The sequence below is a fragment of the Vicugna pacos genome, chromosome 31 (genome assembly GCF_048564905.1).
Source record: "Vicugna pacos chromosome 31, VicPac4, whole genome shotgun sequence".
Classification (NCBI taxonomy): domain Eukaryota; kingdom Metazoa; phylum Chordata; class Mammalia; order Artiodactyla; family Camelidae; genus Vicugna; species Vicugna pacos.
Window position 1 is genome coordinate 5,219,861 of NC_133017.1, and position 144,179 is coordinate 5,364,039.

General features: G+C 43.5%; 1 protein-coding gene and 2 long non-coding RNA genes across 3 annotated transcripts; 2 read left to right on the forward strand and 1 right to left on the reverse strand.

The window, feature by feature from the left end:
* Positions 1 to 3,344: 3,344 nt before the first annotated feature.
* LOC140690556 (uncharacterized) lies at positions 3,345 to 6,790 on the reverse strand. The gene is made up of 3 exons (XR_012065855.1): positions 6,650 to 6,790; positions 6,295 to 6,502; positions 3,345 to 3,530 (listed from the first exon to the last, which is right to left on the reverse strand). It is a non-coding gene; the product is annotated as an uncharacterized lncRNA (long non-coding RNA).
* A 3,519-nt stretch (positions 6,791 to 10,309) lies between these two features.
* Positions 10,310 to 13,095, forward strand: LOC140690729 (uncharacterized). The gene is made up of 4 exons (XR_012066005.1): positions 10,310 to 10,514; positions 10,820 to 10,940; positions 11,206 to 11,404; positions 12,997 to 13,095. It is a non-coding gene; the product is annotated as an uncharacterized lncRNA (long non-coding RNA).
* A 24,006-nt stretch (positions 13,096 to 37,101) lies between these two features.
* LOC140690712 (uncharacterized) lies at positions 37,102 to 102,784 on the forward strand. The gene is made up of 9 exons (XM_072952633.1): positions 37,102 to 37,354; positions 60,135 to 60,193; positions 60,391 to 60,543; positions 61,080 to 61,203; positions 71,594 to 71,703; positions 73,046 to 73,169; positions 97,361 to 97,534; positions 97,988 to 98,127; positions 102,566 to 102,784. The coding sequence occupies exons 3-8, from the start codon at positions 60,431 to 60,433 to the stop codon at positions 98,039 to 98,041; spliced, it is 699 nt and encodes a 232-aa protein (XP_072808734.1). The 5' UTR covers positions 37,102 to 37,354; positions 60,135 to 60,193; positions 60,391 to 60,430; the 3' UTR covers positions 98,042 to 98,127; positions 102,566 to 102,784.
* The last annotated feature ends 41,395 nt before the right edge of the window (positions 102,785 to 144,179 follow it).

Consider the following 144,179-nt stretch of genomic DNA (forward strand, 5'->3'; position numbering starts at 1 on the left):
CTTTGACCAGATCCTCGCCAGATTGTCGATAAATATCACCCATATACCACATCTAAGCTTGCGGTCCAGATGTGACCATGGTTCTTATTTTCTTCCCATCGATGGATTGTTTGATCTTTGAGTAATCATGTCGACAGCAAGGCCAGTACAGCCCTCTTGAGGCCTCCCCGAGCCGCCTCTGTGTATAACTGTCCTAGCACCCCAGGGGATCGGGTCTGAAGCCTGGCACTCAGACACGAGGATGTCAGCTGGAGAGACAGGAATCCACTCCTGCTGTGGCTTCTGCTGTGGCTCATTGTGGCCATAAAAACGGATCCCACAGGCCCTGACGTCACTTGACTCACTGCAGGGATGCTCCCACACTGCCGCGTTCCCCCAGAGACTGAGGGCTTTCTGCTTGTTCCGGAAGGCCCCACCCCCGAGGGGACACTGGGTCCAGTGGAGCGTCCAGCCTGCTTCCCCGCCAGCCCTTAGGGCCTTTGTGGGGCCTGGAACATCAACTAACCTCCCCTTAGGGACCCTTTTGTCCTTTGCAGCCAACAGACCTAGGTCATAAGCACTTTAACCCAACTGAGGGTGTTTTCCTCACTTCAGGGGCAGTGAGGACTGGGCTTCTTCACACTCCAAGTGCCCCCGGTCTGGATGCAGACAGTCTGGCTCTCCCCCCAGTCCTGCAGGTTCCGGCCACACCTCCTGCTGGTCACGGAGTCTGTGCTGTATTCTCTTCCAGGACAACAGGTGCACTCTGCCCCCCGCCCCGTCCCCACCAGCAGTGGCAGAGGTGGAGGACAGGCGGGTGAGCTTGGGCCTGAGACACTGCCCTGAAATCAGTGCCCCAGAGGCCGCTGGTGACTAGAGGGACCACGGGGAAGAAGGCAGCATGGGATGGGAGGGGGAGGAAGGTTCAGGATAATGAGATGAAAAGGGGAACAGATAGCACCGTGAGGACCTCGACCATGAAAGGGAAGAAGATAGACAGTGACAGCTGGAGCGGTGTTGGCGTTAAAAGCTGCGGGCATTTTCATTTAATTTTATTAATTACCATTACATATAGTGACATATTTTTATTTGATTAAAGATTAGGTGCCATGTCATATAACAGGATATAGTATATTATTTATTAAATAATACATAATAGTAGATATACTAGCATGTTATGTTCTGTTTATTTATTATCAGATAGTATATAATACATATGTAGTTATTTATATACATAATATATAATTCATGCATCTATATAATATATAACACATAACAATGTAGGATTATGAATATTATATTTTATAACAAGATTACATAACAATAATGATGTAATATTATCCATTGTATATCTTGGCTCATGACACATTCTCACCTTAGGTGCCTGTCAGAAGTATTTATGTATTAAAATTAATATTATAAGAAACAGTTGTGAACCTGTCACCCAGCACCAGAACAGGACTATTGACAGTGACATACTGTGTCCTATCCTGCCCTAGGCCTCTTCTCACAGGAAGCAACCAGCATCCTGAATCCTGGCTTACACTTGCCTTGTGTTACTTTCACACACACAACATTTAAGATCAGTTAAAACAAATGAACTGCAGGTACATGCAACGAAGTGGATGCATCATACACCCTATGTTAAATTGAAAAAGTAAGCCCAAGAAGGTAGCCTATAGTGTGCTAAGCTTTTAACTGTGTATATATATGTCAACTAAACTCACTAAATTAAGAACAACTACAGCTAGAGTCCAGGTGGGAGAGGGACAGATAAAAGGTGAGGTGAGCAGATTTGCTGCAGGTGAGCGAGTTCCCTTCAAGTAACATGTCATTCTCTCTGAAGCAGGAGGTAAGGCCATCTGCTGGGAGTCAGGGAAGAGACAGAGGGAAGCTTAGAGGTGTGCAGAGAGCATAGAATGTTGACACCACTGTGTGGCAAGTGGGGAAATGTGCTCACTAGAGAAATCCTGGAGGATTGCCTGGCAGTGGCAACATGCTGGGCATTGATTTGTAATCTTAGAAATCTGTGCTGGGAGAGCCTGCTGCCTGCAGGCTCAGAACAAATAGAGCTGGGTGAACCGAGATGGAAGTCATCCTGGTGAGGAAATGAAAAGATCAAGGGTCAAGGGGGTTTTGTTTGTCATAAAGAGAGTGCTGACTGTGGATGCAGAGCTGGAAGGTGGGGAAGTGGAAGTAAGAGGAACGTGGACAGGTAGGAAAGCAGAGGAGTCAGTGCATGATGCCCCAGTGAGGGTGAAGGAGGGCTAACGAGGCTGGTGGAGAAGCAGCTGGATGGCTAGAGTTGGGCACATAAAGGAGAGAGGCTGGACCTGGGGTGGAGACATGCCCGGGTATGAGCCCGGGGGTAGGGTGAATGGGAGGTGTCTGGCTCAGGCTGACGGAGAAGAAGACCCTACAATGACCATACTGGGTGGTGGAGGGAGAATCAACATTGACGTCTTGATGGTAGGCGGTGAGGCAATACAGAGTTGGTGGTCCAGCTGCTCCTGACTGAGGCAGATGAGCAGGGAGGCCAGGGTGGCAGGCACTGCTAGGAATGGACTGGGTTTTCCAGGTGTTCCCAAGAGAGGAGGAGAAATCACCTCATGGGGGAAAGTGAGCACAAGGAGGTCAACCCAGGCTCCTGATCAAACGGAGAGTGTGAGGGGGCAAATCGTCAACTCCAGAGATGGTGGCCTAGGAAGCAGGGACCATGGGTGAAGTGAGGGGACACTCAGAGAAGAGAGAGAGATGAGTCTTCTGGGTGTAGGGGGAAGAGAGGCCCCAGGACAAAGGAGCACAGGGGCACAGTGATGAGGATGGACTGGCTCTGTTGTGACACTGCAGGAATGGCTGGATCTTTGTCCTGAGGGCTTAGTTTGGGGGGGCTACTGGCCTCATGAGGGCCCCCCTCTCAGCAGCCTGGACAGATGCTCCCGCTCCTGATAGCTCTGTGGCCACCACTGTTCCCGGAAGGGCTCTGCCTCCATCTTCTATCAGACATTCCTGCCCAGTCCCCGACTGCCAGCGAGGGAGCCTGGGCCTCAAAGCCGTTTGCCGTGGAGGGACACAGGCTCCTTGGAGAAGCAGGCTGATCTTATTTTTCTCCGTAACCCACGGCCTAGCAAAGCGCCAGCCTATGGGTGGGCCATTCAGGGGCTCGGATACTTCTTAAATTAACTCAAAGCAGTAGAATAGCAGAGCTGGAGGAAGTGACCACTGAGCTCACAGAGTTCACTGCCCACACCCCCATTCTACAGATGAAGAAACAGAGGCCAAGCAGCCAAGGTCATGCTGCTCTTTAATGCTGGCCTCTGTTGGGCATACCAAGTGATGAGCTGCACTGAAGGGCCTGAGGGGGGCTCTGGGGTCAGACAGCTTGGGTTCAAGTCCCACCCCTGCCATTTACTAGCTGTGTGATTAATGACTGTCCTTCCTGTAAAGTGCCACCTCATTTGTTTGTCATGAACACAGAGTTCCTTGAACAGCAGGACAGAATTCTTTAAAGGTTTGCTGTTGCTTTTGTTACTATTATCACCAAGTGAACCCTGAAATGAAGAACAAAGACAGCAAGATTTTTTATTTTAAAAGATTTTAAAATACGATGATGACTGTTTGATTTAATCTATTCAAGTTTGCATTTGACCATTATTAACAACTGCACAATGGATGACTTTTGAGGAAATGTTACTTCATGTCTTTAATTCTCACTAACTACACAGGCTATTCAACAGGAAGCAATTTTTTTTTCCAGGAAGAGGGACAAAAAGTTAACAATATCTCTGTACCTCTCGGTTCCCAGTGAGTTGGTTGTGATCTGTCAACCCAACTTTGGGGAAATGCCCGCTCCTCCTGGGCTCGCTGCACTGCCACGTGGCCTCCAGGGGGCGATTTACCCCCACACGAATCCAGTATCTTGGTTCATATCTTTGCTTCAGATCCCTCAAGGACTGCCCATGCACCAGGGCCCCATCTGCCCCGCCAGTCTCACCTGCTGGCCTCCAGGAAACAATCCTGGGTCTCAACCATCCTCTGTTCCTATGCCCGCCCCACTACTCTTCATTTTGTCCTTCAAGTGTGGGCTCCTGTGGCTTGCCACCAAGCAGGGGTCTCCCAGTCCTCCACCTTGGGGAACTGCATCGTCCTGCACAGTGCCTAGCGAAACTGTGTGGAGGCCAGAAGAATACAGAACAACAGGTGCTCAGAGGGGCTGCCTTTCCCACTGCAGGGGCCCTGGAGAGCTTTCTCCCAGCTGGTTATTCACAGGCGCTGAAGCTGTGGAATCTCGATCTTACCATTTTAAAGGGCATCATCACTAATTACAAAAGAAATCATTTTTTCAGTAGCAAAAGGAGAAAAGACTTTGTGCCCCATGCCCCCATCTTTCTTCCTCCGCCTTCAGAGGTGATTCTCACTCTCTGGGCAAGGGTAGAAAGCAACAAACAGAATATTATTTTTCAATGATTCTTCTTTCCCACTCTGAAGATTGCATCCCAAGACTGATGAAGGCTAGGATGGTTTGGCTTCCCTGTACTGAGTATTCAGAGGCTCAGGGTGGAGGGGGTTAGGGAGATAATTCAGCATTATGGAACCAAACAGAGACATTAAAAGGTTCTACTCTAAACAGAAAGGAAGCAGGATGCTATAGAAATGGGAAAACCATCATTGGAAATGAAATAACGAGTTACAAGACAATAAACATGAAGATGTAAAAAAGAAAAAGTATATCAAAATACAAAAAGGTGGAAAAGGGAGACGGTAGCAAGAAAAGATAGATTTTTTTCTCTTTCTTTTTCCTTTTTCTCATTATTCTTAGGATGTGTTGGAGCCTACGTGATTATCAGTCTAAAGGAAATAGATATGATAATGGGTTGATATACTTGAAAAATAGGGTAACCACAAATCGAAAGCATATAATAGAGTTGAAAAAAAAAACCAAAAAAGAAACAAACTCTAAATGGCTTAAAGACTTAAACATTAGACAAGACGCTAAAAAACTCTCAGAAGGAAACATAGGCAAAACATTATTTGACATATATCTCAGCAGTGTTTTCCTAGGGCAATCCACCCAAGCAACAGAAAATAAAAGCCAAAATAAACAAATGGGACCTAGTTACACCTATCAGCTATTTCAAAGCAATAGAAACCATAAGCAAAATGAAAAGACAACCTATGGAATGTGAGAAAATATTTGCAAAAGATGAGACTGAACATGGCTTAACTTGTAGACTATAAAAATAGTTCATACAACTTAATAAGAAAAAAAATAAACAACCCAATCCAAAAATGGGCAGAACAACTAAACAAGCAATTCTCCAATGAAGATATACAAATGGCCAATAGGCATATGAAAAAAAGGCACAATATCGCTAATTATCTTAGAAATGCAAATCAAAACTACAATAAGTTATCATCTCACACTACTCAGAATGGCCACCATTCAAACATCCACTCACCATAGATGCTGGAGAGGCTTGGAGAAAAGGGAACCCTCCTACATTATTGCTGGGAATGTAGTTTGGTGAAGCCAATGTGGAAAACAATATGGAGATACCTCAAAAGACTAAAAAAAACATCATTTGATCCAGCAATCCCACTCCTGGGCATATATCCAGAGGGAACCTTAATTTCAAAATATACCTGCACCCCAATGTTCACAGCAGCATTGTTTTCAATGACCAAGACATAGAAGCAACCTAAACGCCCACTGACAAATGACTGGATAAAGATGTAGTATTTAGATATAAAAGAATATTACACAGTTGTAACAAAGAAGGAAATAATGCCATTTACAGCAACATGGATGGACTTGGAGATTATCACACTAAAGTGAAATAACTCAGACAGAGAAAGACAAGTAACATATGATACCACTTATATGTGGAATTTTTAAAAAAGATACAAATAAACTTATTTACAAAACAAAAACAGACTCACAGACTTAGGAAACAAACTTAGGAGTTTGGGATTAACAATTACAAACTACTATATGTAAAACAGACAAACAGCAAGGATTCACTGTAGAACACAGGGGAAAATGTTCAGTATCTTGCAACCTATAATGGAAAAGAACCTGAAAAAGAATAGACTATGTATATGTACAACTGAATCACTATGCTGTATACCTGAAACTAACAAAACAGCTGTATATCTGAAACTAACTAAACATTGTAAATAACCACATTTCAATTAAAAAAAAAGATAAGCTCTAAATAGCTGTATTCAAAGAAAATCTTCAAAACTTACCTCCTACAAAAAGTAAAATGGGAAGCTTGAGCAGGACCAAATTATACTGAATGAGAGGTTACATACCTTCTCCAGCACGTGGCCCATGGTACACATACATCGTGTTTTCCTTCAGGTAAGAATGGCCCTTACTGCCCAGGGAGCGAGTCCTGCTGGGACAAGGCCTCTGTGGCAGTGGCCTCCTTGTCACCGCTCCATCTCACCAGAAGGCCAGGGTTTTCAGAGGGGAGGGAACACAGAGCTCATACACTTCAGATATATTTCCTGAGAAAAACTGTGGAAAGACCAAATTCACCTGCAGTGCAGGAAACATGAGCACGGCCCCTAAGCAGACTGACAAACCCGAAGAAAGACGGCCCGATGTTCACATCGGAACCAGAACAAAAACCGTCTGGCCCCAGTTAAACGATCACCATCTCACCTGCAATGAACTGTTCGTACTCATTGTCAGGGATGTTTCTGTTGAGACTTGAGAGATCAAAAAAGTCAGACCAGGGAATCCGGACCTGGTGGATGTCCAGGCTCTGCTAATGGTAGAGGCGGCCCCAAGGGGGTATCACCAGCACTGACTCTTCCATTTTCAGCAGGGTCTTCAGGAGGAAGGCGATGTGGATACAGACGCCCCTACGGAGGCTGAAGCCCTCCGGAGGGTTGACATAACACAGAAGGTACCTGGCAGGGAGCAAAGGAGAGCGGGTCTTCAGAGCCAGGTCTCTGCACAGGAATCCCGGCTTAGATAGAACAGATACAATGGGAATCTCTGCACAGCACATGGCCTAGACTCAAGACACGTTCAGCAGCTTCTGGTTTGTATAGTGGAGGCACTGCCCACCGATCTCTGTGTGGCCAATTATTTCGAGTCCGGGAGCACATGCAGAAGACATCTTGGCATCTGTCTATCAACGCTAAGCACCTGACTAGTACCTGAGCACCCGTTCTCCAGGGAATCTCAAACTTCTTGGCCTAAAGACCCCTGTACACTCTTAAATACTGAGGACTTCAAAAGGCTGCTGTTTATGTGGGTTAAATCTATCAATAGTTCCTGTGTTAGAAGTTAAATAAGAACTTTAAAAAATGCTTATGAGTTCACTTAAAAATAATAACAACCTACTACATGATACCATTAATACTCTTAAGCAAAAAATAAGTATATTTTTCTAAACAAAAATCATTAATGAGAGGAATAGCAGTGATTTTAATTTCTGAGAATCTCTTTTGGACTGGTGAGAGCTTAATTCTATCTGCCTCTACATTACCTGTTTTGTGATATCACAGACTAGGTTTTCCCTGGAAAACCCCACAGGAAACTCGGGAGTGCAAGAGTGTGCAAAAGGCAGGTGACTTCCCGGCGTTCCTACGAAAATAGTCTTGCATCTCAGGGGCCTCGGACTCACTTTGATAACTGCTGCCCTACCCTAGGCGAGACTCTCCTACACAAGAGCCAGGCAAGTGTCCTGGCTTCTTTAATGAGTTACCGCAGCAACACCCCTCCCTTCTCTGTGTTAATGTTTCCCACAACCTCCATTACTGCAGATGAGGATGTAATCCTCAACTGAGGCCTCTAATCCCAGAAGACTACCAACCTTGAAAGGGAGGGCCCATCTACCATCTCTACACCCCGCACAGTCTATTTTGAGTCAAGCCCTAGATAACTGCTAATTGACACTGACCCTTGTCTTATTCCTGAGTTTTAGCGAAGGAGCCAACATCTGGATGGAACTGAAATTTCCCTGCTGATATACAAGGCTGATAAACCACCCTATTCCAACATCTGATTCTGGGGCTCTTCAAAACGCGGGTAAGGCCCCGCTTCATAAAAGACGGGTCCTCCACCTGCCCTTCCCAGGGGTTCTGGGAGGCCGCGGCCACGCAGGGCTACCCGGACTCGCGGTCCAAGCCCCAGAGCCCGAGGGGGAGGAAAGCCGGAGGCTGTGCCCCAGCCCTGTCCCCCCCGCCCCAACCCGCTCCCCGGCACCACAGCCCTCCCCGGCCGCCACACCAACCCGGATCCCACCCCGGTCCATGTCCACTGGCCCCGCCAACGGCGCGGCCGTACGTTTACCGTCTGTGAGACGCCGCCCCAGAAAGGATGTCGGCCGCCGACTGACGCGGCCAGAACTAGTGGCCCGGCCAAGCAAGCCGCCATCCCCAGCAGCAAACACCGCCATGGTCCCGGGCAGCTGCACACTTCCGGAGCCCGCTGCCTGCCCCAGAAGCGCAGGCCAGCCCGCGAGGAGCGCGGCGTCTTTATCCATGGCAACGCCGCGGGGCCCTCCCCTAGCGCTTGCGTCTGCGTCCTCCCGAGGCTAGACGTGCGAGAGCAGAACTTTCGGAGCCAATGGGAGCAAGGGCGCGGCCAGGACGGGGGTGGGGGGAGGCTTATGGGGCAGCTGGGTGGGGCCGGGGCGGGCGGGGCCGCGCGGAGGTCCTCAGCTGCAGGTGGCACCGGCCGGAGGCTGGGGCAATGCTGCCAACAGTGGGCGGGGCGGCGGGGCAGCGGGGCGGGGGCACCCTCACCTGTCTGTGTGCGGGGCTCAGCCTGGGCTCCGCGGCCTCCGCTTGCACCGGAAGTGGACCCAGGCTACCGGTGGGCAAGATAGAGGACTGAGCCCAGGCAGGCACGGCTGGCCAGGTAGGGCACCTGAAGTGCAGATCCGCCAGGCCGGCTGCCGGCCTTGAATACGCGCTGCTAGGCAGTTTCCAAGAAGACGGGATCTGTCCCAAGAGGGGAGGTAGGGCAGGGTGCCAGATGCCTGGTTGGGTGCGGTCTTACAGGAGAGCCACGTTGAGAGGGTGCAGAGCAGCCCCTGTGTTGGCGGGGCTAGGAATTTGGGGTATAGGGTGGGGATGATGTGTGCCATTCCCTGTGGTCTCCCAAAGAACTCGCACCCCCAAGCAAAGGACCCTGCTCCCTCCACCCTTCACTGCATCCCCTGCCTTCCCCAGCACCACCGCCCCTGCCCCCGGAGTGTCCCATGACCTCTCCCCACACCAGGCACCGTCCCTGTTACAGGTACTTATCTCCTGGTGGTTCCAGCCCAAGGGTGGGGGCTGTATCTGACCAGTTAGGATGCCTGGAGCCTTTGTATGAAACCTCAGACTATAATGCAGGCGTGCACAGAGGCCCCTCAAACAGGATTCCCTGCATTCCCTCCCCACCACGCACCCACAGCGCAGCTGCCACACCAGGCCAAGCCTGCTGGAGGACCGCTGTTCCCTCTCCACCTGTCCCTGATCAAGAGTGCACCGCCCACACTGCTGGGTATTTAGTGGGCCTTAGAAGAGCAGCTGGTATTTTCATGGACAAATATTTGCTCTTTTGGGAAGAGTTGAGTGCAAAGGGATGTAGGGTATGCCTTTTCTGTTGTCCTGGAACTGGTGACTAGGATGCAAACTTAAGTCAAAGCAGTTTTTAGAGAGAGCCGCAATATATCTTACCCAAAGGTCACTCTTCCCCTAAAAAGGCAACACCACCTGGCGGGTGGGGTCCTGGTCCCTCTTTCTGGAGGTTGGGCTTTGCACCCTCCAGCTGGGACAGAGCCCGAAACAGCTCTGAACACGCTCCAACAGGCTTTCCCAGCACAAACTGCCTTTACTTTGAATCTGGCTGAAGGAAGCTGCTGAGAAATCTGGGTAAATCTTCCTGGGTGTAACCATGCCTTTTGTGCTGAATGAAAGAGCGGCTCTCCACATGCTAACAGCTTAGAACTGAATGTGTGTCGAAGCCTTCATGCATGTAGCATGTTGGGAACAGCGTTTCATGGTGAGGGGAACTCTATAACTTACATGTGTATGGGGCAGCCCTCACTCCAACAGGGTTTTCCTGCACAAACTGCCTTTATTTCGAAATTGGCTCTTGCTGAGAAATCTTGGTAAGTGTTCTTAAGTGTAGCCATGCCCATTATGCAGGATGAAAGAGCGGCTCTACACTTTTTCACATCTCAGAGATGAATGTGTGTTGAAGCCGTCATTCATGTAGCGTGTTGGGAACACAGAATTTAGTGGTGAGAACTATGTAAATTACATGTCTATGATGAAGCACTCTCTCGAGCCGGGTATTCCAGTGCATACTGCCTTTATTTCGAAACTGGCTTCTCAGAAGCCTGTGGTCTCCACTGCAGGTCTGTCTCCAAACCCAGGGCCAGCATGGTAACTCTGCTCCCCCTGTCTATTCTGGAAGTTCTAGGTGTCCTCCATGGCCCTTCCACCATTATGTTTTTGGAAAACCCCGCAGATGGAATGGGCCTGAGAACAGGAGAGCTGGATGCCAGAAGCCACTGCCCAGTGTGAGGCTCCTGGGAGGGGCATCACCTCTCCGTGGGCTCTGATCTAACCTCCCCTCTCCCCCACCCCCACCCCTCTCCTCCTGCATTTCCTGATTGATCCCTGGATAATGGTCCATACCAGGAATGACCTGGGAGAGGTTTTATGAGTCTTTAAGTGGAAAAAAAAAAAGAAATCTTTAGACAAGTTACTGAAAGTAACTTCCAGCTTTACCGGGAAAGACCTCATTCCAATGTTTAAGGCTAGTTGACAGGGTGTCAAATTGCTTAACCACTCACATCTGAGCAAGTGCTACCTCTCTCTCCAGCTCCCCGCAGCATCCACCTGTGGCAACTTGGCCAAAAGAAGGCAAGAAAGCTCTTTCCCCTCGCCAGCACCAGCGTGGCTTTGGAGTCAGTGGAGGCTGAGAGAAAGAGCCCCGCCCTGAGGTTTGAGGGGCCTCCAGCCACAGCCAGAGGAGCGGGGGTTTTCAGAGTGGCCCAGCAGGGAAACCAGGCAAGGCCACCTGGCCCAAGTCTTCCCTGCCCAGAGAGCCCCATGAACTGCTTTGGGCCACACTCCCCGTTTGGGCCCCCTGCAAAAAGTTACCACGGGAGCCACACCTGAGAAGGCAGAAGGACAGCCCTTTAGCCTGGGGTCCCAGCAGGTGTGTCCTGTGAGACCTGTGGCCACATAAGTTACTTGTCTCTCCAGGTCACTGAAGGGACTGTGCTGGGCATCTTGGTGGTCAGGGACATGGGAACACCTCTAAACTCTGAAGAAGGACAGAGAGACTCTTCCTGGAAGCAAGGATTCCAGGGAGACACCTTGCCCAGAACTGGGGGACTGTGTCCTGAGTAGACCCCTGGGAGGCAATGTGGGGCTGTGGGGTCCTCTTCTGAGAAGGGAGCAGGTGAGTTTTCCGGGGGTGGGGTCCTGCTTTGTCCAGACATGTCCTTGTGTAAGACTCATTTACAAACACCTCCAAGTCCACCTAGGGGTGGCCCCAGAGGTGGGGGTAGAGGAGGAGAGTGAAGGGTGCAGACTTAGGGCTCCCTGAGCCACCAAGGGAGCCAAGGGTCAGTGGGAACATCTTGGGAGTCTAGTGCAGGGGTGGAGGACGAGCACTAAGAACATGCCAAGTCATGCAATAAAGTGACCCATGACCACGAGACACAGGTGGCCGTACACCAAAAGAGGCAGATAGAAATTTAGACCCAGGATCTGAGAACCTTGAGAGGGGCTGGAGGGTGCCAGGAACCCTCAGGAACAGCTCTTCTAGGGGCACAGACATCCCAATACACACATTTCTCATGGAAGCTTTTTGGGGTGCAGAGTGAGTTACCAGGATCCTGAACTTAGTATGGAATCCCACCCCCTTGTTCATCACGGTACCTGGCAATAAATTGCTGTCATTTGTCCCTGGACATGCACAGGGGAGCTGACTGCTGTGGGGGTCACTGCAGGACTAGAATCTTCTGGTGTCTGCTCTGTGACCACAGAAACCCAGGGGGATTTCTCAACGGGAGAACCTGGAGACCATGCCTGCAAGGACCACCCTCATGGGATGGCCAAGGAGCTCGTGGTACCCAGGTCACCAAGTGACGAAGTTGTGAGGTTGCCTGGGGTATCCTGGGGGCATGTAGATTTCTGAGGTCAGCACGTGGGCCCAGCACTGCTGGATGGTCTGCACAAAGAGGGGCCTGCCCTCCTGATGATGGCTCTTAACACCTGCAGGGAAACTGCTCCCAGGGCTCCTGGAGGTCCATATTGAGAGTGTCCTGCCAGCCTTGTGGGGTCACCTTCCCCTGATGCAGAAGCAGACCTCTCTCCCTTGAGGCCCAGGGGACACCTGGCTCAGGTGCCACCTGTGTGCCCTGGACACGCAGAGCCCCAGAGCTCTGGCACAGCCTGGGGTGTGGTGGTGTCCGGGCAAGAAAGGCCCTGGGAAGGGGGTCATTCAAGGGCAGAGGCCACTCTGCAGGGATGCTGGACCTGGCAGCAATGCACTGCTTCAGTACTCCCTTGGGTTGGGTCTCCAACCTGTGGGATGGAAGGGCCACTCCTTCCTGCGGTGCAGTCGGGGGAACTAGATCCATCGTCAAGGTCAGCCCTGAAAATGGAGGCTGCGCTACCTCCATTCCTGGAAAGAAAATCAGTCCCCTCCAGTCCAGGTGATTCAGAAAGTCATTCAGCAATATTCGGGGCCTCCACTTTAGGCTTTGAATTAGAGCTGAGCGGCTTAGGAGGCCAGATCCCTGTCCGTGGCTCCAGGAGCAGGCTTTCTGCTGGGGGACAGGATCCTCACAAACACCTGTGTCTTTGTGGGACACTCCCCTCTGACAAGCTGGGAGGCAGGGTGCAGTTGTGGGAAATCGTGTTTACATGAGCAGAGGGCCACCATGTGGTGGGGGCACAGGAGACTGTGAGAATGAGTCCCACAGCCTTTCTGGAATCAAAAAACTGGCAAATGTGAAAAAGTGCATAATTTGTTTTATTGAACAGGCTGCTTATGTACGTTTGGAGGACCAGGTTCAAGGACTCAGCATCCCTCCAGGACAATAGCCTCAAGAGAAGAACAGACAGAGCAGGAGGAGATCTGGGGTTCCTCCCAGGAATGAGGTGGAACAGGGATTTCTGCAGATTTGCAAGGAATCCCCGACCACTGAGCATGGGGTTACAGCCCCACGAGCCCCTGTCATGTTTGGCTTGGGCTCTGGTTCTGGCCTGCTCATGTATTCTTCCAGCAGAGTTCCAGAAACTCAGAGGGTGGACTTAGAGGGGCTGCGTTTGGAACCTAGTGAGGAGGTGGAGGGTCCTTTATATTGAGTCCCTTCATCCTAATCACCATAGCTGAAGCCCAACACCCCCCAGGCCCCCATGGTTGCCGTGGAGGGAGAACAAGCCTGGCAGGCGACCTAGGGGTCCCACTACTGTGTCCTTCCCTTGTCTTCGTTCCCTTTCACCCCGGAAGGTGTGATTGTCTCGTGTCATGGTGGCTTCCACAATGTCCCTCCCAGTAATCTCTCTTCTCCATCAGGTGGGGTTCCCAACCCCGCTCAGCCTTCTCTGCATGGATGCTGAAGGACCAGGCCCACCTGAAGTTCTGAGCTCGAGCAGTAAGGTGGAAACAAAGAAACCAATGGAAAAAAGAAGCAAGTGATTGTGGCAAAGCTCCCCACCACAGAGAAGCTGCCCTGAGTGGAAGGGAGAGTGTGGGCATGCCCGTTTGTTTCCTATCTTCCAGTGCTCTTAGCTTTCTTATTGCCTACCTGCATGGTTACAACAAAATGATCTGCAAAACTGAAAATATTTACTCTCTCGCTTTTACAGAAAAGGCTGGCCAGCCCCTGGTCCGGTACCAGGCAAGAGATTGGAGTTCCTTTCCAGTTTGGAAACATCTTGGCAGGCCCAGGTTTGCAAAGGTCTTTAAGAGTAGTTACGGAGTTTTGCTTTTAAACTTTTTTACGGCTGTATATACTTGTGAGATGTGGTTGTGATGTATAATTCTGAGTCGGGATTTTCTCAAACTGTTTCTCACTTCTTATACCAGACATTCCTAAATTCCAAGTGGAACTGCATATTAAGGAAGCCATGGAATTTAGCAAAAGGATACAGATCTCATTTCCTTTTAAGCATCGATGTACCTCCATCATGGCAGTATTTGTTATGTGTTATTGATAGGGGAACTAAGTAGTAAACAGATTAATAGAAAATAGGGGATTTTAGGTACACAGGTTCATCTTTTCAACATTGTTTGTAATATTTGCAGTTTAAGATGACCATTCCTGAGAAACAGGCAGCCTCTTAGAATGAAATAGCATTTCCTCTGAACCATAATTAATTTTTATTTTGTAGACAGCAGGAAGGGTAATAACACGTCACACATTTGGGGACGTCAAAGAGAAAATGTAACTTTCTGGGAGCGCACTCCCCCGCCTCCCCCTGCCCTTTTTACTGTCCCATTCTCCCTGGAAGGCTCTTTCTTATCTTCTGCTCATGGCTCCAGTAACTCTTTCTTCCTCCTTGTTCCTCAGCTGGTAAGGTTAGTTTTCTACTTTGAACAAGCAAACAAGCCAACAGAAGAGAAATTTCACAAGCAACTCCCAGCACATCCGCTCGCCTTCTGATGTCTGTGACCTCACTCTCGGTGCCCCACCGCTTATTAAAAGTGGCATCGAAAGCCAGTTCCTCCAAAAGTCCCCGAGGCCCCATCCCTCCCATCTTCTCTGGGTTGTCACTCCCAAAACCATCCTCTCTTTCACTGCCTCATCTATTTTGTTCTCCTGCTAGTTGGCACCATCAGTATATAAACGTCCATCCTCTTAAACCAACAGCACTCCTTGACCCTAATTCACCCCCACCAATTGCCACCCTGTGTCTTTGCAGCAAATCTTTAAGGAGTTGTTTAAACTCACTGTCTGCATCTTCTCTTGAGCCATCCCCTTTTACACCCATTCTGGCTTTTCGCCTGATCCCTCGCTCTATGGAAACTGCCCTGTCAAGGCCATCAGTGACCCCATGTTGCTAAATATAGTGGTCAATTTTGACTCCTCATCATGCTTGGCCCCTCGGCAGCATTTGACCCAGCTCTTCCATTCCTCCTACCCCGTGTTCCTGCTTCACTCAACCTCCAGCCCATCTCTCTGTCTGTTTCTGCTTTTGGCCTGCTGGCTGGTCCTTTGCCAATGTCTCCTGTTTTTTCCAAACATATACTGTGGGTGTTCCCCAGGGTGGGTTCCTGGGCCTCTCCTCTCTCTCTCTGCTATTCCTTTGGTGGAAGCAACCCAGCCTTGGAAATTGGCATGCCATCAATTTCTCGATTTCTCCAAAATTCCCTGATTTCCCCTTTCCATCTGAGCCTTTATCCCTGAGACTCACATCACATTCTTTTCCTTTCATTCATCTTGCTTTCACATTCATACATATGTTCTACTATGAAATTACTTTTCCAAATTTTGAATCAGTACATATATATCATGTAAAATGCTCAAATATGTATTATTTCCACTAAGATGCTAATTCTACCTTAGAACATTTCTGCACTTCTGTATTTATGTGAATAAAGCGAATAGTATTTCTACAAGCCTCATAGTTAAACACTGTTAGTTTGGGGCTATTATGTAACATGAAATAATGGTACATCAACATAGTCGTTTTCATTTATTTTTATGTAACACCGAGATGAGGTTTTTGCCCTGAAGACTGGTTTTATTGAAATTTTACCTACGTTACGGACAGTCAGTTTATGTGAAAGCCCTCATTTCTCCCCTTTTTGATATATGCTCCATTTGGCTATATATAACATATAACTTGGCATGAAACAAAATTCCCAAATCATTCACATAATACAATTAATATGTTTAATTATATTTTTTAAATGTTAAAAAGAAAAAGAAAACAGTTTCCTCTACCTATTAGGCACTTCTGTGGCAATATGTAACACACCCCTTAACCATGACATTGAAGAACTGAGCTGATACCAGCCCCTTTCCACCTGCTCAGCCCCACCTTTTCCCATCCCCTTTCCCATCTGGAGAGGACATCCCTCCCATTGTCCAGGCCCAGATGTTGGAACCATGTCCTTTCTCTCTCTTTCTTTTACACTCACAGACAGCAAATCCAGCTTGTTAGAAAATTCTGGATATTCTGTCTTAATTAAATACCTGCTCTCTGCTCCCCGCCCTCCTAAGAGCCACCTTCAGCCTTTCCTGGATACCAATAGCCTTCTGTTTCCATCTTTGCTTTCCTACAATCTCTCATCCACACAGAGTCAGAGGGAGCCTGTAAAAACATACATTGGGGGTGGTGGGTGTTGCTCAGTGGTAGGGCGCATGCTTAGCATGCTTGAGATCCTGGGTTCAATCACCAGCACATTCATTAAAATAAATAAATTACTTCCCCCCAAAAAACACAAACACAAAAGCATAAGTTGGACTACATCACCCCTCCCCTCAAAACTCACTAAACGGGTCACCATGTCATTAGGAGCCAAAGTCGTCACAAAGGCCTCAGGACCCGGTGTGCTCTGCCTCTCTGCCCACACTCTCCCCCTCACTCTGGGGGCCTCTGGCTCCGGCTCTTCCTTCTTCCTCCAGATCTATTCTGCTTCAAGTTCATTACTCCGTGAGATCTGCCAGGATTGCCTTATTCTCTCCTGCCTGCCTCCCACCCCACCGCCATCACCCGAGTTTGCTCATATCACTCTTTTTTAAAAATTTATCCAAACTCTTGCTACCCCAACATGCTGCCTGTTTCCTCTGCTAAAATTCTGAGCCCCCAGTGATGGGGAGTCATGTCTATTTTGTTGACTGATAAAGCCCGAGAGCCTTGGGAACGGTCTAGTTAGGAGATTCCCGTATGTAGTAGGAGCTTATACACATTTGCTGAATGAATGTAGATGCCCTGGTCCAATCCGATGGAGCACTTCTGTGACGTGCTCAAAGAATAACTCTCCTTTCCACCTGAGAGGGGGTGACAACTTCCCTGGTGATTAAAGGCAAGAATTTTTTGCTTTATGCTGTTAACCTTAGGCGGGGAGACTGGGGGATCTTCATATATATTTTTAAATTTGGTTCACTCTGCAGTTGGTCTTTGGTCTCTGTATAATTTTGAGAAACTCTTTATGAGTGATCATTCTTTGATCAGATTGAACAGGTTCCAGGGGGAAGGACCAAGCCTGTCCCATCAGCCATTCTATGTGTCTTGTCCTGGGACCCAGTGGATGCTCAGCATGTAAGTGAACCGACAGGAGTGAGTGAAGAGATGGGAGCATCTCATTATTGTGGCGGATCTCTGTCCAATGCCTTGAGATTTGGGGAAGGGTTTACGAGTGCAGAAGGGAGAGGTCAGGTCCTCTGTGCTTTTCCTGAGTGCCCTGGCCTTACCCATTCCCCCAGCCCCCTCTGGGCAGCCAAGCCAAGGAGCTGGGCCACCAGGGGTTGTGCTGATCAATAATCCACCTTCACCCCAATTCCGGGGGTAGGTACACATGGTTGTAGACACTGGAGTCAGGTCCTTGGAGGAATTCCTCACCGAACTATGTTTTGGACCTTTTATTTTTCTCTAGAACCTCCAGCTGAAGAAGATTGTTTTAGACACATGAAAGTTGAGGACACCTTCTGTCCCCTCGCAACCCAGGTGGGGCTGGGAGTCTGCTGTTTCTATAGCCGGTGGGCTCGTGTTGATTTGGGCATCCCTGTGCCTGAATTCCTGCAGTACACTCGGTGGTAAGGTTGGGGGTGCCTGGCAGGGAGGGAAGCGGGTTGGGAGACTGTACAGGTGGGCTGATGTTAACCTGGGGTGAGCGGGAGCTTGCTGATGCATGGCATCTCGGGGCAGGGAACTCTCCACACTCAAGAGGGATTCCCACTCCCGCAGGGTCCCTTTGATCAGGGTGCTGGGCTGTCAGGGGACCACAGGGGTCCCAGTGAGGATTAGGGTGCCTTCAGGCAATGGGAAGTGTGGGGTCCAGTGGCAATTGAATTAACTGTGCACCCAAACCCAGCCCCCACCTCTTTCAGCCTGTTTCCTAATCTGCAAAACTGGAATGTTATTAAACATCTCACGGGGTCATTGATGGGCTGGGACAGACTAGACAGTCAGGAGCTGGAATTCCTCTGTCCCCTGATTGTTTGCCTTCTTTCTGACTATTTGCTCTCACAAGCTCAGTCTCTCTGTCTCTCGCTCTTTCACTTCTAAGTGTCTCTCATGCTCTGGTTTCATTTGATTTCCAACCACCGCCCCTCCCCTCCGCCAAACTCCAGATGAGTGAACTTGATTTCTATGTGTCAGTTCCAAATTCCCAGGAAAGATGCTCTGTCACCCTCTGGATCTGCTGTCCAACCCATGAGTTGTGGCCAGAGGAGCGAGTCCTTCTGGGACCAGCAGAGGGTCTCTGCCGAGCCCCCAGCCACAACTGTGGGAGCACATAGCTCTCCATGGAGGAAGTACTGGCTGTGACCTTGTGTCACTAAGTGTGAATTTATGTCTTCTCTTGAACCACCTTCATCCTCCTAAACAAAGATGAAAATTAAACACTCCCGGGATTTGTGTCATGGAACACTCAGGTTGGGGGCTAATGGGGCTGGAATTTCTGCTGTATTTAAGGGGCTACACTGAATCCCCAACGAGAGCCTACAAAGGGAACAGCACCGGCCCCAACCGGCACTTAGGGCGCTGAGTCTGCGTGACGGTGAGCCAGGCTTCTGACCAGAGCTCAGGGGTCTGGTTTGACCAATTAGCCTTTGAAACCAACCAGCTTTGGATTCCTCAATCCCACCCTGAGGTTTTACCTGAACCATCAGCTTCTGTATCTCTGAAGACAGATGCTGAGGACCCTTCACGTAAGCCGTTCGCACAGCCCTGTTCAGGCCTTTGTGCTGCACGGTCTGCCCGGCGAGCTGACCGAGGTTGGTATTTTACTGATGTTAGAAGTAGTCTGGTTTCCCGATGTACTGTTTCACTGAACAAGCAACAGAAGCCACTTCTCGCTGATAAAAGCAGAAAAGGGACATAATTAAAAGATACTGGGAGGGTGTGTGGAGTGGCCAGGACCGGAGCCAACCCAGGAGCTGTAGGAGGTGTTAGGGAGCCCCAGGCACCAGGCTGGGAGGGGTGCTACCGGGCCCCCTGCCACCCCAGAAGGGACCCCCCTCCACCCGACCCTCCACCTCACTCACTGCAGGTTCATGTCCCGGCAGGGCCAGGTCACACTGAAGCCACCAGCACACACCTCAGTTGGGGAGCTGGCCCCGTCTGAGCTGCGGGCGTGCCTGGTGTGGGGAGAGGCCCAGTTAGAGGAAGGCAGTTCCCCTACTGTTCCGAGTTAAGGTGCAAGTCAGTGCCCATCACTCAGGAGAGCCAGGCTGGACGGACCTCATTGTGGTGACTAGGCTGTCTGAGTTCACTTATTACTTTCTACGTTTGAAGGCCCTGGAGGGAGAAAAAGTGAAGGTTCTAGTACTTATTTTGTGTTTCCCACGTACCAGGTGTGGTAAACAAGCCACTTCAGACAAGGCCCGGAGCAACCACGTAAATAGGCCATGGAGCAAGTCGTGCAGTCAGGCCTCTGTGGTCCCGAAACCCGTGTCCCCATCGGCTCCATAGTTACCAGTGGAAACTAGGGGGATTTATGGGACTGTGTGCTCCTGTGAGGGCTGGGATATGTGTGTTTAAGTCCACATCTTCAGAAACTCGGCTAGAACCACAGCCACTGATTGCACGGTGGCAGAGGAAGGGAGGATTCCAGCCTCTGGTCCAGCTCGTGTGGAGCTCAGAAGTTCTTCCTCCTGTCCTGAAAATAACACCAGATCTGAGGGAGCTGCAAACCCACTGCTCTTCTTAGATCCCAGAAGACTGAGGGGGAAAGCTGCTTCCAACCCAGAGAGGTTGCAAAGGGAACAGCGGGCAGGCTTGGAGAGTCACAGCTCCCAAGGCAGAACCTGCTTTTGTAAGAACCCCGGGGGCAGGCAGATTTAACAGGTCCCTGAGGCCAGCAGGAAGCTCAGTGTGGGGAAATCAGAGTGTGACAACTCCAGGGGGCCAGTCAGAGGGGCCCCATGCTCTTTTTCATGTATTTTACATCCAGGACCGTGTCCTGTTCTCAGAATGAAGGTCAGAGGATAACTCCTCATGCTTCCTGCCTGGAGAGGAGAAAATAACTGTATTGAAATACACCCAGAACATTCTGTTTCATTGGGGGAAGTTGTTTTTTGTTTGTTTTTTTAATGAGAAATTATTTTACCAGAGCCTAACCAACCTGGGAGAAGGGAAATCCCTTCTGTGTCACCCAAATTGGGGTGGGGGGAAAGAGATACACTTGTGGAGGTCACAGCTCAGGGCACAGGCTCAATGAGAACTAATCACAGGACTGCAGATGCCCTGCTCTGTCCCGCTCCCCCAACACCTTACCTCCATGTCAGTAGGGCCCGTGTGTAATAACAGGAATAATACTAACAGAAGTAAATGTCTCAGGAGTGTCTAGGGAAAACCCAAAGACAGCGGGGAGATGAAAACAAGGACACACAGGCTGTTTTAGCCTCTCACACCAATAGCTGTAGCAAACTACACACAGCCCAGCCCCAGTAGATAAACAGACAACCTCACAGAAGAAATTATTTATTTTGGTTCTCTTACCCAGTGCATTCCATGGTGCATCCTCGCCTAGAATTGAGTGGAAGCAAGTCCATCTCAGAAGGGACATAACTGAAGAGGGATGGCTTCCCAGACTCTGAGGGGCAGAGAGAGCACCAGCCTGGGTTAGAGAAAGGTGAGGGGTGGGGTAGGGTGTGGGCTGCCTTCTTCCCCATATAAGGAACCTTCCTGAGGCCAGCACAGTAGGAGGGAGGGCCATGGGGTGGAAGCAGCCAGACTTCATCCTGAGAACTGTTGGGATGCCTCAAAGGGACCATTCAGGTGCCCAAACTGGGCCCTGATTGAGGGAGCCAGTCGGTCTGACTCAGAGCCCAGGACTGAGGTGGGCTCACAGCAGGCCGGTATTACTTGGCCGGATCCATTTCACTTCTCCGAAGCCCTGTGTAAAACATGAAGCGTGGACGGCCTGGTGAGCACAGCTCTGCCCTCAAGACCGGTTTCAACTCCTCTCTTCCCAGAGAACAGCATCTCTGAACCCGTCCTGGGTGACCTCACAGAGATCACCCTAGTGGCCCAGGCTAGTGACCGGGAACATGTACCTTCCTGCAGGCAACCCCTGACGTCCACTGATGCATCATATACTGGCAAAGAGTGAGTCACTGTGCATTGGTCTAACAGCAGAGACTCTGCCAAAGGCCCAAGAGGTGGTGTGTGGGACATGCAGGGGTGCAGGAGTGTAAGCAGCGCAAAAGTGTAACTGGTGACAGGGGTGCAGGGGCTGTGGAGGGCGCAGGCATTTCAGGGGATGTGGGGGTGGAGGGATGCAGAATTGCAGAGAGTAGCAGGGGTGCAGAGGTGCAGGGAGTGTAGGGATGCAGGGAGGTGCTCAGGGACCTGGCCAGGATAAGAAGGCAAGTGCACATCCTTGCAGTCAGCCTGACCCCGGTAGGCTATTGCAATGCTTTTGGGCGGCGGCGGCGGCGGTGGCGGTTGGGAGGCTGCCCGGGCAAGCCGATCGATTTCTTCTCTTCCCTGCAGCCTGGCCTGGGGTGGGGCTTGGCCGCCGGAGATTCGCCAGATGTTGCACTCCAGGTAAGCTTGCTCCTGGTAGGTGGGGCGGTTAGGTCAGAGGGCGGTGGCAGCGGCAGAGGGGCGGAGCGGGTCTACCCCTGGTGAACGGGTGGAATAGCTGCCTTGTCCCGGCTGCTGGGCCTGGGAGCGGCCTCTTCTTCCCCAGGTCGCCGGACACTCCTGTCCCACTCAGCTTGCTGAGTGCGGAGTGGGGGCGGGGCCGTTAAGGTGCGGGACCCACGGGGGGAGGGAGGCTGCCGCGGGGGAGCCGATCAATTCGCTCCGCTCTCCCCGGAGGCGGAGCCAGGGGCGGCTTCTGCTGCCCTAGAGGCGGGACGCGGGTCTCCAGATGAACTTGCTCCTGGGAGGCGGCGGCGGAGGCGGCAGGGGCAGGGGATGTGTTCCAGGGAGTTGCTCCATTTCTTCTCTCCCCCACGGCCTGGCTTGGGGGCGACGTCTGCCGCCGGAGATTTGCCTGAGGTCCGACTCCAGGTGAGCTTGCTCCTGGGAGATGGGTGCGGTGCGGTCAGGGGGCTGGTAAGGTGGTGGCTGCAGGCATAGGGAGGCTGCCCCGGAGGAGATTGTGGATTAGCTCCATGTCTGCACCGCGTGGCCTGAAGGCGGCCTCTGCTGCTCCAGGTCCCGGGACACCCCTGTCCCACTTTGCCTGCTGGGGGCGGGAGGCAGGGTAGTCAGGGTGCAGGGGTGGCGGTGGTCGGGGGCCTGCAGCGGGGGAGCGGACCATTTGCTCCCATCTTCCCCGCGTCTTGTCCTGGGGGCGGTCGCTGTTGCCCTGTGTTATGAGACGCGTGTATCCTAGTTGGCCTGACCCCGGGAGTTGGACTTGGTACTTTGGGGGTGGTGGCAGCAGCGGCAGGTTTTCCCATGGAACTTGTCCATTTGCTCCCACTTCCCCCCATGGTTTGCCCTGGGGGCGGTCCCTGTTGTCCCAAGTTCGTCGGATGTCCATCTCCAGGTCAGCCTGCTCCCTAGAGAAGGCCACTGTGAGGTCATGGGCAAGAGTGGTGGCTGCTGCCGGGGTAGGGGCTGCCTTGGGGAGCTGGTGGATTGGCTCCCGTCTCCCTGATGGCCTGGTGTGGGAGTGGCCTCTCCTGCCCCAGGTCACCAGACGCACCTGTCCCACTCAGCCTGCTGGGGGAGGGGCGCCCTGGGCGGTGCCTTTAAGGTGCGGGGGTGGCTATGGCGGGGGTAGAAGACCTGCAGCGCGGAGCCTGTCAATTTGCTCTCCTCTTCCCCGTGACGAATCCTGGGGGCGTTCTCTGCTGCCCAAGAAGCCGGATGCCCGTCTCCAGGTCAGCTTGCTCCTGGGAGACGGGCCCGATGTGGTCGAGGGGCAGAGGCAGTTGCGACGGCCGGCTGCCCCGCCTAATGGGGCCACTTCTTCTCCTCTCCCCTGACCTGGCCTGGGGACGTCCTCTCTGGCGCAAGATTCGCCTGACACCCCACACCTGGTCTGATTGCTCCAGGAAGGTGGGCGCGGTGAGATCAGGAGGTGGAGAGGACAGGGGCTGCCCCTGGAGAGCTGGAGGATAAGCTCCAATCTCTCTGCAGGCCTGACGTGGGGGCGGCCTCTGCTGCCCCTCGTTCCCAGGTCACACTTCTCCGGGTCATATTTCCCCGGGGTTGCGGTAGGGTGCGGGGGCGTCGGGGTGTTGGCGGGGGTATGGAGCCTGCCGCTCGGGAGCTGGGGGTTTAGCTCCCATCTTTTCCGCAGATTGGCCTGAGGGCAGCCTCTGTTGCTCCAGGTCGCAAAGCAATTTCTCTGACAGCTTAGCCACCGGAGGTGGGCAGGATGGGCTGAGAGGGCTGAGGCATGCGCCAAGGCAGCGACGGAGGGGGCTGTCCCTGGCCAGCTGGTCAATTTGTTCCCGTCTCAACCTTTGCTGCCGCAGTTTCGCAGAACGCCCTTCTCCAGTTTATTCTTCTCCAGGGAGGTGGGCGCAGTGCATGCAGCCCGAGGTCTGGGCTCTCCCTTGGGAGGGGCAGAACTCTCTTGTTCTCCTTTGTCTTTATTCTTCAGCGAAGTGGTTACTGGACGCAATTCTTAATTCTGAGAAAGTGTAGCCTGTGTTATGGAAGAGCTGCTGGACAGTGAGGTTTCTGGGTGGATTTTCACATCAGCTGATGCCCCAGGCAGGCAGGAAAGCTATTACTCAGAGCTTCTTAGTCTGGGGTTGGGGATGGCCCTGCCATCCTCACCATGCTTTTTAAAAATGTGTTACTCCCCTCTTTTTCCTAGGTGACATTTTAGGTTATTGGGTCTCAGATTGCTGACACACTCATCCCTGTTCTCAGACATCTTTTAAACTTGGGTGAAGTGATAAGTAGGGGAAGATGATTTACTGAAAGTTAAGAATACTTAAATTCGCATTAAAGCTACATTCTGTCAATCTTTCTAAAATGATTTTCCTCTGATTCTAAATCCACGACCTAGTGAATGTTGTACTCCTGTGTAAGTTATTGATCTTCACATCACATTTGTTGAGTGGTCAACGAGATTTGTTAATTAGATTATTCCTGAAAGGAAAAGTTCAGGCTTTTCAGAATTCCTTGTCTGATGTCACCCAGGCAGTCACAGTAGAAGACAGAGCTGATATAAAAATCCCTCAGCTGCCTGAACTGCAAAGCTTCTGGGATTACTGATCCCTGAAATGCAGGTGACTCTTGATGATAATCTGGGGGATGGTTTAAATGATCAGATTCTTCCAGTCCTATAAATGGGTTCCGTGGCCCCAGCCCCGGGAGAACTGGACATAAGGGCCATATCGTGTGTGGTGGGATGGGAAGGCAAGGTGTAAGAGCTGGAATCACTGAGATTCCACACTCGCTAAACACAGACTCCAGAGCCTAATTTTTGTCAGGTTCTGTTCTGGATTTGAGAGTGTGTTCATACATGATTCTTGCCCTTCTGGAGTCACTGCCTGGGTGGAAGTAACCTTTACATAGATCTGTGGAGGATGACATTTAAGTAGATGGGCTGTTATGGTTCTCAATGTGCCCAGGCTTGCTCTTCCAGGCACTCGTGGGACTAACGCGAGTCATGTTATTCACTCATTCACTGATTTATTACCCTTGAATTGATCACTCGTCCCACAGTAAGTGAAACAAGGTAACAGGAAGCTGAGTTTTGTCCCCTCTCCTATCACTGATTGTTTTTCAGTCGGGCGCCCTGCGTATGCATTGTGAAAAGGTGGTATTTCGTGCCCAATGGGGCAGCACTGTCAGTTCTGAGAATCAGGGGAGACACATGGGTAGGACAGCACCCTGACACACATGGCACCCCCCATCCCATGAGACAGAATTGTCGATGCTCAGGTGACCCGATGTAGACTGCGGTGCTAAACCTGAGCATGTTTAGTTATCCTGGTGGCTATGAAAATACAGACTACCAGTCGCTACCTCTGGAGACTCTGAGGGTGTGCACCCCAGAATTCTGCATTTTAAGAAGCACTTTAACGAATCCTGATGAAGAGATCTGAGTGTCCCACGGAGAAACACTGGTGTGTGAGGCACCAATATTGAGGATTCTCAGGGAACGATGTCTTTTTAGGATGGTCCATGGGCCCTCACTTTAGACTTTTGCCTTGGGTTTAATTGTATGTGTTCAGAAGTGATGTCTTTCGATTCCAGTGCATGTCAGCATGCTCTGTGCAGGGATTTACTCTCAGTAGATGGCAAAAACTATGATTCTTCAGGTCACCGAGCTACACTGTGAACGATATTTCATTTTGGTTTTCTTTGTAGCAATGCAGAGTCTCCCGAGAAGAGATTTAGACTCAACAGCTTTGTGTCAGACTTTGGAAGACCGCTGCTGCCCAAGGTGTTCTCTGGCAGTGCAATGACGAATCTAGGTCCCTCTTTCACTGCTACATCAATGAAGTGGACCACTTGGACAAGGCCAAAGCTGGTATCCCTACCATAGCCCTTTACAGTGTTATTCGGCTCCAGGAAGCCATCAGATGCAGCAGGTGGCCAGAGGAGGAGCTGAACAGACTCATGAAATGTGACATCCCCAACTTTATCAACACGGACCAGAACTCTGCCTTTGTGGAAGATGATTTCCTGATTTTGTAACTACCGATTGTTCTAGAAAATAAGCCAGTTGCCCAGAACTCCCACAAAGACTTGAATTGAGAAACGTGCTTTCTCAGGTATCTTTCTGAAGATGTGAAGTCTGTCTTTGTATGGAAGGAAGTCCCCTTTCAAAAAACTGAATGTGTTTGTGTCTGAGAGAGGGAAATGGAGACAGAAAGACGAAGAAGCAGAAGAGAGCCCCCTCAGAAGAGATCTAGTTAAGGTGAGTTTTTGTGCCTTTAAAAAACATTTGGGGTTTTAGGGGGAACAAAGTATTTACACTGTCTTATTCTCCTCATTGGAAACCTTGGCCCCGTCTTCAGAGTCAGCGGCCTTGAACGGGGGTTGCACGCTGCGTTTCATCTGGCACTGTGACTTCCACGCTCTGCCTTTAGCACGTTGCTTTGCTTGTCAGGGTTGCCACCGTTTTAACTGTAAGGTGAGGAGTCTGGAGTAGATGATCCACCCCAGCTCTGCTGTTTTGCAAATTTCTGATTTCGTATTCGGATGAGTCTGGGATACACCCAGAGCAGTATAAACCAGGCCCTACCTCCTGCCTATTGCTGGGGCATCCCTCAGGTCTGTGCCTTCTACTCAACCCTTTACTGAGCCCAGCTTTTGTCAGGAGCCCAAGTGCCTACCGGGATGGCAGGGGACATGTCTTTCGTGGTCACGGTGGCCAAGAATTCTATTGGTGTGCTGAAACAACTCTTCTGAGATCCTCCACCCACCCCTGCTCAAACCTAATGACAGCACTACGGTTCCTTTCCTAGGAGGAGAATCAATCCATGGTGCATTTTATGACAATCCTGTCCCCAGGGATGCACGGAAGTTTATCAGCTGAGTGAGGGGAGGTGCCTCTGTGTCCCTGTATCTCTGTCTGCTGACAGTTCGCTGCCACCGGCTACTGAACAAGAAAAGTGCTATTCACCATGTTGTGTGTTTTCCAAATGTGTAGGTGATGGTCTTGTGGCTCGTGCGTGGGCTTTGATTTGGGATGGTGAAGGGCTTATAAATACCTCATCAACATGTATTCGAGGTGGCCTGGTGCCACACAGATTTGATTCATGAAGGCATCAAGCCTGCACACTGGTTTGGAAACAACTTGGTTTTGATCATTCACACTGCATGCATGACTCGCTGCTAATCTCTGGGTGGTTTTTTCATTTCAGATTTATTCACCCCATGTCTTGCTTAAGCTGAAAAATACATTTATTTCACCAGAATATTCTCTGATTCTTTGTTTACACACATCCAGTTTTTTTAATTCCTTTAAAAATGATTCTGTGTTTATAATGCCTCCTAATTTCTATCATCTCTATGTTGCCAGTGGTCTGAGACATGCACCAGATTTGATGCCGGAACAGTTCCACCAAAAAAATCCCTTTGCCGTAATATCTTTTGAGGAAAATATTATTCTTTAAGGCTCTAACAGTAAATCATAGAAGAAAGCATGGAACATTTCTTGTAGTTAATACATGTTCATGCGAAAAGAAATGATATTTTCATTAAACAATGTTGATTTTAATAACTTTTACAAATGTGAACATTATTATTCATAATTTAAGTAACCAGATACAACCACAGTTATTTATTATGAAGATTGAAAACTATTTACACGGTCTCTTAATTAGAAGTAGCTTTATTAGAAGACTGAAGGGTATTTAAAAGATGGAAAAATACCCATGATGACACCATCATTTTTATTAACTAAATATCAAGAACTGTGCAGGGATAAGATTTAACCCTCTGCAAACTGCCAAGTTAGCATGAGGTAGTTTGTGGATGCTGCCAGAGGACAGGACACTCCCCCAGGATCAGAGACAAAGGACTTCCTGCCAGCACAGCAGGCAGCCTGTGGTTCAAGTTCATATTGGTTCCTGAGTTCCTTTCCTATTGCTGTTGTAACAAAGGACCACAGACTCAGTGGCTTAAAGCAATACACATTCATCTTCTCACTGTTCTAGGGTGCAGTAGTGCAAAGTCAATGTCAGTGGGCTAAAAACAACGAGTGGCCAAGGCTAAGTTCCACACCGAGGCTCTTGGGAGGGATTCATCATCCTACCTTTCCCAGCTTGCAGAGGTGCTCACACTCCTTGGCCCAGGGCCCTGTGTCACTGTGACCTCTGCTGCCACTTTACATCTCTGTCTCTGACTATATAGATATAGAGGAAGAGTCTTCTACATCTGGTATGGACCCTTTTTCCTACATGGACATTGTATCCCTATTTATGTGCAGATGAAAACCCCTTCCCTCCAGGGTGCGGTGGCATCAGCTCACAAGATGACCACTCTGGGCTTTAAGTGTCCTCTTTGTATTGTCATCAGGGAACTTCTCTCTCCATAGTTAGCTCTGTGTTAATTTGTTGTTATATTTTACCCAGAATTACTGAAAGTTTTACTTAAAAGGGATCCTAATTAGCTCTGTTTACCTGTTTCCAGAGCTGAAAGCTTCAGTTCTAGAGTAGCAGTTTGATTTTTCCTAAAAATACATTCCAGTATATTTCTCTGGTGAAAGTCTCTACCCTGTTATCTATTGTCCCATCATTTCCTTATTTTCTTGAATGTATTAAAAGTATTTTATAGCCTTTATTGGTAACTCTGATGCCTACATCACCTGGGGTTTGCATCCTTTGTCTAATGCTCCTTATTCTCATGTTATCTGTCATATAGTCTGGACATGTTGCATGTCTAGAAATTCTTTATTACATGGCAGACATTGCAAATGAAAAATCCATGTTATCTTCCGTGAGAGCTTTTCTACCTTCCCGTTAGGCAGACAGTGTGAGGGACTGATCATGTCACTCCAATCAGGCGCTGAGGTGGATCAGGACTAAAGTGCCTTTTTTCTTAAAACAGCTTTGAGGTATACTTGGCAAAATAATTTTCACACGTTTAAAGTGTACAGCTTAATACGTTTTGACGTAAGTATATCCCCAAGGAACCATGACCACACTCAAGACAGTGAACATACCCATCACCCACAAAGCTTCTCTCCTGACTTTTGTTGTCCCTCCCTCCCTCCCCGTCTCTTCCCCTGGGAACCATTGATCTGCTTTCTATCACAACATATTGGTTTGCATTTTCAAGATCCTTATATGAATGGATTCATGCAGTATCTACTCTATGTTGTCTGACTTCTTTCATTCAGTGTAATTATTTTGAGAATCATCTGTGTTGCTGTATTAATAGCTTGTTTGTCTTATAGTAGAGTATTGTTTAGTGCTGAGTTTTTACTGAAGAGTTTATTGTGAGCAGTGTTTGTATAGACCATCATTTCTTTCTGCATTTACTTCTTGATGGATGCATGGGTTATTTACAACTTGTGCTATTATAAATAAAATAGCAGTGAATATTTGGTTACAAGTCTTTGTATGGACATATGCTTTTCCTTTCTAAAGCACCAGATGAGGAATGTCTGGATTATATGGTACACAGGTGTTTACCTTTTTAAAAGAATCTGTTAAAGACTTTTCCAAAATGGTTGTACTATTGTAAATTCCACGTGGTGTGTATCAGTTCTGGTTGCTCTACTTCCTTGCCAGCACCTTGTAAGGTCAGTCTTTCTAACTGTATTCATTCTAGTATGTATGTGAACTAGTATCTCACTGTGGTTTTTAAAAGTATTTCTCTAATGACTAATGACACCTTTAATCAGCATCTTTTCATATGCTTATTATCCATCTGGATATCTTTACTGAAGTGTGTTTTCTGGCCTCATTCATTCAGGTGTTTGAATTATTATTGAATTTTGAGACCTCTTTATTCTGGATCAGATACAAAGAGAGACCTTTATCAGATATATGATCTGCAAATAGCTTCTGTCTATGGCTTGTCTTTTCATTTGCTTAGCAGTGTTTAGAAGAGCATTGAAGAGTCTTCATGTTCATAAAGTTCACTCTATCAGTTTCTTTTTAAAATAGATGATACTTTTGGTGTCATAGCAAAGAAAAATTTGCCAAACCCAAGGCCATAAACCTTAAGCCTATGCTTGTTCTCCTAGCTGTTTTATAGTTTTAGATTTCCTATTAAGATCTATGATCCATTTTGAGGTAAATTTTGTATATTTTGTGAGGTGTGGATCAAAGTTCATTTTTTTTTTTTTTGCGTATCACGATCTAATTGTTCCAGCACTACATGCTGAAAAGATCCTTTCTCCACAGCATCCTTTTTGAGAATCAATTGTCTGTATAAGTCTTGGTTTAGTTCTGAACATTCTATTGTGTTCCATTATTCTATTTTCCTGTTTTACACCAACACCATAATTTCTGATTACTGTAGCTTTATAAAAAAAGTTTGAAAATCAGATAGTGCAAGTCTTCCAACTTTGTTTTTCTTGTTCAAAGTTGTTTTGGATTTTTGGGATCCTTTGAATTTTTATATGAATTATAGAATAAGTTTTTAAATTCCTTACATCCTGTTCTGCCAAAATTCCACCCATGTCTTTGGCCGTCTCCAAAGCCACATTTTCTGAAGAAGTCTCTCTAGATCCCAGGTGAAAGGAATTTCTCTTTCGTCTGTGCTCAAATCACATTTGATATTATTTGATTACATTTAATCATATTTGCCTGTATGTACTTGTCTGATCTTTCCAGCCATTTAGTAAATCTCAAAAGATTAGGAATCTTGACTTGGTTCCCTCTGTGTGCTGAGAAACTAGTTCTATGCTTTGCAGGAGTGAGCCCTGCAGTAAGAGGTATCTGCAGCACACATCTAGCTCATTGCTTGAATATTGTCAAGGAATTCTGCAGATTTAGAATTGTTTATTGATTGTTGTCTCCAAGACGGCTCAGTCTTTTTTATTTCTATTGCTACTGCTGCAGTTTCAAAGAACAATGGGCTAGTTATTTTCCAAATATCAAATCATACTCTAATTGTGTTGTCACGCAAATTATGTGCTGCTGTGTCTTAACAACCTGCTTAGTGTTCACAGGCTCCTTCACTCATGGAAAATTTGGGAGAATGTCATATCCTTAGAGATAGCAATGCTGTCTTTGGCGACCTGAGCAGCAGTATCTGAATTCACTCCTGCTGTTTTTCCAGTGTCCCCTCTAGACCTCCTCCAGCCCTCCATGGGGGGCCCTGCAGGTCTGCCCTAGAAAAGCCTGTTGCTTCTCAGGAAGACTTCCCTATGAAACATAACCATGTCCTTCTTGTGGGGACATTCAGTCCAGAGACCTGAAAGCAGGGGAAAATATTTAGCCTGCTTTTGGTAGAACCTAAATTCTTCCATACTTGTTAGAAGCAATTTCAATGAGGAAACTGTTTTGGCATCTAACAAATCAGCATAAATGACTGATGAGGAAGATCAGCTTCCCCATCCCACTCAGTCGTCATGTTGATGTGACACACACATTGGCAAACATTTTCTCCTGTGAGCAACATAAAGTTCAAGACGTTATGAATGGCTTTTTGTTTTTATTTCTTAGTCTTTCCACATTCACTGTGTCTCGTGAGATTATATGAATCCTGCTTATTTTCAGCCCAGCACTAAACTTTTTAAAAGGATCACGTGTTTAAAAGGCTAGTGGACAATTTTTTAGAAGACAGTAATCCTTAGATTTTGGTCCCAGAGTTGAATCTTGGTTAGTGGTGAATGAAAATTCCCGTTAAAATTTTAAATTCAGTGATATAAAGTCTTAAAAATAGTTAAATATTAGTCAATTTCATTAAACACTATAAGAGTTATTTACCTTTAAGCCTGTTTCTGGGGCAATTTTGCAATGATTCCCTCCCTTTATCGATTCCCTCTTTATCAGAATCCTTGAGAGGCCCCTGTCATCATTGTCAGTATCATCATCATCATCATGGAACTGATTCTTCTGGAAGATTCTAGGAAAATAAAGAGATGGACGGGATTATGTGTAGGTCAGTGTGTGCATATACAATAAGAACAGCTGTCAGACATTAGATGCAAGATACCCATTTCATTTAGGGGAGAATGTGGTCATGAAATCCTGATGTGGTGAATGAAGGAAGCGGTGGGAACAGGATAGTCAATGGAAAGGAGGAGGAAGTGAGTGAATTGGAGAGCATAGATCCTTGGTTAGTTGATCAGCACATTGGTGAGAATGAGGGGAGTGTGATGGCAGAATCATGTCCCTCCCCGGCCACAGGGTAGCCACCTGTGACATGTTACTGTACATGGCAAAAGGGATGACAGATATTTTAGGATTAAAAATCTTAGAGGATTTCTGTCTCCTAAATTGTCTATTAGTTAGCCTTTAAACCCATGATACATTATTATAGATTAGTGCAGGGGCACAAATAAAAAGGATTCATATAATCTCACCAGACAAACTGAATGTAGAAAGGATAAGGAAGAAAAACAAAAAGTCACTTATAAGTGCCTTGAACCATAAATTGCTCATGAGGAAATGTTACACAAGGTGAATGTCACAGCCACATACATACTGCCTGAGTGGGATGGGACAAGGGGATCCTGAGATGAGACAATAGGGTGAGTAGTCTGGATTGTCCAGGTGCGCTGAATGTAATCACAGGGGTCCTTAAAATGGAGGATATTTCCCAGCTGAGTTTAAAATCAGAGGGAGGTGTAGCGATGGAGCAATGTTCAGAAAGGCTGCTGACCATGAAAATGGAGGAAGTTGAGGGGCACAAGCTAAGGAAGGTGGGTGACCTCTGTAAACTGGAAAAAAAAAAGGAAACATTCTCTTCTAGACCCTCTAGGAGGAAGGAACCCTGCTGGTATCTTGAATTTATCCCAATGAGAACTGTGTTGGATCTCTGACATCCACAGCCATAAGCTAATAATTCTGTGCTGGTTTAAGCTATTAAGCTTATGGGAATTTGTTACAGTGGTAATAGGAAAATAACATAGTGAGTGGTAGTGTAAGGGATTAAAGGTCTAGGATGGGGTGTGGAGAGAATTCTGACATTTACACCTAAAAACAACCAGGTGAAGTGGGAAGGTGTTTTAAGGAAGACCTACCTGGCAGGGCTGTCAAGCAGACTGGAGTGAGTGAATCCTTGGAGTTAGAGGAATCAATTAAACCTCACAAGGAAAATAAGAAATAAAATGTAGCAGGGCTTCAGTGTTAGTAGATGTAGGAATGGAAATGGGCAGAGAGATATAAACATTATTTTGAAATTAGCTACAGGTTTGATGACTGCATGTTTGGGAGAGTTAGCCGATGTGTGGACTGAATGCATCCCCTCAAAATCCATATGTCGAAACCTCATCTCCCAGGGTGATGATATAGGGATGCGGGGCCTTTGGGAGGTGATTAGTAGGATAAAATGAGGTCATAAGAGTAGAGCCCTCATGAATGGTATTAGTGTTCTTATACAGGGCCCCAAAGTGCTTGCTTCTCTCTCCTCTCTGGGCCATGAAGATAGTGGGAAGACAGCCATCTTCGAGCTGGCAATCCTCTCCCAAATACATTGACCTTGAAAGCCTCAGCCTCCAAACCATAAGGAATATGCTGGTTGTTTAAGCCACCCAACACACGGTAATTTGTTACAGAATCCCAGACTGACGAAGACAGTGGAGAATGCCACTGTGTTTTGCACTGATTGCCTGGAGAATGCTGAAACCCAGGGAAGTGGGCAGCACAGACTTTTACTCATTTAATCCTGCCAACACTGTAGGGGATAGAGTCTACATTTTCCTCGCTATTTAAAAGGTAAGGAAAAAGAGGCACAAATAATAACAATGACAATGACAACAACAACAACAACAGCAACAATAATTTGTCCAAGATTCACACAGAACTCCCTGGAGGGAGAGTGAGAATTAATACTTATGCAGGCTGGCCCCAGAGCCCCTGCTCATAACTACTAAGTCAGATCACCTTGCTTATTTAATCAGTTTTTTTCAACTGTGATATGAGTGTACTGTGTCCAGTAACTTATAATTTCAAAATACCTCACTGTAAGGGAAACATTAGTCGCAGGCATTACAACCCACAGAAAGCTAGACATACAAAAATAACTTGTTAAGGCAAGATAACCAATAATGTTTTTAAATATTATACCTGCTGACCCTTTGCAATAAAGTGTTTATTTATAATTCTGTCTGGCTACAGAATAACATCATAATCCTGCATGTGGCTGGTGGCTCCCGTGTTGGACAGCACGGGTCTAGAGAATTTAAATGACTTGCCCAGCCTTGCCCAGGAAGCTCGTGGTGGGATCAGAGCTATAGTCTGGGACTGTTCCTTCCTATCCAAGTCCCTCATGGAAGTTTAGAAGCTTCTCCTTTGGTGCCCAGCTGTCTATCCGTACTTATGACATCTTGTCAGGTGCCCCGGCCTGCTCCTGAACATCAGCCAGAACCCACTTCTGCTCTTTTTTGGCCAGGTAATACCTTCTAGCAACTTCCATTGCCTTCTTGGCATCAGTTTTTACATGGAAGGGTAGTGGCTAGAGAAGGAAATGTGTCCACATGACAGGTTTTTCATAAATATAGTAGGAGTGGTCAAGAGAAGAAAACCTCAGGAATACGAGTGGAAGCAGGTCATTTAATATACCAAATGCGTACTTTCAATGTATGTTTGTGTTTCCGAGTCCACGCTTGTTCTACTCGTGCATTATAGGCCAACACATCAGGAGACAAGGATTTGGGGCAAGAAATAGCGGCTTTAATTTGTAAAGCCAGCGGAGAAGATGGTAGACCAATGTCCTGGAGAACCATCATCCCAAGTCAGAATTCAGGCTCTTCTTATATTAAAAAGGGGAAGCGGGAATGCTTGGTTGTTGCAAACTTGGTGTATGAATTCTTTGTTGTTAGAATCCTTTGTTCTTGCAGCTCTTCACCTGGGTCAGATCCGTGTAAACCTCCAACAAGCAAATGTTATTTTCTATTCTGTATCTTGTTATCTTTATACGAATGGAAAAGTGATAATATCCTTCAAAGTCAGAGCCTTGAGAATAGGGTCTCCTGTATATTTCAGGATCTAGGCAACATTGTTTCACAAAAGGTGCAGAAACAGCAAGACTAAGCCTAGGAAACAGGGCACAGGTTTAAAGTCAAAGGAACAGATCTAATATGGAGTCAGATTTGTTCTTTCCTATTTCAGTAGTGCCATGGAGAAGGCACTGTGGGCAGCTTTCTGTAGGGTCCTGGAGGCTTTCTCTCTCAGCCTCTGTGCGCCTCTATTGAAAACCCATCATCGCTATCTGGCCTGCTGGAAAACCAGTCCGCCTGTTTTGCCCTGAAGTTGTGTTCTGTTTATAACTCATCTCTACTCCTTGGAAAACAACTCAATAAAAACTCAGTTGGTTTCCCACCAGCCCTGAGCAGGGGTGAGGGATAGCATGTTATTATTTTATAAAAAAAATATATAAAAAGTTTTAAAACAGCACTGGGCACATAGGAGAGAGACAATCGATGCTTCCTGGCTTAAATCGAAAATGATGACTCAGTGAGTCTATGGCTGCTGTATTTGCTGAACTAGTTACTCCTTTGCTCCATTACACATTTATTTTAACTGAAAAAGAAATATATGCATATGGTTAAAAAAATTCAAACAGAGCAAAAAATACTCAAGTGAAAGAAGTTTTCCCTCATCCTCTGTTCTTACACGCCTCCCTGGAGATGCCAATGTTTACAATCCTTTGTGTGCTTTTCCAGATATGCTATGCAAGTTCCCACCAATGTATGTAAATTCCTTTAAAGTTTTACTTATTTTTAACTTTAAGGGATTTAAATCCTCAAGTGGCTTCTGCCACAGAAATAGAAAAGAAGAAATCTGACTCCATATTAGATCTGTTCCTTTGACTTTAACCCTGTGCTCTGTCTCCTAGGCTTCTTCTTGCTTGTAAAACAATGTTGCCTAGAGCCTAAAATATACAGGAGAGCCTATTCTGAAGGCTCTGACCTTTAAGGGTATTTAACACTTTTCCAATCATATAAAGATAACACGTTGCAGAATAGAAAATAACGTTTGTTTTGTTGGAGGTTTACAGGGATCTGACCCAGGGAGATAGCTGCAAGAACAAAGGATTCTAACAAGAAGGAATTCCTACACCAAGAAGTTTGCAAAAACCAAGCACATAGGAAAGCAGCCTGAATTCTGACTTGGGGAGATGGTTTTCCAGGACATTAGTTTGCCATCTAGGTCTACAGAAACTTGCTATTCCATGCCCCAACACTTGGTCTCCCAACTTACTGGCCTGTCCTGCACTGAAGAGAATGAATTTGGACTCAATAACACTTCTACCTACCTAGCAAGTTGGACACTGGGACTGAGGGCAGCTCTCCCACACACAGGGGCCTACGGTGAGCCCTTGATTATTCCCCGAGGTTGGGGTGTGGTTTACCCAGGAGGGATGGGGACTCTACACCAACACTCAGGCAGTCTGCTCCTTCTGGGGCTCTGACATTTTACCTCCCGCTCCCTGCCAGCCCAACATTTGGGACAGTGGCGCTAAGGCAGAGATCGTGCCTGCCTGTTTCCCAGCGTGTAAAAGGGGAATATGTACTCTTCCCAAGGTAGTTCTGAGAAACAACACCTGCGGGTGCTTGGTTCCCTGAGCAACAGTAAACCTAGCTCCTTGTGGGGGCAACGGGTATGATACCCGTAGGGTTTCTGCAGAGACCTTAGCTGGAGGGCTGGGCCAGGGACGTAAAATATGAGCTGTGGGCAATGACGGGTAAGAGAAGGGTGTATAGGCAGGACTGCTGCCTCCTTCGGGGTGCCATAAGAGGTAAAACGCTTTCTCCCCATCTCTGTTACTCCCCTCCCAATTCCAGATAACTGCCTTCCCTCTGCTCCTCCTGTCCATGTGTCTCCCTCCACTTTTCCCCGCCTCCCCTCCTCCTCCCCTATTCTCCCTCCCTCGGTTCCCCTTCTCTCTCAGGACACAGAGCGGATCGCTGGCCCTCCTGCGCATGCGCAGTTGCTGCCAGCTGGACCGCGGGTTGGAAGCTCCAGCTCCGAGCCGGGGATCGGCCCCAATGGCTTCTCAGCTCTGTCGCCCTGTAGGCCTTTTGCTACTGCCTGGGGCCGGGGCCTCTGGCTGTGGAAGTGCAAGGTGAGGGGATATCGGGAAAGGGGTGAGGCGGCTGCGGGAGGGCGGTCGGCGTGTCACAGCCCCCCAGGGCGCCAGTCAGCATGTGTTCAGCTGGATTGCTCGGGCCAGACCCCTCTGCCCGCGCCACCTGCCCCGGCGCCCCGGCCACAGCTGTCCAGGGCCAGGTGTGCCCCTGCACCTCTTGGCCCAGCCGGGCTCCCCTCAGTCCGCGGCTGGCGTCCGCTTCCCCTCTCCCGCCCGCGAGTCCTCCCCTCCCGGGCTTCCTCTCCTAGGCCGCCGACCCGTCCCCACCACTGGGCGGGCTGTGTCCCGGGCGGGCGGGGTCTGCACACCCGGACGGGGCGGGCGGCTTGGGCTGGGTCTGGGGCTGGCCTCCGAGCGGGGCTGCAGCCCGCGTCCCCCACCCCGCTCTCCGTGCCCCGCGACCCCGGGGCTGCCTTCCTCTCCCTTTCCCGATCCCTGAGGTCCAGATTAGCGGCGTGGGCGCTGCTCCCCAGGCTGAGAGCCCGCGGCTGTAACTCCCAGCTTCTCCTGGTGGAGTCGGGAAAAGGGAGCGGCAGTGCTGAGGGAGCTTCTGTCTCCTTGATCAGGATTTCTGCCCCAGGTAAGTACCTTGAACACTTTCAGGTGTTATGATGGCGGTGCTTGTTGATGTCACATGTTTTTATACTGAGAGGGATTACAGTGGTGAAAGCAGGGCTTGGTTCAGTTAAAAATGAGCTGAAGGCATGAGGCTGTCTCATCCTCCATCATTCACTCTCCCAGGGTGAAACGTGAGACCGTCGATCTTAAAAAGATACTTATAGTCCCTAAGTAGTCCAGCCCAGCTATTGTGTGTTAACAGGAACAGCACAACCTGAGGCGTTGGAGACCCAGGGACATTGCACTCCTAAAGAGCTCCTGGCAAAATCTGGTTTGTTTTGTTTTTTTTGTTTGTTTGTTTTACTTAAATTGTGGGACAGACTAGTAGTATAGAGGGAAAAATAATTGGCAAGAAGGATTTTTTCATATAACAGCTTTATTGTGATATTGTTCACACACCATGAAGTCCACCCACTTGAATGTTACAATTCAGCAGCTTTTAGCATATTCACATTTGTGCAACCATTATTATTCCAGAACGTTTTCATCACATCAGAAAGACCAGTTGAAATGCATGACCTATCCACCCCTTCCCAGTGGTGGTTCTAAAGAAGTTTCTTGGCTGTTCCTGACCATAAATTAACTTGTTACATTCCATGAAATATCTGGGAGGAATTCTAATCAGAATTGCAATGAATCTGTCTATCAAAGCAGGAAGAATTAATGTCTTTATGGCATAAACTTCTTCTACACATGAATATATCTGGGACCCTATCTTTTCATCTGTCCAGAGCCAGGCCTATGGGAAATCCTCATTAATTCTTGGGTTTGTGAATGATGAGATTCAATACATCATTAGATGCAACTGTAGCCTTTCACTGAAGAGAAAAGTAACCTCGTAGAAGCCAAGTGATTCTCTGATGGTTAGAATGAGTGACCGCCAGTGCTGGAGTATTCGAGTGGACTTGGTGCTTGCAGAGTTCTCCACCACCTACAGCTAAGGGGATTACCGTGTTCTTTTACTTTTTTTTTATGGCGTTGCTTTTATTTTTACTTATTATATAAAATTATTTTTTATTGAAGTGTTGTAAATTTACCATGTTAGCTTCAGATGTACAGCAGAGATTCAGTTATAAGCTTATGCATATGTATATAAATGTTTTTCAGATTGTTTTTAGTACAACTCATTACAAGAAATTGAAAATAGTACCCTGTGCTATATAGTAGGTCCTTGTCATTTATTTTATATTTATTAATGTGTATCTGTTAATCCTCCCTTTCCTGCCTGCTAACAACAGTTTGCTTTCTATGTCCATGAGTCTATTTCTAGCAGCACCGTTTTTGCTAGCAATATATGCTGGTTGGCTCTTTTCTGTTTCAGTAGTTCCATCTTATGTGTGGGCGTTTTTCTTCTGGTGGGCCTGTGTGTGGTTTGCACACGTGATAATAGAGATCTGTATTTGGGAGAACTCCAGGCCTCGTGTAGTCCCTCGTATGGAGCGCCCACTGAACTGATGCTTGAACTTGGAAAAAAACAGTAAATGTTGGAATTTCCACTATGGTTGAGACTTCCAGGTTTCTATAACCTCTTTAGCCCACCTAAATTTTGGCTGCACCCGATACTGGATAATTTGGTGGAACTTCATGGTATGGTGGTGTAGAGACAGGGCCTTGTATGCTTCTTCTCTTTCCTTTTTCTAACAATCATTTTCCTGGGCCTTCCAGGTACTCCCCCAGAAGGGCCCAGGGCTGGCTTGGTGCTGCACTGAGGCAATATTTGTTAATAAGTCCCTTTCCTCATCTCTTCTGAGCCTCCATTTCCTTCTCTGCACAATGAAGGCTTAGACTAGATAAGTGCTTTTCAGTTTCTTTTAAAGCCATGTTTCCTTTGAGAAACAGAAAATTCAAATCTCTCCTCCCATCACAACCCTTTAGATTTTGACACGTCCTCCAAGGAGTCACATAGCTCTTTGTGGTAAATTGACGTGATTGTGATTCCACGTGGCACAGAAAAGACTCTTCAGAGATTTATTGCAGGGAGAGGGCAGGAAAGGGGCAGTATGTCACACTTTCTTGTGTGAGCACAGGAGCAAAGGCTTGGGTTTAAATACAGTGTCTGATGTGGCATCTCTCTAATCTTGCACAATGTGATAAACCTCTATCCCTAGTTTCTTAATGTGTCAAGTTGGGGTGGTAATGTTTTAAGGCTTTTGTGAAACATTATACACATAAGCCATTTGTGTCTCGGTAGATACAAGACCTGCTAGAGAGTCGGAATTTCTTTAAAAATACATGTATATTGTCCACATCACTCTGTCTGTGTGTATTTTGAAGTTCCTGGAGGGTGAGGGTTGAGTGTAATGTCCATCGTGGGACAGGTGGCCCATGGGTCTGTGTGCCTCAGATTGCCCCCTCCTCCCCAGTCCTCTTCCTCTCAGTCCAGGATGAAGTTCCCTAGTAGATTTACACAGAGGTCTTGTGGAAATGGCTTTTCATTTTATTGTTTCACCAAGGAGGGTTGCCATCATGATCTCTGTGGTCAGGTTTTGGTGACCTGAAGGCTATGCAATTGGGGATTTCTATTTTATAAAAAGAAAAAAAATTACAAATACAAAATTAGACCTAGGTTGGTGGCAGGGGCTTTTGAAAGTGGGGACCATTAGCTTTTTTAGCTTCAGGTGCAGTGGCCTCTGGCCACGAGGACACATCCTCATGCTCTGAATTTGGAGGGACCAGTGGGTTCAGTGGGAATATTTACTGAGTGCATCTCATGGGCTGCGCATTCTCTTATTTGTACTCTGTGTTCCTTATTTGAGACGGTGAGCTGATTTAAACTCAATAGCCTCTTTAAAATAATAGACTTTTTATTTTTAGATGTAATGTAGATTCCCATGTAGTTGTAAGAGATAATATGGAGAGGGCCTATGGACTCTTTGCCCAATTTTCTTTAATAGTTCCATCTTGCAAATTTGGTGTACTATTCATTCGTGACTCACTAACCCTTTTAGGTTTGTGTTATTGCCCTCATTTCTATTTATGAATAAACTGGTGTTGAGAGAAGCACACAGGTCTGCCCAGGTCACCCACGTGGTTAGTGAAGATTTGGGTGGAACGTGGGCTTGGCATTTCCAAGCAGTACCATTATGATGGTCTGTGGCAGGGAGCAGCATTCACTTTGCTTGTTTATTCATTCATTCAACAAACATTTATTGAATAAACTCTGTGGGTCAGATGCTTTCATAGGGTTATCTGATTCTTCAGCAGTATGGAGAATCAGGTAATGTTTTCTTTTTCTTTTTTTTTTAATATGAGAAAAATATCTCTGAGAGGTTATAATCTCCCCAAAGGAAAAATAGCTCATAAATGAGGGATAGTACATTTGTACAGTTCCTTCTTCTTATGCAGGTGGTACCCTAGGCATTTTACATTTGCAAACTTCCATAATCCAGATATATTCTTGTAAGGCAAGAAGTTTTTTTTTAATTGAAGTATAGTCAAGTTTACAATGTTGTGTCAATTGCAAGGTGGTTTTTTTTGAATTTTGAATGGAGAAAATATTTTTTGAGGGGGTTAATTAAGTTTATTTATTTGTTTCATTTTTCTAAAATGAGGTACTGAGGATTGAGCCTAGGTCCTTGAACATGCTAAGCACGTGCTCTACCACTGAACTGTACCCTCCTCCCCAAAGCAAGTTTTCTTACCCATTATTCTGCACCTTAGGAGTTCAAATAAATTGGCGTTGAAATCCAGATATTTTGATCCTACTATGGTTCTTTGCATTATATCCTGCTGAGGGGTGGGGAAGCAGTTCCTTTATTCATTCATTTATTCAGCAGTTTTGAGCACCGACTTTGCATCAGGGCCTGCCTAGGTGCTTGGAAACAGAAAACAAGAAATGATCCTTTTCTGCAGGGGATGGAAGCCTAGACCAAAAGCTGGGTAATGTGATCTGAGCTTCAGTAGCCATGTGCAGATGCTGAGGACAAAATTATCCCCGATTTGCTTGGACTTCCCTTGCCTTCTGGCTGGTGCACACCAGGTCGCCGCATCCCAGTGAGGCCCGCAGCCCACAGCACAGTATGTACATCGATTTACCCTCCCTTCTCGGCAGGGCCTGCAACATGAACGCCCCTGACTACGTGCAGTGCGCTGAGGACCACCAGACTCTCCCGATTGTGGTCCAACCCGTGGGGATCATCTTAGAGAATTTCTTTTGCATCTATAATGGTATCTCCTTGGTGAGCCAGATCAGACCGTGCGGCTCCCAGTGGGCACTCTGTATCTACTATAGGTATCTCTATGTGCCCGAGAATGGATGGAGTGACTTCCAGACCCTCCGCATTGTCGTGGGCCTTGTCACCATTACTGACTGCCTCTTGGCCAAGACCTTCTAGAAGCTCCACGCACAGAGGAGCTGTATGGCACCACGCTCTACGACTCTCAGCTCTTTGTCTTTGTGCTGTATGGGGAGGTGGCCGAGCAGCCGCACACCGACGTGGCCTTCAATCTACGAGGACTGCGGGTGGTGGAGAAGAGGATCGACGACTTCACTGAGTCACTCTTCATCTTGCCCAAGTCCAAGTGGCTGGATGGGGACCCCGAAAATTCTGGGGAGAAGACCCCCCTCCTCTACATCCTATTTGAGAAGGAGGACTTCGTGGGACTGGACACAGACAGCAGGTAAGTCAACCTGAAGGCCGGGCCACCCTGGCTGTGTGACAGATTGCTTCCCTACATCCAGAATGGGATCATCAAGGAGGAGGGCTTTCTTGTAGCCAAGGCGGGAAGGAGGTGTAGCCCGCTGGTTTTCAGACGTTTAAAACTAAATCCGCCTTTGTTTCAGAGAGATCCTTTTAGGGTTAGTGTGGACACTTACTCCCCCTTTTCAGCCAGGACACTTGGGGGGACCCCTGGAGTTGCTGTCCAATAGAGTAGCCACAGCTACTGATGTTAGTAGTGCTGGGGAGGAGGCCGGTCTGAGCTGAGATGTGCTGTAAGTCAAATGCACATCAGACGCTGAAACTTGTCTAGTAAAAAGAATATAAACTATCTTGTTACTTTCTATATTGATTACACGTCAAAATGATAGTATTTTACATACAGTAGAATAAGTAAGGTCTGTTCTTAAAATCAGTTACTTGGTGTTTTTTTTGTTACATTTTAAACGTGGCAACTGGGAAACGTTATTTACATGACTCTCATTTCATTCCTGTTGGACAGCCTGTCCTGGGACAGTTTCATCCCTTTGCTTATAAATGAGACTCTGAATCCCGAGACGCAGAACGAGGTGCTGGTTGAGCTCAGGGTGGAGCCGATGTCTCCTGCCTCCCAGGCCCAGCACCAGCACGGCTCAGGCCCTCTCCCCTGCCTGACAGCCACCATGCCAAGTTAGGACATCAGAAACACTGCCAGGGGCTTCCGAATTAGCTCCTTACGCAGGGAAAGGCGTGTCACGGTGTATGGGACACAGCAGGGAAAAATTCGTCCTCACTTTGTCCCTGTGATTAGGTCAAAGGCCCCACTCTGCCTTGGAAGTGCAGACGATCACTTCTGGGCTGCCTAACCCCTCACCCTCTACTATGTTTCCCTGTGTATCTTTCAAGCTGTCCCTCGGGCAGAAGAGGGTGAGACGTCTTTGCCGAGAGGTGGTCCCCCTTTACTGGGGAGAGTGAGGTGAGCTGTGTCCCCCCGGCCTACGGCCTCGGGCCTTGAGTCTGGAGAGCGCTCATGGCGGTCCCACAGGTGACGGTCGGAGGACATGGCACGTGCTGCCGGGCCCGCTGTGCAGGAGGGGCTCTGTGATTCTCTGTGATTCTAAGGTCAGATTCTACTTTCTTGTTGTTGGTAAGATGGAGGAGAAGATGCCAGAGAATTGATAAAAAGAAAATCCACACCAGTCCTGTGAATGACAGACACAGGGGATCCGTGTCCCACCTGCGTGTGGTGCCTGGTGGGCTCTGGAATAATTTTCACTTCCTCCCCGGACATTCCTCTATGGCTTAAGGAAGGGGAGAGGCATGTCGTGGCCATGATCTGTACTTGTCCTCACAGGGCCCTGTGATCTACATGCCCACACTACACTTCTGCTCCTTGGAGATGAGGTGTCAGGTTTAGGAAACTGGGCACTGCTGAGGGCATAGCTGCCAGAACCGTGCTACACCAAGGCTGGCTCCGTTCACCTCACCTGTCACCTCCTGTTGAGTCCTAAGGCGTCATTCAAGGTAGGTGCATCGGTGCAATGAAAGCAGGGACCTCCTTCACCCCCTGGACAGACTGGTGGGTGATCAGTGGAAGCCTGGAGCCCTGCCCCAGCCCCACGCCAGTGCCTCCTATTTTGTCATAGGAGGCACTGGTGACATTTTTGCTCAGCAACTGCTTGGCTCTGATTCTGCAGAGCCAACAGAGAATGCCAGCTTGTTTTTGCCTTTTGAAGTCTGCCCTTGGGATTTGGCGGAGTAGCTGGATGTGTGCTTAGCCCATAGTGGTTGATACTGTCACCATTGTTTACCCAGAACCTCGTGTACCAGGCATGGCTGCCGGCATCAAAATACAGCAGCGCATTAAACCTCCCTCCTGGTGGGTCTGTCTGTTCTGGTACCATAAGGGCTCAGCCAGCATCTGAACGTCAGTGAGATAACGTGGCCAGTGAGCTCGGGTCAAGCACGTTCTCCTCCAGTGACTTTTACTCCATTGTTGCTTTTACTATTACACAGTCATTAATTTTTTAAACAATGCTTTGGTTCAGGAGCAGAACCTAATTCTCCCCTGTTCCTCTTGGTGGGAGTGAGTAAAGTTGTCCAGCTTGAAATGCGACCACATTTTGTAGCTCAAAAGCTGTCTACACGCATCTAGGTGAAGTTTTGGTTTGGGGCGCTGACCACGTTGGGGTCCCCCGGCAGCATCGCTCCCCTCAGGCCCCTGCCTTCCCTGGATCAGGAGGTGAGGGTGGGTCTCACCGTCCCTGCGTCCCTGTCCTCATCACACTGACGTAATTTCTTGTAAATGCTGTCAAAGTCATTTTTGTTCTCGTGTGTTTCTAATTTTGGCTGTTCCTCTCTTCCTTTTTCTATTTTCCTTTTTCCCTTATACCACCCCGTGAGCATGTTGTTGGGTCTGAAAATGTGGGCTGTGCACACCCTGCATTGGAATAGCCAGATCGCCCTCTGTGCCGTCTCCATCGCTATAAAAAGCAAAAACTTAACAGTTGCCATGATTCGTATATTATCCTAGTCATCTTATTTTCTAATTTTTGGAATTTTTGCTATGTTAGCACATCACCCACTGGAGTTTGATATCTGTTAAAGTCCTTGCTTTGAGGAACCTGTTAGTTCGTCCTTATATTTGGTAACAAATGCTCTCTTACTAATTTTGTTTATTTGTTTTGAAGAAGTGAGATGCGAATTGATTTAGGCGGCTGCTGAGGGATATTTTCATGGAGTATTTAAACTTGGAAAGTCAAATTCTGCAGCACCTTGCTTGATTCTGGCTTTTACACAAACGTGCTCGGCACATGGTTCCTGGCTGTCGCTGTGTGACGTGCGTGACGGCGCTTCCTGGCTGGCGGTCACTGGTGAGGAAGTGGCCGGCTCGGGGGTGAGCAGCTGCAGGGGACGCTGTTGGAGGAAGCAGTCACCGGTTTTTTGTTTTTTGGTTTTTTTTTTGCATTCACCTTCCCAGTGCCATTTACTTTACTTTGCATTCATAGAGGGGCAGGAGCGGGCCTAAAACCATGCCACTCTTTTGTTCCCTTTATGAGGCTGGTTTTCTAAGTATCAGGAAAACATTGCCTTGTCCTAAGTAACTGGTTCACTTGGATCTGGTGGACACAGGGACCGCTAAAGGGGACCGTAGCTTCCTCTCTGCTTCAGCCAGTGGGCATTCAGAGCCAGGTCTGTGGTTTGCCTCAGCAGCCGTGCAGGCCTCCCTGCACCGGCCTTTACTTTTACCCCTTTTTGGCAGTAAATAGCTGACTCTGTGTCTGTTGCAGCTGATGTCCACCACTGACGGCCGTGTGGTTATTTTGCGGTAGTGAGTCTCCAACACCCCTGTCAGCCGTGAAGGGACCTTGCATTCTCACCCCGACCCTGGTTCATCTCACCCAGGGAAAGGGCTTGGCCACCACCGTCATGCTGGACATGAGGCCTTGTTTCTCCTTTCATGCTCTGGTCCAAATGTGGACACTTCATCCTTCACTGACTTGGTCTCGCTTGAGACAGTCCAGACTTTCTGAAAGAGTCCATCACATTCTGGGGGGGAACAGAACAGAAGTAAGAGTCGCAAGTAGGAGTCTAGGCTGTCTGGGTTGGCAAATGCAGGCTGGGATCTGTGATGGCCGGTCTGTGCCCTGGAAACTGGCCTTTCCCGTGGCTCCCGAGAGAAAAGGGGTCGGAGCGAGAACAGACTTGCCTGGGTTCCTACCATCCTCATCTGCTCACTGACAGGAGTGTCAGCTAACTAGGAGCTCCCACAGACCTCGGGCCCTTCAAACCTCAGATCACGGGAGATCCTTGAGTCCCTTCTTCTGGTCCTTCTTTGTGAGAATCCAGTGCCTTCTGAGGTGACTGGCAGCAGGAGATGCCTCCCCCTCCAGGGAACTCCATTCGGAGGACTGTGACTCAGTGCACCTTGCTGTGAGCTTGTGGGTTTCCATCGTGCTCCCTGCAGAACCAGACTTGAGACTGGCTTAGCGACAGAAATAACAAGACTGATTCCAGGGCAGGGCCAGGTGGAGGGAACAGTGGAAATTGAATGTGACCTCAAACACCTAGGTGGGTGCTGGGTCTGTTACTAAAATGGGGAGCCTGGGAGGTACCTGCCAGGAATCGAAGTCTAGAGTAAATGGTGGACATAAGGCCTTTTTTTTGACATATGGCACTTTTAAGATGCCATTTGTCATCCAAGTTAGGACTTCCAAGAGGCACTCGTGTCTATGAGCCTGGGGCTCAGGTGAAGGAGCCGGACTAGAGATACACATTGGGATTCGTCATTCTTAGCTGGTGTTCACAGCCGTGCAAGTGGATCAGCTCATCTCAAGAGGTGCAGACTGTGTCTGAGGGGGGGCAGGGCTGTGCCTGGTTTGGAGGAAAGCCCGGACCATGCAGCTTTGGTGTGTCAGTCAGCGGCGTTTGTGATTTTCAGAGCAATGGCATTTATCCTTAAGGTTCTGGGGGGTGGGCAGGGCCACACAGGAAGAAATCTGAAGAGAGGGTTTTGGCCACGTGTGCGCGTCTTGGGACGATCCAGAGGCTGCAGGTTCCAGAAGGGGAAACTCCTCAGAAGCTGGAGTCGGAGTGGGGAGTTGGGAGAATGTAGTCACACTCTCCTGTGATGAAGGGAGGGAGGCCTAGGGAGTCCGCACCCTAGCGGACTCTCTTTCCCACGAACAAAAGGCAATCAGACAGAAGATTTGAGGTAAGAAGGGATGGGCGTTGGGAGAGGAGCCAACCTGGAGAACGGTGGTTGAACAATTCTTGAATAGTCTCCCTGAAACATAGAGTTAAAAAAACCCAGACTCTTAAGAATATTGATAGTGACTGGGGAGGAGGCAGTTGTTTTTCTGACCTCCTAAGGGTAAGGTATGTATCCGGGGATATACAGGAGAATCGGGCAGTCTGTTCCTGGGGCTACACCCTTACCAGGGGGAACAGTGCAAGTTTAAAGGGGGAGAAGGGCAGCGGAGGGAAACTAGCCAGGTCCCGTGTCACGTACCAGTCGGCCGCCCTACTTGCGTGTTGCATTCACATCCATGCCTCCCAAGTGGGCGGTGGCAGCCCCGTTTTGAAGATTGGGAAGCCTCCTCAGAGGTTTAAGGAATTGGTTCATTTAGCAGCTAGTAAATGCTGTAGCAGGATTCCAGCAGGGCCTTGTCAGACTTCAAGGGCATGTTCTCTCTACTAATTCCGGTTGTACCTGAAATGGTGAAGTGAGTCAGTTTCGGAGCCTTTCAGAGAAAGTACGCTTTAAGTGCCTCAGGACTGTTGCACAAAGCTCAGTGTTCTTTCATGGTTCGGAACCACCGCAGTGCTTTTTGCCCCACAGATGTAAGGTCTTACTCCTTTGACGATGGCGTGGTTGTAAATGACATACAGGTGCAAAACCACACTTAGCAGCTTCTGAAGGGAAACTCTCCTGTTCTCCCTTGATCGGCTTTCTTCCACGGGATGTAACTGTGCTGCAGCTAAGTCCTGAGCTTTCCGTATGGAGTGAGGGTTTGATATCCAAATTTAGCATAAAACAGTCAGATGGAGAAAATCGAAGATGACAATATATTTTGGGGTTTCATTAGACAAGACATACTATCTGTTAATGGCTCATAAAGCTAATGAAATTGAGTACAGAACATTGCATTTCTTACTTTCTACTGAGAGCTGTCTTCCAACATAAGGTTCTCTGCTTTGGAACTTCAGCTCAGCCACTAGGGCGCCTGTCATTGTGTTGGTGTGATTGCATTTACACAGTGCATGTAATCTGGGCTTCCTTAGCCCCAAACACTCCAGTGCAGAATCATAGGCTGTAGCCATCACTTAGTTATACAAATACTTCTAAAACTATATGATACCAAAAAAAATAAATAAATAAAAATAAAGAGAGAGAGGGAGATTGCCTTTATCAAAGTTCCTTTGGATTTTAACTGCAAAGTGTTGTTGAGCAGCTCTGGTTTCCTTTGGATATGAATATATACATTTCTTTGCATGTAACTTGGATTTCAGGCTTGAACACCAAGCTCTTGTTTTCCATGAGCCACAAAAATCATAGCCAAATGACACACGTATGAAACAGTTTATTCTTTTTATCTGAGACAGAATCCTTGAATTTGGGACTTGAGCTGCGACTTTCCTGTTTGCTCTTCCCACCCCTCTTGTCACCTCACTCCTTTTTCCCACGTGGCCTCCAAGAGGTCATGGTCTCATAGGAGCAGGTGGACAAATACCAGTTGGTCGCCAAGCAGTGCTGCTGTAGATGGAGCCCAGCCAAGAGCTAAAGGACATCATCAGGGAGGACTTCCTGGAAGAAATTGGCTCTACATTCAGTTCTGGGGACAGAGTAAGAGTCAGCCAGGGGAAGGAATCAAGAGGGTGACTCAGGTGGCAGGAGCAGCCCGGGTAGAGGCCTGGAGGCTTGTGGGGTGGGGACTCGGGGAGACTGCCCTGTGTGGTCCAGGGTGGTGGGTGACCCTGCTTTGAAGGACACTGGAGAGGGCCTAGGGGTGGAGGGCTTTGGAGGAGCTTGGTTTTTACTAGAACTGACACAGAAGAGGCAGTGAAGGGTGTCATCAGGAAGTGACCCTTAGGAGAGCAGCTCTGCCTGTCCTTTTGAGTCCCACCCCTTCATTCTTTTATTCACAACACACGCAATTCTGAGTGTCTAGGGGAGAGGGGGTGGACCCACAGTAGTAAGCAAAATGTACTTGCTTCTTGAGAGCTTAGCAGTGTCAGAAGTTGACTTAGATTAAAATGTTTTATTAACACAGCAGGGCACCTAATCCAAAGTGCGGAGGTTGGAGGGAAGGAAGACTTCCTTGACAAACAGTTAAAATGAGCCTGGAGGCTAGTGGGAAGTAGCAGCAGGTCACGGGGCCCCTGAGGTCACTGGGGACCTGGTACTGAGGTGAGGATGGACAAGCAGGGTCGGGGGTGGGGCTAGAACTCTACCAGGGAGCCTTTGATGGGTTTGAAGTGGGGGAGATGTAATCAAATTTGTGCTTTGGGAAGGCTGCCTTGGCTGTGTGTGTGTGTGTGTGTGTGTGTGTGTGTGTGTGTAGCGGGGAAGAGGGGGAGGGTGTCACCAACTGGGAGGGTCATTAGAAGACCATTCACAGGCTCGGAGGCCACCAGTGGGAGAGGGGCGTCGGGACTGCTTGGGGACCGCAGGGGCAGAGTGGATGCCGGGTTTCCTTGTGTGGAGGGCTTGTTAGCGGGGTCGCTCTAGCGACACCTTGTGGCTGGAAGTAAACAGATGGAGGCCGCCAGGTGGACTTACCTCTTCTCTCCTTCCCTGCCTTGTGTGATGATCTTAGCTCTGCCAACATATGGAACAGAAGAGCTAAGTTCCAGAGTAGCCCAGGACTTTGCTGGGCTCGTTCAAGTGAGAGCAGATAGGATTTAGGCTTGTGTTGAGATCTGTAAGTTAACTTAGCTAGAAACGTCCTGTCTTTTGGATTTTCATAGGGGTAGTAATTCTTGATAAAGATTGCTTTCTTGGCGAGAGGAATTTTAATACAACTGATGTCTTTCTCAAAAAATATCTTATCTTTTAAGAAATTTAATATTCAAAATAATAGGAATATTTTAAAATGATAAACTAAGGCTTTCGTGTAGTTTCTTTGGTTTCTGAGTTGATGTGTAGGTAGACCCTTTGCATTACATAATAGCACATCTTTGACAGTATTTAAAGAGCTGTTAGTGAGCGCCCCCAATTTGAAAGCATCATTAAAGCTTGCTCTGAAATAGTGAAGTCATATAGGTCTTGTTTGCAGAAGCCAGATATTTGGTTTATAGTGTGCAGCATAGCTCCCTTTATAAAATAATAATAGATTCAAAATTAACAAAGTGGAAAATAATTGATTTTTTTTAAAAAATGAAACATAAACTTTCTTGTGCTATTGTTGCAACTGGAAATTTTGAAAAGAAAAATCCTATTGTAATATCATCTAAGTGAAATACATATATGTCTGTCACATTTGAATAGTAACTGCACAGTGGTTTTTGAAGTCAGGATCATTCCAGCTCAGATACTGGCAGTGATGGTTGCTGGTTTTCAATGGAAGAGCCTAAATTTGCTTTCTTAGCTTTATTCTTTTCTTTTCTTATATTTTCTTTTCTTTTCTTTTCTTCTCTTTTCTTTTCTTTTCTCTCTCTTTTTTTTTTTTTTTGGGGTAGTGCGAGGGTTGAGTAGTGCTGTGCCAGCATGATTTGGGGGCAATTTGTGGGCAGATGTCGTGCAGCAGCAGTGAGATATTTCCATGCATTTTACTTTCCGGACATCACCAGGGAACATGTGTGGTTTGTGCCTGCAGGATGGGATGCTGCAGGACTCCCTGGTCCATCAATGTTATGTCTTGGAGCTGCTCCGGTCAGTGAATGATTTTCTGTGGCTTGGAGCTAATGTGGTCTGACGCAGATGATCAGATGTGTAACTAAAGTACTGTTACTTGAAATAAGAGAAAAGCTAGCAAAAATGTCTCTAAAATACAGGATGAGGGAGGAGAATTGGCTGAGCTGCTTGCAGTGGGGAATATTCTCAGGTGACTCCCTCACTGTGTCTCCTGTCACTATCCCCCACAGCCCTGCATGGCAGTCCTACTGAAGCAACCATGCACTTTCTCAGAAACGCGCTGAATTTCCTTGTGCCTCTGATTGTACACTTTTTTTTTGAAAGCACATCTTGCCCTTTGCTTAAATGCCATCCCTGCTAGCCACCACTTACACTCATTCTTCTGGACCTCGTCCATATATAGCTGCTGAATGAAAGAACAAAATGTAGTATCTCCATTTAGTGGAATATTATTCAGACATAAGAGTGAATAAAAAAGAAAAAATAAATAAAGGGGAATATGAAAAAAGCCATCTGCTCTGGGTAGTCCACCCTGACTGCTCAACCCGGCCTTTTCCCTTTGAAACCCCACCCCTTATACCCCACTCTAACTATTTTTGATAGTATTTACCACCTTCTAATAAAGTTTAACATTTTCAAAAAAAAAGAGGCATGCTGATACCACTTCAACATGGGAAAGCCTTGATAACAGCACGTTAACTGAAAGGAACCAGACACAAACGGCCACATATTGTTGATTTCAGTGATCTTAGAAATGCCCAGAATTGGCTCATGCAGTGGCAGAGAGCAGATGATGGTTGCAAGGGGCTGGGTGGAGGGGGGTTGTGGAGTGACTGCTAGTGACAGGGGTGTTCTATTGGGGTGATGAAGTGTTCTGGAAATAGATGGTGGTGAGGGCTGCACAACCGTGAGTGTGCAGAAGACTGCTGAGCGCTGTCTCTGGGAGTGCTGGTTGTTGGGGCGGCTTTATTTTGTTCTCATCCTGTAATGTGAAGGGTCATCTTGTGCTGAGACCATTCAACTCCTGTGAGTGGTAAGGCTAAGAGACTTTGCAGAGTCATGTTTCTTTTTTCCCCCTTGCTGAGTGTAGGCAAAAATGGTTTAAGCCTGAGAAAGTGCTCCATATGCAGAAATGTCTTTCAGTTTTGGCTGGTGTAAAAATCATGTGAGCTTTTTAATCATTTAGGACAGTCTGTAGGGGGAAACAGCCTGTGAAGCCTGGGTGAGACTTGGAAGAGCCGTGCTACCCTCCCAGACACGGGTGGGGATTTCACCCCCATTCAGGCAGTGAAGGGCCAAGACCCGTGAGAGGAGTTGACAGTCATGAATATTTATGTGTATCCGCTGCTTCATCTTGGATATTAATTTCTAGCTGAGTCATTTTGTGGCGGCAGCCTCATCCTACATCAGGAATTTATAGTATCTGCTCTTTGAGGTGAAGAGCTGACAGACTTGATTATTTAACAGTCTATCTTGTATTGATATCTCAGATTCCTTTGTCAATCGCAAAACAGCAGAAATACAGACGTCCTTTAATGCCGATGTGACCTGGAGCAGGTTTAGTTTCTGTACCTCAGTGACCTTATCTGCGTGTGGGGAAGATGATAACAGTGCTTCCCTCAGAGGGGCTGGTGAGAGGAGACTGAGAAGCACAAATGGAAGACTTACACGAGATGCTCATGAATGACAAAATTTAGTGCTCTCAGCCTGGTGAGGCCTCAGGGGCAGAGATGTCAGAACAGAGCAGTCCTAGCCGGAGTTCGATCCGCATTGGCAGGTTTTATGATCACTATCACCACTGTGGGTTATCAGGTAGTTTTAAGACTTGGTAATATGAATTCATGAATAATGTTAAAGACTAGACAACTCAGATCCGGTTTACATAGTTCTCAAGATTTCCTGTGAGAAATGGATATTTTTTCCCCATCTTAAATCTGAGTGGATTCTCTAAAAAAATTCTGTAGTCTTCCATCTTTTTCCTTTAATTCTCCTTTTTTTTAAATAAAAGTTTTTAAATGGAGTTACTGGGGACTGAACTGAGGGCCTCATGCGTGCTGAGCACATACTCTCTCAACTGAGGTATACTCTCCCCCATAATTTTTTTAAACTTTACTTTCTTAGTATTCAGAGGTTAGAGGCCTCTAATTCTTTTTTTGGAGACTTGTCCATAAACCGGTAAATCTAAAATTAATGGACAAAATTTGGTTTATTAAAAAAATCATTAGAACTTTTATCAATCCATTCAAAAGGAAATGCTTATTGAGTTAAAATGTTTCTCCTTTATGGTGATTTCTAATTTTTGGTCTAGCTTAACTTATTAAAAGTAATCCTCATCATCATAATGACCAAGCTTGCTGTGAGTGGACACCTACCAAAGGCTAAACTGTTTTTCTCATGTTTTACTTCAAAGCAGGTGTTTGACGGTAGGTATCAATGTCTCCTTTTTGCAGCTGAGGGATTGAGAGGTGGGCAGCTTGTCCCAAATCAAACGCAGCTGGCGGTGCCTAGCTCGGTGCTGGAACCCAGGCTGCACAGGATGCATTCTCAATTTCTCCTCTGATCAGCCTCCCGTTGAGTGGTTTCCCGAACTCCTGTGAGTCCATAAATGACCGATTTTGGCGATCTCAGCCTGATGAGGCCTTCAAAGGAGAGACACCAGTGAGAATGTGAGACAGAGTGGCATAAATTAAAATTGTACATTTTCACAAATGTTGCATTCTCAGGTAATGACTTAAATAGTTTATGTTTTCTTTATATTAGTGCTATGTAAGCACTAAAAACAAAACATTAAAAATGATTATAGTGCAAAATAGGAGTGGGCTTTGAAAGTCCAATCATTGCTAATGATGTTGCTTGTTTTTCTCTAGTGGTGCTTATTGACAGAATAATTTACAATGACTGAATTTGTTTTATGTATGTAGTCTTAGTATGGAGGAAAAGTTTGTCAGTGCATATTGAAAGTAAAATCTTTACTCTTTTCTTTCCTGATGATAAATATGTACGTTGTTTCCATGGCTTAAGTATATTTCCTCATTTGTGAAATTTGAGTGATGCCGTTTACCATGTCTGACTGTGAGAGGTAGACGCCTTGTATACAAAGCATCCAAGAGCTGCTTAGTAAAAATGTGCTGTCACAATGACAGATAGTTTAGAAGGATCAACTGTGAATACTAAAGAGGGTGGCTTGTTTCTGATGCATATTCAATATGGATATATATGAATATGGCTTAAAGTAACAAGGATTCAGGGTTTTGTGTGTGTGTGTGCGTGCAGTATGAAGTTTTAATGAAATCTGTATCATTCTATTGAGACAGGGACTAGTTAAATTGACTTAAGCAGACGACCTTGAAGATTATTTACACAGAATGTGTATTGTTACAACTCAGTGTTCATGCTGCCGTGTAACTATACACTCAGACATTTAAATTCGTAGGACTCTGACCAGAAGCATTAAGTTTAGAAAAATCCACATTGATCATTTTCAGGGAATAAGCTTCTCTCTTTTGTGATTAAAGAAAATTTTGATTTATTTTTCTGCACTCTTAATAGGTTTTAAAATATCAAAACATTGATTTGACATGTCAGCTTTTTTAATAGAAAAAAGCTCATGCTGTTTTAATATGTAAATAAATGTTTTTGTATTTCAATACACTTCTATGATTTCCTGGCTCTTTGAGAAGTATTCTGCAAGATACTTAGATTACCTCCTGTTGGAAAAATACAGACATGACTTTTATGAATATAGGCCTAGTACAGGTCTGTTGGTTTTTGCTACAGTGCAAGACATGAGGACTAGGAGAGCAGTATGTGCTACATAAGCTTTTAGTTATCTGATTCTTGTTTCTGATCCACAGGCAATTTTTGTGTTGCACCTTTCCAGGCAACCAGGAAGGCCTTTTAAGCCATAGGTGGCGCTGTTACACCTTCTTACAGTCTTAACTTTCCTGTTTGTAAAGGAAGTCTTAAACAACGTTTTTTTTTTTTTTTTTGATTCCTTTGCTTAGTGCTTCAGGGTAGCACAATGTCCATTATGTCTGACTACCTGGAACTATTATTCTGCTTATGTCTTAGTTTTATTCTATCATCTCGCTGTGAACATTTCAGACTTCCTGTGCAAACAGTTGCAACATCGGACTTTTCTTGCAGTGTTAGAAACCAGTGAGCCGGGATTTTATAAAAGAGCTAGAAGCGGCCTCTGGAGCACCTTAAAGCTGAAAAGTGTACTGAGTTCCCTAAGTATTATCCCCACCGCTGTGTGTCAATGGGTGGTAGGAGATTTGGTACATATACAAAGGGGTGTGGTGTTTTGACTTGGGTTTGCGTGCACGCGCTGCCACTGAGCTACGTGATCCTGAGTCAGTTCTTTCTGAGTTTTTCCCTCATCTGTGAGATGGGGACACTCATTTCTGCTTTGTAGAATTGTGAGAATTAGAAATTATGTAAAGTGTTTAGCACAGTGTGTATGACAAGAGGGCTCATAATCTTAACTGCTGTTTGGTGTGAAGCCATCATTTGATAGTCTTTGGCAATTACTGAGAAACAGGAAAATAAGAAAAGCTGGTTTTATGATGAAAGATATTTGAGGAGGTTCCATAGTTCCTATACACATAATTTAGCATCAGCAGAGTCAGGACAGTTACACAGTCGCCCTGAACCAATGTTAAGCCACAGAATTTTTGTTACTTCATATATGTTGGGGCTTAAGGGGACCCAATACTTATACACATGTTGTGTCCAGCAGCCAACTGAGAGATGACAAAGAAGAACAGGCAGGCGATAAATGTCTCCTTTATTACTGATGAAGCCACGTTCTCCATGAAATTCAGGGCTGTGGGAGAGTGAGTGTCATGACACTATGTCCCATAATTAGAGACTTACGCAGTCCCAGGTAACTCTGGTCCACAGCGAGCATTCCCTTGAGAGATTCTGACCCATAATGCACAGGACTGTCTTGCCATGGAACTGAGCATCCCGGCTGCTTCCTAAGGGTGGCCAACACTGGAGGGGAAGGAAAGCTTTCATATGACCTGCTTGTCTCCCCGGACTCACACCTCAATCTGTTAGTGTGAGGAGGGCTAGCCATGGGCCAGTGGTCAGGGGTGTGAAGGGAGAAGCAGTCTCCCATGGACCAGAGGAGTGGGGAGGAGGGAATCCCCTCTCAGATTAAACAGGTGGTGGCTTGAAACAGAAGGGTGCTCCTCAAGAGTTTATAAGAGGGGAAATAAGGATTTCCTTTGGGACTCAGAATAGTCATGAAACACAGAAGATGATTAGATGGGAGACTTGTAAATCACTTTCTTATTAAATTGAAATTTGTTGGGCACCAAAAATGTGCTACATTCTTTTCTGAGAGTTTTACAGAAATGAATCCTCCAATTTTCACAAGTGAGTAAGAAAGATTTGATTGTTATCCCAGGTTTACAGTGTGGAAATTGAGGCACACAGAGGGTAAGTAATTTGGCCAAGGTAACAGAGCTAGTAAGTGGCAGAGCTGGGATTTAAATCCTGGCTATCTGGTTTCCAGGCTCCCAGGGATGGGCTTTGGGTGTTTACAGGTATCTGCATCCCTGGATCTCTGTACCTCTGCATCAGTTAGACCAGAAAGGACAGGGAAAGTGGAGTTATACAGGTACTCACAGTCGTGTTTCAGCCACTGTCCATGGAGTGTGCCCCGTGATCGGCATTAATTGTTTTCCAGGCAGTAGATCTGTTCTTATAACAGAAATTTAGTCCATTGAGTTAATCTAGAAACCCTTCCTGCTCTGCTTCTGTCCACGCTTGCCATGTGACTGCCTGCCCGAGATTGGGCCGTGGAGGAGAATCTGTACTCATGGTTGAACTCTGATATTTCAATCTGGTTTGTAGTTTCACATCTCCTGTTACATTAATAAATTGAATTTCTGGTTTTCTTGCATCAGTGTGTCATAAGTTTGCTTAATGTGAAACCAGTCCATGGGAGCCGAGGGGTGCTGACGGTATAATTTCTGAGCATGTGGCATTTCTACCCGTGCAGAAATGGCTGGAGGATGTCCACCTTCCTCACTGATTTCTCCCAGCAGCAGGGTCCTCTCCCACCCCCGGATGTGAGGATGGGATCTCTCTGAGTAGGCCATTCAGAGGCCGAGTCCACCAATCAGATGAAGTACCTGGAAGTGGGTTTAATAGAAGAAAAGGGCTTCCAGGTAGTCCGATGGGCTGTTTGAGTCCGTTTGGTGAGAAGATGTCCACTGTCTGTGGTTGAGCTGCTTCTTTGATGTTTAAAAGTCTGTATTACATGAAGGGATTTTAAAAAGCAGAAAGGTGTGATTTCAGGTGGTACATCCGCACCGGTGAGTAGTGCTGGATGACCGCCTGTGTGAGGAATAGACAGAGTCTTACAAACTTCATAAAACAGCTTTTAAAGCTCTTCCATCTGAGTGCACTTCGTATGGGGTCCAGTTCATGACTGGTCGTGCTGAGAGGGCACGTAACTGATGATGGCAGAAAGGACACGGAGGCATCAAAAAGGTCCCAGACATGTTCTGTGTTTAGAGGATGGTGCACAGAGTAACATATTTGAGCTGGTTTTTCATTGAACACTTTTGAGTATTTTCTAGGACTCCCCAATCCCCCATGGTTCCATGCAGCTGGGTGTCCCCTCAGTGCAGCTCTGTCAGCGCTTGCCCTGGGCTGACGCGGTGTCACGGGGAGCAGGACGGTCAGTGTCCCCGGCTCCTCCGAGCTCCGTCTCCTCATCCGCAGAGCCGGGTTTCTCATCCGTGTCTACTTAGTAGGATTGCTGAGAATCACACGTGATGGTTGTCAGGTGTGATTTGTGGTTGTCTCTGTGATTGGCGTATAGTCAATATTTGATAGAAACACTTGTTTTTTATTATAATTGTGGCTCCTAGATTGCAGTGGTTTTTAGTCTGCATTTATTTTTTTATATAAATTTATTCTTATTTTTAATTAAGCACTTGTATTTATTTATTTTCATGAAGGTACAGGGGATTGAAGCCAGGAACATGTGCGTGCACAACAGGTGCTCTACAATGGAGTAATACCCACCCTCCTTGTCTGCACTTAAAAATAAATATTTCAATACACAAAATATTTCTTAAACACCATCATGGGTCCTATTTTCTGCATAGACAATTGAATACATATGCCATCTCAATAAGAATAAATGTCATAGGGACATACCTTTCTAAATCTGTTTACGTGTTTTAAAACGATCATAGCTAGTGAAAAACACGAGTCTTGGATCCACTACTTCTTAGGGTCTGCTTTGCCATCATGGGGAATTACATTCTACAGAGAAGGCTAATTGGATCTCATTGATATTTGGATGATTTTGCAATGTTCAAGGCTTTCAAAAGCTGACCGTTTTGTATTTTAAACTAACTACAAAGTTATCTTCTAGAAGTTGTAAGTCCTTAGCTTGTGAAGTGCCCAGTAATTCAGTTTGTATATGTCTGTGTCTCTGTGAACGTGTATGTGTGTGATTTCAGGAATGTAGCAATAAGTTCCATATAGCCTTCTGAAATCTTTCTCCTCCAGTTCAAGGTGTAGGTATATATTTACACAAATAAATTGATACTCTTTTGTGATTTGGCATATTGGTGGGAATAAGAGGTTCTCATAATTGTTTCAGAAGGGTTGGGGAGCATGAGCTTAGAAAATGGGAGGAGATAGAGGCAGGGAGGTTCTTTAAACTTTGTGCAAGATGAGAAACAGTAGCTTTTCTTTTTTCTTCTAAAGCAAACTGGCACTGAATTGTAACATACTAATACTCAGAATTGCTTTTCTGATCAGAGACAAGTGCCTCAGATTTTTCAAGGCAACATGAATGATGAAATGTGTTTTAGCAGTTATCTTTAAAAGTAGTTTTATTTTTCAAGTATAAGTCTATAGACTGTTCTTTTTTTCCAGCTGTACAAGAATTTCTCATTGATCCAGGTACGTGATCAATGTGTTTAGTTTCTTTGGGTTATTTATTTTTTTTAAGTGCTTGATTCATTCTGGTGTGAATGAATGTTTAAAATTTCTGGATTTTGATCTTTAAAACTTGCTGATTTATCAGAACTTCAAAAAACCTGATGTTTGTTCCTTGTTTGGTGGGGCAACCTATTGATTTATGTTGTCTGTTATAGAGGGAAATTCTTCCTCTAGCCTGTAGATAATTAAGTGAATGGTTTGCAGTGTGCCTTAAAAATTATTTGAATGCATTGAGCATGTTTGTCCAGTGAATTTTGGATTGAGTCATAATAATGACTTTGCTTTGATTCTGTGGCTTTTGTCCTCTCCACAAGAATTTGAATTCTCTGTTGCATTTTGTATTCGTGTTCTTAACAGGGGAAGGAATTTTGCATTTTTTACAGAGGTGGGTTTTCCTATCCCCTCTGAATTCCTTCTGTAATTGATACAGCGAAAATCTGTTATTGCAGTGCTTAATTATTTCATAAAAATTTTTTTGGCTTAATCAGAAACAATGACAAAGAATGATAATAAAAAATACGAAAACCTTCCTTCCTTTGAAGAATAGAAATGAGGTGGTCAGGCTCACGCATGCTTTGTACCTGACACACTTACTCTCATGTCATTGTGTATCATGAGTCGGAGATGGAGTTGCTTCAGGTTTATAGATTTTTGTTTTAACATTTGTGTTGAATTCATTCTCTAGGCATGATGATTCCTGTTGCCTTTGTGGAAAGTGTAGATGAAGGGAAACAAATGCTTTGTTTTGTTTTCAGGAGGCCTGAGATGCTGATGAGAAAAGAGTAGAGGGTGGGCTGAGGAAAATAGTGACAGACCCTCACCTCCAGGCTGAAATTGATGAACAAAGAAATCAATTAAGTGTATTGGTATTTGACTAATAGAAGTCAGACAGCCCAGACTGTCTAGTTATGCCCAAAGGAAAGTACTGAATTCACCTGCAGAATTAGGTGCTTTACCATGTAGAAGCAGCTTAGAGCAATCAGAAAAATCAGTCTTATGATGAGATATAAAAAGAATATAACATCTTTTATTTCTGAAACTTTTCTACATTAAGTTGTGTAGAGCTAAAATTAAGTTTCAAGCACCAGGAGTTAAGAGTTTAGGTGGTTCTGTGGGATCGTTATTCAGGGATGTGTCTAGACCCTGCTGGAGTGGCCGAAGCTGGCAGGAAAAGATCCAGAGCCAGGATTTTTCATCCTAGGATGTCCTCCATAATGGTTCCATGTGGGAGCCCATGATTGAGTTAACAAGTTGTAACACATCCCAGCCGCCTGTCAAATTTAAGAAGAAAAAAATGTGCTTATTAACTGCTTTAAAGCAAACACCTGTGCATCCTCACTCCTGTCTCCTTGCCATAAAAAGCAGAGACAATGCCTTGCTTGCATATTTGAGGTTATAGATAGCACACTGCTTATTGCACAGCAATGACCCAGGCCCTCAGCTATAAACGCCAGGCCTGCGTGGTGTTAGATAGTCTATTATCCCCAAAACAGGGACCAGGCTGGTCTGGTGGTCTGCTTTGTAATGAACATGTCTAAAAAATGTATCTTGTTCCCCTCAGCCCATGACTTCCCTAAAGGTAAACTAAGCCTTAGTACTCATGGTGGAGTCTACAATCTCTGTCTCATCCCTTCTTTCCCCAAGTTCCTGCCTACTATCTCACAACTGTTATTGACTTTTTACTTTGATTATACACAATAAATATGGGAGCATTTGAGAGACTCGTGGATTTGGCTCCCTACTTCCTCTCGCTTTCTTTCCTTTTTCCGCAGTCTTGAGAAATTCATTCCGTGTCGGTAAGACTTCCGCCAGCCAGAACCCACAGTTCCAGGTGAGAAGGATGCAGGCTTTATCCCTCCTACCCGAGGGAGAGAGAGGAGATAATTGAGATATGCTCCCCTGTGGTCCCTTCCTGCCCCAGGGCCACTCCAGTTCACCTGCAGCCTTCTGGCCTCTGCTCACAGGGCCTCTGTCCCAGGATTGACCGCAGCCTTTTATTCCCTTGTCAACATTCCCTGTGCCTTTCAGAGGTTGCTCTCTTCTCTGCAATTCAACCCTGGCAGATGTGATGGTGGTCAGCGTGCTGATGGGCAGTTACTTGGGGACTCCCAGGAGCCATGCTGATTCTCCTGAGTCATTCGGGGTTACAGAACTGTCAAGCACTGCAGGAAGCCCATTCACGTGAGTTCAACACAGCATTACATCACTTTCATTTTATTTTTGAATTTTCAGTGGAGAAATTATTTGTAGCACACTGTTCCAGATTTTAGGCCGCCTGCTTTCCTCACCACCATTTCCTTGTTGGCTCTGGTGCTTGTTTTAAGAACCAGGTTTCTTCTCTGGTCATTTGAAGCAGCTGGGCTTGCCGAATCCTTGATTTGCATTTGAAGCAGAATGCTTCTTCGTGATGTCAAACTGATTTTCCTTGTCATGTCTGAATATTTCTTGTACACTCAGCAACAGTTTCAAGTGAAATGCTCTTGTCCAATTTCGGTTAACTAATATTTGCTGATCTCCTGCTTTCATGCTGAGGGCAGTTTCTTCTTCCTGTAATAAATGTTAGCAATTTGCATTTACTATGGAAGGTACTAATCCGAGGTGCTTTTGTTCTTAACAGTTTTAATACAAATCACCCATTAAAATGTACAGCGGATTTTACTCTATGCCCAGAAATGTGCATCCCAGTCAATCTTAGAATATTTTCTTCCCCCCAACAGGAAACCCAGTACGCATAAGCAGACATTATCAACTTCCCCATCCTCCCCAAGCCCCAGGGAGCCACTCTTCTGTCTCTGTGGATTTGCCTGTGCTGAACATTTCATGCAAATCGAGTCACTTCATGTAAGTGGAACCGTCTATTTTGACTGACTTCTTTCACACTGAGTAACGTTTTCAATGTTTGTCCACGTTGTGGCCTGGGTCAGTACTCTATGCTTTGCTATTGCTGAATAATATTTCACTGTATGGCTGGGCCCCTTTGTTTACCCATTCATCACGTGATAGACATTTGGGTTGTTTCTGTTTTTTGGCTCTGAAAATTAATGGCGAAAAGTAATGGTGAATATTCCTGTAGGAGTTTTTATGTTAACATTTGTTTTCAGTTCTCTTACTTGTGTGCCCAGTAAGCAGAATTGCTGGATCATTCAGAAGCCAAATGTTCAACTCTCTGAGGACGTGCCAGGATGTTTTCCAAAGTGGTCACGCTGTGTTACATCCTCACCAGCAATGGCTGCGGGCTCCGCTTCCTCTGTGTCCTCATTAGTGCTTGTTAATCTTTTTTTGATTTTAACCTATTGTAGTGAATGTGAAGCGGTTTCTCCTAGTTGTTTTGACTTGATTTCCTTTAGAGCTAATGTTATTGAACACCGTTTCATTGTGCTTATTGGCCATTTGTATATTTTCCTTGAAAAATATCTTTTCAGATTCTTTTTTCATTTTTTAATTGAGTTGCCTTTTTATTGTTGAGCTGTGGAATTTTTTTTTTTGATACACAAATTCCTTATCAGATAAATGATTTGAAAAAATTTTCTCCTGAGTGTTGTTTTTTCACTTTCTGGATGGTGTTTTTTGAAGCAAAGTTTTAAAGTTTAATGAACTCCAATTTATCTCTGTTTTCATTTTTCCTTGTGCTTTTGGGGTAATATTTAATATCTGATGTATTTTATTAAAACTTGTATATATAAAATAACTTAATTCTTAGGACCGTTCTAGGAGATGGGTGCGGTTGTTGTCCCCAGTCTATGCATCGGAGACTGAGATGCAGAGAATTTGACTGACATATTAGTGTCAAAGCTACCCAGTGCTGTGGGAATTCAGACCCTCATGTTTTTCCCTAGCATCTGAGCTCAACACCACCATGCTCCAATCTTTCCAGGAAATGTTAATGAAAAAATCTTTACTTTTTTGATTTCTTGTTAGATTTTTTTCTTATTGGGGACCTCAAATTCTCATTTTCTTTTCGGATATCAGTGTCGATTTATTTTAAGTCTCATGTAGGGAGAAGCATTGCTATCAGTTAACTTCTTTATTACTCACTCTCCAGTGATGATTGTTGCTAGTTGATCTAATCAAGTCATGCTTAAGTCTTTCCTGCTCATGACACTAACAGCAGAGTCATGACTTATAGAATGCTCAAAGAAGAAAGTACTTGATTGATTTTATTTTGCCAACCAATCAAACCAATCAAATAAAACCCTGGTGTTGACACAGACTATAAGCCCTCCAAAATAGGGTCACTGTCTTCATTGTGTTTCATTTGTTGGGTCACAGTGTCTGGATAGTGCCTTGCTGTCCAGCAGTTTTGTGAGGATACGGTGCTCGTGAATCATTGTAAGGACAGAAATTTGACAACAGACTGTGTTGTTCATTTCACGACGGAAAAGGTAATATAGAATTACTGTTCAGATCTGTTTTAAAATTAAGCTTTGAATTTTGAGAATAGTTCAAGAAGCCATACAAAGCTCTTTTTCACTAATTTTAGATCTATCTTAGACACATTATGTTTACATAGCAGAGTAACTTATCAAGTAGATTTGACAAAGGAGTGTTATATTGATTATTTGTTTTAGTTGAAATATTCTACCAGGGATAAAGTCATAAGTGCCCATAAATGAACAAATATATTTGTATTTAAATGCAACATGGGAGCAGACTACATATGTTTCTATATAATATATATGACTGTGTGTTTTAATCTTTCTGTCAGTGTTTTAATAGTTTTTCAGCAATTTTGTAACTTTAGAATTCTTCTAAAAAAATCACCCCCAATTCTAGTGCAGTTTGTACTGTGTATCCTGTCTTATGCATGGGATTCCACTGTCCCCTCAGTGAGGAATTTCCTCTCCTATTGTGTTAGGAGCAGAGTTAAAGGAACTGTGATTTCTAGGCCTTTGCTCTCCATGTGTTTGCAGTTGGCTCTCAGTCACGATTTTCCCTTTCCAGAGTTTTCATTGTTAAATTAGAATTTCTGAAAATAACTATTAATATGTTGCATTGGTCTCCCTAGAAACTTGACGTCTTTGTGCTTTTCAGTTTTCAATTTATGAAAAATGCAAATGCACTCTTGTTTTTAAGTTGTCCTTTTTCAATAGATATTTATCTCTTAATTGATAGAATAATTTTTCCCAATGAATGAATTGGTGTGCATGTTTTAAAGGATAACTTACTTTTTATTTTTCTTATTGTAACAGTAATATTCATTGTAGAGAATTTAGTAAATAAGGATTAACACAGTAATAACTTCACAATGGCCTCTAATCTCACCTGGAGATACAGTTGTAAGGTTTGAAATTGAGAATTATAAGTCCTCTCAAATTTTTCTTTTTCAAGTACGTATAGGTTACTGAGATCCTCGAATTCCCATATGAATTGTAGCAGCAGATAGTCAGTTTCTGCAGAGGAGCCCGCTGGGATTGTGATCGAGACCACGTTGAATATACGGATCGCTCTGGGGAGCACTGCCATTCCAAGAGCACTTTCTTTTGATAGGGGAATGTGTGTGGAGTGTCTGTCCTGGTATTTAGGTCTTCTTTAACTTTTTTTTTCAACAATGCTTTGAGTTTACAGAGTATTATTTTACTTTAATTATCTTTGCCTTTATATTGAGGACAAGTGTGCAAGGTACTGGGATCAGAAGTGTATTTGAGCCCCGCAACTTGCTGCCACCATGGACGCTGTGCTCTTGCTTCACCCGCTGTACAATCTTGCACAGAATACGACCTCAGTAACTCTCTCTTGAATGAATGATTATATGATTGTTGGATGATGCTTGAGAGTCCTTGTGATGATTTTTTTCCCCAGCCTTTCCCCAGTTCTTAACTATGTCCTTTCTCTTCCTAAACTCCAGCCTGGGTTTCAGCCTGCCTGTGGCATTGATTTTCCTTGTCTGTGGACTCTTCCTTTCACTGGTTCCCGATAATGTTACATGTGGGCTGTGGAAACTTGCTAGATGTCAAGAAAGAGCTAATCCATTGTAGGCCAGTATTTTTAGAGTTTGTTATTGTTTTATTGATTGAAATTAAATGAGGCTGCCCCCTGAGCCCTCCCGTGAGCACTTTTGACCTTCCTACAGCTGATACTGCTCTAGTTGCTGCATGTGCCCTTTCCCCAGCCTTGATTTTGTAATTGAATAAGTCACCATCACTGGTGCCCTCTCTTTAAAAGATAAAGAGAACATTTGCTCCTTTTCCCTGTTTGGGGACTTCAATGAGATGAGATCCCAGATAAAGAATGGAGCCCCACCTCTTTCTGACCCCCACTGTTTCCGTTCCTTTCTTCAGGGGAAAAGAGGACAATTCAACAGTATAAAGATTGATTGTGAGCTAATGAGATAGACAAGACAACCGATCATTTATTAAATAACCTTTCATGATAGAAACAAATGTATTATACACACAAACAGCACACAAAGCACTGTAGTACCATGGTTACAATCGTGGGTCCGAGTTCGTGTCCTGCTCTGGAGAGACCAGTCCTGTGAGATGGAGAACTGGTAAGTCGGCTTAGCCTCTCCAGAACTGGTTTTCTGTCCTGCAGAGACGGGGCTCGCTAGGCGTCCCCCCCCGTAGAGGTGCTGTGGGGTGTAAATGACGCACGTGGGCAGCCTGAGCACAGCTGCTCATTCCTCGTAAGTGCAGGGTAGCATAGCTTTTGTGGTGATGGCTTTATGACCGCCCCATGTAGACTGTCAGTGCTCTGAAGGGATGCCTTGTGGTTTGGAGATGGGATTCTCACTTCTGTAAATACCCAAGTATAGTGTTATTGGGTCCTGCTGATTTCAGTCTATTCTTTAGAAAGTACATATTGTAGATATATTTTTCAAGCATGCGTGCTTTTTTTCTTTTACTATTTAAAGTTCTACCCTCTCATCTCTTGGTGTTACTTTTCATGGAATCCAGGAAACAGTCCTAAGCTACCTGCCTCTTCACACTTTTCCGTGGTGGTTTCCTTCCCTGATTAGAAGAGGGTTTTGCATAGGAAATTTTATTTGTTCCCCTTTTCTTGGAGTCTCTCTCTCTGTCTGCCCATCTCTCACCTCTCAATCTGTCCATTTCTCAACCCACTGCTTCTTCTGACATGTTCCAAAACGCATTTCAGGTAGCTTACAGAAGAACAGATACCAAATAAACAGGTGAGAAAATGGGGCCCAGTTCAGACAGTGAGGCTAGGAGGCGAGCCTGTGTGAGGGTTGCAGGCGTGAGACACATGCCTCTGCCATGTGACTTATAAGATCGACAGCAGCAGTGTGCTTCAAGCTCCCAGCAGACACAGGGAAGCAGGATTTGAGGGAGATGCTTAATGGCTGTGAAATAAATAAGTGACTTAGGAGAAGCCCAGCCTTTCCAGCTACTAAGGCTTAGGAGAATATTTTGAGTGTCTTCCAAAATCAGAGTATGGCATCTTTTCTTTTTTCAGAGTTCTATGTATAGTTGGTTACATTCTATACCTGGAAATTTCTCCAAAACTGCTTCCCACGTGAGTCCCATGGCTCGGGGATTGGGTGGTTCTGCTCATTGATGGGGGTTGGCCAGAAACAGAAAATGAGAGCCTCAAAGGGGCCTGGGATTTGTCAGTTATGTTTTGTCAGTGCTGTAGGATTCAAGAAATGCTTTCACCGTTTCTCTCCATCTGAGGCGGCAGCGTAATCTCTTACCAGCATCAGGAGCTCAGGGCCACGGGATGGTGGGGGCTGACTGCACTGCCGTCAAGACAGCTGAGCTAGTCACTGCAGGTGTGGTTCTTTTACATACTGCATTTCATGTTCTTTACTAGAATGTTTCAACAGGGAGTTAATTAACTGAGTTAATTAACATTTAATAAATATGATCTTTGTTGAAAAGACAGTTATAGGCAGAATATAAGCTGTGAAGTCTTTAAAAACGGTTTCATTACTGAAATTTCATTTGGGGGGATACACGGTTTATCTTATATATGGCTCTCTTTTAAAGTAACAAAGAAACAAGACAGAAAAGGCAGAGGATGATTTCTGTTCTTCCTCTCGGCTTGCAGGTGCCCTCACCCCCAGTAGCATCAATCAAGACACAAGCACTGACACTGGCCGTGCTCAGAACTGCCTCAGCCCTGAAGACACTGCTGACAAATGGAAGGGGGCCGCGCCCTGTTACAGCAGGTGCTCTCACTTTGTGGGTCCTTATGTAACTTCGTGGTGTTAATCAGGATCGCCCGTCCTACATTGTGTGATGCTGCTGCTTTGTCTCCTAGTTACTTGTTTCTCTAAGTATTCTTGTATTATTCTCCAATGCATAGTACTACACACCTAAAAATGCTTTTTTTCAGATGAAAAAGAATGTGCATTTAAAATAATAACTCTGAAAAAGGGGGCAAAAAAGGCTATCCTTGTCCCGCTATTCAAAGATAATAATTAACACGTTAACGTATATTTTCATCAGTGTGGATCACCTCTGTCATAAAAAACCAGAGAGCACTCTGTGACTGTTTACTGTGTGGACACCTCCATTTTCCATTCGGCTTTTTATATGTTTTTCTACAATATTCTATCTCCTCTGGCATGATTTTTGATGACCAGTATAGCATTCTGTCTTGTGGAGGCATTGTCCATTTTACTTCGGACTTAAATAAACTTTTAAATTCCAAGTATACTTAACTGAAATACTGAAAAGAGAACTGTGGTGGTAGAGGAAGGCCCTACCTCCCTTCCCCTTATTTCCGAAGAGTAAAAACTGTTGAAAATTTGATATATATGTTTCATGACCTTTATGCCTATGACATACATATATACACACATATGAGAATTCCATGTATACGTGTGTGTATATATGCTTTATTTAAAAATGAGACCATACTATATGTTTTTCTGCAGCTCGCTTTAATCACTCAGGTGTATATCATAGACGTCCTCCCACTCCAGACTCACACGGTCCTTTCAGATAGAGTGGAGGGGTCTCCTGATTTGCGGGTGTGGTCTCTTTCCCACGCACACCTTTGGTGAGAGAATGCTGTGGACAAGGCCCTGGACCACGGCGAAACGCCGGCTCCCTCATTGCTCGCAGCTCGTCGTGATTTAACGCATCATTGTCTTGATGGTGGACAGTTAAGTTTTCTCCATTTTCCACTGTCAGAAAGGATATTTGACTGGCATCCTTCTTGTACAGACATTCCTGTGATCTTTTATGAGTATTCCTTTAGTTAAGACTTCTGGAAATTTAGTCCCTGGATGTGACATTTACATTCATCACAGACTCCATTCAAGTAACTCTAGAAATTCCTTCCATAGGGGAATGAAAAGATGCACAATTACTTATGTAACCAATTCTCTATTGCTGGATAAGATTTCACTTCAGTTTTTCTTCCCACCATTGTAAACAGTGCTGTGTAAATGCCCTGATGGGTACATCTTTTTGGACTAAATTTGTTTTTTCCTAGAGGAAACGATTCGTAGAAGTGGTGTTGAGTCAGTGTGTACGTACGTTTTTCAGAGTTTACATATCCATTGACATGTCGTCCTCTGAAAATGTCGCTCATGTTTTCTTCTCCCACAGATGGACACTAGATAGAATATCTTTTAAAAATATTTGCCAATATGATGAGCAAAAGTGCTTTTTCATTGTTTTAGTTTGCATTTGATGACCAGTGAGGTATTGAGCATTTTTCACTCATTAGCCATTTGACTTTTTTAAAATGAATGATTCCTTTTATCCTTTGCACACATTTAAGTGGGGGAGCTTCTTGTTGCTTTGTGACAGCTCTTTGTATGTTATGAACATTAACTTCTTGTCTTCAACAACATGTATCACAGAGCTTTTTCTTGTCATTTCTTGCCTTTCATTTTGTTTAGGAGGATTTTAATTTTGGTAGTGTCTCAAAATATTCTTATGATAATAAATGTATTCCTTATGTGTTTTATCTTTGAAATTATTCTTAAAAATAATTTCTTATACTGGAATAAATCTCCTCTGTAGGTTTTTTTTAATCTCTAAGATGGAGATGATAATAGTACTTGTTAATGTAAGGGTAAGTTGAGTTAATAAGAGCAAAGTGTTGTATTTGCTGTTATTAGTACTTTTTTATATTTACATCACTGTCTGTAAATTATCTTGTGGTCCTTATGAGAGGAATAGTATTTATTCTTTCTAGGTGATTGTCTGATTGTCTCAGGACAATTACTGAAGTCATACTTTTCTCTTTGATTTGAAATCCCACCTTTACAAAATACTTATGTACACTAGAGTCTCTTTTTGAGCTCATGGTTCCCTTCTGTCAATCTGCCTTTCTTACTCCAGCACCATAACTTACATATTGTAAAAATTTATTTAATAATTGGCAGTCTGAATTTTTTTTCATTCATTTCTTCCATCCCAAATTTTCTTGTCTAGTATTATGATTTTATTATTCCTGAAGAATTCCAAAATATTTTGTTCAAGTTAAAAAAAAATCAGATTGGAGTTGTCATGGGAGTTTTCAGTAAGTTTTGAATTATTCTGATGGGAACTTACATCTTTACAAAACTGCTTTCCTCCATGCAATTTGTTGATGTCTCTACATTCTCACCTCTTACTTTACCCCTCAGTACAGCCCTGAAGTTTCTCCATTTAGAACATGGGCATTATTTTTTAACTTATTCCAGATTATTATTTATGTTTTTGTCAATTTTGTAAGTGAAAATTTTTTGCTATTATATTTTTAAATGCTTAAAACTGAAATTTAGAAAGGAAGATTCGGTTTGTAAATACTCACTTTGTAATTTGTCATTTAAAATTGTAAGTATTAAGTAGTTGTTCCAGAATCCTTTCTTTTTTGTTTTTAAAAATTTGTGTCGAAGATTCTCAAAATGTTCATAGCTAAGTAGTATAGGTGGGGAGACAGATGGAGAGAGGTAGTGTGGCTCATGTACAAACTGTGAGCAGTTTCATGGCTGCCTTTAGGCTGGAGAAACCACAGAAGAGCCCAGGTTAGACAAGGAATGGCTTTGTATGCACTTGAAATCCAGCTTTCCTGCCTGTATGGTGAAGCCTGATGGGCGTGGCAGGTAGATGATCAAGGTCTGATCAAGGTCATTTGCTGCACAGAGCGCTGTGTCTGTGAGAAATGGTGACCATTGCCATGGCAAATGCTTGGTGCCAGGAACAATGCAGGGGAGCTGGGGAGCCTGTGTTAAGGATTTTCCAGTCCTGGGAGTGGGAAGATCAGACTCTGCATTCAGATCTGAGTTTGAATTAATCCTCTTTAGTTTACTGGACCTCTGACTTTTGTCAAGTTATGCATCCTGTTTGAACTCCTGCTTTGTTGTCTCTCAAAACAGAAGAATTACAGCCTGCTGCTAGAGTGTTTGATCAGGGTAAATGATTTGTGTCTATAAGATGCCATGTACAGTCACAAGCTCAGTGAGCAATGAGCTGTCCCCTCTTCTCCTGCAACTCAGTGCTCGATAAGTCATCAGCAGAAAGCGAGTCCCTAATTTGTATGTGGTGCAAGGAAGAACAAAACTAACGTCTTGCCTTTCCCTGGCAGTATTCTTACTTCTTTGCTTCATGTACCTCTTTCCTCCTTCACTCTCCCCTTTCACCTCCTCCACCAAGAGCCCGAGACTCTCTCAGAACACTAGATTCAAATTATTTAAATGTTGGCTCATTCCCATGAAATGACAGTGACTTAAAAAAACTGTACACATCCCAGAATTCATTGTATTTGATTTACACACACACACACGTGCACACACACACACACACACACATCAGGCTACCTCCCATTTACTGAGGGAGAAGGGCCACTTTTTCTGAGTTTTCATTTACTCAGCATGAGAGCAGTCTCTTAAGCAGAATTTCACCTGGCTTCGTGCATGGTTTTTTAAATTGGATTTCTGCTTTTTGTCCATAAAAATATTCTCCTATTAGAAGACAGGAAGTGGAGACATAGATATTCTGCTGAGATATTGGTGTTATCATATTTGAGTTTTAATGGACATAAGGTGGCATAGAGTCATACATTATTATGGATGAGAATCCATGATGATGTAACTTGGACAAGAATCTGGGTCTCCTGCCATCGTGTCCATGCGGGTGAAGAGGCAACTGGGTGGGGGATGGCAGGGAACCTTCTTGCTTGAGTTCCAGGTTCTTGTTAGTTTTCATTGCTCAGCTGCCTTTAGTTTATGTCCATGAGGCCTCTCATGGGAAGGTCACTATGTCCTGAGAGACTGAGTTACTAATCAGCAGAAAGCTCTGGACCCACTCATATTTTCCAGAGTTTTTCTGCTGACCTGCTGACACTTTATATAAATGAGACCTAACAAACTACTGGATATAAAATCCTTATTGTTATCATTTGCCCTCGAGTTCCATAGGAATGGGGTGCTGTCTCAGGCTGTCTAAGGCTAGATCTGAACAAAGATAGGGTGATAGGCTCTGCTGCTGGACCCTCCCCAGTCGAATGGGATTTCCACCTTAGTTTTTAGAATCAGGCAGATGAGTTCAAATCTTGTCTTTACCAGTTATTAGCTTTGTGACCTTGGGGAAATAACTACTTTTTTGGTTCCAATTTTCTTTATCTGTAAATAAGTTCAGTATTTATTTTAGGGTTTTTGTTTTAGAATTGAATGTGCTAATTCCCTAATTTATTCCTCAAATACTGATCACATGGTTCTATGCTGGTGCCTTAGTAGTTGATTGCTAAGGGACTCAACAGTGAGAATGGGGATGGGGCCCCCTGGATCATACAGCTTATATTCCAGGATATGCTTGTAAAAGACAAGATTGCAGTGGATTTTTATTAAATGTCCATTCCTTTCCTAATCCCCATTGATTGTGTATATATCTTTATACTAATATATGAACAACTTTTTTTGCAGTTTAAATCTCTTTGTAGTATTTAAAGAATGTAGCTATAACAAAAATACGTGAAATAAAATGACTTGACTTTTATTTTCCTTTCAATAAGCAAAACAAAATAAAATAGAAAAGAAAAGAAAAAGTATTGAAGGAGTAGAAATAATTTTATTTCCGTGGAATCAACTCCCTATGTTAGGTTTTTCCATTGTGTTGTTCAACATCATATAAAATTGACAGGTTGTGACTTCAGTGTTGATAGCTAGGTGAGTATAGTTTCTTTTTGTGGTTGTCTTTGATGAATTATTTGCACTAGATCATAAATGATGTGCATGTTACATATTGGAAACGAGGAAACATTGGAGACATACTACCTCCAATGCAGTCATTTTGTTACTGAGTCCAAACTCGTTCTGCTCGCCGCATGACAGGCCAATAAACCGGGAGATGAGGTGTTGGAGCAAGGAATAGTGACTTCACTTGCAATGCTGGCAGACCCAGAAGACGGCAGACTGATGTCCTGGAGAACTATCTTCCCCAAGTAAGAATTCAGTCTCCTTTTATACTAAAAAGGGGGGGTGGTTGTGGTTGGTTGTTGCATACTTCTTGCTTTATGAATTGTTTGTCCTTTGAATCCGCTGTTCTTGCAGCTGTCCATGTGGATCAAATCATGGTACCCCTGTAAAACCTCCAAAAAAACAAAGGCTATTCTCTATTATGCAACTTGCCATCTCTACAGAAGTGCAGATGAGCTAACATTTTTAAAGATCAGGGCCAGGAGAATAGGCTTTCCTGCAGATTTCAGGCTAAAGGCAACTTTCTTTTTCAAATGGTGCAGAGCTACCAAGTCTGAGCCTAGGAAACAGGGCACAGGTTTAAACTCAAAGGAACAGATTTAACATAGGGTAAAAACTGTTACATTTTATTACAATTCCGTTTCCAGCTTCATAGATAAAATTAGTAAGAAATATGAGCAATTTTGTATTTTTGCTTCTTAATAACCGATAAGTGTACCAACTATATTTTGTGAGCAGGGATGCTGTGCAGGCATTGGGGTGACAGCAAACTCTTGTAGGGGGTGGCCGACCCTGCAACATCTCTGATGCCCCGTGAGTGTTGGTGAGGGTCCCCGTAGCCAGGGGCTCTCTTCAGGAACCAGCATATGGGCATTGACCTCTGGAGACCTCTTTTTCGGCTGCAGGAATTTTTTCAGATATTGAGATTGAAAAATCACTCCAGCTGGGAATAATTAGGGAAAAAAAAGAAAAGGAAAAGGGTTTGGAGTAGAGTAGAAGAGTAGGACTTAAGATCACGGAGCCTGAGTGCTTGGCAGCGGGGCCTCGGGAGAGAGGGGAGCAGAGGTGGGGAGGGGCCTGGCTCCGGAACCAGCTCCTGTAATTGTCCCTGCACGCAAGCCACATAGCTTTAAATTGGCCTGGGCCACCTCTCTGGGCTGGATATCACCCTGGGCAGAACCGTGGTATCTGTAAAGTAAAATGACTTCACAACTATTGCACAGAGCTGCAGGTGTAAGAGAGCCTAAGCCTGTCTCAGAGTGCAGGGGACAAGCGGAAAGGAATGGCAAAATTTCCACTGACAATTGAAATTTTGTTAAATAGCCTGCTACAGTTGTTTGCATCACTTGAATGAATGCAGGCATATTTCTGTGGGCATTTATAGGTTCACTGAACCCCACCAGCCCCTCTTGCCCCCATCAGAGATGGGCTTTCTCAAGCACAGTGCCCCTCCTGCTTGGGTGGAAAACGCTGCTGGTCCTTGCCTGGGGCCGGGCTGCTGCAGGGCACTGAATCCCCGAGGCACGGCCTGTGAGACACGACAGGAACATCTCTGCTCTTGACTGGGTGCCTCCGTTTCCCCTGCAGTGTAAAAATGCCGGTGACTGAGTTAGAAGCATGCTTCCAAGCTGTCCATGTCCTTGGCATCCAGAAGCGGAGCCTGGAAGCTTTCGAATTTATCCAGAATGCGGTTTACATTCACCTTCAGCAGGTGAGTGTATGTCCTTACACAAGTGGAGGAATTACTGCAGTTTTCCTGGAACTTTCTCACTACAAGTCCATTTGATTTTTCTGTGCTAGGATTCAGTATGGCCTGCTAAAAACTCTGGAGTGAGATCTTGAAACCCTGATGAAGAGCATTATTTATTTCATTTCTCTATATGATACTCTTTTACTTTTAAAATTCAGAATTTTTGGTTGTTTCAAAAATTTTTTGGGGGGGTTGGAGAATCATGTTTACTCTTACCATCTTTGCAACCTGTTGCTTTGTGCCTCTCACCTGTCTTCTGTCACTTGTGAGGCGGTTCCATTTGTGACCCTGTCCGGGTTGTTCATGTTATAAAACATAAAGCCTGTAAAAGTACAGTCCCTTTTCCTCCGAAGACATTCCACAAATACTCCTTTAACCTGGGTGTGGTTTTAAGAAGACAGAATCTTTAGAACATGTCCTTGCAGGTTGCTAGTGCAAAATCCCAAAATCAATAGTCTAGCTCAACATCTAAAATCTTTCTAATTTACCTTGGAATTGTATGGATAAGTGAAGCAGTTTGCTAAGAACTCAGACCAGGTTTAGAATACAGGTTGGTGTAGCTCAGCAGGTCCTCCCAAGCTGATGCTCTGCCAGAGGGCGGGGCCGAGGGGAGAGGGCGGGTCCTGCCCTCCCTGAGGTGACAATTTCATGGCAAAGACTTTCACCTGGTGAAGAACTCGGAGTTTCTTCTAAGACGAGTGGGTCTTAAAAGAGTCCAAAAAGCGCGGGAGTGGCACAGTCCCATTTGTCTCAAGTAGGGGAGAGCGGCTGTGGGGCCACTTAGGAGACTCGTGAGTCCAGGTGGGCAGTGTTGGTGGCTTCCACTTGAGCGGTGGGACGGTCAGTGTTTAAAAGCGAACATATTGAAGGCATGTTTAGATGGTAAAAAGGAAAGGATGAAGGCTGGCTGTGAATGCAGGATGGAGTAAGGCCCAGGTTTCTGGGTGGATTAATGAGGTAAATGATGGTCCTTCTGTGCTCTGAGGAGGGAAAGCTGCAGAGGGAGTTCTGCGGAAAACTGATGAGTTCAGCTGTGGGTAAAGTGAAAGGTTGTTAGATGTGTGGTCTGGGAGCTCAGGTGAGAGCCAGTAGTGAGTAGGGGGAGGTGAGAGGGACTTTCAAATAATTTTGTATTGTGAACATACAAATAAGTATGAGTAATGACACATTTAACACCTCTATATTCTGGATTTAAAGCCCAGTAACATTTTGCTATACTGACTGCAGAGGTTCTTAATATTTTTTAATAGAAATAAGTAGAAACAAAATAGTGGAGTTAGTGAGCATCTTAGAGTAGATGTGTGTCCTTGTATGTATTTTTATACCTCATCTGTTTATAACCATAATCTACAAAAAGTTATCTTGCTTAGCATAAGAGTTAAACACAGGGACGTGACACACATTGTTAGGGGTTGAAGCTGATCTTCTCGGGCAAATTATGGACCCTCTCTTTGCCTTAGTTGCATCGTCTGTGACTGCCCCAGGGCCCCTCATCACAGCTGATTTCCTAGACTAGATGTTGGGAGGGAGGCTGCTGAAGGGAGTAAGAGGTGGCAACTGCTAGGGATATTGAAGAGAGACAAAAACAGATTAAAGCCGATAAACTGAGTACAAATACCCTCTAAATAGAAGGAATCCCGCAGTGTTTTGAGCCGCTTATCATAAGGGAAAGAAAATCACGTGGATCCAAAGCTCTTGAGCATATGAGTATTGTGGGTGGGAGGGTGTCATTATAAAAGTGTTGAGAAAAGGCCTCTTTGTTTTCCTTGACATTACCAGTAAGGATGGGGAGCAGAAGCGAAACCCTCTGCTTCACAGTTGAAGGTGCTGTTTTGTGCGAAACTGACCAAAGTTTGGAAACCAGTCATCAGCGATGCTGGCAAATGAAGAGGCTTCTGGATTGGGTGGGGCACTTGCTGTGACTTCCAGGTGACCTGCTGGCTGGGGGCTGTGTGGCGGGCAGTAGTTTTGCAGGGTAGCCCGGGCATAATCCCTAGCTCTGATGCTGCTGGTCTGATTAACAGACCTGGGCGCACACTGTCCTAATGGGGCAGCTCGGGATGTGGCCCTGCCGTGCTGAGAGCGAGAAGAGGGCTCCCCTGAGGAGGTGTCCCTGCGGAGAGTGGAAACGTACTCCTGCAGGGGAGGAAGAGCCTCTGAGCAGCGGGCCGGGTGCACAGGCAAGACCAGCATGAGCACTGATGTTTCCGGGAGCCGGAAGTCATACAGTGGCCCAAACGGCCTTGTTCCTGAGAGACTGGAGGAAATAGATGCTGAAAAGGCAGGCTAGGGTCAGACCCTGTGGTGGGTTATGAGTGACAGGAGAGGATTGTTCAGGCAGGCATGAGACAACCCTGTGGGCGTCCCAGCTGGAGCGTCACGCCGAAGGGAAGAGCAAAGTTATAGACTTTGCCACTTATTAGCTGTGTGACTTTGAGCAATATCACCCCACCTCTCTCTATATATATCTTCATCTGTAAAGTGACACAGTGACAAGGTCGTGTCATCAGAAGTATTAGCTTAGCTCTGATCCTCTTTGTCGACTCCTGTCAGTGCTTCCCTGCAAGGTTCTGCAACGGCTGCTTTTACCCTGAGACGGGAGGGCATAGAGGGACACTGTAATACCCGAGGGCAGGAAGGGGTTGCTTTAAAAGCAGACATGTAACAGCCTGCAGCTGCAGACCTGCAGGCAGTTTGGTTGACGGTCCTTGAGAGGACTTTGGAGGCCTTAGCGTCGTCTTAAGTCTTGTTTCCCCTTGGGGACCGGATTTGCCTTTGGGGATTGATGTTGAAGATTTGAGCTTCTGCAAAGCTGTTTTCAGAGATGTGTATATACGTAAAATATCATATAAAATAAAATGATTTATTTAACGTGTGCGAATTTGTAGCTGTTAGGAACAGCTCTGTTGGCCTGGTCTCCACGGAGGACACCAAGGGTCAGCAGAGCGTGCAGGAGGGCAGGCAGCCTGCAGTGCTTCTGCAGGGTGTTCTCCCCAGCAGGGCGCTCTGCTGAGTTGAGTCTTCTACGAGTTTTGTTGCCAGAGGAGCAGACAGCAAATTAATGAGTTCTAGAGGGATTGTATAATGACAGGAAGAAATAGGAACCCGGAGATTTTCCGGACTAAAACACGCTTTGGTTCCTGATTCAGTGTGTTCCATTACAGAATTGATGAGTTGTGTCTATTCTGGAACGTCATTGAAATAAAGTTCAGCCTATATGTTAAGGGCTTTGTTTTATTTGGCTGGAGGACTCGAGCCGGGATGACAGCCTCTCAGATCACTCTGAGGGACTGCTCCCAAGAGGTAGGGGAGGAGCTAGGATATATTAGAAGCTTACAACAAAGACCAGGTAATTGGAACAATAAAATATTGCTTGTTATCTAAAGAAAACCAGATATCTCAAGTTCAAGTATTTACTGCTTTTCTATGTATGGTGAGAAGCAAACATTTGAGTCATTGAATTCATTCCTTTGGCAAGCCCCTGGCTATCTAGGGCCAGTATCCTGTCCTTTCTTACTCTGAGTCTGCTCAGAGGGCACCACTGTGAGTGGCTGAGAGGCCGGGCTGTAGGCATGTACTCGCTGGGGGTTGGCAGCAGCCGCTGATGACTCGGATTCAGCATTCTTTGTTTACTGTCATGGTTGCAGTATTTTCATGCACATTGTAGTATTTTCATTCACAGTGCTCCCACTTGGTCCTAAATTTGACCAATATTTTGAGAGACATTTCATGACCAATTTTGTCCCACGGTGCTAGGATGGCTCATTCCTAGTTCAGGTGAAGAATCTTCTAAGTTGCCATTCAAGGTGTAAGTTTTTTTTGGTCAGGCCCTGTTGATACTAAAAGTTCTCTGGATCACCTGTCTTACTAGTCTATTATGATACAGAAAGTGTTTACCCATCTTTGCTCATTCCCATACCTAGAATCACACTATTATATTTATTTTATTCAGGGTTATAAATTTTATCTGTTTCTTCAAGATGTTTAGCCATCATCAATCTTGTGGGCTTAGTTACACATTGGGAAATGTAACAGACAACAATTTTATAAAATAGACAGGATATAAGTAATACAGCTAGTAACGTTAATAAAGTCACGAGTAAGAATTTAATAGTCGAGAAGTTGTATTTTTGGGTTAAAATTTTGCTTGTGTTTCTGAGTTTGATCCTATGAGAAAGTTCATATTTATGGTCAGGGTCAGAGCAGGTATTAATTGGCCAGTTGAAATCTCCCACCTTGTAAGATCAACAGTGGCCTAAACAGAACTATAATTTCTTTTTAGAATAACGTTTCTGAGGGCTATCTAATTAGAGCCTTGGAGTAGGGAAACCCACCAAGGTAACACAGAAGTACTAGACATAGGTAATTTATCATGAACTTAACAAGTGGAGTATATCATAATCAAAGGTTGGAGAAATTATCAAAGTAATTGGTATACAGTCCTGGTCCGGTGTCTTGGGTCAGCTGTCTAGCTCAGATGTCGTCTTCTTCTCATCCTGGTCTGGTAGCTTTTTCTCCATTTGGGCATTGTTTTAAGGTGAGCAGCACTCGATAGGCCAGTGCACTGCAGGGGATGTTTCAGATAGGAAATGAATCCGAGACTCCGTTTCCTTCAGCTTTGGTGTGTATGGTCTGGTAAAGAGTACCTGAAAAAGGGTCCTTCCATTCAGGTTGGAGACAGTTCTTTAAGTCATGCCTGTTGCAGTATGCATAATCCCCTGGCTGCAGGTCATGGGGCATTGGAACTTTACCCAAGGATAGATTTCTGAGCTTCAGAAACAAACCTAGAGTATCCTTTTCATAATTCAATTAAACCGTACAGTAATGTGACATAACAGCAAGGAATGATCTGGGAAGTGTCTTAGTAAATATGGACCTCAATTAACAAAACTAGAATTTAATATCCACTAAAATATAATTTATTTTCTCTCTTAAGTTACCCTCAGTTTTCTCAAATATAGCCAAATCAAGATTAATTTTTTACAAGTTAAGTCTGATTATTTGATCATATAGGCTTTTTTAAATTGGCTGTGTTGGAAGTTTTAATACGGAGTCTCAGGGTAGAATGTTAAGGTTTGCTAAGGCCAAGAAAGACACGTCAAGGCTTTTCATGGGTTTCTGCCTTACAGATTTAGGTAAATTCTTTTCTCTTTAAAATCCTTAAAATATCTTTATACTCCTATATCTGTTAGGAGATGATCTCCCTAATTTGTTTGATAGAGCCACTGGGGACCTAAGTGTTTTTAGTCTCTTGAGGGATCAGATAGAGAGAAAAGATAAGTGTTCCAAGTGTGATTACATAGGTATAATTTATCAAATTGCTGTGAACCATAACTAGCTTAAGGAGAAGAGATTCTTTACGTCTGGGAAACAGGTTAAAAGCCAGTAGTATTTCAAACAATATCAAAAATTATAACCATATTCAGCAGGTTAATCAGTCCCATGTAACTAATTCTTTTAATGAGAGTTTTCATTAGAACTTTAAAATGTCTTACCCAGTTTAGTTCAGTGCTGTAGTTTGAAATTTATTAGGAATCAGTAAATCTCCTTGAAGAGAAAGCATTTTGCAAAACCATCAGAAGAAAACAATTAACTGTCTATAAATGACAAAAGATTTAAAAGCATGGTTAAACACCGTTACACTATAATCAATAAAGAAATCTGTTCACTATACCCATAATTATCACTGGTAACATTTCAGATATACCAGAATTTTAGGGAGTCCATATAATTTCTACAATATCTATATTAATAATATTGTCTCATTCAATATAACCTTAGAAGTTTTATGATTCATTTGACAATTCCATGTTATTTAAAATGCCAAATGAAACTTTATAGTTAAAAATCTCTCTTTGGGATGTTTCAGGGGCCTTCTGTAGCATCCCAAACTTAACTGGAGATTAAAAGAATTTTAATTAATTAAATTAATTTTTATTTAATTAATTAGAATTTTATATTTGGGGAGCTTTTTGAAAGATTTCAGAACACTTGATCAGATAAACATATAGATCACTGTAAAGTAGTACTAATTCATTAACAAGAAAATACGTCAAAGGTAAAGGCAGAACAGATCAGCTAAGTGGTATAAGAAGTTTTACAATCTGTTACTGAAGGAGGATTAACATTTTAAGAAAATTTTTTCCTCTTAACAGAGAGAAAAACAATTCTAATCTTGTACCAGCTTACTTCTAAGATTCATTTACATTGCCCAATTTGTTTCTAAACTTAGCCAATTCTGACCATGTACAAAACTCTTCCCTCAGGGTTCCTTTTCCACAAGCCTTCCACAGCTTTCTATACTTATATTAGTGTGTCCCTTATTTTTCTTCTATTCAGAAGTAACCAGGTTCAGGAGAAAGTCACTATTTTTCATTAACAAAATATAATTCCATTCTTATATCTTCCTTTACGCATTTATATTACTTTCCTAGGATACTGAGATCATTCCCTTACTAATAGAGACTATTTCAGTGTGGCACCAACCATTTATTAATATTTCTATATACCTTTAGTTTCACTGTAAGAGGAAGTTAAATGTTAAGTAATTCGTATTTCAATGTTATTTTATCTGAAAATGGCATAGCTATTTAATAAAATCTTGTGATTTAACTTAATTTAGCACAACACTACAATTTAAAGATACCAAACACTTAGAGATTATCTTAAACATACATTTTAAAAATATATTTTAAATATTTACCCAAAGCTCTCATCTCATTTGCATTTAATTTACTTAAAATTTTACCACAGCACATTACTTTTATTTTTTTTTTGACAAATCTGCAACAGATATAACAGGATCTTATTTGACTTTCATTAAACCTAGGTACAGTAAAGGTATTATACATAATATTGATGACTTTAAAGATGTCTATATTAATTAGAACATACTTAAACTAAACAATATCAAATATTATCTTAATATTGAATATTTTCCATTTCACATGACGCTGAAAGTCAATTTGTTCAGTTGTTATTTTAAAAATACTTAATGTTTAAGCTCTTATATTTTTACGTCAATTAAGCAGAGTTCTATGACTTTGAATTTTTTTTCTTTAGCAGTAGAAATATCTCACTTCTATAATGTGTACACAGGCTTATAATCAGAAAAAAGCTAGAGATCTCATAGCTTCACTTTAAAACTTACTTATAAGATAGGTATAATAATAGTTGGAGTAAGCTGAATTTGCTTGCTCAAATCATTAAGGCTTACTATTTATGAAACAGACAGTTAAAATTTCTTCACAATGTCTGAAGGACCCTTCAGAGTTCTGAGTTCTAATATGCCAAAAATTTCTTGGCCTTAAGGTTTATTTCGTTGAGCTAATTAGACTCAGTCCTAGGTCACTGTTTGTTGTATTTATATTTCTGATGTGCAAGACAAAGACACTGTCTTCCAGGTCCCCAGAGAACTGCTCTCTCACCCAGGCCGTATTTTATCTCCTTAAATGGCATTTTTGTATCAGTGAGAAGAGCTGTAAACAAAGAATTCCATGATTTAAAACTTTAAGGCTTACTTAAATATGTCTTCCAAAACTTGCATAAGGCATTTAGTAAGATCTCTTTTCCTTGTGTTATAAGTTAAATCCAGGGTAAACCTGTATTTTTTTATTAGCCACTCAAATTAGTTTTTAGTTTTACATTATATTGGACGGCTTATGTAACTATATTGGTTTATTTTAATTTGTTCAATTAATATTTTCAGAGGGACAGATATGTGCCTAGCCTTATAATACCAAGAAGGGGAAGTGTTTTTCCTCTTAAACATATGTATCCCACAACACAAGCAAAAGTTTTGTATAAAGACCATTTAAATATACCAATTTCACAAACTTTTATCTCAATTTTATTAAATCTTATACCTTTAATTTTTATATTTATTAAGTTTAATCAATAATTCTTATTTCTAGAAGGAGTGCCAGAAACCTTTTTTTGTGTGTGTGTGCATTGTATATAATTTTATAGAAGTCTCTAGGATGCCCAAGATTCAGCCAAAGAGCTTAGGCACTTCTCAGTTTTTAATTTCATTAATTGGTCTGTTATCCCAATTATTGATCAAGTATTTCAGTCTATATATACATATATTTCAAACTGTGGTAAGTAAAATGGGCTTGTTTGAACTTTAATCTTGGGGGGGAGTAGGTGAACTCTTTGGCCCTTTTTTTTTTAACTTTACGTTGTGTAGTATCAAAACCCTGTATGTAAATCCAAAAATGTCCATTTTATTTATTTGATTCAAAATAACCATATAAAAATATTTATCCTTTTGGGATAAGCCACTTATTTTTTTTTTCGACATTTTTACAATCATTTTTCCAGTTATTCAACCTAATTAACATTAATTATTCTAAGTTTTTATTAGCATATCTAGAAACATTTATCAGAAAAGAAAACACAAACGTAGCTTTTCAAACCAGTTTTATTTTTTTAACTAAGTTCTTAGGTTAACCATTAGATATATTTTTCTACATTTAAACTTGATTTTAATAGAAACCATAAAACAACTGTTTATAATGAGATCTCTTTAAACTTTCACCAATTAAAAAGTTTTTCCAAATTAAAAAATCCATCATATGGCCGTCAATTTATATACAAATATAATATATATATAGTGATTTTAAACCAATAAGATGAAGAGGCACTTCCACATGAGAGTCGGGGTGTTGCCTAAATAAAATTCAAAGGTTTACTCTCCAAAAGCTAAAAGCCTTTGTGGTCCAGGCTGATGCAGCCAAGTTTAAGATGGCAAAATATCTGAAAATTGGTACAATCAAAGAATTGCTTAGAATCCCAATTTATTTGCGTGGCCACCATATGTACACAATACTTGAAACTTTTGTATGGTGGAGTCCAAGGTTTCCTTTAAAAAATAAAATAAACATACATATACATACATACACACACTTAAAACACCCAGAGAAAGATAAAACATTTACATTTCAAGGACACAGGAAGAGAAATCCAAGTTACCCCTAAAGGGGATTTTGTTTTTATAAGTTCAGAATTACAAAAAATGTTTTTATCAGGCCTGGTTAGTTATTTTCAGAGTGAGTTTTTTTTTTTCTTATTCCCAATTAATGTTGTAAATTTTGTATGTACATAAACCTGGCTGGGGTAATAGTTGGAGACTGGCAATCTGTCATTTCTTTTTCTTTTCTTTTCTGTTCTTTATTTTTTTTTTTTTTGAAATTTCTATTCCCCATTGTAAGGTCGGATTCTCAGAATAAATTTGCTAGTAAGATTTCCCACAGGGACAACTCTGTGTCATGAAGTCTTTGTGTCTACCACTCCTGGAAGATTCTCTGTCACCCGAGAAAGCTGTTACCAGCCAGGAGGATGGTCCGAATTTTGGAGTTGAAAGTTTCCTCATAAGAGTTTTACTTTTATCCTGAAAAATTCAATGGAGGTAACCAAATTGAGGAAAATATTAGACCAGTCTCTTACCTAACCACTCAGTCCTGAAACCAGTGTCTTTCAACTTGGACTCACTCAGGATGTCTCCACTGGGTGAGTATTTTCCTCATATGTTTCCACCAGCCCCACTTTGGACATATCCTCAAGGTGGATATTTCCTGTTATCTTTCAACCAGGCCCCACTCAATATGTCTCCACTGGGTGGGTAATTCACCTCAGTTTCTTTCAACTGGACGGCCACGTACCTGGATACACCGCCAGATAAAACTTAGGATCATCAACCAATATGTGAGATCCGAGAACCTAGAGAGACTCACCCAAATTCATCTGGACTCCCCGAGGAGGTGGATGGGCACAAAGGGCCACTGCTGGTACCAAGGCTCCGGTTACTTGGAGAGTTCAGGTGGAGAGAAATCTGCTGTGGTGCTTCATGGTGTCCAAAACTGTTGACTGAAATACATGTGCAGCCTAAAAGTTAAGAGTTATGTTTCATTTGGCGGGAGGACTCGAGCCAGGATGACAGCCTGTCAGAACTCTCTGAGGGACTGCTCCCAAGAGGTTGAGGCAGAGCTAGGATATATAGGAGCTTTACAACAAAGACCAGGTTGTTGGAACAATAAAAGATTGCTTGTTATCTAAAGAAAGCCAGGTATCTCAAGTTCAAGAATTTAGTACTTTTGTATGTGTGAGAGGAAGCAAATATTTGGACTCACTGAATTCATTTTTTAGACAAGCACCTAGCTATCTCGGGCCAGTAGCCTGTCCTTTCTTATTCTGAGTCTGCTCAGATGACACCATTGTGAGTTGCTGTAGCAGCTGAGCTGCAGGCCTGTCCTAGCTGGGGGGTGGCGGCAGCCTTTAATGACTTGGTTTCAGTATTCTTTGTTTACTGTCATGGTTGCAGTATTCTCATTCACATTGTAGTATTTTCGTTCACAGACTGATTATGGATAATCTGCAACCTTGGAAAGCAACCGAGATGGAATTACTGCAGGTACCTTCTGCTTTAATAAGCCGTGTGCAAACATAAACAGGGAGGAAGCATACACTTGGATTTGGAGGTGTAGGAAAGGGATCCTGCACATTGCAGGAGAACGCAATGCAGAATTCCTTACGTCCACCTTTCTTTACTGTAGTGGTTTCTGAGAACAGTTTATGGTAATTAACCAACATTGACAAACTGCACAAATTGCATTTAAGAGCTGGCCGGCTGAAACTTGTGTATTGGAGAGGTGGAATTCAAAGGCAAGTGGTCAGGTGGATTGGAGAGAGATGGAGCCAAGGCCTGGGCCCAGATTCCGGTTTAAATTGCCATTTCTTCACCATAGGGCCTTGGAATAGAATTCAAAATCTCTTAACCTGTTGGTGAATCTGTGAAATGGGCATAATATTCGTTTCACCCTGGGATTGTTGTAAGATCTAAAGAGTATTATAGCACACATGAAGCACTTAACCCACTGGCACTTAGCAGTGTTCACTGTGTGGGTCCGCCCCGCTTAGCATGTGTCAGAGCCGTAAAGGCAGCATTTGTCTGTTGAGGATGCACTTGCAGCCCCTTGGCTAGGTTATGAACTTGGTGATTTCCTATAATCCTTGTAATTCTATGTGCCATGGACAGTTATTTTCATGGACAGATGAGGAATCTCATGGTAAAAAGACTGTATAATTTGCCCAAAATCAGACCATAATTTTGGGTGCAGAGGCCTCGGTTTGGCATGGGCCCCTGGGCCTTCTGCCCTCTCTGTTCAGCACCAGAGCCAGATATGGAGTCGGCTGTTTCCCTGCCCAGAATATCCGGCAGGCCGCAAGACACATCTGGCCCTGTGCTGCTTGAGCAAAAACTCCGAAGGAGAGACAGTTACAAAAGGGATAAACATAAAAACAGACGACAGCAAATTGTGATCAGCTCTGAGAAGGAAAGGAACATGTCTCGCCGTGCAGAGCTGGGAGCTTTCCCGTCTGGGCTGCTCTGGGGGTGTTCATCTCAGCTAAACAAGTTCTGCTGCTGCACCAAGGCAGGAAGGCAGGGCGCGTGTGGCCAGGTAGACAGGGCCTCGTTGATCTTACTCATTCCCCATTAAGCGACAGTTGTCTCGGGCACTTAACTAATAAACAGATGTTGGCCATAGTCATCACGCACTTTGCTTGGTAGTTTTATTGGCCCCAGCATTGAGATGAGGTCATTGAAGCTGGGGAGTTTGCTGCATGCCCGTGATTACCTTGCAAATACCCCGACTGTTCTTTCAATCTAGACTGGTGTGGCTGTCATGTCCCAGCCCTGTGAATGGCATCGTGTAGCTTCTCCCAAGTGGCCCAAATGACTGACATTGATATGCTTAATTCGTTGGAAATAGTATGTGACAATAATAGAAAAAGGTAGTAAGAAATTGTTTGGAAAACTGGAAAAAACCTTTTCTTCCCCAGCTGGGGGAGCGTAACCTGTATCACTCACCCTACTCACTGCCTGTCACCTCCTCCCCGCCGACTCCGTGTTCATAAGCCACACTGAGTCTTGGGAGAACATTTTGCCTCATGACACTTTTGACTAGGACCTGCAACTTCTTTGTCCCTGGTTAACTCTCTCTTCAAAGCCATTCAACTTTTTTGCAGGCTCCTCCACTCAGATGTAAGAATAGCCTCTTTAAACTTCTTGATGCAGCTCCTTAATGAAGATCTTGTGATGGAAACCTAGCCAAAACTGGGATGTATGCATATAGTGACTGCAAACTCAGCACTTTGTTAGTTCAGAATCAGAGGGGTGAGTGACTCAGGAAATGCTTTTTTAAGGTAACAAGGGGAAAGTGAAAGGACGCTTGCTGTGTAAGAAAGAAACATCTCAATCACAGCCAGTAAGGCACCTGTGTTCAGGATGGGGTGTGGCGAGTGCAGAGTTCTCACAAAGAAAATAGTGGTGTGATGGGAGCGAGGACAGTTGGGTACTTTATTGGGGAGGAAAAAAAGTGGGCTGAACATTTCCTTGTTGAACAAGAGGACTGTGACATGATGTGCTTGTATTTTGGAGAGAAGGGTTTTGTGGGGACAAGCCTAGGAGTACGCTGTATGTCTGGGGAGTCAGCACAACAGAGAAACACAGAGAACCGGGCAGACCCCAAGACCCATGCTGGGGGAGAGACTGCCCACCAATTGGAGCCCTGGAGGCTGCTTCTGTCCCTTAGCTGTGGCCTCAGACCTCCCTTCACAGCCCAGTCCTGTTGATACAAGAATAAAAAACGTTGGGCATGAGAAGGGCTGTGTCCCAGGCTTTCATTGAGCCCCTGGGATGTGCCCCACCAGATTTTGTTCCTTAACTTCATGCAGTAAAGAATTCAAGAGCAAGCCAGTGTTGAGTAAAGGTAGATTTATTCAGAGAGATACATTGATAGGCAAGAGAAACTTCACGAGGTGTGGGGGTTTGATGCTCATATTAGAAGTAGGTACACACTCCACACATTGTGGGCCTTCCCCAAAGAGGGAGAGAGAGTGGTGACCGCGAGGTGGCGCTGTGTTGCTTGTTTTCTTGGGCTTGGTGGTTTCATATGCTAATAAGTAGAAGGACCAGCCTTAGGGCAAGGGGCTAGGATTCCCAGGGAGTTGGCCATTTCCCACCCTTTGACCTTTTGTGGCTAGCATTGGGACTGCCATGTTGCCTGGGGCATGTTATTCACCAAGTTACCATTACAATGGATGTTTACTGAAGCTCAAGATCTGCTAGAAGTTAAATCTCTTCATCCTGAGCCTCAAGGCCTATTGGGGTTTGAATCCTTTAACATTTTGATGTTAAATGCTGTGGCCTTCCTTGAATGGCTGTCCTCTTCCCCCTTCCATCCTGTCTCACTGTGATGACACAGAGACAGCAAAGGTCGGGCCCTACCTGTGCTCCTGCATTTAAAGGTGGGAGGTGTGAGGTGGGCTTATGATGACCCTGAATGGTAAGAAAAATGTTTCAGATTTTCCTACGTGAGACATGGGGACCTGACAGCAACCTCCGCAGATTTATCTCACGGGCATTATCGCTTGTGTTGTTATAGAAACAACAGGCAAGCCAAGAAACAAGTATAACTCACAAGGTTGTAGTACTGAGATTTATTTCGCTGGCACGCTCAAAGGGGCTTCATTTCCAAAGCTCTGAGCACCTCCAAGACGTGCACATGAGGTTTTATAGGGTTAATTACAAGTATGGGGCTATTAGCCAATAAGGCTCAAACAACAAAAAGCAAGGAATCAGTACACTGAAGCTTATCAATTGGGAACAGATCCCGTTACTGACATTTGTTGTCCTTGGATTTACGTGTTAGCTTATTAGCCCATTAAACTGACACTAAACTTCAGGTTTACCAGGTAGCTCAGCAAAACTTAGATCAGTAAACCGACACTTATCACACTTAGATTTGTGACTTAGCTTGTTAGCCCAGCTGGGGTTTTCCTTCACAGTGTCACTTATATTTTTTATTTTTCTTTTTATCTTTTTTTAAGTATTTAACCCAGATTTAATATCAGGGTTTTTTGGGAAAGAAATTTCTCTTTATCTTTTCTTTGGGGTTCTTTTGGGGGGGAGGTAATTAGATGTATTTATCTGTTAGTGGAGGCCCTGGGGCTTGAACCCAGGACCCCGTGCACGCTAAGCACATGCTCTACCACCCGCCCCTTCATCATTTTCTTTTTGCTTTAGCTGCCAAGAATCTTACAGCTGAATTTGTAGTCAGCCTTTAACACTTGCCCTGACTTCATGGAATCCATTTTTATGAGTTTATCTCCCCCTGGTTTCATTTAAGTATTGAATCTCCATTTTCTCTTCACTCTCCGTTTTGCATTTTTGTTGTTATGGTTGTTAAGCTGTGTTTAACAGAATTGTTTAAATTCTCTTTTAGCAAGAGGCTGAATGTAAATAAATATGTAAGCAAACAGCACAATTAAATGCTTTTATACATTCTGAGCTGTTTAGTAGTAACTTAAAAACCGAATTGAATATTAAAGTGATAGCATTTTAAAAATATTTTTTAATTTTTCATAAAAATATAGCTGATTTAAAATATGATATTAGTTTCAGGTGTACAATAGATGCTCCATTTATAGTTACTGTAAAACATTGTCTGTATTCCCTGTGTTGTAAGATACATCCCTCTAGCGTGTTTACATTACATGTTGCAGTTTGTATAAGAAAGTTGGGTAACGCAGAGTCTGGAACGTGGCTGTGTATGACTCAGGTTCACGCTCACCCTGCCTGTCAGAGCTCAGGCCTTCACTCCTTTCTGCAGGGGAGCGAGTGGAGGCAGCTCTCATCAGCGCTGTCACCACCCTCTGAGTGGCAGTGACAGCAGTGACTGTGTGTGGACGTGCAAATTGTTTTTCCAAGAGCTTTATATGCGTTTCTGCATTTAATAATTAAAGCCCTCCTGTGAGGAAGCGTTTTTAATGCATAATACATTTTATTTTGATATTGATAGATTTCAAACCTCTGGAAAATTTACAGTAGTACAATAAACGCTTAGATACAGTTCACCTTATAGGGCACTATTTGGCTTTCTGTGTCTGGCTTATTTTAGCATAAAATTTCAAGGTTCATCCATATTGTAGCCTGAATCAGTACTTTATTCTTTTTGTTTGATAATATCCTTTTCAATTTTTTTTTGGTTTTAGTCTATTTAAAAATATTTTCATTGAAGTCTAGTCAGTTTATAATGTTGTGTCAGTTTCTTGTCTACATCAAAAGACTTCAGTTAAAAAGGAACATACCTGCATTTATTTTCATACTGTTTTTAAACATAAGTTACTATAAGATATTAAATATATTCTCCTGTGCTATACAGTATAAACTTGCTGTTTATTCTTTACATACTCAGTAACTGCAAATCTTGAACTCCCAATTTATTTCTTCCCACACCCTCCCCCCTCTGGTAACCACAGTTTGTTTTCTGTGACTCTGTGTCTGTTTCTGTTCTGTAGATAAGTTTATTTTTTTGTTTCTTTCTTTTTTTTTTTTTTAGATTCCACATGTCAGCAATCTCATGTGGTATTTTCCTTTCTCTTTCTGGCTTACTTCACTTAGAATGACATTCTCCATGTCCATTGATGTTGCTGCAAATGGCATTATTTTATTATTATTTTATGGCTGAATAGTAGTCTATTGGACAAATATGCTACAACCTCTTTATCCAGCCATCTGTCAGTGGACATTTCGGTTGTTTCCATGTCTTGCTATTGTAAATAGTGCTGCTGTGAACATTGGGGTGTAGGTGTCTTTTTTAATTAGGGTTCCTTCTGGATATATGCCCAGGAGTGGGATTGCTGGGTCATCTGGGAGGTCAAGGTTTTGTCTTTTGATGAACCTCTATACATTTTTCCACAATGGCTCCACCAAACTGCATTCCCACCACAGTGTAGGAGGGTTCCCAATTCTCCGCAGCCTCTCCAGTATTTATTGTCTGTGAACTTCTCAATGATGGCTATTCTGACTGGTGAGAGGTGATATTTGATTGCAGTTTTGATTTGCATTTCTCTGATAATGATATTGAACATTTTTTCATGTGCCTACTGGCCATTTGTGCGTCTTCATTGGAGAAATGTTTCTTTAGGACTTCTGCCATTTTTTGAATTGAATTGTTTGTTTTTCTTTCTTATTAAGTGTAAAAGCTGTTTACATATTCTGGGAATTAAGCCCCTAGCAGTTTCATTTATTGTAAATATTTTCTCCCATTCCATTGGTTGGTTGTCTTTTTGTTTTGCTTACTGTTTCCTTAGCTGTGCAAAAGTTTGTAAGTTTAATTAGATCCCTCTTGTATATTTTTGGTTGTTTTTCTATTGCTTGAGTAGACTGCTCTAGGAAAACATTGCTGAGATGTATGTCACATGTTTTGCCTATGGTTGCTTCTAAGAGGTTTATAGTGTCTTGTCTATATGTTTAATTCTTTAACACATTTTGAATTCATTTTTGTGTATGCTGTGAGGGAGTAGTCTAACTTCATTGATTTACATGCAGCTGTGCAGTTTTTCCTGCACCATTTGCTGAAGAGGCTGTCTTTACTCCATTGTATGTTCTCACCTCCTTTGTCAAAGTTTCAATGACCAAAAGTTTGTGGGCCTATTCTTGGTAAATGTGTTTATCCGTTCATTGATGGATGGATATTGTTAGTAACTTTTGGCTACTCTGAATGATACTGCTATGAATATTGATGTGAAATTTTTATGAGAATATGTTTTCATTCTGTTGGCTTTACAGTTGGCCCTCCATATCTGTAGTTTCCACTACATGAATCCAGATGGCTGATTGTAAAGGGACTCGAACATCCTTGGATTATGGTATCCAGGGTGTGGGTTTTCTGAAACCAACCACCCAAGGGTATTGAGGGATGACTCTACATATAGGAGTGGAATTGCTGAGCCATATAACTCTAAGCTTTTGAGGAAATACCAGGCTTCTCCAAAGAAGTTGCACAATTGTCCCTTTCCCCTGGCCGCATATGAGGTTTCTCTGCCTCCTGAACGACATTTGTTATTGTCCATGATTTGGTAATAACCATCCTAGTGGGTGTAAAATGAGATCTCATTTTGATTTTGATTTGTCTAGTGATGTTGAGCATCTTTTCATATGCTTATTGGCCATTTGTATATGTATCTAAATTCGTGGTAAATTTAAAAATTGGGTCTGTTTTATTGTATTGTTCAGTTGTAAGAATTCGTTATATATCCTGGATGCTACTCTCTTATTAGATACATGTTTTGCAAAATTGTTCTTCTATTCTGCACATTGTCTTTCACTATGTTTTTTTAAACATTAAAACAATTTCTTTACAGGGGAGGTAGTTAGATGTAATGATTTATTTTATTTTTCTTGCTAAGCAAGCACTCTCTGACTTGAAATACCCATTTCCCCTGTCATTTCACTTTCTTGATGATGTCCTTTGTAAGAAAAGGGTTTTAATTTTGATGAAGTCCAGTTTATCTGCTTTTTTCTTCTATCACTTGTGCTCTTGGTATTGTATCCAGGAAACCAAAGCCTATCCTAGGACCACAAAGATTTATACTGTGTCTTCTTTTAGAAAGTTTATAGGTTTAATTTTTACATTTCTGTCTGTGATCTACTTTGTTTTAATTTTTATTTGTTATATAAAATATGGGTGTTCAGATTCCAGATTGATTCTTCTGCCTGCAGACACCCAGCTGTCCCTGCACAATTTGTTGAATAGACTATTCTTTCAATGGGGTGTTTTTGGCCCCCTAGTGGAAAACTATCTGTAAATGTAAGTTTTTCCCCGTGGGTTTTTATTGTGTCTCATAGATTTATTTATCCAAACTTATGCCAGCAACATACTGACTTATTACTATAGCATTTTAGTACCTTTTAAAGTGAGTCCTCCAACTTTACTCTTCTTTTGCAAGGTTATTTTGGCTATCCTGGGCCCCTTGCACGTCCATATTAATTTTGGGATCAGTTTTTCAATTTTTGCAAAGAAGTCAGCTGGAATTTTGATAGGGATTCCACTGTATATGTAGATCATTTTGAGGAGTCTTAATATTTTTAATAATACTGTCTATCATTCCATGGAAATGGGATGTCTTCCATATATGTAGATCTTTTAAAATTTATTTTGGTGATACTTCAAAAAGTTCAATGTACAAATCTTGTAAATTTTTGTTAAATGTATCTCTCATTTTATTTTTAATGCTGCTGTAATTGGAAATGCTGAGTTTCTTATGGGTGGGACTATATATCAATCTTCTTATTTCTAGAATTCCTTAAGAGCAATTACCCTAGTTATATATTTGCTACTTAAATCTATCCACAACAATTCCCCACCCCGTGTTATAAGAAACCAAGACCCAAGTTAAGCTACCTGAACACCTATGTGGAAATGTGAAATGAGACCCTTGGGTGGGGCTTTGTGCAGATGATACTGGAGCTTATTCAGGATGGCTTCATCGTAATTTCTTTTAAACAACCCTTTCGGTGTATTTAGTCAGATACATTAAGAACATGCCCTTTTGATGTGCGGAGTAGCTAAGACTATGATTTTCAAATAATTTCTAATGAGAGTGTTGTTCTTGAAACCTAATTTGCATCAATCTTTGAAGATTTATGTTTCAGGGGCTTTGACTAAAGAACACCTGTCTTTAATCAATAACGACAACTAAATGCTCAAGCAACATGTAAGAGCTTGAGCAAACTGCCCCTACCCCATAGTGCTGGGTGGCTGCAGCTGCAACTGGAGTCAGCGCTTACCTATCCCAGTACACTTGTGCTGATCTGCTCAAAGTGGTTCGTCCAACAGTTTGTCAGTAGTCTGTTGGACAAAGTCATTAAAAATTGATTGAAGGTTGCTGGAATGCAATATATTCTTATTAATATTAATTAAGCACATATTGAGTGCTTATTGTATGATGGAATTGTCCCTCAGCCTCACATGAATATTATTTTTCATAAAACCTCACATATTTCCTTGTTAATCTCACTTTACAGATAAGGAGACAGACAATTAGGTCTTCTCTCTTTTGGGGGAGCTCATTATCAATGATGGGAAGTTATAAGGAAAAAGATATTGATTCATCATGAGAAAACATTTTTCTGAGGGTCAGCAAAGAAGAAGATGAACACTGAAGAAGGTGATCATTGTTCAAGTGAGACAAGCCCTGGGTTGTGCGGAGTCAGCATCCCTGTCCTAGAGAAGGCACGTGTAGAGCTGCGTACTGGGTGAGGCGGCGCGGCCGCACAGGGAACGCGGATGCTGGGCCGTTGGGCTGTGCTCAGGCCCGGTGGGGCTTTCTCCTAAGGGCAGTGGACCATCATTGACAGATTTTATGTTGGAGAGTGGGGTGCTCTCGTAGTTCACTTTTGTCTTGTAGAATGCTTGGAAACATTTAGAAGGCTTGGCAGGAGGTGATGTGATGAGTCAGAGTAGGGTGGCTGCGAGGTGTAGCAGTGTTCAATTTTCAAGTTGTTTTCAGGCCCAGGCTTGTGGCTCAGTAGCCGTGTCAGTTTGAATGACACACTCAAGGAAGTGAAACAATTTATCTAATCAATTGAAGCAGTGATGTACCCAATTCCCAGGACTGTTGTGGAGATCCAGTGAGATAACGTTTGCAGTGTGCAGCATGGTCCCAGCACAGAGTCAGTGCTGAGTGAGTGACAGTGAGTATCTGGTAGGTCAGGTGTGGGTGGTGGGACTCGGTGTCTGAGGATATCTGGGCCCTGAAGGAGGGGTCCATTCACATCTGTGAGTGATGGGTCTGAGTTGGGAGAGGCACGGAGAACTTAGCCCCGGACCAGAGGCCCTGGGCAGGACGGCTATTGGAGGAGCACCATGAAGTCAGCTCTTTGCAGGTGGAGTTGGAGGTGCCCTTGTGACATCTAAGTGCAGTGTCACGAGCTGAAAGAGGAGGTCTGGGCCCAGGCTGTGCATTTTCGAATAATGTCAACTCCTGAGGACACCGAAGTATTGATCACTGAACGGAAGTCATACTTTACAGGACAAATGAATAGTAGTATCACCTCTGTCATCAAAGCTCACGTCTATTTATTCATCACTCAGTTTGCTAATTGGGTACTTACAGAGCTCACTTCACCGTCCTCCCGTGGGCTCAGGCTCCACAGAAAAGAGCTGGTGTGTCTTCCTCTTTTCCAGAAGAAGACACATTTAGCTTGTAGCCTTCTGTACCTCGCCAGAATTAGGATATTAGTTTGTTGGTTTAATTGTATTTTCTGTTGGCCATGTCCTGACAGGAGAGAAATTTTACCTCATGGTCATGTTTCAATTAGCTGTTACTGAGAATTGCTGATCTGATACATAGTGTATGTATTATATTAACTTTGTAGAGTAGTTATCATTTTTCTGTCTTTGCCCTTTAATTTTGATTGCCCCTTCAGTGTTCTATCCTTTTTGGGGCCTTATTTTTTTTTAATTAAAAAATGTCTGTTAACAGTTAAGAAAACAAAAACAAAGAAAAAATGCACATGGGAGCTAAATTTAGAAAATGTCTAGTGTGTTTTCTATCTCGGCAATGGAGGGTTCTAGAAACTCGTGAAAACTTTCATTACACAAGTTCCTTAAAATGCTGATTAAGAAATAAAACCTTCCTTCCTCATCTTTCAAGCTGCACAACTAATTGTCAAGAAAGTGAGGGGAAATTCTCAGAAGCCAAGACAAATGAGAAAGCAGGGTTTCTGGGAGATATGCGAGCCTTAGAATCCCTGGGGTGCTGGTTCGATCCTGAACTGATTTTCAGTTGCCTTGACAGGAGGGCAGGATGTGAGCCCCAGGCCTCTGACACTAGGAGTTGGATGGGGGATCATATTATGGGCCAAGCCCATCCTGAGGATCTTGGTTTACTAAATGGTGAAATAGGAAAAAAAAGAATTCCTCAAGGCAAGAAAATAAGGAAAGTCAATTTTGTTGGAAGAGGGGAAAAATAACAAATCCAAAGTAAGGATATAGTTTAAAGTTGTTCTGGCATTAGAGTGACCACAAACACCTGGCAGAAAAGCACAGCTACTCCTTGATTGATAAGTTGTGTTTTGAATGAATCAGTGAACAGCCATTCTGAAAAAGGCCTCCAGAGTCTTGTGGATCAAGATACTGGACAGCAAACACCTCTCTTCCAAGGTCTCATTCAAATAACCAGAAAGGTTTTAAAGGAAAGAAGCCATGATCATAGTTCTATTTATTAACATTTCTATATGCTACGAATTCAGAGGTGACTATGGAGTTGTCTCCTCTATTATGGACCTTACTTTCTCTTTGGGGAGACAAAATGACATAGTTGGTAATCTTGGTGGAGGGAGGTGTTAGTGTGTTGCACTTAGCCAGGAGAGGAGATTAAGAAAACAGTGAAGGGTGGGTGAAATTTTTAGCTGAGGACAGTCTTGTTCACTTGGCTTTTAATTGCAGGCTCAATGAGCTGTCACTGGAGGGAATAGATCTTACAGAGGATGGACTTAGCTCAGGCCTCATTGGAATGGACAAATGAACCTGGAGAAAGACAGTCAAATCTGTGCAGACATTAAAGTTCACTTGAACGTGCTGCATCCCTGAGCCAAAGATAGGACAAATATGCAGCAATTCTTGAGGACAGAAGAGTGGTTTTTAAGGTTCTCCAAGAATGAATCCCATGGAACCGAGATGGCCAGTTGTCAAACTGAGACTTTGTTCTTTGGACGGTATACCCAGCAAGGATATTGGCCTTTTATATGTTTCCATTTGTCTTTAATACATGTCTGTTGATGAGGACATGGGCACAAATGTTTGACACCTTGTCGAGGCGATTTTGGATACCTGCCTAGAAGCACGGGCACAGTTGTGGCTGCTTCATACATCTTGCAGCCCATCCCTTTCCCCGGCTCCGTGATCACGGCAGAGTGGTTCCTTGTTGACCTGTCCGTTTCCTCTGTGACATCATAACCCATGAAAAGACCGGAGCATATTAACTTGGCTTTGTTAAAGTCAAAGAAACAGATCAAATATGGAGTCAGATTTGTTCTTTCCTATTTCAGTAGTACCATGGAGATGGCAGTTTGGGCAGCTTTTTGTAGTGTCCTGGAGGCTTTCTCTCTCAGCTTCTGGGTGCCTCTATTGAAAACCCTTCATTGCTGTCTGGCCTGCTGGTAATGCACACTGCCTGTTTTGCCCTGAAGATGTGTTCTGTTTATAAACTCATCTCTACTCCTTGGAAAACAACTCAAGAAAAACTCAGTTGGTTTTCCACCAGCCATGGGCAGGGGTGAGGTATACCATGTTATTATTTCATAAAATAATAGTAATAATAGTAATAGTAATAGTACTAGAAATAATAATAGTATTATAATAATAATAATAATATAAAAGAAGTCTTAAAACAGGACTGAGCACATTGGAGAGAGTCAATAAATGCTTTCTGGCTTAAATCAAAAGTGATGACTTAGTGATTCCATGGCTGCTGTATTTGCTAAGCTAATTACTCCTTTGCTCCATTACACATTATTTTAACTGAAAAAGAAATGCAAGCAAATGGTTAAAAAAAAAACTCAAACAGAGCACAAAAATACACAAGTGAAAGAAGTTTTCCCTCATCCTCTCTTCTTTCAGCCCTGTCTGGAGATGCCACTGTTTACTATCTTTTGGGTGCTTTTCCAGATATGCTTTGCACATTCCCACCTATGTATGTAAATTCCTTTAAAATTTTAGTTATTTTTAACTTAAAGAGATTTAAATCCTCAAGTGGCTTCTGCCCGGGTAATAGAACAGAACAAATCTGACTCCATATTAGATCTGTTCCTTTGAATTTAACCCTATGCTCTGTCTCCTAGGCTTCATCTTGCTTGTAAAAAATTGTTGCCTAGAGCCTGAAATACACAGGAGAGCTTATTCTGAAGCTCTGACCTTTAAGGATATTTAACACTTTTTCATTCATTAAAAGATAGCAAATTGCAGAATAGAAAATAACGTTTGTTTTGTTGGAGATTTACAGGGATCTGACCCACGCAGATAGCTGTAAGAACAAAGGATTCTAACAAAAAGGAATTCCTACACTAAGAAGTTTGCAACAACCAAGCGCGTAGGAAAGGAGCCTGAATTGTGACTTGGGGAGATGGTTTTCCAGAACATTAGTTTGCCAACTAGGTCTACAGAAACTTGCTATTCCAAGCCCCAACATCTGGTTTCCAAACTTATTGTCCTGTCCTGCACTGAGGAGAATGAATTTGGACTTGGTAACACTCCTATCTACCTAGAAAGCTGGGCACTGGAGCTGAGTGTTATGGAAACAGGCCAGCCAAGAAACAAGCACCAATCGGAGTGCTGGAGTACTCAGAATTATTATGCCGGCGGGCTCAGAGGGGCTTCTGCTCCGAAGTTCTGAGCACCTCCAAGACGTGCACATGAGGTTTTAAATACTTCAATACAAGTAAGGGGATATTAGCCAATAAGACTTAAAGAACAAAAAGCAAGGAATCAGTACACTGGAGCTTATCAATTTGTAATAGATCACATTACTGACACTTGTTGAGCTTGGAATTACGAGTTAGGTTGTTAGGCCAATAAACTGACACTAAACTTCAGATTTACGAGATAGCCCAGCAGAACTTAGATCAGTAAACCGACACTTATCACACTTAGATTTGTGACTTAGCTTGTTAGCCCAGCTGGACTTTTCCTTCACATGAGGACAGCTCTCCCACCCCCAGGAAACCACTGTGAGCCCTTGATGTTTCCACTAGGGTGGGGTATGGTTTACCCAGGAGGGATGGGGACTATGCACCAACACTCAGGCAGTCTGCTCTGTCTGGGGCTCTGATCTTGTACCACACCACTCCCCCCAGCCCAACACCTGGGACAGTGGAGCTAAGGCAGTGATCCTTCCTGCCTGTTTCCCAGCGTGTAAAAGGGGAATATGTGCTCTTCCCAAGGAAGTTCTGAGCGACAACACCTGCGGGTGCTTGGTTCTCAGAGCAACAGAAAACCCAGCTCCGCATGGGGGCAACGGGTGTGATCCCCGTAGTGTTTCTGCAGAAGCATCTGATGGAGGGCTGGATCAGGGAGGTAAAACATGAGCTGCGGGACTTGAATGGTTACAGAAGGGTACAGAGGTAGGTCTGCCATCTCAGGGTGCCCTAGAGGTAAAGCTTTTTCTCTCCAACTCCGCTACGACACTGCCCTATCCAGACCCATCCCTTCTCTGCTCTTCCTGTCCATCTGTATCCCTCCACTTTTCCCCTCTTCTCCACCCGCTCCCATCTTCTCCCTCCCTCGCTGTCCCACCTTCTCTCGCAGAATCCAGAGAGGATCCATGTCCCTCCTGCGCATGCGCTGTCGGTGCCTGGTGGTCCGCTGGTTCGAAGCTCCATGTCCGAGCCGGGGATTGGCCCCAAATGCTTCTCAACTCTGTCGCCCGTTAGGCCTTTGGTTCCTGCCTGGGGCCGGGGCTTCTGGCTGTGGAAGTGCAAGGTGGGGGGCTCCCGGGAAAGGGTTCAGGCGGCTTCGGGAGGGTGATCCGCCTTTCACAGCCCCCAAGGGCGCCAGTCAGCCCGTGTTCAGCTGAATTTCTCTGGCCAGACCCTTCTGACAGCACCACCTGCCCCGGCGCCCCGGCCACAGCTGTCCAGGTCCAGGTGTGCGCCTGCCACCTCTCACCCAGCTGGGATCCCCTCAGTCCACGGCTGGCGTCCCCTTCCCCTCTCCCGCCCGCGAGTCCTCTCCTCCCGGGCTTCCTCTCCTCGGCCGCCTGCCCGTCCCCACCAATGGGCGGGCTGTTTCCCGGGCGGGCGTGGTCTGCGGACCTGGACGGGAGCGGGCGGCTTATGCTGGTGCTGGGGCTGGCCTCCGAGCGGGGCTGCAGCCCGCACCCCCCCTTTCCCTCCCCCCTAGGGCTGCCCTCCTTTCCCTTTCACCCTCCCTCAGGACCAGCTCAGTGGCCTGTGTGCTGCTCCCCGGGCTGAGAGCCTCTGGCTGTAGCGCCCAGCTTCACCTGGTGGAGTCGGGAAAAGGGAGCATCAGTGCTGAGCAAGCTTCTGTCTCCTCCCTCAGTGTTTCTGCCGCAGGTAAGTACCTTGAACACTTTCAGGTGTTATGATGGCGGTGCTTGTTGATGTCACGTGTTTTTATAGTGAGAGGGATTAACAGTGGTGAAAGCAGGGCTTGGTTCTGTTAAAAATGAGCTGAAGGCATGAAGCTGTGATATCCTCCTTCCTTCCCTCTCCAAGGGTGAAACGTGTGACCGTCGATTTTAAAAAGACAGTTACAGTCCCTAACTAGCCCAGCCCAGCTAGTGTGTGTTAACAGGAACAGCATCACCAGAGGCCTTGGAGACCCAGGGATATTGCAGTCCTAAAGAACTCCTGGCACAGTTTGGTTTGTATTGGTTTTTTGTTTTTCTTAAATTGTGGGACAGACTAGTGGTATAAAAAGAAAAATATTTGTCAAGAAATATTTTTTCATATAACAGCGTTATTGTGATATAGTTCACACATCATGAATTCCATCCATTTAAATGGTAAAATTCAGCAGCTTTTAGCATATTCACAGTTGTGCAACCATTATTATTCCAGAACGTTTTTATCACTTCAGAAAGAGCAGTGGAAATTAATGACCTATCCACCCCTCCCCAGTGGTGGTTCTAAAGAAATTTCTTGGCTAATCTTGACCATAAATTCACTTGTTACATTCCAAGAAAAATCTGGTAGGAATTCTAATCAGAATTGCAATGAATCTGTCTATCAAAACAGGAAGAATTAACGTCTTTATGGCACAAACTTCTTCTACCCATGAATATATTTCGGACCCTATATTTTCCTCTGTCCAGAGCCTGGCCCATGGGAAGTCCTCACTACTTGTTGGGCTTGTGAATGATGAGATTCTATACATCGTTAGTTGCAGCTGTAGCCTTTCACAGAAGAGAAAAGAAACCTCAGTGAAACAAGTGACTCTCTGATGGTCAGAAAGAGTGACAGCCATTGCTGGAGTGATCCAGTGGACTTGGTGTTTGCAACCAGAATTCTCCACCACCTACAGCTAAGGGGATTAGAGTGTTCTTTTATTTTTTCTTAATGGCGTTGCTTTTATTTTTACTTATTTTTTCAATTATTTTTTATTTAAGTGTAGTCAATTTACAATGTTAGTTTCAGGTGTACAGCAGAGATTCAGTTATAAACATATGCATATGTATATACATATGTTTTAGATTGTTTTTAGTATAACTCATTACAAGAAATTGAATATAGTTCCCTGTGTTATATAGCAGGTCCTTGTCATTTATTTTATTTTTACTAATTTGTATCTGTTAATCCCTCCTTTCCTGCCTGCTAAATACAGTTTGCTTTCTATGTCCATGAGTCCATTTATAGGAGCACCATTTTTCCTAGTAATATATGCTCTTTGGCTGCTTTCAGTTTCAGTAATTCCATCTTATCTGTGGGCGCTTTTCTTCTGGTGGCCTTTATGTGGTTTGCACACGTGGTAATAGAGATCTTTATTTGGGAGAACTCCAGGTCTCGTGTAGTCCCTGGTACAGAATGCCCACTGAATTGATGATTGAACTGGGAAAAAAGCACAGTAAATGCTGGAATTTCCACTATGGTTGAGAATTCCAGGTTTCAATAACCTGTTTAGACAACCTTAATATTGGCTGCACCCATACTGGGTAATTTGGTGGAAATTCATGGTATGGTGGTGTAGAGACGGGGCCTTATATTCTTCTTCTCTTTCTATTTTCTAACACTCATTCTCCTGGGCCTTCCAGATCCTCCCCCAGAAGTGCCCAGGGCTGGCTTGGTGCTGCACTGAGGCAATATTTGTTAATAACGCCCTTTCCTCTTCTCCTCTGAGCCTCCGATTCTTTCTGTGCACAATGAGCGCTTAGACTAGATAAATACTTTTCAGTTTCTTTTAAAGCCATGTTTCCTTTGAGAAACAGAAAATGCAAATATCTCCTCTCAACCCAACCCTTTAGATTTTGGTATGTCCTCCAAGGAGTGACATAGCTCTTTGTGAAAAATTGATGTGATTTTGATTGCAGATGACACAGAAAAGACTCTTCAGAGATTTATTGCAGGGAGAGGGCAGGAAAGAGGCAGTATGTGACACTTTCTAGTGTGAGCAACGGAGCAGGGACTTGGATTTAAATACGGTGTCTGACGTGGCCTCTCTCTAATCTTGTAGAATGTGATAAACTTCTCTACCTCAGTTTCTTGATGTGTCAAGTTGGGGTGATAATATTTTAAGGCTTCTGTGAAACATTATACAAATAAGACATTTGTGTCTCGGTAGAAACAAGATCTGCTAGGGATTCAGGGATTTGTTTAAAAAAAATTCTTGTCCATAACACTCTGTCTGTGTGTATTTAGACGTTCCTGGAGGGTGAGGGTGAGTCTAAAGTCCATTGTGGGACAGGTGGCCCATATTTCTCCGTGTCCCAGTTTACCCCCTACTCCCCAGTCCTCTTCCTCAGTCCAGGATGAAGTTCCCTAGTAGATTTACACAGAGGTCTTGTGGAAATGGCTTTTCATTTTATTGTTTCACCAAGAAGGGCTGCCATCATGATCTCTGTGGTCAGGTTTTGAAGGGCTGCCATCATGATATCTGGTAAGAATTCTATGCAATTTGGAGTTCCAATTTAATGAAAAGAAAAAAATTACAAATAGAAAATTAGAACAAGGGTGGTGACAGGGGCTCTTTTAAGTGGACACCATTAGCTTTGTTAGCTTCAGGTGCTGTGGCCTGTTGCCACGAGGACCCATCCTCTTGCTCTGAAGTTGGAGGGACTAGTGGGCTCAGTGGGAATGTTAACTGAGTGTATCTCATGGGCTGGGCATTGTCCTATTTGTACTGTGTGTTCCTTATTTGAGACAGTGAGCTCACCTAACCTCGATAACCTCTTTAAAATATTAGACTTTTAATTTTGAGATGTAATGTAGATTCCCATGTGGTAGTAAGAGATTATATGGAGAGGGCCTATGGGCCCTTTGCCCAGTTTTCTTAATGGTTCCATCTTGCAGTGTTGGGGTACAATTCATTACTGACTCACTAACAATTTGAGGTTTGTGTTATTGCCCTTATTTCTATTCACGATTAAACTGGGGCTTCGAGAAGCACACAGGCCTGTCCAGGTCACCCACATTGTTAATGCAGAGTCGGGTGAACGTGGGCTTGGGATTTCCAGGCAGTACCATTATGATGGTTTGTGGCAGGGAGCAGCATTCACTTTGCTTGTTTATTCATTCATTCAACAAACATTTATTGAGTAAACTCTGTGGGTCAGATGCTTTCATAGAGTTATCTGATTCTTCAGCAGTACTGAGAATCAGGTAATGTTTATATTTTTTAATCTGAGAAAATTAGCTCTGAGAGGTTATAACCCCCCCAAAGGAAGTATAACTCATAAAGGAGGGATAGAACATGTGTACAGTCACCTCCTTTTATGCAGGTGGTACCCTATGCATTTTACATTTTCAAACATCTGTAATCCAGATATATTCTTGTAAGGCAAGGCTTTTTTTTTTTAATTGAAGTATAGTCAAGTTTACAATGTTGTGTCAATTGCAAGGTGTTTTTTGACTTTTGAATTAAAAAATACTTTTTCAGCTGGGTAATTAGGTGTATTTACTTGTTTCATTTTTAAAATGAGGTACTGGGGTTTGAACCCAGGACCTCGTACATGCTAAGTATATGCTCTACCAATGAACAGTACCCTCTACCCCAAGGCAAGTTTTCTTATCCATTATTATGAAGCTTAGGAGTTCAAATAAATTGAATAGGAATCCAGATCTTTTGATCCTACTGTGGTCCTTTTCTTTATATTCTGCTGAAGGGGGTTGGGGAAGCATTTCCTTTGTTCATTTCTTTATTCAGCATTTTTGAGCAGTGACGTTGCATCAGGGCCTTGCTAGGTGCTTGGAAATAGAAAATAAGAAATGACCTTTCTCTGCAGAGGCAGGAAGCCTAGACCAAAAGCTGGGTAATGTGATCGAGCTACAGTAGCCATATGCAGACTCTGAGGACAAACTGTATCCTTGGATTTGCTTTGGCTTCCCTTGTCTTCTGGCTGGTACACACCAGGTCACCGCAACCCAGATGGGCCCGTAGCACACAGCAGAGAATGTACCTCGATCTCCTCTCCCCTCTCGGCAGGGCCTGCAACATGAGCATCCCTGACTACGTGCAGTGTGCTGAGGACCACCAGACTCGTCCCGTTGTGGTCCAATCCATAGAGATCATCTCAGAGGAGAATTTCTTTTGCATCTATCAGCTACTCACCTCGGTTAGCCATATCAGCCCTTGTGGCTCCCAGTGGACACTCTGTATCCACTACAGGCACCGCTATGTGCCCGAGAATCGGTGGAGCGTCTTCCAGAAACACCCCAAGGTCGTGGGCCTTGTCACCATTACCGAATGTCTCTCTGCCAAGGCCTTCGAGAAGCTCCACATGCAGAGGAGCTGTATGGCACATCGCTTAATGACTCTCAGCTTTTTGTCTTTATGCAGCATGGGGAGGTAGCCGAGCAGACGCGCACCGACGTTGCCTTCAATCTAAGAGTACTGCAGGGTGGTGGAGAAGAGGATCGAGGACTTCACTGAGTCACCCTTCATCTTGCTCAAGTCCAAGTGGCTGGATGGTGGCCCCAAGAATTCTGGGGACAAGATCCCCCTCCCCTGCATCCCGTTTGAAAAGGAGGACTTCATGGGACTGGACACAGACAGCAGGTAAGTTTACCTGGAAGCCAGTCCACCTTGGCTGTGTGCTGGATTGCTTCCCTACATCCAGAAAGGGATCAGCAAGGAAGAAGTCAATCTTGTAGCCAAGGGGGGAGGGAGGTGCAGCCCGCCGGTTTCCAGACATTTCAAAGTGAATCCGCCTTTATTTCAGAGAGATCCTTTTAGGGTTAGTGTGGACACTTACTCCCGCTTTACAGCCAGGAACATGGTGGGACCCCTGGAGTTGCTGTCCAATAAAGTAGCCAAAGCCACTGATGCTAGGAGCACTGGGGAGGAGGCTGGACTGAGCTGAGATGTGCTGTAGGTCAAATGCACATCAGACGCTGAGGCTTGTCTAGTAAAAGTACATAAACTATCACTTTACTTCCTATATTGATTACATGTCAAAATAATAGTATTTTACATACAGTAGATTAAGTAAGATCTGTTCTTAAAATCACATTCTAGTATTTGTTTTTTGTTTGTTGGTTTGTTTCTTTGTTTCAAATTTTAAACGTGGCAACTGGGAAACTTTCTTTACATGGCTATCATTTCATTTCTGTTGGGCAGCCTGTCCTGGTACATGCTCATCCCTTTGCTTATAGATGAGATGCTGAGCCCCGAGAGGCAGAACGAGGCACTGGTTGAGCTGCGGCTGGAGCCGCTGTCACCTGCCTCCCAGGCCCAGCAACTTTTCAGCTCAGGCCGTCTCTTCCTGCCCGACAGCCACCATGCCAAGTTAGGACATCAGAAACACCGCCAGGGACTTCCTAATGAACTCCTTATGCAGGGAAAGGCGTATCACGGTGTATGGGACAGAGCAGGGAAATGTTCATTCCCACTTTGTCCCTGTGATTAAGTCAATGGCCCCACTTTGCCTCGGAAGTACAGATGAGCTCTTCTGGGCTGCCTACCCCCCACCTTCTGCTCTGTTTCCCCATATATCTATCGTGTTGTCCCTCGGGCTGAAGAGGGTGAGATGCCTTTGCCGAGACGTGGTCCCCCTTTGCTGGGGTGAGTGAGGGAAGCTGTGTCCCCCCGGCCTACGGCCTCGGTCCTTGAGTCTGGAGAGGGCTCATGGTGGTCCCACAGGTGGCGGTCAGAAGACCTGGCATGTGCTACCGGGCCCGCTTTGGAGGTGGTGCTCTGTGATTCTTGAACTTACCTAAGATCAGATCCTACTTTCTGGTTGTTGGTAAGTTGGAGGAGAAGATGCTAGAGAATTAATAAAAAGAATGTCTAGACCAGCCCTGTGAGTGAGAAGCACAGGGGACACTAGTCCCACCTGCGAGAGCCCACCTAGCAGGCTCTGGATGAATTTTCTGTTCCTCCCCGGAAATACCTCTATGGCTTAAGGAAGAGGAGAGGCATGTCGTGGCCATGATCTGTACTTGTCCTCACAAGGCCCTGTGATCTACATGCTCGCACTCCCCATCTGCTTCTTGGAGATGAGTTGACATGTTTAGGAGCCTGGGCACTGCTGAGGGCATAGCTCCCAGCACCGTGCTACACAGAGTCTGGCTCTGTTCACCTCACCTGTCAACTCCTGCTGAGGCCCCAGACATTAGTCAAGGTAGGTGCATCAGCGAAACCTAAGCAGGGACCACCTTCTCCCCCTGGACAGAGTGGTGAGTGAGCAGTGGAAGCCTGGAGCCCTGCCCCAGCCCCCACGCCAGTGCCACTTCTTTTGTCATAGGAGGCACTGGTGACATTTTTGCTCAACAAATGCTTGTCTCTGAGTCTGCAGACTCACCAGAGAATGCCAGCTTGTTTTTGCCTTTTGAAGTCTGCCCTTGGGACTTGGCGGAGTAGCCGGATGTGTACTTAGCCCACAGTGGTTCAGCGCATTGAACCTGCCTCCTTGTGGGTCTGTCTATTGTGGTACCATAAGGGCTCAGCCAGCATCTGAACGTCATTGAGATAACGCGGCCAGTGAGCTAGGGTCAAGCACATTCTCCTCCAGTCACTTTTACTCCATTGTTTCTTTTACTATTCCACAGTCATTAATTTTTTAAACAATGCTTTGGTGCAGGAGCAGAGCCTCATTCTCTCCTGCTACTCTTGGTGGAAGTGAGTAAAACGGTCCAGACTGAAATGCGACAACAATTTGTAGCTCAAAAGCTGCCTAGACGCTTGTAGGTCGAATTTTGGTTAGGGGAGCTGAACACGTTGTGGTCCCCCGGCAGCGCCGCTCCCCTCAGGCCCCTGCTTTCCCTTGAGCAGGAGGTGAGGTTGGGCCTCACCATCCCCGTGTCCCTGGCCTCACACACTCACATAAATTCTTGTACATGCAGTCAAAATCATTTTTATTCTTGTGTGATTCTAATTTTCTCTTGTTCCTCTTTTCCTTTTTCTTTACTCCTTTTTCACTTGTACTGCACAGTGAGCATGTTGTTGCTTCTGAAAATGTGGGCTGTGCACACCCTGCATTGGAAATAGCCAGATTGCCCTCCGTACAGTCTCCATCACTTTAAAAAGCAACAACTTAACAGCTGTTTTGATCCATCTATTATCTTAGTCATTTTTTATTTTCTAATTTTTTGGAATATTTGCTTTGTTAGCTCATCACCCACTGGTGTTTGATACCTGTTGAAATCCTTGCTTTTGAGGAACATGTTTGGTCCTCCTTTTATTTGGTGACAAATGCGCCCTTATTAAATTTGTTTGATTGTTTTGAAGAAGTAAGATGCGAATTGATTTTGTCGGCTGCTCAGGGATTCTTTTCATGGAGTATTTAAACTTGTAAGGTCAAACTCTGCAGCATTTTGCTCGATTCCTGCTTTTACACAAACGTGCTCGGCACGCGGTTCCTGGCTGTCGCTGTGTGACGTGCGTGACGGCGCTTCCTGGCCGGTGGTCACTGGTGAGGAAGTGGCTGCCACGGAGGTGAAAGCTGCAGGGAATGCTGTTGGAGGAAGCGGTCACCGTTTGGTTCTTTAATTTTTTTTTTTTGCATTCAACTTCCCCGTGCCATTTACTTTACTTTGCCTTCATAAAGGGGCAGAATTGGGTCTAAAATCCATGACACTATTTGTTCCCTTTACGAGGCTGGTTTTTCTGGGTATCAGGACAACATGACCTTCTCCTAAGTAGCTGGCTCACCTGGATCTGTTGGACACAGGGACAGCTAAAAGGGCCGTAGCTTCCTCTCTGCTCCAGCCAGTGGGCATTCAGAGCTGGGTCTGTGGTTTGCCTCAGCAGCCGTGCAGACCTCCCTGCCCCGGCCTTTACTTTTAACCCATGTTGGCAGTAAAGAGTTGAATCCGTTTCTGTTGCAGCTGACATCCACCACTGACAGCCGTGTCGTTAGTTTGTGGTAGTCAGTCTCCAACACCCCAGACAACCGTGAAGGAAGATGATTTGGCCGACCTAGGACCCTGGATTCTCACCCTCACCATGGTTCATCTCACCCGGTGGAAGAGTTTGGCCACCACCATCATGCTGACCATGAGGCCTTGTTTCTCCTTTCATGCTCTGGTCCAAATGTGGACACTTCATTTTTCACTGAATTTGTCTCGCTTGAGACAGGCCAGAATATCTGAATGAGTCCATCACATTCTGGGTGGGGAACAGAACAGAAGTAAGTGTCGCAAGTAGATGGAGTCTAGGCTGTCCGGGTTGGCAAATGCAGGCTGGGATCTGTGATGGCTGGGCTGTACACTGGACACAGGCCTTTCCCGTGGCTCCTGAGAGCCCATGAGTTGAAGTGATAACAGCCTTGCGTGGGTTCCCCCATCCTCATCTGCTCATTGGCAAGTGTGTCTGCTAATTAGGAGCTCCCCCAGACCTCGGGCCCTTCAAAGCTCAGACCATGGGAGAACCTTGAGTCCCTTCTCCTGGACATCCTGTGTGAGAATCCACTGCCTTCTGAGGTGAACAGCGTCAGGAGATGCCTCCCCCTCCAGGGAGCACCCTACGGAGGACTGTTAGTGCACCATGCTGTGAGCTTGTGTGTTTCCGGCCATGGTCCCTACAGAACTACAGTTGAGATGGGATTATTGATGGAAATAACAGGACTGATTCCAGGGCAGGGCCTGGGGGAGGGAACAGTGGAAATTGAATGTGACCTCAGACACCTCGGTGGGTGCTGGGGCTGTTACTAAAATGGGGAGTCTGGGAGATACCTGCCAGGAATCGAATTCTAGAGTAAATGGTGGACATGAGGCATTTTTAAGATGCCATTTGTCATCCAAATTAGGACTTCAAAGAGGCACTCGGGTCGATGAGCCTGGGGCTCAGGTGAAGGAGCCGGACTAGAGATACACGTTGGGAGTCGTCATTCTTAGCTGGTGTTCACAGCCTTGCATGTGAATTAGATCATCTCGAGAGCTGCAGACTGAGGCTGAGGGGGGGCAGGGCTGTGTCTTGGTTGGAGGAAAGCCCAGACCATACAGCTTTGGTGTGTCAGTCAGTGGCGTTTGCCATTTTCAAAGCAATGCCAGTTATCCTTAAGGGGCCAGGGGCTGGGCAGGGCCAGCCAGGAAGAAATCTGAAGGGAGGGTCGTGGCCACGTGTGCGTCTTGGGAAGGTGCAGAGTCTGCAGGGTACGGGAGGGTAGACTCCTCAGATGCTAGAGTTGCAGTGAGGAATGGGGAGAAGTTAGTCACAATCACCTGTGAGGGAGGGAGGGAGGTCTAGGGAGCCCCACCTTACCGGACTTGCTTTCCCATGAACAGAAGGCAGTCAGACAGAGGATCTGAGGTGAGAAGGGATGGGCACTGGGAGGGGAGCCAACCTGGAGAATGGTGCTTGCAAAATTCTGGAATAGTCTCCCTGAAAAATAGAGTTAAAAATACCCAGACTCTTAAGAACATTGTTAGTGACTTGGGAGGAGGCAGTTGTTTTTCTGGCCTCCTAAGGGTAAGGCATGTATCCAGGGATACACAGAAGATACGGGCAGTCTGTTCCGGGGGCTTGATCGTTACCGGGGGAACAGTGCAAGTTTAAAGGGGGAAAAGGGCAGCCGAGGGAAACTAGCCAGGCCCCGTGTCAGGTACCAGTCGGCCGCCCTACTTGCGTGTTGCATTCACATCCATGCCTCCCAGGTGGGCGCTGACAGCCCCCTTTTGGGGATTGGGAAGCCTTCTCAGAGGGGTTAAAGAATTGGTCCATTTAGTGACTAGTAAATGATGTAGCAGGATTCAAGCAGGGCCTTGTCAGAATTCAAGGGCATGTTCTCTCTACTGTTTCCAGTACTTCCCTGTTATACCTGGAATGGTGAAGTGGGTCAGTTTTGGAGCCTTTCAGAAAAAGTATGATTTAAGCGCCTCTGGACTGGTTCACAAAGCTCAGCATTCTTTGATGGTTCTGAAGCACGCAGTGATTTTCGCCCCAGAGAGGTAACGTCTAACTCCTTTGATGATGACGTGGTTGCAAATGGTGTACAGGTGCAAAACCAGACTTTGCAGCTTCTGAAGGGAAACTCTCCAGTTCTCCCTTGGTCGGCTTTCTTCCTCGGGATGTATCTGTGCTGCAGCATAGGCCTGAGCTTTCCATATGGAGTGAGAGTTTAATATCCGATGTTAGCATAAAACGGTCAGATGAAGAAAATCGACGTTGACAATTTATTTTTGGGTTTCATTAGTCAAAATATACTATCAGTTAATGGCCCATATAGCAAATGAAATTGAGTACAGGACATTGCATTTCTTACTTTCTATTTAGAGTTCTCTTACAGAATAATGTTGCCTGCTTTGGAACATCAGCTCCACCACTCACGGCACCTATCAGTGTGTTGGTGTGATTGCATTTACAGAGTGAATGTAATCTGGGCTTCCTCAGCCCCAAACACTTCAGTGCAGAATCACGGGCTGTAGACGTCTGTTAGTCACGCAAATACTTCTAAAATTATATGATTCCAGAAAAGAAAGAAGAGAGAGAGAGAGAGATTGCCTTTATCAAATTTCCTTTCAGTTCTAACTGAAAACTGTTGTTGAGCAGCTCTGGTTTCCTTTGGATAAGAATATATACATTTCTTTGCATGTAACCTGGGTTTTGGGCTAGAACACCAAGTTCTTGCTGTCCACAAGCCACAAAAATAGTAGCCAAATTTCACACGTGTGAAATAGTTTATACTTTTTTCTGAGAAAGTATCCTTGAATTTGGGACTTGGGCTGTGATTTCTGCTTTTTGCTTCCCCCACCTGTCTTGTAATCTCTCACTCCTTCCCACGTGGTTCCCAAGTGTTCGTGGTCTCAAAGGAGCGGGCAAACACCCAGTTGGTCACCATGTACTGCTGCTATAGATAGAGCCCAGTCAAGACCTAAAGGACATTATCAGAGAGGACTTCCTGGAAGGAATGGGCTGTACATTCAGTTGTGAGGACAGAGTAAGAGTCAGCCAAGAGAAGGAGTCAAGAATGTGGCTCAGGTCGCAGGTGCAGCCCGGGCAGAGGCCTGGAGGCTTTTGGCGTGGGCACCCGTGGAGAGTGCCCTGTGCGGTCCAGGGTGGAGGGAGCCCCTGCTCGGGAGGACACTGGAGAGAGTCCGGGGTGTAGGGCTTTGGAAGAAGTTGAGTTTTACTAGAACTGACACAGTAGGCAGTGAAGGGTGTCAACAGAAGTGACCCTCAGGAAAGGTACTTCTGGTTTTGCTTCTGATATACTACAGACAGAAGGATCGGGACGGGCGAGAGCAGGTATGTCTGTCCCTTTGAGATCCAACCCGTCATTCATTTATTCATAACACGTGCACTTCAGTGAGTCTAGGGGGGAGAGAGTGTAGCCACATAAATAAGCAAAATGTATTTGCTTCTTGAGAGCTTAGCATTGTCAGAAGTTGACTTAGCCTAGAATGTTCTAGGAAGAGAGGAACAAATTGTGGAGGTTGGAGGGAGGGAAGGCTTCCTTGGGAAACAGTCAAAATGAACCTGGAGGCAAGTGGGAAGTAGGAGCAGGTCAGGGGGCTCCTGAGGTCACTGGGGACCTATGTACTGAGATGATGCTGGGCGAGCAGGGTCTGGGGTGGGGCTAGAACTCTACCAGGGAGCCTCTGAACTGTTTGAAGTGGGGTTGATGTAATCAAATTTGTGCTTTGGGAAGGCTGTCGTGGCTTTGTGTGTGTGTGTAGTGGGAAAGAGGTGGAGGGTGCCACCAACTGGGGGATCATTTGAAGACCATTCACAGGCTGGGATATGGGCTTCGGGGCTACTTGGGGACGGCAGGGGCAGTGTGGATGCCGGCTTTCCTTATGGGGGACTTGTTAGCGGGGCTGCCCTAGAGGCACCTTGTTGCTGGAAGAAAACTGATGGAGGCTGCCAGGTGGACATTCCTCTTCTCTCCTTCCCTGCCTAGTGTGATGATCTTAGCTCAGCCAACATTTGGAACAAAAGAGCTAATCTCCAGGGTTGCCCAGGCCTTTGTAGAGCTCCTTCGAGTGAGATCTGATAGGATTTAGTTTTGTGTTCAGATCTGGATGTTCACTTAGTTAGAAACGTCCTGTCATTTCGATTTCCATAGGGGTTTTTATTCCTGATAAAGATTGCTTTCTTGGTGATAGGAAAATTATTACAGCTGTTGTCTTTTTCAAAAAAAATCATATGTTTTAAGAGCTTTAATATTCAAAAGAATAGGAATATATAAAATATTTAAGGAAGTTTTTGGTGTAGTTTCTTTGCTTTCTGAGCTAATGTGGAGTTAGAGCCTTTGCATTACTTAATAGCACATCCTTGTCAGTATTTAAAGAGCTGTTAGTGAGCACCCCAGGCCCCACCTCTCAAAGAATCGTTAAAGTTTTCTCTGAAATAGTGAGGTCATAAAGGTCTTGTTTTCAGAAATCAAAAGGTTTTAAATACGCACCATAGCTCCATTTATAAAATAATAATAAGTTCAAAATTAAGAAAATGGAGGATAATTGATTTTTTTTAAAGCCTAAACATAAACTTTCTTGTGCTAATGTTGCAACTGGAAATTTTGAAAAGAAAAATCCTACTGCAATATCATCTACGTGGTATATATATATATATAAGTTTCACGTTTGAAAAGTAACTGCACAGTGGTTTTCAAAGTCAGGAGCATTCCAGCTCAGATACTGGCAGTGATGGTTGCTGGTTTTCAATGGAAGAGCCTAAATTTGCCTTCTTAGCTTTTTTTTTTTTTGTACTGAGAAGGTTGAGTAGTGCTTTGCCAGGATGATTTTCGGGCAATTTGAGGGCAGATGTCGTGTTCCAGCAGTGAGATATTTCCATGCATTTTATTTTCTGGACATCACCAGGGCACATGTGGGGTTTGTGCCTGCAGGCTGGAATGCTGCAGGACTCCCTAATCCATCACCATTATGTCCTGGTGCTGCTCCGGTCAGTGAATGATTTTCTGTGACTTGGAGGTAATGTGGTCTGATGGTGATGATCAGACGTGCAGTTAAATGCTATTAATTGAAATAAGAGTAACCTAGAAACATTGCTCTAACAATACAGGATGAGGGAGGAGGATTGGCTGAGCTGCTTGCAGTGGGGTGTCTTCTCAGGTGACTCCCTCACCGTGATTCCTGCCAATATCCGCCCCAGCCCTGCACGGTAGTCCTGCCGAAGCAAGCAAGCACTTTGCTCAGAAACGCACTGAATTTCCTTGTGCCTCTGTTTGTTGGCTTTTTTTTGAAAGCACATTTTGCCCTTTGCTTAAATGCCATCCATGCTAGTCATCCCTTACACTCATTCTTCTGGACCTCGTCCATACATAGCTGCTGAATGGATGAACAGAATGTAGTATCTCCATGTAGTGGAACATTATTCACACGTAAGAGTGAATAAAAAAGAAAAAAAAAGAGGAAAATGAAAAATGCCAGCTGTTTTGGGAAGTCCACCCTGACTGTTCAACCCACACTTTTCCCTTTGAAACCCAATCACTTATGCTCCATTCTACTCTTTTTGATAGTACTTACCACCTTCTAATAATGTTTAACGTTTCCAAAAAAAAATAAATAAATAAAGAGATGCTGATGCCACTTCAAAATATACAAGCCTTGCTAACAGCATGTTAATTGAAAGGAAGCAGACACAAACGGCCACATATTGTTGATTTCAGTGATCTGAAAAGCCCAGAAAAGGCACATGCAGAGGCAGAGAGCAGGTGATGGTTGGAAGGGGCTGGGTGGAGGGGGATTACGGGGTGAATGCTAGTGATAGGGGGATTCTTTTGGGCTGATGAAGTGTTCTGGAAATAGAAGGTGTTGAGGGCTGCACAACCGTGATTGTGCAGAAGACTGCTGAGCGCTGTGTCTGGGAGTGCCTGTTGTTGGGGCATCTTTATTTTGTTCACATCCTGCAATGTGAAGGGCCATCTTCTGCTGTGGCTGTTCTACTCCTGTGAGTGGTGAGGGTCAGAGACTTTGTAGAGTCCTGTTTCTTTTCTCCCTCTGGCTGAGTGTAGGCAAATAAATTTAAGCCTGAGAAATTGCTCCATCTGCAGAAATGTCTTTCAGTTTTGCCTGGTGTAAAAATCTTGAGAGCTTTTAACCGTTGAGGCTAGTCTGTGGGGGTAAATAGCCTATGAAGCCTGGGTGAGCCCGGGAAGAGCCGCGCTTCCCTCCCAGACACGGGTGGGGATTTCACCCCCTTTCAGGCAGTGAAGGGCCCAGACCCGTGGGCAGACTTGACAATCGTGAATATTTACGTGTATCCGCTGCTTCATCTTGGATATTAATTTCAAGCTGAGTCAGTTTGTGGCAGCAGCCTCATCCTACAACAGGAATTTATAGTATCTGCTCTTTGAGGTGAAGACCTGACAGACTTGATTATTTAACAGTCTGCTTTGAATTGATATCTCAGATTCCTTTGTCAAAAGCAAAAGAGCAGAAATACAGACGTCCTTTAATTCCAATGTGGCCTGGAACGGGTTTAGTGTCTGTGCCTCAGTGGCCTTATCTGCGGGTGGGGAAGATGATAACAGTGCTTCCCTCAGAGGAGCTGGTGAGGGGAGTGTGAGAAGCACAAATGGAGGACTTACACGAGATGCTCATAAATGACCGAATTTAGTGCTCTCCGCCTGGTGAGGCCTTAGGGGCAGAGATGTCAGGACAGAGCAGTCCTAGCCGGAGCTCGATACGTGATGGTAGCTGTTATGATCAGTATCACCACTGTGGGTTATCAGGTAGTTTTAAGACTTGGTAATATGATTTCATGAATAATGTTAAAAGACTAGACATCTCAGATCCAGTTTACATAGTCCTCAAGATTTCTTCTGAGAATTGGATGGTTTCTTCCCCATCTTAAATCTGAGATGAGTCTCTAAAAATTTCCGTATTCCTCCATCCTTTTGCTTTAATTCTCTATTTCTTAAAAAACAAAGTTTTTAGATGGAGTTACTGGGGACTGAACTGAGGGCCTCATGCATGCTAAGTACATACTCTCCCAAATGAGGTATAATCTCTTCCCTGATTTTTTTTTAAATTTACATCTTAATTTTCAGAGGTTAGAGGCCTCTAATTATTTTTCTGGAGACTTGTCCATGAACCTGTAAATCTACAATTAATGGACAAAATTTGGTTTATTAAAAAAAATCTATAGAATATTCTGCAGTCCATCCAAAAGGAAATGCTCATGGACTTAGAATGTTTCTCCTTTAAGGTGATTTCTCCTGTTTGGTCGTGCTTAATTTGTTAACAGCCATCCTCATCATCATAATGACCAAACTCGCTGTGAGTGGACGCCTAACTGAGGCTAAAATGCTTTGCTCATGTTTTACTTCATAGCAAGTGTTTGATTGTAGGTATCAGTGTCTCCTTTTTTGTAGCTGAGGGATTGAGAGATGGGTCAGCTTGCCCCAAATCACACGCAGCTGGCGGTGGCTAGCTCGATGCTGGAATCCAGGCTGCACAGGATGAATTCTCAATTGCTCCTCTAATCAGTTTCCCGTTGAGTGTTTTCCCGAACTCCTGTGAGCCCATAAATGACCGATTTTAGCTATCTCAGCCTGATGAGGTCTTCAAAGGAGAGACACCAGTGAGAATGAGAGGCAGAGTGGCATAAATTAAAATTGTACATTTTCACAAATGTTTTATTCTCAGGTAATGACTTTAAAGGTAATATTTTTTTAATTTAGTGCTTTGTGAGAACTACAAACAAAACATTTAAAATAATTATTGTGCAAGAGAGAAGTGGTCTTTGAAAGTCCAACTGTTGCTAATGATGTTACTTGTTTTTTCTAGTGGTGCTTATTTACTGAAAAATTTCCAAACACTGAATTTGTTTTATGTAGTCTTAGTATGAAAGAAAAGTTTGTCAGTGAGTATTGTAAGTAAAATCCTTACTCTTTTCTTTCCTGATGATGAATATCTTAGTTGTTTACATGGCTTAAGTATATTTCGTCATTTGTGAAATTTTAGTAATATGGTTTACCTTGTCTGACTGTGAGAGCTGGACGCCTTGTATACAAAGCACCGTAGAGGTGCTTAATAAAAATGTGCTGTCACAGTGACTGATAGTTTAGAAGTATCAACTCTGAATACTAAAAAGGGTAGCTTATTTCTGATGCATATTCAATATGTATATATATGATATACATTATTATGGCTTAAAGTAACTAGGATTGTTTTTTTTTAAGTGCAGTATGAAGCTTTAATGAAATCTGTGTCATTCTAGTGAGACAGGGACTACTTAAATTGCCTTAAGCAGACGACCTTGAAGATTATTTACACAGAATGTGTATTGTTACAGCTCAGATTTCATGTTGCCGTGTAACCATCCATCAGACATTTAATTTCTCGGGATTCTGACCAGAACCATTAAGTTTAGAAAAATCCACATTGATTATTATCAGGGAATAAGCTCCTCTCTTTTGTGACTAAAGAAAATTTTGATTTTTTTCTGCACTCTTTTCAGGTTTTAAAATTTCAAAATTTTGATTTGACATGTCACTTTTTTAATAGAGAGAATAAAGCTCATGCTGTTTTAATATGTAAATAAATGTTTTTGTATTTCAATACCCTTCTATGATTTCCTGGCTCTTTGAGAAGTATTTTGCAAGATACTTAGATTACCTACTGTTGGAAAAATACAGACGTGACTTTTATGAATATAGGCGTAGTACAGTTCTGTTGGTTTTTACTACAGTGCAAGACATGAGACCTAGGAGAGCTATGCTGCTGATTGCCAGGAGGACAGATCTCAGGTCTCAGTCTCCCCTGGTGTAAAATGAAGTGGCTGGACTGGATTCTTTCCTCTTCTAAGATGAGCTTCCATGAGCCTATGTCTTTTGTTTATATTTAGGAGTATTAGCAATATCAGATTAAATACTGAATACCCCTCCATCCCCCCGAAGCAAAGTGCAGTATATGCTACATAAGCTTCTAGTTATCTGATTTCGTTTCTCATCTTACAGTCAATTTTTGTGTTGCATGTTTCCCGGCAACCTGGAAGGTCTTTTTAGCCATAGGTGGCGCTGTTGCAACTTTTTACAGTCTTAATTTTTCTGTTTGTAAAATAAGGCTTAAACAATGTGATTTTATTTTGATTCCTTTGCTTAATGCTTCAGAATAGCACAACGTCCATTATGTCTTTCTACCTGGAAAATTTTTTCTGCTTATATCATAGTTTTATTCTTTTATCTCGCTGTGAACATTTCAGACTTGCTGTGCAAACAATGGCAAAATCGGGCTTTTCTTCTAGTGTTAGAAACCAGTGAGCCGGGATATTTTAAAACAGCTAGAAGCTGCCTCTGGAGCACCATAAAGCTGAAAAGTGTGTTGATTTCCCTGAGTATTGACCCCGCCGCTGTGTGTTAATTGGTGGGAGTTGATTTGGTACATATATGATGGGGTGTAGTTTCTTGACTTGGGTTTGCCTGCACGTGCTGACACTGAACCACGTGATCCTGAGTCAGCTCGTTCTGAGTTTTCCCCTCGTCTGTGAGAAGGGGACACTCATATCTGCTTTGTAGAATTGTGAGAATTAGTAATTATGTAACATGTTTACCACAGTGGGTATGTCAAGAGAGCTCATAAACTTTAGCTGCTGTTTTGTGTGCAGCCATCATTTTATAGTCTTTGGTAATTACAAAGAAACAAGAAAATAAGAAAAGCTGATTTTATGATGAAAGATATTTGAGGAGGTTCCATAATTCCTACACCCATAATTTAGCATCAGCAGAGTCAGAACTGTTACACAGTCGCCCTGGACCAACGTTAAGCCACAGAAATTTTTGTTACTTCATATATGTTGGGGCCTAAGGGGAACCAATACTTATACACATGTTGTCTCCAGCAGCCAAATGAGAGATGACACAAGAGTAGGCAGGTGATAAATGTCTTCTTTGTTACTGATGAAGCCACGTTCTCCATGAACTTCAGGGCTGTGGATAAATGAGTGTCATGATACTGTGTCCCAGAAGTAGAGACTCACCCTGTCCCAGGTATCTCTGGGCCACAGCAAGCCTTCCCTTGAGAGAATGTGCCCCATCATGCACAGGGCTGTTCTGCAATGCAGCTGAGCATCCAGGGTGCTTCCCTAGGGTAGTCAACACTGGAGGGTAAGGAAGGGTTTCACATGCCCTGCTTGTCTCCCTGGAATCACAACTCAATCTGTTAATGTGAGGAGGGCTAGCTGTGGGCCAGGCGTCAGGGCTGTGAAGGGAGTAGCACTCTGCATGGCCCAGAGGAGTGGGGAGGAGGTATCCCTTCCATCAGTTTAAACAGGTGGTGGGATGGAACAGAAGGGTGCATCCCATGAGTTTATAAAAGGAGAAATAAGAATATCCTTTGGGTATTAGTCTAGCCAGGAAACACAGAAGATGATTAGGAAGGAGACTTGTAAACCACTGTAATATTAATTTGACATTTGTTGAGCACCCAAAATGTGCTACATTCTTTTCTGAGCGTTTTACAGAAATGAATCCTTCAATCTTCTCAACAAGCGAGTAAGGAAGGTTTGATTGTTATCCCAGTTTTACAGTGTGGAAATTGAGGCACACAGAGGGTAAGTTGACCAAGGTCACAGAACTAGTAAGTGGCAGAGCAAGTATTTTAACCCTGGCTGTATGGTATTGTGGCTCCCAGAATGGGCTTTGGGTGTTTAGATGTATCTGCATCCCTCGATTTCTGTACGTCTGTGCATCAATTAGCCCAGAAAGGACAGGGAAAGGAGAGTTACACAGGTGCTCACAGTCGTGTCTCGGCAACTGTCCACGAAGAGTGCACCGTGATTAGAATTAATTGTTTTCCAGGCAGCAGATCTGTTGGTATAACAGAAATTTAGTCCATTGAATTCATCTAGAAATCCTTCCTGCTCTGCTTCTGTCCACACTTGCCATGTGACTGCCTGCCCGTGTTTGGGCCGTGGAGGAGAACATATACTCATGGTTGAACTCTGATATTGCAGTCTGGTTCATAGTTTCACATCTTCTGTTACATTAATAAGTTAAATTTCTGGTTTTCTTGCATCAGTGTCTCATGAGTTTGGTTAATGTGAAACCAGTCCATGGGAGCCCAGGGGTTATGATGGTATAAATTTTTAGCACGTTGTGGCACTTCTAGCCATGCAGACATGACTGGGGGATGTACGCCTTTCTCACTGATTTCTCCCAACAGCAGGGTCCTCTCACGGATGTGAGGCTGGGAGCTCTCTGAGTAGCTCAGTCAGAGGCCAAGTCCACCAATCCGAAAATGATGAAGTACCTGGAAGTGGGTTTAATAAAGTAAAGGGCTTCCAGGTAGTCCGATGGGCTGTTCAAGAAATTTGGTGAAAAGCTGTCCACTGTCTGTGGTTTAGCTGCTTCTTTGCTGTTGAAAAGTCTGGAGTAGATGAAGGGATTTTAAAAAGCAGAAAGGAGTGATTTCAGGTGGTACGTCCACACCGGTGAGAAGTGATGGATGACCGCCTGTGTGAGGCACAGACAGAGTCTTACAAACTTCATAAACCAGCTTCAAATGCTCTGCCATCTGAGTGCGCTTCATATGGGGTCCAGTTCATCACTGGTCACGCTGTGAGGGCAAGTAACTGACGATGGCAGAAAGGACACGGAGGCATCAAAAAGGTCTCACTCATGTTCCCTGTTTAAAGAATGTGGCACAGTGTATTATATTTGAGCTGGTTTTTCACTGAACAGTTTTTAGTGTTTTCTGGGACTCCCCAGTGCCCCAAGGTTCCATGCAGCTGGGTGTCCCCTCATTGCAGCTCCGTCAGCGCTTGCCCTGGGCTGATGTGGTGTCACGGGAAGCAGGACGGTCAGCGTCCCCGGCTCCTCTGAGCTCCGTCTCCTCATCTGCAGAGCCTGGTTTCTCATCCGTGTCTACTTAGTAGGGTTGCTGAGAATCACACGTGATGGTTATCAGGTGTGATTTCTGGTTGTCTCTGCGATTGGCAAATAGCCAATAATTGACAGAAAGTCTTGTTTTTTTTTATTGTAATTGTGTCTCCTAGATTGCAGTGGTTTTTAGTCTGCATTTTTTTTATAACTTTACTCATTTTTAAATATGCCCTTATTTTATTTATTTTTTTTTGAGGTACTGGGGACTGAAGCCAGGACATTGTGCATGCTATGCAGGTGCTCTACAACTGAGTAATACCCACCCTCCTTTTCTGCACTTAAAAATAAATATTGCAATACACAAAATAGCTCTTAAACTCCATGATGGGACCTGGTCTCTGTATAGGCAAATGAACACGTATACTATTTCGATAAGAATAAATGCTGTTGAGACATACGTTTCTGAATCTGTTAATGTGCTTAAAAACGATCATAGCTAGTGATAAACACGAGACTTAGATCCAGGACTTTTTAGGGTATGTTTTGCCATCATGGAAAATTACATTCTACCGAGAAGGCTAATTGGGTCTCTTTGATATTTGGATGGTTTAGCAGGTGATCAAGGCTTTCCAAAGCTGACAGTTTTGTATTTTAAACTAACTACAAAGTTATCTTCTAGAAGATGGAAATCCTAAGTTTGTGAATTTCCCAGTAATCCAGGGGGTATGTGTCTGTGTCTGTGTCTGTGTGAACGTTTGTGTGTGTGATTTCAGGAATGTAGAAATAAGTTCCATATAGACTTCTGATATCTTTCTCTTCCAGTTCAAGGTTTAAGCATATACTTACACAAATAAATTGATTTTCTTTTGTCATTTGGCATATTGGCGGGAATAAGAGGTTCTCATACTTGTTTCAGAAGGGTTGGGAAGCATGAGCTTAGAAAACGGGAGGAGAAAGAGGCAGGGAGACACTTCACACTTTGTGCAGTATATGAGAAACAGTAGCTTTTCTTTTCTCTTTTCTTCTAAAGCAAACTGGCTCTGAATTGTAACACACTATTACTCAGAATTGCTTTTCTAATCAGATACAAGTGCCTCAGATTTTTCAAGGCAACATGAATGATGAAATGTGTTTTAGCATTTATCTTTAAAAGTAGTTTTATTTCTCAAGTAAAAGACTATAGCCTGTTTCTTCCAGCGTCTCAAGAAATTCTCATTGATCTATGTACATGTTCTATGTGCTTATTTTCTTTTTTTTTTTAAGTGCTTGTTTAATTGTGGTGTGAATGAATGTTTAAAATTTCTGGATTTTGATCTTTAGAAAATGCTGATTTATCATAACTGTTAAAAACCTGATTGTTCTTTGGTCCTTGTTTGGTGGGGCACCCTATTGATTACTCTTGTCTGTTAAAGAGAGAAATTCTTCCTCTAGCCTGCAGATCATTAAGTGTATGGTTTGCAGTATGCCTTTAAATTTCATTGAATGCATTGAACATGATTGTCCAGTGAATTTTGAGTTGACTCATAGTAATGACTTTGCTTTGATTCTGTGGCTTTTGCTCCTCTCCACAAGAGCTTGAATTCTCTGTTGCATTTTGTATACGTGTTCTTCACAGTGGAAGAAATTTTGCATTTTTTACAGAGGTGGTTTTTCCTAACACCTCTGAATGCCTTCTGTAATTGATACAACAAAAATCTGTTATTTCAATGCTTAATTATTTCATACACTAGTTTTTGGCTTAATCAGAAACAATGACAGAGTGATAATAAAAAATAGGAAAACTTTCCTTCCTTTGAAGAATAGAAATCAGGTGGTCAGGCTCACCCATGCTTTGGGCCTGACACACTTAATCTCATGTCATTGTGTATCATGATTCGGAGATGGAGTTGCTTCAGGTTTATTGATTTTTGTTTTAACATTTGTGTTGAATTCTTTCTCCAGGCTTATGTATCCTGTTGGGTTTGTTGAAACTGTAGAAGGGAAACAAAAGCTTTTTTTGGTTTCCGGAGTCCTGAGTTGCTGATGATAAAGAGTTGAGGTTGGGCTGAGGAACAGAGTGACACTCCCTCTGCTCCCAGCTGAAATTGATGAACAATGAAATCAATTAAGTGTATCGGTATTTGACCAATAGAAGTTAGCGAGCCCAAACTGGCTAGTTATGCCCAAAGAAAGTACTGAATTCACCTGCAGAATTAGGTGCTTTACCAAGAAGAAGCAGCTTAGAGCAATCAGAAAAATCAGTCCTATGATGAGATATAAAGTAAATATAATATCTTTTATTTCTGAAACTTTTCTACATTAAGTTGTGTAGAGCTAAAATTAAGTTTCAAGCACCAGGAGTTAACAGTGTGGGTGGTTCTGTATGATCATTATTCAGGAATGTGCCTAGACTCTGCTAGAGTGGCTGAAGCTGGCAGGAAAAGACCTAGAGCCAGGATTTGTCACCTTAGGGTGTCCTCCATAATGGTTCCATGTGGGAGCCCATGATTGGGTTAACAAATTGTAACAGACCCCAGCCGCCTGTCAAATTTAAGAAGAAAACGTATGCTTAGTAACTGCTTTGCAAGCAAGTGCCTGTGCATCCTCACTCCTGTCTCCTTGCCTTAAAAAGCAGAGATAATGCTTTGCTTGCGTAGATGATGTTTTAGATAGCACTCTGCTCATCGCAAAGCAATGACCCAGGCCCACAGCTATAAAGGCTGGGCTTGTGTGCAGTTAGATACTCTATTATCCCCCAAGCAAGGACCTAGCTGGTCTGGTGGTCTGCTTTGTAATTCACATGTCTAAAGAATGTATCTTATTCCCCTCACCCCATGACTTACCTAAAGATACACTAAGCCTTTGTACTCATGGTGGATTCTACAATCTCTGTCTCATCCTTCTTTCCCCAAGTTCCTGCTTACTATCACACAACTGTTAATGACGTTTTCCTTTGATTATACACAATAAATATGGGATCATTTGAGAGGCTCGTGGAGTTGGGTCCCTACGCCCTCTCTCTTTCGTGACTTTTTCCACAGAGTCTTGAGTATTCATTCCCTGTACGTAAGACTTCTGCCAGCCAGAACCCACAGTTCCAGGTGAGAAGGATGCAGGCTTTATCTCTCCTACCCGAGGGAGAGAGAGTAGAAAATTGAGATCTGCTCTTCCGTGGTCCCTTCCTGCCCCAGGTCTGCTCCAGTTCACCTGCAGCCTTCTGGCCTCTGCTCACACTGCCTCTGTCCCAGGACTGACAGCAGCCTTTTCTTCCCTGGTAAACATTTCCTGTGCCTTTTAGAAGTTGGTCTCTTCTCTGCAATACAACCTTGGCAGATGTGATGGTGGTAAACGTGCTGGTGGGCAGTCACTTGGGGACTGCCAGGAGCCATGCTGATTCTCCTGAGTCTCTCATTCGGGGTTACAGAACTGTCGAGCAGCAGAGGAAGCCCTTTAACGTGAGGCCAGCTCAGCATTGCATCACTTTCATTTTATTTTTGAATTTTCAGTGGAGAAATTATTTGTAGCAAACTGTTCCAGATTTTTGGCTGCCTGCTTTCCTCACCACCATTTCCTTGTTGGCTCTGGTGCTTGTTGTAAGAACCAGGTTTCTTCTCTGGTTATTTCTAGCAGCTGGGCTTGCCGAATCCTTGATCTGCATTTGAAGCAGAATGCTTCTTCGTGATGTCAAGCTGATTTTCCTATTTCTGAATATTTCGTGTACACTCAGCAACTCTTTCAAGTGAAATGCTCTTGTCCAATTCTGTTAACCCATATTTGCCGATCTCCTGCTTTCATGCTGAGGGCAGTTTCTTCTTCCTGTAATAAAAGTTAGCAATTTGCATTTACTATTTGAAGGTTCTGGCCCTAGGTGCTTTTGTCCTTAACAGTTTTAATACAATTCACCCATTAAAATGTGCAGCGGTTTTTACTCAAAGCCCAGAATTGTGCATCGCAGTCAATCTTAGAATATTTTCATCCCCCAACAGGAAGCCCTGTATGCACAAGCAGTCATTCCCATCTTCCTCATCCTCCCCCAGCCCCAGGCAGCCATTGTTCTCTCTCTATGGATTTGCCTGTGCTGGACATTTCATGTAAAACAAGTTATTTCATGTAAATGGAACTGTCTATTGTGACTGACATCTTTCACACTGAGTAACTTTTTCAATGTTTTTCCAGGTTGTGGCCTGGGTCAGTACTCTATGCTTTGCTATTGCTGAATTATATTCTACTGTATATCTGGGCCCTACTGTTTACCCATTCATCAGGTGATAGTCGTTTGTGTTGTTTCTGCTTTTTGTTTGTGAAGAGTAATGGCGCCGTGAATACTCCTGTAGGAATTTTTATGTGGACATTTGTTTTCAGTTCTCTTACTTGTGTGACCAGAGAGCAGAAATGCTGGGTCATTCATAAACCAAATGTTCAACTCTCTGAGGACCTGCCAGGCTGTTTTCTAAAGTGGCCACGCTGTGTTACATCCTCACCAGCAAGGGCTGCGCGCTCCGCTTCCTCTGTGTCTTCATTAGTGCTTGTTACACCTTTTTTTTATTATAACCTATTGTAGTAAGTGTGAAGCGGTTTCTCCTAGTGGTTTTGACTTGATTTCTTTTACAGCTAATGATATTGAACATCGTTTGATTGTGCTTATTGGCCATTTGTATATTTTCTTTGAAAAATACATTTTCAGATACTTTATACACATTTTAATTGAGTTCTCTTTTTCTTGTTGAGTTGTAGGAGTTTTTTCTTTTATTTGAAGATACAAATACTTAATCAGATAAATAATTTGAAAAAATTTTCTCCTCTCTGTTGTTTTTTCACCTTCTGGATGGTGTCCTTTGAAGCAAATTTTTAACATTTGATGAACTCCAATTTATCACTGTTTTCTTTGTTCCTTGAGCTTTTGGGGTAATATTTAAAATCTGAGGTATTTTATTTAAACTTTTATATAAAAAATAACTTAATTCTTAAGACCGTTCTAGGAGATGGGTGCTGTGGTTGTCCCCAGTCTATGGATAGGAGACTGAAGTGCAGAAAATTTCACTGAAATATCAGTGTCACAGCTACCCAGTGCTGTGGGATTTCAGACCCTCATGTTTGTCCCCAGCATTTGTGATCTTCACCACCATGCTCCACTACTGCCTGGAATCGTTAATGAAAAAGTTTTCCTTTTTTGATTTCTTGATTGTTTGTTTTCTCATTGGGGAACTCACCTCTTCATTTTCCTTGCAGAGATCTGTGTAGGTTTATTTTAGATCTCATGTACTTATTTATTACACAGGCTCCAGTGATGATTGTGCCTAGTTGTTCTAATCAATTCATACTCAAGTCTTTCCTGCTCATGACACTAAAAAGAGAGTCATGATTTACATAATGCTCAAAGAAGAATGGACTTGAGTGATTTTATTTTTCTAACCAATCAAACAAATCAAATAAAAACCCGGTGTTGGAACAGATTATAAGCCCTGCAGAATAGGGTCACTGTCTTCCTTGTGTTTCATTTGATTTGTAACAGTGTCTGGATAGTGCCTTGCTGTCCAGCAGATTTGTGAGTATACGGTGCTCGTGAATCATTGTAAGGAAAGAATTTTGACAACAGACTGTGTTGTTCATTTCACAAGGGAAAAGATCATATAGAAATACTGCTCAGATTTATTTTAAAATTAAGCTTGGTGTTTTGAGAAGGGTTCAAGAAACCATACAAAAATCTTTTTCACTAATTTTAAATCTATCTTAGACACATTATGCATACATAGCAGAGTAACTTATCAACTAGTTTTGACAAGAGGAGTGTATTATTGATTATCTATTTTAGTTGAAATATTCTACCTGGGATAAAGTAATCAGTGCCCATAAATGAACAAATATGTTTGTATTTCTATGCAACATGGGAGCAGATTTCATATGTTTCTATATAATATATATGACTGTGTGTTTTAATCTGTCTGTCAGTGTTTTTATAGTTTTTCAGCAATGTTGTAACTTTAGAATTCTTCTATGGAAATCACCCCCAATTCTAGTGCAGTTTGTACTGTGTATCCTGTCTTATGCATGGGAATCCACTGTCCCCTCTGTGAGGAATTTCCTCTCCTATTGAGTTAGTAGCAGAGTTAAAGGAACTGTGATTTCTAGGCCTTTGCTCTCCATGTGTTTGCAGTTGGCTGTCAATCAAGATTTTCTCTTTCTTGAGTTTTCATTGTTCAATTAGAATTTTGGAAATAACAATTAATATGTTGCAACACTCTCCCTAGAAACTTGATGTGTTTGTGCTTTTCAGTTTCCAATTTACAAAAAATGTAAATTCACTCCTGTTTTTAAATAGTCCTTTTTCACTAGATATTTGTTTACTTCTTTATAGTCAAAATATTTTCTTCCCAATGAATGAATCGGTTTGCATGTTTTAAAAGATACTTTACTTTTTAAATTTCTTATTCTAACAGGTATATTCGTTGTACAGAATTTAGAAAATAAGGATAAACACAATTATATCTTAAAAATGGCCTCTAATCTCACCTGGAGATACAGTTGTAAGGTTTGAAATTGAGAATTACAAGTCCTCTCAAACTCTTCTTCTATTTCAAGTACGGTTTGGTTACTGAGATCCTCGAATTCTCATATGAATTGTAGCAGCAGATAGTCAGTTTCTGCAGAGGAACCCACTGGGATTGTGATCGAGTCCAGTTGAATATATGGATCGCTCTGGGGAGCACTGCCATCCCAAGAATGCTGTCATTTGATTCAGGAATGTGCGTGGTGTGTCTGTCCAGGTATTTAGGTATTCTTTAATTTTTTTCAGCATTGCATAGAGTTTACATTGGATTATTTTACTATATATTTTGCCTTTATACTGAGGACAAGTGTGCAAGGTACCGGGATCAGAAGTGTATCGGAGCTCCGCAACTTGCTGCCACCATGGACGCTGTGCTCTTGCTTCGCCCACTGTACAATGTTGCACAAAATAGGACCTAAGTAACTCTCCCTTGAAAGAATGATTATATGATTGCTGGATGATGCTTGAGATTCCTTGTGATGATGTCTTTTTCCCAGAATTTCGCCTCTTCTTAACTATGCCCTTTCCCTTCCTTTCCTCCAGCCTGTGTTTCAGCCTGCCTGTGGCATTGATTTTCCTTGTCTGTGGACTCTTCCTTTCACTAGTTCATGATAATGTTACATGTGGGCTGTGGAAACTTGCTAGATGTCAAGAAAGAGCAAATCCATTGCATGCTAGATTTTTTAGAGTGTGTTATTGTATTATCGATTGAAATGAAATCAGGCTGACCCATTGAGCCATCCCCTGAGCTCTTTTTGCCTTCCTACAGGTGATACTGCTCTCGTTGCTGCATGTGCCCTTCCCCCAGACTTGGTTTTGGAGTTGAGTAAGTCACCATCACTGGAGCCCTCTCTTTAAATGATGACGAGAACATTTGCTCTATCTCCTTGTTTGGGGACTTCGATGAGATGAGGCAACAGATAAAGAATGGAGCCCCACCTCATTCTGATCCCCGCTCTTTCCGTTCCTTTCTCCATGGGAAGAGTACAATTCAAAAATATAAAGATTGTGAGCTAATGAGATAGACAAGACAACCGATCATTTATTAAATACCCTTTCATGCCAGAAACAAATGTATTATACACACAAAAAGCACATAAAATACGGTAGTACTGTGGTTACAAACGTGGGTCCGAGTTCGAGTCCTGGTCTGGAGTGACAAGTCCTGTGAGATGGAGAATTGATAGGTCGGCTTAGCCTCTCTTGGACTTGTTTTCTGTCCTGCAGAGATGGGGCTCGCTAGGCGTCCCTCCCCCGTAGAGGTGCTGAGGGGTGTAAAAGACACGTGTAGGCAGACCGAGCACAGCTGCTCTTTCCTCGTAAGTGCAGGATAGCATCGCTTTTGCGGTGATGGCTTTATGACCGCACCGTGTAGACTCTCAGTGCTCCAAAGGGATGCCTTGCAGATTGGAGATGGGATTCTCACTTCTGTAAATACCCAAGGATTGTGTTATTGGGCCTTGCTGATTTGACTCTATTCTTTAGAAAGTACATAATGTAGATATATTTTTCAAACATGCATGAATTTTTTCTTTTATTATTTATAGTTCTACCCTCTCATCTCTTGGTGTGACTTTTCATGGAATCCAGGAAACAGTCCTAAGCAACCTGCCTCTTCACACTTCTCCGTGGAGGTTTTCTTCCCTGACTAGAAGAGGGTTTTGCATAGGTAATTTTGATTGCTCCCCTTCTCTTGGAGACTCTCTGTTTTTCTGCCCATCTCTCACCTGTCCATCTGTCCATTTCTCTACCCACTCATTCTTCTGACTTGTTTCAATAAGCATTTCAGGCAGCTTACAGAAGAACAGATACCAAATAAACAGGTGAGAAAATGGGGCCAAGTTCATACAGTGAGGCTAGGAGTTGAGCCTGTGTGAGAGTTGCAAGCGTGAGACACACGCCTCTGCCTTGTGACTTATAAGATAGACAACATCAATGTGCCTGAAGCTCCCAGCAGACACAGGGAAACAGGGTTTGTGGGAGATGCTCATTGGCTGTGAAATAAATAAGTGGCTTAGGAGAAGCCCAGCCTTTCCAAGTACTAAGGCTTAGGAGAATATTTTAGTGTCTTCCAAAATCAGATTATTGCATCTTTTCTTTTTCAGAGTTTTATGTATAGTTGGTTTACATTCTATACCTGGAAATTTCTCCAAAACTGCTGCCCACGTGAGTCCCATGACTCGGGAATGGGGTGGTTCTGCTCATTGACGGGGGTTGGCCAGAAACGGAAAATGACAGCCTCAAAGGAGCCTGGGATTTATCAGTTATGTTTTGTCAGTGCTGTAGATTTCAGAAAATGCTTTCACCTTTTCTTTCCATCTGAGGCAGCAGCGCGCTCTCTTACCAGCATCAGGAGCTCAGGGCCACGGGATGGTGGGGGCTGACTGCACTGCCGTCAAGACAGCTGAGCTAGTCACTGCAGGTGTGGTTCTTTTACATACTGCAGTTCATGCTCTTTACTAGAATGTTTCAACAGGGACTTAATTAACTGAGTTAATTAACATTTTATAAATATGATGCTTTGTTGAAAAGACAGTCATAGGCAGAATATAAGTTGTGATCACTTTAAAAATGGTTTCATTACTGAAATTTCAGTAGGAAAGATCCAGTTTATCTTATTTCCGCCTCTCTTTAAAAGTAACAAAGAAACAAGACAGAAAAAGCAGAGGATGATTTCTGTTCTTCCTCTCGGGTTGCAGGCGCCCTCACCTCCAGTGGCATCCATCCAGACACCAGCACTGACACTGGCCGTGCTCAGAACTGCCTCAGCCCTGAAGACACATCTGACAAATGGAAGGGGGCCGCGCCCTGTTACAGCAGGTGCTCTCACTTTGTGGGTCCTTATGTAACTGCGCGGTGTTATTCAGGATCGCCCTTTCTACACTTTGTGACACTGCTGCGGTGTCTCCTAGTTATTTGTTTCTGTAAGTACTCGTGTAATTTTCCAATGTGTGGTACTAGACATCTAAAAATGCATTTTTCAGATGAAAAATAGTGTGTATTTAATATAAATGTCTGAGAAAAGGGTCAAAAGGATCTATCCTGGTGCCAGTACTCAGAGATAATAATTAACACATTAACATCTATTTTCTGTTCTTTTCATCAGTGTGTATTACCTCTGTCATAAAAACCAGCGAGCAATGTGTGCCTGTTTGCTGTGTGGAGACCTCCATTTTCCATTCGGCTTATTACACATTTTTCTACAATATTCTATCTCCCCTGGCATGATTTTTAATGACTAGTATAGCATTCTGTCTTGTGGAGTCCTCGTCCATTTTACTTTGGACTTAAATAAACTTTTAAATTCCAAGTATACTTAACTGAAATTCTGAAAAGAGATCTGTTGTGGTACCGAAAGTCCCCTACATCCCTTCCCCTTTTTTCCTGAGAGTAAAAACTGCTGACAATGTGGAGTATATATTTCATGACCTTTATGCCTATGTCATATAAATAAACACATACATACACGTATATGAGAAATCTATGTCTATGTGTGTGTATATATGCTTTATTGAAAAATAAGGCCATACTATATGTTTTCTGCAGCTCGGTTTATTCACTCAGGTATATATCACAGACGTCCTCTCCTTCCAGACTCACCCGGTCCTTTCAGATAGAGTAGAGGGTTTTCCTGATATGCAGGTTTGGTCTCTTGTGTAAGGAAACCTTTCGTGGGAGCGTACTGTGGACAAGGCCTTGGACCACGCCGAAACACCGGAACTTTAGTGCCCACAGCTCACCGTGATTTACCGCATCATTGTCTTGATGGTGGACACTTAAGTTTTCTCCATTTTCCACTGTCAGAAAGGGTGTTTGACTGGCATACTTCTTATACAAACATTCCTGTGATCTTGTATGAGTATTATTTTCGTTAAGTTTTCTGGTAATTTAGTCCTTGGATGTGACAACTACATAAATCACAGGCTCCTTTCAAGTGAATCTAGAAATTCCTTCTCCTGTGGGGCATGAAAAGATGTAGAATAACTTATGTAACCAATTCTCTATCGCTGGATATGATTTCACTTCAGCTTTTCTTCTCACCATTGTAAACAGTGCTGTGTAAATGCTCTGATAAGTACATCTTTTTGAACTGAATTTTTCTAAATGAAACGATTCCAAAATGTGGAGTTCAGCCTGTGTGTACACACGTTTTTCAGAGTTTACATATCCATTGACATGTCATCCTCCAAAAGATCACTCACAGTTTGTTCTCTCAAAGATGGACACTAGCTAGAATATCTTTTAAAAATATGTGCCAATATGATGAGCAAAAGTACTTTTTCATTGTTTTAATTTGCACTTGATGACCAGTGAGGTATTGAGCATTTTTCACTCATTAGCCATCTGACTTTTAAAAAGTGAATGATCTCTTTTGTCCTTTGCACACATTTAAGTGAGGCAGCTTCTTGTTGCTTTGTGACAGCTCTATGTATATTATGAACATTAACCCCTTGTCTTCATCAACATGTATCAGAGAGCTTTTCCTTGTCATTTTTTGCCTTTCATTTTGTTCAGTAGGTTCATTTTTGTTGTGGCCCAAAATAATCTTAAGATTGTAAATGTCTTCTTTTTGGGTTTTATTCCTGATATTATTCTTAGAAATACTTTCTTATAATGGTATAAATTTCTTCTGTAGGTTTTTTTAATCTCTAAGATGGAGATGATGATGGTACTTGTTATAGTGAAGAGAAGTTGAATTAATATGAGCAAAGAATTATATTCGCTGTTATTAGTACTTTCTAATATTCACATCACATTCTGTAATTTTTCTTGCGTTCATTATGACTGGAATAGAATTTGTTTTTTCCAGGGGATTCTCTGATTATCCCAAGACAATTATTGAATTCCTACTTTGCTTTTTAACTTGAAATCCCACCTGTAAAGAATACTTATGTACACTAGAGTCTCTTTTTGAGCTCATGGTTTATTTTTATCAATCTTACTTTCTTACACTAGCACTATATCTTACATATAGTAAACATTTATTTAATATCTGACAGTGCGATTTTTTGATTCTCTTTTCGATCCCAAATTTTCTTGGTTAGTATTATGACTTTATTATTCCTGAAGAATTCTAATATAATTTTTCAAGTTAAAAAAAAAAAGAAGTGCTGTCGTGGGATTTTTTAGTACTTTTGAATTATCTTTAGGAGAACGTACATTTTTACAAAACTGCTTTCCTCCATACAAAATGTTGATGTCTCTACTTTCACACCTCTTACTTTACCCCACAGTACAGTCGTGTACTTCCTCCATGTACAACATGGGCATTGTTTTTGAGTTTATTCCAGATTATTGTTGATGTTTTTGTTAATTATTTAAGTCAGAATTTTTTGCTATTGTATATTTTAACTGTTAAAACTGACACCTAGGAAGGCAGATTCGGTTTGTAAATACTCACTTTGTAACTTCTCATTTAAATTGTAAGTATTAAGTACTTGTTACAGAATCCTTTCTTTTCTGTTTTTAAAAATTTGTTTCCAAGATTCTCAAAATGGTCATAGCAAAGTAATATAGGTGGGGACAGAGATGGAGAGAGGTAGTGTGGCTCATGTACAAACTGTGAGCACTTTCATGGCTGTGTTTATGCTGGAAAAGCTGCTGAAGAGTCCAGGATAAAACAGGGGTGGCTTTGTATGCAGTTGAAAGCCAGCTTTCTTGCCTGGTGAAGCCTGGTGGGCGTGACAGGTAGATGATCAAGGTCGAATGGAGGTTATTGGCTGCACAGAGCGCTGTGTCTGAGAACTGGAGAATATCGCCATGGGAAATGCTTGGTGCCAGGAACAAAGCAGAGGAGCTGGGGACCCTGTGTGTTAAGGAATTTCCAGCCCTCGGAGTGGGAAGATCAGACTCTGCATTCAGATCTGAGTTTGAATTCATCCTCTTTAGTTTACTTGTCCTCTGACTTTTGTCAAGCTATATACCCTCTTTCACTTCCTGTTTTCTTATCTCTCAAAATAGGAGAATTACAGCCTGCTGCTAGATTGTTTGATCAGGTTAAATAATTAGTGTCTATAAGATGCCACGTACAGTCACAAGCTCAGTGAGAAATGGGCTGTCACCTGTTCTTCTGCAACTCAGTGCTTGACAAGACATGGGGGAAAGCCAGTCCCTAATTTGTGTGTGATGCAAGTAGGAACAAAATTAATGTCTTGCCTTTCCCTAGCAGTATACTTACAGCTTTGCTTCATTTATTTCTTTCCTCCTTTCCTTCCCCTTTCCCATCCTCCACCAAAAGATCCTGAGACTCTCTCAGAATAGTAGATTCAAATTACTTTAAAGGTTGGCTCATCCTCATGAAATGATAGTAACATAAAAAAAATCTGTGCACATCCCAGAATACATTGTATTTGATTTACACACACACGTGTGCACACATACACACACACAATCAGGCTACCTTCCACTTGCAGAGGGATAAGGACCACTTTTTCTGAGTTTTCACTCACTGAGCTTGAGAACAATGTCTCTTACACAGACTTTCACCAGGCTTCGTGCATGGTGTTTTTAATTGAATTTCAGCTTTGTGGCCATAGATATAGTCTCCTAATAGAAGAGAGAAAGTGGAGACATAGACATTCCGCTGAGTTATTGGTTTCATCATATTTTAGTTGGAAAGGACTTAAGACAGCATAGAGTCGTAATATTATATGGGTGAGAATCCATGATGTTGTAACTTGGACAAGAACATGGACCTTCTGCCGTCTTGTCCACAAAGGTGAAGAGGCAACTGGGCAGGGGATGGTAGGGATCCTTCTTGCTTGAGTTCCATGTTCTTGCTAGTTTTCATTGCTCAGTTGCCTTTAGTTTATGTCCATGAGGCCTCTCATGGGAAGGTCACTCTGTCCTGATAGATTGAGTTTCTTATCAGCAAAAAGCTCTGGACCCACTCATATTTCCCAGAGTTTTCTGCTGACCTGCTGACACTTTATATAATTGAGACCTAAGAAACTACTGAATATAAAATCCTTATTGTTATTGTTTGCCGTCGAGTTCCATAGGAAGGGGTGCTGTCTCAGGCTGTCTAAAGCCAGATCTGAACAAAGATAGGGTGACAGGCTGTGCTGCTGGTCCTCCACAGTTGAAGGGGATTTCCAACTTAGCTTTATATTCAAGGCAGATGAGTTCAAATCTTGCCTTTACCAGTTATTATCTTTGTGAATTTGGGGAGAAACTGTACTTTTTTGTGTCCAAATTTGTTTATCTGTAAGTAAGTTCAGTATTTATTTTAAGGTTTCTGTTTTAGAATTGAATGAGCTAATACTCTCATTTATACCTAAAATAGTGATCTCATGGTTCTATGCTGGTGCCTTGGTAGTTGATTACTAAGGGACTCCGCAGTGAGATTGGGGGTGGGGGACCCTGGATAATAGAGCTTATATTCCAGGATATGCTTGTAAAAGACTGGATGTGCAGTGGATTTTTAGTAAATATCTACTCCTTTCCTAATCTGCATTGATTGTGTATATATCTTTATACTAATATATGAACAATTTTTATTGCAATTTAAATATCTTTGTACTATTTACAATATCTAGTTATAAAAATACGTGAAATAAAAAGATTTGAATTTATTTTCTTTTCAATAAGCAAAACAAAATAAAATAGAAAAGAAAAAAGTTTTGAAGGAGTAGAAATAATTTTATTTCTGTGGAATCAATTCCTTGTAATAGGTTTTTTGTTAATGTTGTTAAAAAGCTTATAAAATTGATAGGTTGTGAAATACTGGAAATGAGGAAACAGTGGAGACATACTACCTCTAAGGCAGTCAATTTGTTACCAAGTCCAAACTCGTTCTGCTTGCTGCATGACAGGCCAATTAATCGGGAGATGAGATGTTGGAGTAAGGAAAAGAGACTTTATTTGTAAAGCTGGCAGACCCAGAAAATGGCATATTGTTATCCAGTAGAACTCTCTTCCCCAGGGCAGAATTCAGTCTCCTTTTATACTAAAAAGTGGCGGGGATGTGGCTGGTTGTTGCAAACTTCTTGCTGTATGAATTGTTTGTCCTTGAAATCCTTTGTTCCTGCAGCTGTCCATGTGGGTCAAATTATGGTGCCCCTGTAAAACCTCCAAAAAAAAGAAAGGTTATTCACTATTTTACAACTTGCCATCTATACATAAGTGTAGAAGAGCAAATATCCTTAAAGATCAGAGCCCGGAGAATAGACCCTCCTGGATATTTCAGGCTAAAGGCAACTTTCTTTTACAAAAGGTGCAGAGATAACAAGTCTGAGCCTAGAAAACAAGGTACAGGATTAAAGCCAAATGAACACATCTAACATGGAGTGAAATTTGTTCTTTCTATTACAATTTCTTTTTCTCCCTCATAAATAATTTTAGTAAGAAACATGAGCAATTTTTTTATTTTTGCTTCTTAATAAAGGACTACAACTACAATTTAGTGAGCAGGGATGCTGTGCGTGCCTTGGTGTCACAGCAAACTCTTGTTGGTGGTGGTCGACCCTGCAACATGCCTGATGCCCCATAAGTGTTGGTGAGGGTCCCCCTAACCAGGGGCTCTATTCAGGAACCACCATATGCGCGTTGACCTCTGGCACCTCTTTTTCAGCTGCAGGAAATTTTTTCAGATTCTATGATAGAAAAATCACTTCAGCTAGGGATAATCAGGGAATAAAGGAAGAGGAAAAGGGCTTGAAGTAGAGTAGAAGAGAAAGACAGAAGCTCAGGGAGCCTGGGGGCTTGGCAGCGCTGCCTCGGGAGAGAGGAGCAGAGGTGTGGATGGGACCGGCTATGGAACCAGCTCCTGCAGCTTTCCCTGCACCCAAGCCACACAGCTTTTAATAGGGCCCAGGACTCTCTCCTGGCTGGATGTCACCCTGGGCAGAACCTTGAGAATCGAAGGTAAGGGGTGGGCAGCACTCACCTAGGGGGTCACTGAGGACTTTGGTCAAGTCCACATTGACTTTTCCAGTCATGTGCCTTCACCTGTTCTTTATCTCAGGATCTGAGAAGCAGGAGCAAGGAACTCAGGGAGAGATCCAGGAAGATATCTGACTGTGTTAAGAGACGACAGTCACAGTGACACTGGGAGCGAAGACACTTGCAGCAAAGTAAAATAACTTCACAACTATTGCATCAGAGCTGCATGTGTGAGAGAGCCTAAGCCTGTCTCAGAGTGCAGGGGACAAGCGGAATGGAATGGTAAAATTAACACTGACAATTGAAATTTTGTTAAATAGCCTTTTACTTTTAATTTTATCACTTCAATGTATGCAGGTGTATTTCTATGAGCATTTATAGGTTCACACAACCCCACCAGCCCCTCTTGCCCCCATGGGGGATGGGATCTCTCAAGCACAGTGCCCCTCCTGCTTGCTTGGGCCACGCTGCGGGTCCTCACCTGGGGCCAGACTGCTACAGTACACTGAGTCCCCGAGGCACGGCCTGGGATACATGACAGGAACAACTGTGCTCTTGGCTGAGGGCCTCCATTTCCCCCTGCAGTGTAAGAATGCCGGTGACTCAGTTAGAAGCATGCATCCAAGCCGTCCTTCCGTGTCATCACCATCTAGAAGCGGTGCCTGAATCTTCTGAATTTCTGCAGAATGTGGTTTACAATCACCTTGAACAAGTGAGTATGTGTCCTCTTTCAAGTGGAGGAGTTACTGCCGTTTTCCTGGAAATTACTCACCACTAGTCCATCTGATTTTTCTGTGCTAGGATTCAGTATGGCCTGCTAATAACTCTGCAGTCAGATCTAGAAACCCTGATGAAGAGGATTATTTATTTTCTTTCTTTATATGATAGTATTTTACTTTCAAATTTCTGAGTTTTCAGTTCTTGGAGGAATTTTTTCTGGGGTTGGAGAAACAACTTTGCTCTTACCATCTTTGTGACCTGTTGCTATATGCGTCTCACCTGTCTTCTGTCACTTGTGAGGCGGTTCCATTTGTGACCCTGTCCTGGTTGTTCATGTAATAAAACATAAAATCTGTAAAAGTACAGTCCCTTTTACTCCAAAGACATTCCACAAATACTCCTTTAATCTGGGTATGGTTTTAAGAAGACACAATAATTAGAATATATACTTGCAGGTTGCCAGTGCAAAATCCCCAAATTAATAGTCAAGCTCAACATCTAAAATCTTTCTAATCTACCATGGATTTGTATGGATAAGTGAAGTAGTTTGCTAAGAACTCAATCCTCCCAAGCTGATGCTCTGCCAGATGGTGGAGCCGAGGGACAAGGGTGTGTCCTGCCCTTCCTGAGCTGACAGTTTCATGGCAAAGACCTTCACCAGGTGAAGAAATTGAAGTTTCTTCTAAGAACAGTGGGTCTGAAATGAGTCCAAAAGCGTGGGAGAGACACAATCACATTTGTCTCAAGTAGGGGAGAGTGGCTGTGGGGCCACTTGGGAGACTCATGAGTCCAGGTGGGCAGTGTTGTTGGCTTCCACTTGAGCGGTGGGATGGTCAGTGGGTAAAAGCGAACAGATTGAAGGCATGTTTAGATGGTAAAGAGGAAAGGATCAATGATTTCTGTGAAGGTAGGATGGAGTAAGGCCCAGGTTTCTGGGTGGATTAATGAGTTAAATAATGGCCCTGCTGTGTTCTGAGGAGGGAAAGCAGCAGAGGGAGTTCTGGGGGAAAACTGATGAGTTCAGCTGTGGGTAAAGTGAAAGGCTGTTAGATGTGTGGTCTGGGAGCTCTGGTGAGAGCCAGTAGTGAGTAGGGGGCGGGGAGAGAGACTTTCAAATCATTTTGTCTTGTGAAAATACATACAAGAATGAGTAATGACACAACCCCTGTATATTCTGGATTTAAAACCCAGTAACATTTTGCTATATTGACTGCAGGGGTTCTTAATTTTTTAATAGAAATAAAATAAATAGAAACAAAATAGTGGAGTTAATGAATATCTTAGAGTTGATGTGTGTCCTTGTATGTATTTTCATACCTCATCTGTTTATAAACATAATCTACAAAAAGTTAACTTGCTTAGCATTAGAGTTAAACAGAGGGATGTGACACACTCTGTTGGTGGTTCAAGGTGATTTCTTGGGCAAATTATGTAGCCTCTCTGTGCCTTAGTTGCATCTTCTGTGACTGCCCCCGTGCCCCTCATCACAGCTGATTTCCTAGACTAGATGTTGGGAGGGAGGCTGCTGAAGGGAGTAAGAGGTGGCAACTGCTAGGGTCACTGAAGAGAGAGACAAAAACAGATTAAAGCCAAGAAACTGAGTGCTAATACCCTCAAAGGAGAAAGAATCCCTTAGTTTTTTGAGCCACTTAGCCTAAGAGAAAGAAAATCATGTGGATCCAAAGCTCTTGAGCATATGAGTATTGTGGGTGGGAGGGTTTCATCAGAAAAGGGTTGAGAAAAGGCCTTTTGGTTTCCCTTTACGTTTCCAGTAAGGATGAGGTGCAGAAGAAAAACCGCCCGTTTCACAGTTGAAGGTGCTGTTTTGTGCGAAACTGACCGAAGGTTGGAAACCATTCATCAGTGGTGCTGGCAAAAGAAGAGACTGCTGGATTGGGTGGGGCACTTGCTGTGACTTCCAGGTGACCTGCTGGCTGGGGGCTGTGAGGCGGGCAGTAGGTTTGCAGTGTGACCTGGGTATAATCCCTGGCAGTGAGGCTGCTGATCTGACTAGCAGAGCTGGGCAGACACCATCCTAACGGGGCTGCTAGGGATGAGGCCTGGGATACCTGCCATGCTGAGGGCGAGAGGAGAGCTCCCCTGAGGTTGTGTCCCTGTGAAGATTAGAAACGTCCTCCTGCAGGGGAGGAAGAGCCTCTGAGCAGCGGGCCGGATGCACAGGCAAGACCAGCCTGAGCACGGAGATTTCAGGAAGCCGGAATTCATACAGGCCCGAACAGCCTTGTTCCTGAGAAACTGGAGGGAAAAGATGCTGCAAATGCAGGCTAAGTTCAGACACTATTGTGTGTCATGAGTGATAGGAAAAGACTGTTCAGGCAGCCACGAGAGAACCCTGTGGTTGTCCCAGTTGGGCGTCACACAGGAGGGAGGAGCAGAGTTATATACTTTGCCACTTATTAGCTGTGTGACTTTGAGCAATATCACCCCACTTCTCTCTATATATATCTACATCTGTAAAGAGACACAGTGACAAGCTCGTGTCATCAGAATGCTTTGTTTAGCTCTGATCCCCTTTGTCCAGTCCTGTCAGTGCTGCCCTGCAAGGTTCTGCAGCGGCTGCTCTTGCCCTGTGATGGGAGGGCATAAAAGGGCATTGTAGCACCCGAGGGCAGAAAGGGGTTGCTTTAAAAGCAGACATGTAGCCTCCTGCAGCTGCAGACCTGCAGGCAGTTTGGTTCATGGTCGTGGAGAGGACTTTGGAGGCCTTAGCGTCGTCTTAAGACTTGTTTTCCCTTGGGACCTGATTTGCCTTTGCAGATTAATGTTGAAGATTTGGGCTTCTGGCAAAGCTGTTTTCAGAGATGGGTATATACGTAAAATATCATATAAAATAAAATGATTTATTTAACGTGAGCGACTTTGCAGCTGTTGGGAAGAGCTGTGTTGGCCTGGTCTCCACGGAGGACACCAAGGGTCAGCAGAGCATGCGGGAGGGAAGGCAGCCTGCAGTGCTTCTGCGGGGGGTTCTCCCCAGCATGGTGCTCTGCTGAGTTGACTCTTCTCTGAGTTTGGTTGCCAGAGGAGCAGACAGCAAAGTAATGAGTTCTGGAGGGATTGTATAATGACAGGAAGAAATAGGAACCTGGAGATTTTCTGGACTAAAACACGCTTTTGGTTCCTGATTCAGTGTGTTCCATTACAGAATTGATGAGTTGTGTCTATTCTGGGACTTCATTGAAATAAACGTTCAGCCTAAATGTTAAGGGATTTGGTTTATTTGGCTGGAGGACTCGAACCGGGATGACAGCCTCTCAGATCACTCTGAGGGACTGCTCCCAAGAGGTAGGGGAGGAGCTAGGATAAATAGAATCTTTACAACAAAGATCAGGTAATTGGAACAATAAAATATTGCTTGTTATCTAAAGAAAACCAGATATCTCAAGTTCAAGTATTTAGTGGTTTTCTATGTATGGTGGGAAGCAAACATTTGGGTCATTGAATTCATTCCTTTGGCAAGCCCCTGGCTATCTAGGGCCAGTATCCTGTCCTTTCTTACTCTGAGTCTGCTCAGAGGGCACCACTGTGAGTGGCTGAGAGGCCGGGCTGTAGGCATGTACTCGCTGGGGGTTGGCAGCAGCCGCTGATGACTCGGATTCAGCATTCTTTGTTTACTGTCATGGTTGCAGTATTTTCATGCACATTGTAGTATTTTCATTCACAGTGTTCCCCCTTGGTCCTAAATTCGACCAATATTTTGAGAGACATTTCATGACCAATTTTGTCCCACGTTGCTAGGATGGCTCATTCCTAGTTCAGGTGAAGAATCTTCTGAGTTGCCATTCAAGGTGTTAGTTTTTTTTATCAGGCCCTGTTGATACTAAAAGTTCTCTGGATCACCTGTCTTACTACTCTATTATGATCCAGGAAGTGTTTAACCTTCTTTGCTCATTCCCATACCTAGAATCACACTATTATATTTATTTTATTCAGGGTTATAAATTTTATCTGTTTCTTCAAGATGTTTAGCCATCATCAATCTTGTGGGCCTAGTTACACATTGGGAAATGTAATAGACAACAATTTTATAAAATAGACAGGATATAAGTAATACAGCTAGTAACGTTAATAAAGTCACGAGTAAGAATTTAATAGTCGAGAAGTTGTATTTTTGGGTTAAAATTTTGCTTGTGTTTCTGAGTTTGATCCTATGAGAAAGTTCATATTTATGGTCAGGGTCAGAGCAGGTATTAATTGGCCAGTTGAAATCTCCCACCTTGTAAGATCAACAGTGGCCTAAACAGAACTATAATTTCTTTTTAGAATAATGTTTCTGAGGGCTACCTAGTTAGAGCCTTGTATTAGGGAAACCCACCAAGGTAACACAGAAGTATTAGACATAGGTAATTTATCATAAACTTAACAATTGGAGTAGTTCATAATCAAAGGTTGGAGAAATTATCAAAGTAATTGGTATACAGTCCTGGTCCGGTGTCTTGGGTCAGCAGTCTAGCTCAGATGTCGTCTTCTTCTCATCCTGGTATGGAAGCTTTTTCTCGATTTGGGCATTGTTTTAAGGTGAGCAGCGCTCTATAGGCCAGTGCACTGCAGGGGCTGTTTCAGATAGGAAATGAATCCGAGACTCCGTTTCCTTCAGCTTTGGTGTGTATGGTCTAGTTAAGAGTATCTGAAAAAGGGTCTTTCCATTCAGGTTGGAGACAGTTCTTTAAGTCATGCCTGTTGCAGTATGCATAATCCCCTGGCTGCAGGTCATGGGGCATTGGAATTTTACCCAAGGATAGATTACTGAGCTTTAGAATCAAACCTAGAGTATTCTTTTCATAATTCAATTAAACTGTACAGCAGTGTGACATAAAAGCAAGGAATGATCTGGGAAGTGTCTTAGTAAATATGGACCTCAATTAACAAAACTAGAATTTAATATCGACTAAAATATAATTTTTTTCTCTCTAAAGTTACCCTCAGTTTTCTCAAATATAGCCAAATCAAGATTAATTTCTTTACAAATTAAATCTGATTATTTGATCATATAGGCTTTTTAAATTGACTGTGTTGGAAGTTTTAATACGGAGTCTCAGGGTAGAATGTTAATAAGGTTTTCTAAGGCCAAGTAAGCCACGTCAAGGCTTTTCATGGATTTTTGCCTTACAGATTTAGGTAAATTCTTTTCTCTTTAAAATCCTTAAAATACCTTTATACTCCTATATCTCTTAGGAGATGATCTCCCTAATTTGTCTGATAGAGCCACTGGGGACCTAAGTATTTTTAGTCTTTTGAGGGATCAGATAGAGAGAAAAGATAACTGTTCCAAGTCTGTATACATAGTTATAATTTATCAAATTGCTGTGAACCATAACTAGCTTAAGGAGAAGAGATTCTTTATGTCTGGGAAACAGGTTAAAAGGCAGTAGTATTTCAAACAATATCAAAAATTATAACCATATTCAGCTGGTTAATCAGTCCCATGTAACTAATTCTTTTAATGAGAGTTTTCATTAGAACTTTAAAATTTCTTACCCAGTTTAGTTCAGTGCTGTAGTTTGAAATTTATTAGAAATCAGTAAATCTCCTTGAAGAGAAAGCATTTTGCAAAACCATCAGAAGAAAACAATTAACTGTCTATAAATGACAAAAGATTTAAAAGCATGGTTAAACACCGTTACACTATAATCAATAAAGAAACCTGTTCACTATACCCATAATTATCACTGGTAACATTTCAGATAAACCAGAATTTTAGGGAGTCCATATAATTTCTACAATACCTATATTAATAATATTTCTCATTCAATATAACCTTAGAAGTTTTATGATTCATTTGACAATTCCATGTTATTTAAAATGCCAAATGAAACTTTATAGTTAAAAATCTCTCTTTGGGATGTTTCAGGGGCCTTCTGTAGCATCCCAAACTTAACTGGAGATTAAAAGAATTTTAATTAATTAAATTAATTTTTATTTAATTAATTAGAATTTTATATTTGGGGAGCTTTTTGAAAGATTTCAGAACACTTGATCAGATAAACATATAGATCACTGTAATGTAGTACTAATTCATTAACAAGAAAATATGTCAAATGTAAAGGCAGAACAGATCAGCTAAGTGGTATAAGAAGTTTTACAATCTGTTACTGAAGGTGGATTAATATTTTAAGAAAAATTTTTCCTCTTAACAGAGAGAAAACCAAATCTAATCTTGTTCCAGCTAACTTCTAAGATTCATTTACGTTGCCCAATTTGATTCTAAACTTAGCCAATTCTGACCACGTACAAAACTTTCCTCAGGGTTCCTTTTCCACAAGCCTTCCACAGCTTTCTATACTTATATTAGTGTGTCCTTTATTTTGTCTTCCATTCAGAGGTAACCAGCTTCAGGAGAAAGTCACTATTTTTCATTAACAAAGTATTATTCCATTCTTACATCTTCCTTTACGCATTTATATTACTTTCCTAGGATACTGAGATCATTCCCTTACTAATAGAGACTATTTCTGTGTGACACCAACCATTTATTAATATTTCTAAACACCTTTAGTTTCACTGTAAGAGGAAGTTAAATGTTAAGTAATTCATATTTCAATCATTTTATCTGAAAATGGCATAGATATTTAATAAAATCTTGTCATTTAACTTAATTTAGCACAACTCTAGAATTTAAAGATATCAAACATTTAGAGATTATTTTAAGCATACATTTTAAAAATATATTTTAAATATTTACCCAAAGCTCTCATCTCATTTGCATTTAATTTACTTAAAATTTTACCACAGCACATTACTGTTATTTTTTTTTGACAAATCTGCAACAGATATAACAGGATCTTATTTGACTTTCATTAAACCTAGGTACAGTAAAGGTATTATAGTTAAGATGGATGATTTTAAAGATGTCTATATTTATTAGAACATACTTAAACTAAACAATATCAAATATTACCTTAATATTGAATATTTTCCAATTCACATGACACTGAAAGTCAATTTGTTAAGTTTTTATTTTAAAAATACTTAATTTTTAAGCTCTTATATTTTTACATCAATTAAGCAGAGCTCTTTGACTTCGAAATTTTTTTTTTTTTAGCAGTAGAAATATCTCACTTCTATAATCTGTATGCAGGCTTATAAACAGACAAAAGCTAGAGATCTCATAGCTTCACTTTAAAACTTACTTATATTTATAATAATAGTTGGAGTAAGCTGAATTTGCTTGCTCAAATCACTAAGGCTTACTATTTATGAAACAGATAATTAAGATTTCCTCACAATGTCTGAAGGACCCGTCAGAGTTCTGAGTTCTAAAATGCCAAAAATTTCATGGCCTCAAGTTTTATTTCGTTGAGCTAATTAGGCTCAGTCCTAGGTCACTGTTTGTTGTATTTATATTTCTGATCTGCAAGACAAAGACACTCTCTTCCAGGTCCCCAGATAACTGCTCTGTCACCCAGACCCAATTTTATCTCCTTAATTGGCATTTTTGTATCAGTGAGAAGAGCTGTAAACAAAGAATTCCATGTTTTAAAACTAAGGTTTTCTTTATTTTGTCTTCCAAAGCTTGCATAAGACATTTATTAAGGTCTCTTTTCCTTGAGTTATAAGTTAAACCCAGGGTAAACCTATATTTTTTTTTTAGCTACTCAAATTACTTTTTAGATTTACGTTATATTGGACGTCTCAAGTAACTATATTGGTTTCCTTTAATTTGTTCAATTAATATTTTCAGAGGGATAGACATGTGCCCAGCCTTATAATACCAAGAAGGGGAAGCGTTTTTCCACTGAAACATATCTATCCCACAACATAAGCAAAAGGTTTATATAAAGACCATCTAAATATATCAATTTCACAAACTTTTATCTCAATTTTATTAAATCTTATACCTTTAATTTTTATATCTATTAAGTTTAATCAATAATTCTTATTTCTAGAAGGAGTGACAGAAACCTTTTTTTTGTGGGTGTACATTGTATATAATTTTATAGAAGTCTCTAGGATGCCCAAGTTTCAGCCAAAGAGCTTAGGCCCTTCTCGATTTTTAATTTCATTAATTGGTCTGTTGTCCCAATCCTTGATCAAGTATTTCAGTCTACATATAAATATATTTTAAACTGTGGTAAATAAAACGGACTTGTTTGAACTTTAATGTTGGGGGGGAGTAGGTGAACTCTTTGGCCCTTTTTTTTTTTTAACTTTACGTAGTGTAGTATCAAAACCCTGTATGTAAATCCAAAAATGTCCATTTTATTGATCTCATTCAAAATAAACATATAAAAATATTTATCCTTTTGGGATAAGCCACTTATCTGTTTTTTTGACATTTTTACAATCCTTTTTCCAGTTATTCAACCTAATTAACATTAATTATACTAAGTTTTTATTAGCATCTCTAGAAACATTTATCAGAAAGGAAAAACAAAAATGTAGCTTTTCAAACCAGTTATATTTTTATATCTGAGTTCTTAGGTTAACCATTAGATATATTTTTCTGCATTTAAACTTTATTTTAATAGGTACCAATAAAACAGCCGTTTATAATGAGATCTCTTTAAACTTTCACCAATTAAAAAGTTTTTCCAAATTAAAAAATCCATCATATGGCCATCAATTTATATATATATAAATATATATATATATATAAATATATATATATATATAAATATAAATATATATATATATATATAGTGATTTTAAACCAATAAGATGAAGAGGCCCTTCCACATGAGAGTCGGGGTGTTGCCTAAATAAAATTCAAAGGTTTACTCTCCAAAAGCTTAAAGCCTTCGTGGTCCAGGCTGATGCAACAAAGTTTAAGATGGCAAAATATCTGAAAATTGGTACAATCAAAGAATTGCTTAGAATCCCAATTTATTTGCGTGGCCACCGTATGTACACAATACTTGAAACTTTTGTATGGCAGAGTCCAAGGTTTCCTTTAAAAACTAAACTAAACATATATATACTTACATGCACACACTTAAAGCATCCAGAGAAAGATAAAACGTTTACATTTCAAGGACACAGGAAGAGAAATCCAAGTTCCCACTAAAGGGGATTTTGTTTTTATAAGTTCAGAATGCCAAAAAATGTTTTTATCAGGCCTGGTTATTTCCAGAGTGAGTTTTTTTTTTTTTTCTTATTCCCGATTAATGTTGTAAGTTTTGTATGTACATAAATCTGGCTGGGGTTTTACTTGGAGACTGGCAATCTGTCATTTCTTTTTCTTTTCTTTTCTGTTCTGTATTTTTTTTTTTTGAAAGTTCTATTCCCCATTGTAAGGTCGGGTTCTCAGAATAAATTTGCTAGTAAGATTTCCCACAGGGACAACTCTGTGGCATGAAGTCTTTGTGTCTACCACTCCCGGAAGATTCCCTGTCACCCGAGAATGCTGTTACCAGCCAGGAGGATGGTCCAAAATTTGGAGTTGAAAGTTTCCTCATAAGAGTTTTACTTTTATCCTGAAAAATTCAATGGAGGTAACCAAATTGAGGAAAACATTAGACCAGCCTCTTACCTAACCACTCAGTCCTGAACCCAGTGTCTTTCAGCTTGGACCCACTCGGGATGTCTCCACTGGGTGGGTAATTCACCTCAGTTTCTTTCAACTGGAGGGCCACGTACCTGGATACACCGCCAGATAAAACTTAGGATCATCAACCAATATGTGAGATCTGAGAACCAGGAGAGACTCAGCCAAATTCATCTGGACCCCCCGAGGAGGCGGATGAGCACAAAGGGCCACTGCTGGTACCAAGGCTCTGGTTACTTGGAGAGTTCAGGTGGAGAGAAATCTGCTGTGGTGCTTCATGGTGTCCAAAACTGTTGACTGAAATAAACGTGCAGCCTAAAAGTTAAGAGTTATGTTTTATTTGGCGGGAGGACTCAAGCCAGGATTACTGTCTCTCAGAACTCTCTGAGGGACTGCTCCCAAGAGGTTGAGGCAGAGCTAGGATATATAGGAGCACTACAACAAAGACCAGGTTGTTGGAACAATAAAAGATTACTTGTTATCTAAAGAAAGCCAGGTATCTCAAGTTCAAGTATTTAGTGATTTTGTATGAATGGGAGGAAGCAAATATTAGGACTCACTGAATTCATTTTTTAGACAAGCACCTAGCTATCTCGGG

Coding starts and splice junctions, on each gene's coding strand:
- LOC140690712 (XM_072952633.1), top strand. CDS start 60,431: ATGGTGGTCAGCGTGCTGATGGGCAGTTACTTGGGGACTCCCAGGAGC. Junction 73,170..97,360: donor TTTACATTCACCTTCAGCAG/GTGAGTGTATGT, acceptor CTTCTCTCGCAG/AATCCAGAGAGGATCCATGT. Junction 97,535..97,987: donor TCTGGCTGTGGAAGTGCAAG/GTGGGGGGCTCC, acceptor ACCCTCCCTCAG/GACCAGCTCAGTGGCCTGTG.